The 144,179-nt window shown below is 41.6% G+C and overlaps 1 pseudogene; it reads left to right on the top strand.

The window, feature by feature from the left end:
- The first annotated feature begins 89,292 nt into the window (after positions 1-89,292).
- On the top strand, positions 89,293-91,134 carry LOC128107001 (ATP synthase membrane subunit K, mitochondrial-like; annotated as a pseudogene).
- The last annotated feature ends 53,045 nt before the right edge of the window (positions 91,135-144,179 follow it).

The raw sequence follows: 144,179 nt of genomic DNA, 5'->3' as shown, positions 1-144,179 counted from the left end.
TAGAATGTCTTATTTTCTCCATCTATTTTGATTAAAAGTTTTCCTGGGTATAGTAGTCTGAGTTGCCATCTGGTCTCTTATATTCTATGGAACATCTGTTCAGGGCTTTCTGGCATTTAGAGTCTCTGTTGAGAAGTCAGATGTTATTCTAATAGGTCTGCCTTTATATGTTACTTCATCTTTTTCCCTATTACCTTTCAATTTTCTTTGTTCTGTAAGTTTAGTGTTTTGATTATTATGTGCTGAGAGGACTTTCTTTTCTGGTTCAGTCTATTTGGTGTTCTGTGTGCTTCTTATACCTTTGAAATTTTCTTTTATTTTGAAAATATTTTATGTGCCTTTGACCTAGGTTTCTTCTCCTTCCTCTATTTTTATTATTCTTGGATTTGGTCTTTTCCTAGTGTCCAAGATTTCCTGGATGTTTTGTACCAGCAATTTTTTGGATTTAACATTTTCTTTGGCTGAGATATCCATTTCTCCTATGTATCTTTAGTGCCTAAGACTGTCTAGTCTATCTCTTGTAGTTAGATGGCGAGGCTTGCCTCTGAGGTTCCTGTTTTCACTCCTAAATTTTTTACTTCCAGATTTCCCTTAGTTTGGATTTTCTTTATTGATTATATTTCTATTTTGAGGTCTCAAAGTCTTTTAATAATTTTCTTCCACTATTTGTTTGTTTTTTCATTTATTTCTTTAAGGAATTTTTTAATTTCATCTTTAAGGGCCTCTATCATATTCATAAAGACTATTTTAAGTTTTTTTCTTGTGCTGCAGTGAGGTTACAATTCTGAGGGCCTGCTATAGTATCATTGCTGGATTCTAGTGGGAACATATTTTCCTGACTATTATTGATGGTGTTTTTGTGTGTGCATTTAGGCATCTGAGTTTGGGAAGATTATGATTCTAGGTCGTGCCTTTGTTGTATGTGTGTTTTGTTCCTTGGTTTCTGCTGCCTTCTCTAGTTTTTAGGAGAGTGTGGTAGCTATGTGTTACCTAGTAGGAAATTCTTCTGGGATTCTGATATGTTGGCCACTGAGGGTACCAGGTTAAAATGTGTTCTAGATATTGAGAACTGACACTTAAGAATGGAGTGGGCCAGGAGTGGGAGCTGAGGGGTCCACAGGAGGAAAGAAATCAGGGTATTCCATCAGGATCTGCTTAGCCCCCTGGGAATGGGGGCAGAGTAAGGAGAGTCAGAAGTAGTCTGCTTCAGAAATGGGAACTTAGAGGAATGAAGGGCGAGGCAAAGATCTGCAGTTAGCCATTCACTTCTGGAGTGGCCTGAGGGTTCCCAGGGTATGCCTGCTGGGCTTGGGGGCTAGGATAAAGCAATTAGTGGGGGTGAGACCCACTGGAGATAGGGGCAAAAGGTGGTCTGCTGCAGAGCTGGAATGAAATTTGGGGATTTGTCTTGGAGGAGCTGAGGGAGACACAAAGCTCTGCAGTTAGCGTACCTTTTTCCTTGGCTGGAGTGGCCTGTGGGTTCCCAGGGAGTCTCACTGAACATTTTTAAGAAATAATGTCAAGATTTCTCCCTCAGAAATTTTTAGATAAAGTTCATTGGGGTTTGGCCTCTGGGATATATGAATGCCCTCCTTGTGATTTTGCTGTGTATCAGAGTTGGAGAATTGTTTTTCTGGTTATAGGAAATAATGTTGTTATGTTGTACTTTGTCATGACACTGTACAGGGTTGTGGTATCTTATGCTGTGCTATGACAGAGCATGGGCTACAGTTACCTGATTGTGATTTGTTGTTTGGGACTACATATGCCTGTATGATAAAGATGTGTGCAGGCATAAGTGCCAAGTTCATGGTTTGATTACCTCCAGGAGAGGAGGAGGGAGATGGCATCAGACTGGATACAGGGCTGGTCTCAACACACATTCATATGCAATTTTTCATTATATATATTACATACAATTCTCCTATGCTAGATAGTGATATTCAGATAAAGCTGAAGTCATTAATTAATTACAATTACTTACTGACCCTCAACCTTGTCTCAGGCTTTTTTTTCTAGGCATATAGACACAACAAACAAACCCAGACAAAATTCTCAACTTTGTGTAACTAATGGTCTAGTTATATAGTCAGATAATAAATGATTACATAACTGATTATGTAGAGTCATGAGCAGTGCAACGAGGCAGGACAAGGAAATATAAAACCCTGAGACCAGGAGAGGAAGGCGCTTCATTCAGAATCCTGAAAACATGCCGTACTGATAAGGAGGCATCTCAGAGGACCAGGAACACCCAAGGAAGAGGCAGCAGACCTTATGGGTAGAATTTGGAGTGCTCCTGTCTGTGGGCTGACCCTGGGAAATGGAACTGGTCTGGGGGAGTGAAAGAGGAGCTCAGAGCTAAGGAAAGCATCTTAGATGATTCAAGGTCAGAGTTCAGAATTTGGGTTTGGCGCTCTATAAGGGAGGAAGTCTTTGGAGGACATTGATAGAAACATGCTACTGTGTATGGATTTCATATAGGACTTTAAATCTAGCTTCATAGCATATATCCCTTCATTTTACACAAGAAAAGTGTTATCAGACACTAATATAATATTCATTAATTTATTGGATTCCTCATCTACCAGAAAAGGCATTCATGGTTCCTTGAGAGCCCTCTGAAAGCAATCTTGTTAAATAATGGGCTAAAATACCCAAGGAGGAAGTATGTACAAAAGCCTGGTGGCTGAAAACAAACTGTCTTTTCTCAGTTTGATGTCAAATAACACAACACTAGCAATGCACTGAGATTCAACTGATCTCTATGCATGATTCTTATGCAATCAAAAACATTATCCAGGAGGGAGTGGATCACAGACCACACCAGCATACACTCAGGAGGGCAGCCTTCCAGGAGGGAGTGGATCACAGACCATACTAGCACACCCTCAGGAGGGCAGCCTTCCAGGAGGGAGTGGATCACAGACCACACCAGCACACACTCGGGAGGGCAGCCTTCTAGGAGGGAGTGGATCACAGACCACACCAGTACACACTCGGGAGGGCAGCCTTCCAGTTCTCTTTTTAAAGCTTCCCTTGCCAATGCCCCCTATTTCTTCTGTTTCAGCTCAGATATGGAAGAAGTGTTGCACCAGAATTTAAAATGACTTGACTCGTCTTCAAAGAGACTCTAGTAAATGAACTTCTTACTGCCAGACACTGTCAGTGGTGCCTCCGCTCTGGGGCCAGCATGCTGCTCTCACAAATAGTCATGGTTTGTATGCTTCAAGCTCATACAGAATGCATTGCTTCTGCCAAGCATCCCAGCTCTCCACACAGGGGAGATGGGAATTCTCAGTGCCAAATGCTGAGCTACTTATTTCTCTAGGAGCTTTACAGACAGTACACATATGCACATTGCTGTTTGGGGTGAGGACTATGACCCATGACCCATGTAGAAAGCATTATTCGGCCCCACACCACCCTCATATCTTACTCTGTCTGCAGTCTTACATAAAATAGGCTCAGGGGAACTAGAAATGATCGCCTCTTACATTTTTTATTCCCTTATGTTTCATCTTTTGCTATCTATTTTTGGGTGTGGGAAGGAATGATCAAGCTGCTGGAGTGTGAAGAATCCATTTAAAACCAATATACTCTGCTCACGGCTGTGGAGAGAGGAGAAGGTCAATTAATAGTTTTGTTTTACCACCAGCCTGCCAATTTTGATAAAGCTGTAAGTTTGAAACCACAGAAGAACCTGAGGTGCATATTGGCTGATGAATGTCTAGCACTGAGCTCCAGTTTTTACAAATGATCACCCAAATGAAGCAAGTCACATTTAAACAGAGGACTGTTCATGGATGACTGCAATGTTGACCAGTAGAAGATGAACGGCATACAGAACCCATCCAAAACATGCATTTGAGTAATGCTTGGCAGAGGTTGCGATTGTTTCATACTGATGTTTCCTGCATTTATTCATTACGTGGTAGTAGCTAATCATTATGAAACATTTTCTGTGTGCACTGTGTTTGTAAGATAGCGAAGGGCCACATCTTCAAACTGTGAGGTGGATACAATTCACCCGAGGATCAGGCTAAGAGGGAGTTTCTGGTCCAGCGAGTCTGGGATAGGACAGAAGGTACCAAGTTTCTGACAAGCTCGCAGATGGTAAGGACATGTTGTTCTTGCAACTAGCAGGACACTGTATAAAGTAGGAGAGTACAGCCTGGCAAGGATTACCATATTATCATCACCTTTGTAGATAAGGAAACAGGCCCAGAGAGGTTAGGTAGATTGCCAAAGTCTTAGGTAGCAAACAGACCAAATTCTACTGGTTTCAAAGCCTGAGAGCTCAGTGTCTCATGCTTCCCATCAAAACGACGCCCTCTAGATGGCTTTATTCCATAAATAATGAATAAATTTTAATAGGCAATAACATATCTAAGCCTTTGGGTTTAGTCAAGTCTGCCTCCCTTCATGTGAACAGGCTTCTGCAGGCTGTGTAAAGCTCAGTTTATTAAGGGCAGCTTGTTTTCCTCAATTAGGCCAACTGGCAATGCAAACCACCCTGGCACTTCCCAGACTGCTCCTGGCATACTAACTGTTTTAAATGCTAGTCTGCCTTCACAGGAGATATTAAGGGGAACATCAATTTCAGTTCAGAGATATGCCCTGCATTAAAATTCAGGCTGGGTATTTCTTTTTAACATTTCCCAATCTAATTATTATGGAGAAGCACACAGTAAACATTTGTATGTGATATTAAAGTGATTTGTTTGCATTTAGTTCAAGTCCAAAACCATTTATTGAACACCTTCTAGCTTCTAAGTGCTAGGACTCAGGCTACTGTGAAATAGACATGAATGAAACTAACCCAGGTTTTCCAAGAAAGTTCAGAGGTATCCTCACCTCTTACTGTTTAAAAGTTATAGATAATTAATTAGTATCACTTATAAAATGTAAGACCCAACCTTGGATATGTCCATCAATGGGTGACATCCACTCACATTAAACACATCCAGTTTTATAAGATCTAGGAGAGAAATAGGTCTAATACAGTTGCATGACTCCTTGTCCCAACCCAAACAATGTATTTGCTTTGTTTGGAAAAAAAAATCACTCACTGGGGTCTCCCATTGGTTCACATAAAAGCCTACTTTAAGCTAAAATATAGTCACATGAATATTGTTAGTAGGGATGTTGGGGAGAAAAGAACTGATATTATCTATGAATATAAAATTATTCAATAAAGTGCACTGAGTACCCACTAGGTGCAATACTGTGGGTCAAGTTTTGGAACACACAAGGTATATGTTCAATATATGAGTTAAGGATTCTTAAAATATATATGCATGCAAACACCCTAATGTATATAAAATAAAATTCTATTAAGCATTAATAATGAATTAAACACTGAAAACAGTGCAAATACACATGAATGTTTCTAAAAAAATGTATGCTGAGAGAAAGTTGGACTCAAAAGAATATATATTGAACATATAATTGTTATGAGAGTGTTTCTTATGAATGAAGCAGATAGCTACTGAAAAGTCTGATGTTTATGAAGCTGTTTCACAGAAACTGCTTGGTATCTGACCACCCAATGTAGAGACTCTCTCTGCTGCTTTCTTTAAACTGTCTTATTCCGCCCTCACTCCTGTCTGTGCAGATATGTGTCATAAGCTCATGTGTGCAGGCACAAGCCTATGAGCAGAAGAGACGTCAGGGGAGAAGATCAAAGTGTTGGCTTTGTTCCCTTGAGACAGGCTCTCTCACTGAACCTGAGTTAAATCCCCCAGCATTCCCAACAATCTTCCTGTCCCCACCCCATCCACAGTGCTGTGGTTCTCAGTGTGCATGTGTCTATGCCTGGGTTTTTAGATGGGTGCTGGGGATTTGAACTCAGATCCTTACATTTGCTCAGCAAGTGCTCCTATGCATCCCACCATCTCTCACAGCTCCTGCTCTGCTTCTTTTTAAAAATATACATGCTATCATTTGTGATTCCATATTAACTTGCACACTGATCATTTGTCTCCCTACTAGATTATAAATTCCAAGAGGGCAGGAGCTGCATTTTCCTTATTGCTACTGTACACTATTACATACACTGTACACTGTACGCTATTGCACAGTGCCCAATATCAATAAAATGTTCAGTAAATAGTTGTTGCAAGTCTCTAGAGAAAGACAGTGGCTCATTTTCCTTCAAATCTTTCATAAATAGCAATAAGAATATAAACACAAGTTATAAAAATAATTTTCAAATAAAATGAAATTGTCACAATCTAGAAACAGACTAAGTGATATGAACATTAGTCAGGGTTTTCTAGGGAAGACAATGGGCTCATTGAGAAAACAATGAAAATGAATCTTCATTTAAGATCTTTTCATCTCATCATGGAACAGAAATGTGAAAGGTGAATGAACCTTTAATTTAACCCTTATATTACACATTACATGAAGACAAATATGAAGAATTTCCCCAGTGGAAAGTTTTACAGACTACTGGTGCCTGTGGTTTCCTACCGAACCTTTGATCCTGGCTTGGTCCTTTGGGCTAGACTATGGTTATGGGCAGCGTTAAAACTCCTTGTTATTCTAAGGTTTTTGTCAGACTAAGAACACCTATGCAGTGAAAGAGTAGGGTGTACAATATAATGTACACTTTGGTCAGAAAACATAGGGCTCATTTCTGTCACATACTTGTTCTGTGGTCTGGTGCAGACTCCCCCCTCAAAGTCTTTCCATTAGTGTTAAACTGACTTTAAAATGGTAAATACTAAACATTATATGAAGCCTTAATACATAGTAGGTCATGACAGTTGTTCACTTTCATTATGTATATGCTTGGATAAGGCTACTATGGTGGTTCAGATGAGAACTGCCCCCATGGACTCAGATATTTGAATACTTGGTCACCAGTTAGTTGAGCTGTTTGGAAAGGATTAGTGATGTGGCCTTGTTGGAGGAGGTGTGTAACTGAGGGGTGAGCTTTGAGGTTTCAAAAGCCCACACCAGTCTCTCTCTCTCTCTCTCTCTCTCTCTCTCTCTCTCTCTCTCTCTCTCTCTCTCTCTCTCTCCATGCCTTCTGCCTATGGATCAAGATGATAAGCCCTCAGTGACTGCTCCAGCACCATGCCTGTCTGCTTCTCGCCATGGTGAATGGTGATCATGGACTAACCTAAAATTGTAAGCAAGCCTCCAGTTAAAGGCTTGCTTTTGTAAGAGTTGCCTTGGAAATGGTGTCTCTTCACAGCAATAGCTAAGACAAAGTTTTGTTTGATTGTTTTCTTCATTTTTGACACATGTAACATGGGGACATTGGCATTACATGCACAGTAATAGAAAAATGATGCAATAAAGGGACATGGTAAAAGCAAGAGGCTGCTCCCAGCTAACAAGACACCCTGTTTTACAACTAACTTCACAAGTAGGAGTACAGTATGAAAGAGTATATTTTAGTAAACATAGCAATTGGCCATAGCCATTTATTAACAGGAATTATGTTGTACACAATGGTATCTTACACTTTTTGTATGGTGGTTGATGTCTTTAGCCACCATCACCACAGTTTTCTGTGTTTAGGATGCATATGATGGCACTATCATGGGAATGCACAGATCTATCATAATCTTGCAGGCCACTACAATATATCTAGTTCATGGACTGAAACACCACCAAGCAGCATATGACGGTATGTCTACAAATTCCAGTAAAGGAAACAGTTTCTAATCTGTCTGACATGGTGTGCACGTAGGAATTGAGAGTATGATTTTCAAATGGAACAAAATGAGCTGAGTGTATTAAATCAGTGAGAATTCCAACATATTTTGTAGTTTTTTTTTGCAAGCTTTATGTTGAGTAACTAACTTTGTATACAAAGTACTTTTCACAGGTAGTTTTATTTGGGAAATATGCAAGTTCTTTGTCCTAGTTGAATTTTTTGTCAGTTTGACATAAGCTAGAGTTAGTTGAGAAGAGGGAATTGCAATTGAGAAAATGCCTCTATCAGAGTGGACTGGAGACAAGTCTGTGGGCATTTTCTTATTAGTGATTGATGTGGGAGGGTGCAGCTTTTGTGGGTGATGCCACCCCTGGACTGGTGGTCTTGGAGTCTATAAGAAAGCAGTAGTGGTGCACGCCTTTAATTCTAGCACTCAGGAAGCAGAAGCAGGTGGATCTCTGTGAGTTCCAGGACAGCCTGGTCTACAGAACAATATCCAGGACAGCCAGGGCTACACAGAGAAACCCTGTCTCTAAAAAAGACAAACAAACAAAAAAAGAATGAGTAAGCAATGAGGAGCAAGTCAGTAAGCAGCATTCCTCAATGGCTTCTGCTTCAGTTCCTGCCTCAAAGTTCCTGCTTGGAGTTTCTGTCCTGACTTTTCTCAAAGATGGAGTATGACTTAAGAGTTGTAAAATGAAATAAATCCTTTCTTGCCCACATTCTTTTGGTCATGGTGTTTTAGCACAGCAATAGAAACCCTAACTAGATATTCTTTGAATACATCTTGTGTTATTTTAGTAAGACTTTCTGCTGCACTCTGCCCTTTATCAATAGTGATGACACCAAGGCCAAGGCCAGTAGTCTGCCACCAGTGGACTTGAAACTTCCTTGAATTCAAGAACCTCATTTGGGACCACCCTGTAATCATGGTGGGCTCCCTTTATCTCTTGCTGTCTGGTGCATTTGTGAGATGGGTGAAATGGCTTTTGAGTGGACACCTAGGTATTTGGAACTTTTGATATCTCTAAACATTCATGCCACTTGACACTTGAAGACTGTTAAAAGTGTGGGCTGAGGAGAAAGACCAGTCAGTCAAGTGCCTGTCTTAGAACCATGAGGATCTGAATTTGGAACGCATGTGAATGCCAAGCTAAGCTGCATTCATTCATAACTCCAGTCCTGGTGGTGGGTGAGAGTGGCAAGAGGACCCCCGAGCTCACTGACAGACAGCTAAGCTGAATTAATGACTTCCAGGTTCAGTGAAAGACCCTGTCTGCTGTGGGATGTTGTTCCCTATGCTGTGAATATGTGTTACTCTGATTGGTTGATAAATAAAATGCTGATTGGCCAGTAGCCAGGCAGGAAATATAGGCAGGATAAGCAGATGAGGAGAATTCTTGGAAGAGGAAGGTGAGTCAGGAGTCATCAGCCAGACACAGAGGAAGCAAGATGACAAGGCTGAACTGAGAAAAGGTACCAAGCCACATGGCTAAACATAAATAAGAATTATGGGTTAATTTAAGTGTAAGAGATAGTTAGTAATATGCCTGAGCTAATGGCTATACAGTTCATAATTAATATAAGCCTCTGTGTATTTATTTGGGTTTGAGTGGCTGTGGACCAGGCAGGACACAGGAAAAGGTCTGACTACAAATGATGCCCAGAGGTGGTGGCAAGACTTTCTACCCAAAACTTGAGAGAACTTAAAACATTCTAAAATGAAGCTAAGAACAGCTTTCTACTTCATGTCTCATGTGGGCTGAGATATAGAGACACCAAGGTATAGAGATGCCATGGCATGCAGATTTGAGCTACAGTATGGTACTTTCACAGCATGTGGGCTTGTGTGCAGCATGGAAGATTCCTGTCACAGTACACAATGGCATCTCCAAGCCATGCAGCAGCAGTGCAATTAACTTTTGCTAGTACAGAAAGAGAAGAAGAAGAAGAAGAAGAAGAGGAGGAGGAGGAGGAGGAGGAGGAGGAGGAGGAGGAGGAGGAGGAGGAGGAGGAGGAAGAGGTTTCTGGGTTACACACTGCTGGATGGAGGCATGGACCCATTGCCTCCCAGAGCTGGCAGAGAACATGGCTCCCAGAGCTGATGGTGAATTACCTCCGCCATATTGGGAAGCTAAGGTGGGCAGTCAGCAGCCAAGGCTGCTGCCTTGGTCTTAGCCACGCAGTTTAGCAGTTTAAAATCTCTCTTGGTCAGAAAACAATTATAGAGTCACAATAAGACAGATTCAGATGAAATAAAAACTCTAAGCAGTTTACATTGTGTGTAAAAATGTATATAGGCTTGGAAGAGAGAGGAAAAGGAGTATATGCAGTTATATAAAAAAAGTAGTTTTAAAAAATAAAGTCTTTAAAAAGACAATGAGAATAATATAAAAGTTAAGCCATGTAAAGATGGAAATCATACAGAGAGTCTGGATTATATTGTCTTTGGGATTTTTAACTGGAGAGACACATTTGATTATAAAGACTGCTAAATTAAACCAATATATGTATTTTAAAAGTATCTTGACTTCAAAATTTGTATCTAAGGATATGTTGCTTTGGAAAGGAAGCTCTGCTTTTGTTTCCACAGAAAGCAAGAGGCTATGGATGTGTTCTAGGTTAAGATGAATCAGATTTCATCAAGCCAGACCTCCTGAACCTTAATAGATGGTACCTATTAACAAAGGTTATAGCCAGTCTTCCCAGGACTTGAACATTATCTCGAATTTTCTCAGGATCTTCATAAGACTACCAGTGCCCCCTATCAGCAGGAAGTAGCCTAGAACACTACGCCCACATTCTCAAAAAATGGATTATGGATACTTGTCTTTGTTTAGAGATTGGTTACAAATTGTTATTGGTCATAGTCAATATCTTTTTAAAGAAAAAAGAAGGATATGATATAGATATGATGATAAAAGGGTATATTATTGAATCTAATTTTAAAGAGCAATAATTTATATAAAATGTTTTACATTGCTTAGATTTTAATTTATTATCAATTTAAAGTTAATTTTGTTATACTGTATATTTCTACTCTTGTTTAAGGTATTATGTTTGTACAGCTCATTTGAAACTGTAATGTATAATTAAGAAATATAGATTAATAGTCATCTATGATAATAACATTTATAGTCATGTTAGTTAAGTTTTCTAGGTATACATAGATATATTTCAATTAAATAGGTGATCTTCAAACACTTCAAAGACCTAAAGAATATGGCATTACAATGTTTTAAAAACTTAGACTTTTCTAGACAATGAGACATGTCTGCTCCTGGCAGCACCAATTTCTTCAAGGAAGATGATGGGCATCGAAGACACGCCATATAGAGTTTATCTTCTTCTTGGCAAAAATAGCCATTTGGGCAAGAAACTGTTCTTACCTGGACTGCTTGACAAAATGTTATATAAACTGGACAAGCAGGACCCATAGGAAGGTGACCATTGAGCTTTGCAAGACGAAATGGTCCTTCAGGTTCCTGCTTCGCAGAGCAGACTGGCAGATATTCTACAGGACACATGGAGAAGTGATTGAAAAACTCAAGGCCTATTGGCTAAAGATGGATGCCCCAACATTGCAGATGAACTTTTAGTGACTGTCCAGGCAGTTGTCTCTGTCATTCTAGATTTTTTTGAAGTTGCTTACAATGTACTTCCTGTTTACTTATGTTATATCATATCCTTCTGGGGTCTTTGATGTAGTTGAAGACTAGAAAGTTATAATTTTCCTTGGTTATGATAAAAGATAAATTAGATATGAAACTTCAGACTCACAAATATAAGATAGATAGAATATTTTCTTTAATTTTGCCAAACACAAATAGACTAGATATTATAACTGTAATTCTTGCTTGATAACTGTTTTGTATATGTAATTTTACTATGTTAAAGTTAAATCCTTCCTTTTTGATTAGACAGAGAATGGGAAGTGCTGTGGGATATTGTTCTGTATGCTGTGAATATGTGTTGCTCTGATTGGTTGATAAATAAAATGCTGATTGGCCAGTAGCCAGGCAGGAAGTATAGGTGGGATAAACAGATGAGTAGAATTCTGGGAAGAGGAAGGCTGAGTCAGGAGTCATCAGTCAGACACGGAGGAAGTAAGATGATAAGGCTGAACTGAGAAAAGGTATCAAGCCACATGGCTAAACATAAATAAGAATTATAGATTAATTTAAGTGTAAAAGATAGTAATATGCCTGAGCTAATGGCTATACAGTTCATAATTAATATAAGCCTCTGTGTATTTATTTGGGTCTGAGTGGTTGCAGACCAGGCAGGACACAGGAAAACTTCCAACTACACCTGTCCAAAAAAGTGAGGTGGGAAACAATCAAGCAAGATATCTGCTGCCTCTGGTTTCCACAGAAAAGCAGCCTCTACCCTCAGCACAACAGCTGTTAAAGGAAACATGATTTAGCTAACATCATTAATTCCCTAGTCCAGTGAACATGAGTTGAGCTATAGTTAAAGTTCCAATTGTATTCATCCTGGGGTGTAAAATTGGAAGAAACATAGCGTGTTTCCCTCTAGGCCCATAATCCTGGGGTGGGCTGCAAAGGAAGGATTTCTCTTCATTTCCCACAACTCTCAGCTGACCTTATTAATGATGAAGGGCTGGCTCTCCATCTGGCCCTACTGCCTTGGCCCAACCACTGGAATGGAGAGCAGGGCCCCCAGCCTGGTAGAACATGGCTCAACCTCTGGTTCTCTCTTTTCTGTGGCTCCCATTCTGGAAAGCATCCTCACAACCAAGTTATAAGATGGGGCTATGAAAGCCTTTTATAGGGTTGTTCTGAACACACAAAGGTTGTCATATAAAGCTTTTATCATATTGCCTCACACATAATAAATGCCTGGTAAATGCTGGTGATGATGATTTACTTTCAGGATGTTTTGTTTATACCTACTGCTTCTGTAAAGAGACCTCAAAGACATTTTTATTTATAGCAGCATTGGATTTTAAAACATCAAGCAAAAGTGTCAGCAAATTGGAAAAGCACCCAAAGTCTGTTGGCATCCATAGTGAATGCAAGAATGAAATGGTTCTAATAACCCGGGATGTTGTCTCTCTGAACACACTGCTGACTCAGAACAGAAGATGAGGATGATTGTTTTACATGTTAAAGGAAGCAGCAGCATCTCTGCTGACAGGGCAACAGGGGAGGCAAAGCTTCTTCCTAACAAGACATAAGTTTGTTTATTTGAGAAATCCCCCCAACAACTGAATGTGTTAAAATACTGGGGGTTATTTTACTCAGTCTCAAAACTTTGCTGAGGGTTTGGCTGGCAGTTGGAGTTGATTTTTTTTTCATGACTTTCTTGGTCTCATGCCTGGCTTACGCCAAACATGGGCACACTGATGACCCATTAATTTTGGGTGTGCCTTGTGGAGTTATTTAGAATAATTGAAGCTCGTCTGATCTCATGGTTTGCTTCCTTTGGAAATGTAAGCAGTTTGGGTCTGGGTAGAATGGAACTAGTTGAAATTAATAGAGTGTCTTAAGTTTTATGGGAGGAATGCACTTTGCCAACTTTTGGCATTTGGGAAACAGTAAGTGCGGGGACTGTCAAAGATCTGAGCTATGGCAATAGTATAATTGCCAAGTTTGACACTTCAGTCTTTGTTCTCCAGTGTTTTAGATGGGTCACATGACAGTTTGTTTAGGAGTCAAGCACAGAGGTGACAGTGTTACTGAGAATCCAGCCCACCAGCCCGCCTGTCTTTCCCAGGTAGAATTTAGATGACCCCTAACAGCTGAACATTTGCAAACTTGGCTGATTTGTCCCTTTCACCAAGCAGGAAGTCCCACAGCTCAGGAGCTGGGTGATGGCCTCTAGCAGCCCTGCCAGGCCCTGTCACTGTCCTCAATAAGCCAATTACAAGAACCAAATAATGATTAAAAACTGAAAAGGGGAATGTCTGGGAGATAGCTCCGTGAGCAAGGTGCTTGCTGTGTAAGCTTGGAAACCTGAGTTCAAATTTCCTGGACCCCACAGAAAGCTGAGAAAAATAGCATGAAATCCCACAATGAGATGGGAGGTGTGGACAGAACCCTCAGGTTCTAGCCTGATGTGTGCAACAGGAAACCACAGATCCTACTGTAACAAGGTGGACGGTGAGGACAAACCCCGGGCTGTCTGATGCCCACACAAGTGCTCTGACAAGCACACACACCCTCCAGGTTACGCCAGCAGAAAGACAACATTTAAAAAAGAAAATAAAAGCAGAAACAAGAGATTCATTTAATGAGCTCGTACTGGGAGAAGGAACAGAGATTCAGTGTGCACCCCAAAGTCTGCCTTCAAGATCCTATTTGGGTTTAAGAAAAGGGCCAGAACTACATGTAGACAGGCAGTCCCTGTGAACGTGCAGTCCTGCCCATCATGACTCATGATCATCTTAGCTTTCCTTCAAGGTTGCCTGACAAGCTGCAAAGCTTTTGAGGGGGGCAAGCTCCTCTTCTGGCTTAGACCTTTTCTTCTCCTAGAATGATATTTCAGAGAGGACTCCGGTTTCTTGGGGTCTGTTGTTTAATAGCCTGGCAGGCAAAGCATAGGACACGGATGCTTTTTAGAACCTTCATTCTGTCCTACTGGTTACAGTATAGATGCTCAGTAAGTCATCCAAAGTCACTGAAAAAAAATCACCAAGGACTTGTACTGTGGGTTTTTCAGAAAGAAATGCAGCCAACAGCAATGGGCAGAGGCGGGGCTGGCAGGTTGGAATAGTTTGAGGGCTTCCGCATAGAGGCTCTTTAGTTCTCTGGCACCTGGCCCTGGGAGTTACTAAAGGAGGTGGCTATTGGCACAGAATAGAACTAAATAAAGGAGGTGGTTGGAGAATTCATGTTTAGATAAGATAGCATACATATGAAAGATACATATTTGGGGCAATAATTGACTGAGCAGGACACCTGATACCACCGAAGGCTGAGAGGATAGGGAGGATGGCACAGAGCTGGTCCAGCCCTTCACTGGCTGCAGCACTAGGGAGAACTTGCCCTGCCCCTCACCGGCTGAAGCACTCAGGAGGGCGGGTTCTACACCTCACCTCCGCAGCACAACAGAGCTGACCCTGCTTGCAGGGGCATGGGCGAGCTGGCCCTGAAGGTGTGAGAATGGGGGAGCAGGTCATGCCCCTCTTGTCTGCCATGTGGTGGCAGTGGGTGAGGAAAGGATGCCCTCCTCCCCCACCCCTCAAGACCTGTAGCAGGTGGGGGGAACTGACCCAATCCCTCACCAGCTGCAGAACTCAAGAGAACAGGCCCTGCGCCTTGCCTGGGGAGCACAACAGAGTTGACCCTGTTGATGGGGGCATGGGTGAACCTCTGAAAATGTGAACATGAGAGATCTGGCCCTATCTTTCATCTGCCATATGGTGGCATGGGCAGAAGACAGATTCCCCCCATCCCCCACCCTCCTCTATGCCTGAGGCAGGTGGGAGAGCCGGTCCTGAAGTCATAAGAGCAGGATTGCTGTCCCTGCCCCTCACCAGCAGCACTCCAGAAACAGGCCCTACAACTCTCCTGGGCAGCACAGTAGAGCTGACCCTACAACAGAGGTGTGGTTGAGCCAGCCCCAGAGCTGTGAGTGTGGAAGGGCTGTCCCTACTACTCATCTGTCACTGGGCGATGTGGGCAGGGGAGAGATGCCCCCCTTACCCCTTGCCCCTTGCCACCTGGAACAAAGGGAGCTGACTCTCCCCCTTACCAACTACAGAACCAGTAAAGCAGGCCCTGTTTCTTGCCTGGACAGCACAGTAGAGCTGACCCTGTCGGCAGAGGCACTGGTAAGCTGGCCCTGAGGGTGTGAGAGTAGGACAGCTGGCCACACCTCCTTGTCTGCATGTGGTGGTGAAGGCAAGGGAAATATACCTCCCCTTGCCTCTGCCACCTGTGGTGGGCAAGGGAGCTGACCCTCCCTTTTACCAGGTGCAGTACTCAGGAAATTGGACCCTCTACCTCACCGGGGCATCACAGGAGAGCTGACCCTATTAACAGGGGTGTGGATGAACAGGCCCTCTGAGAACATGAGAGTGTGGGAGATCTGGCCCCTTCTCATCTGACATATGGTGGTTGGTGGGGGAGAGATGCATCCTCCCACACCCCTGGCCACCTGTGGCAGGTGGGAGAGCTGGCCCTCAGGTCATAAGAACAGGAGAGCTGGCCCTGCCCCTCACCAGCTACAGCACTCCAGAGAGTGGCCCCTACACCATGCCTAGGCAACATACTAGACTTGGTCCTGAGGGTGTAGTTGTGGGAGAGCTGATCCTGAGGGTATAAAAGCAGTAGAAGTAGCCCTGCCCCTTGCTTGTAGCTGCAAGGGGTGAACTAGCCAGAACAATGCAGGAGAGCTTACCCAGGTGGTGAGGATGTGGAAATCTGGCAGGCTGACCAACTGTACAACTACTCAGGCCCAGAACCAGGGTTATGAGTTGCATCCCCACAAACATCCACCCCATCTGTGATCTGCAGGAGCATGTGAAGAGGCTAGTCCTAAAGACCCAAAGCTGCAGGATCTCCAAGACCCAGGGCAACAACAGGATATCCAAGAGGAGTCCCAGTGAGGGTTCAGTATTGATAGTGTAGCAAAAACCAGAGGCCTCGAAGCAGACCAATGACTCTCTGCAATGAACACTTGCAAGTAAAGATATATGGATAAAAGAGTATACTATGTGACTCACTGTGTCACACTACAGCTTCCATGACAAGATGGATTTTTCCTTTTTTTTTCTCTTACATTTTATTTTATTTTATTTTGGGGGGTAGGTTGCAAGGGCAGAGGGTGGATATGAAGAGATGAGGAAATGAATGGAATTGAGATGCATGATGTGAAAGACACAAAGAATAAATAAAAATAAAAGTTAAAAAAATACATACTTGAACACACGTTCTGCTCCCAAGGAATCCGCTGGCCCTAGAAAAGAGTTGCCTTCAGTGTCAGCAGGAGCTAAGAGGTCAGTGAGTCAGAATGTGTTGGCACGTTTAACACAGGAGGCATAACCAGCCAAGGAATACCACTTTTGCCTGGTCCTTTCTAGCCCGTGACAGCTCTGCATCAAATCTTGGTGCTAAGGGTAAAAATGTTACTTTGCATGGGAGAGTAAAAATGAAAGGAGGGAATAACAGAAAAAAAGAAGGAAAGGAAATTAAATATGTATATATCATATATATTTCATGACATTAATTTTTAATTTATGTGTGTGTGGGTACATGTGCCATGGCACACATCTGAAGATCAGAAGACAAATTATTGGAGCTGGTTATTTCCACTGTGTAGGGCCTGGGCACTGTACTTAAGCCATCAGGCTTGGTGACAGGTGCTTTTACCCACAGAGCCATCTCACAGGCTTGAAATTTTTTTAAAGGTAAAAGGACAGAGGCAGAAAAGTAACCTAAAACACTGTAAATGCTCAGAATATGTTTCATGAATAATGAATGAACAAATAAAAGGTTGGAGATCAGTCTCTCTGTCACGTTTATCTCTCATTGTACTGTAACATTCAAACGCAAGCTAGTCCCCGTGTTAGAGCCAACAGGGAGAGTGACAAATTAAGACTTAACTTTAATTATGTCATAAACGCCTTTGTGCACTGTCAGCCTTGGCTATCATGGACAGCAGATGGCCTGATGCCTCGTCCCCAATCCTAACAGTAAAGCCTGTCAGACTTCCTAGTTAGTTCACTCAGAGGCTGGCTTGTGCAAGCTCAAGGGATTGTTCAGTCTATCAATAGACATCAGTTCATTACATTAAAGGACAGTATTTTGGGTTTTTCTAACTGAAACATGGTTAAGGCAGACATTCTGGTTTCTGTGTTCATCACCAAGTATGTATGTTCAGGGTTCATCCATTAAAATCAAACAATCAAACAAAAATGAACCAAAAAAACCTTAAATATTTCCAAAGGAGGTTGGCTATCTAAACCAGAATCTGCCACTGTATTATCTCAGAACAAAACACTTTCAATCACTGGAAGTATTTGTTTACAAATCATTATAAATAAGCTTGCCAGAGAATTTGGGAGTGAAGGGTGAGAGGTCAGCAGAGTCACATATTCTGCCAAGGCCACTCAGAAATGACGAGGACAAAAAACCCAGGTCTCTGGGGCAAACAGGACCGGCTACAGTGAGGTGATCTGCATAGTTTCCAGGTTGCCACTGTGGAGTGCAGATGATTAGGCATGGGACTTGAACTCAAGGATCTGAAACGCACTTTCCTCAGTCATCAGAGGGGATGTGAATAATTCTCACGATGGCAATCCTCTATGTCATAAATCTGCTCCAGTGCAACGTGGCTGAGGTCAGGAGCCGCTGACCTCTATAAACTGATGGATGCTCTAGATTGATTGCAAAGCTATCTTTATTTTTCATGTCCCCTCGCTGCCATATTCACAGATGGGTGTTGCACAGACAATGAGTGACTGTCCCTGGTTTTCTCCGGCCAATTGGATGTAACAGGAAGAAATGTGTACCAGATCAAAGCACAGGACTCAAGAACCCTGCTTTAGCCTTTTCTCTGGGAACTCTGCTGACTGTGGAAACAAGCCTGGCTAGTCTGGTGGGTGACCCAGATGAGTCCAGCTACTCCAGGGCCCTAGGCAGCACCCAGTCAGTACACACCAGGTTGGTCTGAGGAAACCTGCCAGCAGACTAGAAACGCTGGAGTGAGCCTGGCCTCCATTAGCTTAGCCTGGCTCGGAGCAGGAATACTTGCTGACTGACCAGTCAAATCCTGAGCAAAAGTTAATATTATATGCCACTGGGCCACTTCCTTTATTCTCACTTCCGCCTTTCCTCTCCTCCCCTCTGTCTTCCTGGCAAGGATTGAACACAGTAACTTCCTTCCTTCCTTCCTTCCTTCCTTCCTTCCTTCCTTCCTTCCTTCCTTTCTCTTTCTCTTTTTTCTTTCTTCTCTCTCTCTCTCTCTTCCTTCCTTTCTGTATTTATTTGTTTGTTTTGTGTTTACATCCCAAATCCCCATGGAAGTTTCCCCTCTTTCTTCTCCCCCCTCCCCCAAATCCACTCCTTCTCCTTCTCCGTTTCTCTTCAGAAAAGGGCAGGCCTCCCATGAATATTAACCAGGTCTGGTATATCAACACAGTACCTTTCATACGCTAGCCAAGTGCTCTCCCAGTGAAGGTTTATAGCTTTATTATTTGACATTATTATAGCAAGAGACGACTGACTTGACACACACACAAGCTTTGTCTGGAAGAAAGAGATGGGAAGTGCATGCTTGCCTTCGATTTCTCCTCAGTCACTGGATTTACTATCCTAGGTCCCAGCAATCTCTCGGTCCATCCTCTTCATTCCTCAGCCTAGCCTCCACCCTTTGAAACACTTCATGCTGTCTGACGTCATCACAGCTTCCCTTTCAGCACTGCAGTGTGTTCCAGTTTTGAATCCGATTGTGTTTAGAAAGGAGGTATTGCTTACTGTTCATGGTTATCTACTTTATTTTAGGTACTTAGTAAAACTTGTTAGTAAGGTTAATCACAAACCATGTCAAAATCACAACAATTGGCAAAAATATAGAGTCCTTAGCCAGACTCTTAGTTAATATTAGACTCATATGTGTTATTCTGTTCTTTAGAAAAATCTTAACTGTTGGGTGATATCATCATCCCTCATGGAACAGATGAAGAGAAGAGCATTTCCAGGTAGCAACTTGGCCAGCATCACATGCCAGGGACGTGGGAGATGATCTTCCTACATAGACCATTGTCCTGTGATCTATATGGCCTGGTTCACACTGGATCACTGCTGCTTGTGTCTGTGCTCATGGCCTGGTTCACACTGGATCACTGCTGCTTGTGTCTGTGCTCATGGCCTGGTTCACACTGGATCACTGCTGCTTGGATGTGTGCTCATGGCCTGGTTCACACTGGATCACTGATGCTTGTGTCTGTGCTCATGGCCTGGTTCACACTGGATCACTGCTGCTTGTGTCTGTGCTCATGACCTGGTTGACACTGGATCACTGATGCTTGGATGTGTGCTCATGGCCTGGTTCACACTGGATCACTGCTGCTTGTGTCTGTGCTCATGGCCTTGTTCACACTGGATCACTGCTGATTGTGTCTGTGCTCATGGCCTTGTTCACACTGGATTACTGCTGCTTGTGTCTGTGCTCATGGCCTGGTTCACACTGGATCTCTGCTGCTTGTGTCTGTGCTCATGGCCTGGTTCACACTGGATCACTGCTGCTTGGATCTGTGCTCGGTACGGTGTATCTGGCTGAATATTCATGTACTTGTGGATATAGAACCTGGGCTCCTCTTCAAAGAGAAAATGTGTGCATTCAATGTAGAGACAGGCAGACTGAAAAGGAGAAAAATGGCTTTATACCAGACACAGAAGGAGAAACAGCCGTGTGGGTAAGCCTTTATAGATTCTGCAAATCAAGAAATGTAGAATAATTAAAGCAAAGAGGTGGCAAAACTCCCAAGATAGACATTCCTCGTTTTATCAGCAGCTCCCACTTCCCTCAGACTAGACAGCTTTGTGGAAGCCTGGAAGCCTGGAAAAGTCTATTGTACTATTGCCACTAGAGGCAGCAGGAACTCCCAGCATGCTCAGATATATGCCGGCCCTCCTGTGTTCTCTGCTCCTAGTTTTCATTGTCCTTAGTCATTACAGTCCTAAGATATGACAGTCCTAAGAGAATGGGTATTCTTTTTTTAAAGCAGGAAACCAGAGCCTGGGGAAAGTCATTTGTTTGGAGGGCCATAGAGCCATAACATTATCAAAGTGACATTGAAATCTGGAATCCATCACTGATAGTTTCTCTCAGGTTTTGAACTCAACAACAAACTCGCCTGGCTCCATTTTCTTCCTGTATCCACAGTGTGACTGTTGATCACTTCCTCACTGCTCTCACTCATGTGTTTCATCTTGTCAGGGTCTGGTTTCTACAGCTTCCCTGCCCACGGTAATGTGCTGGGTTAGTGTCCTTGAGTAACTCCAGAGAGTGCTGCCACTGTTGTTGATAGCATCCCACTTCCAAGATCTCACTATCTCTTTGCCTGACCACATACACGACTGTCATGACTATGTGAACACCACAGAGATAGTGCTATGCTTCAGTCCACCACCTCTCCCTCTGTAGCACCTGGTTTTGTACCACTTTCACATTGGAGGACACGTCCATCAGGCCCCTCACCACTTCTGGAAATGCAAACACCAGAGGCTCTTGCTAATAGCAAATGTAGCTTCAGAAGTGCAACAGAAACCACCATCACCTGCTAAGTGTGACCACATCTACTGTTGAAGCAGACTCACGGAGAGCATCTCACACTGAGTGTTGTGTACACTTTCCTGAATTGCATGGCCCACATGATAGTGGGCTTTCTAACATGGTCACATTACCTTTTGTGCCCTGTCACTAAACACAACTAAGAAGCCACAGGGAGAGTATACTATTGGGTCCAGTGGAAATAATCCAACACCCCAAGACATATCTTCAGAAGAAATCCTTCGGCTACAACACCCATCATCACATGAAATTGACAGAGATGCTGTATCAAGCAGATGTATACATCTCAAAGTAGGAGCATAAGAAATGTGAAAAATCGCCGGGCGGTGGTGGCGCACGCCTTTAATCCCAGCACTCGGGAGGCAGAGCCAGGCAGATCTCTGTGAGTTCGAGGCCAGCCTGGGCTACCAAGTGAGTTCCAGGAAAGGCGCAAAGCTACACAGAGAAACCCTGTCTCGAAAAACCAATAAATAAATAAATAAATAAATAAAGAAAGAAAGAAAGAAAGAAAGAAAGAAAGAAAGAAAGAAATGTGAAAAATCAGCACAATGTGATTGCCCCAAATTAATAACCCCTAGCCATGGTCCCAAAGAAACTGGTGCAGGTGAAATCCTTGGTAAAGAATTTAAGAGTCTCCATGAGCTGCCAAAGAATACCGATAAATAGTGAAATGTTATGAGAAAGACAATGCAAGGCATGAATGACAGATTCACCAAGGTACAGAGATTTTGCAAAAGAATCAAATTTAAACATTAGATTGTAATGCTTAGTATGTGTGATAAATTATTTAAAAGAAGGGCTGAGAAGATGATTCCTTAGTTAAAAGATACTAGTTTTGAGAATACCTGAGTTCTGTTTCCAGTACCCACATACTTTAGGCAGTTCAAAATTACCTATAACTTCAGCTTCAGGGCGACTGATACTTCTGTCCTCCTTAGGCATCTGCACTTACATGCACCACCCCATGTTGGGTGCCAGTTCAGGGAGTCCCTACAGGGAAGATAGGGAAGAAAACCATGGGAAGAGCTGAGAATGAAAACCTGGTGCAGACTGACTTCATCAACTTGGATCAGACTTCAGGGAGTCTGATGCCAGACCCTTCATTGTTAATATATATTACAATTTGGGAAAAATAAAGCTTAAGGTGTGACTCCATAGAAACTCTTTTACACAGAACACGTGGTCACAAGGGTGGATCTATATCTAAAAGACCTGGAATCTAGTGTGGTCTCTGACCTATAGCATAGATGTCATCAGATTATAAAGTATATGTGACATCTCTCCAAGGATGAGAAACAGTCTCGGGAGGAGAGTCTGGAGTAGTCATTCTGGGGAATTTGGGTGAGGCCTGCCTCCACAGACAGCAAAAGGTCACCAGGTTGTTAACAAACACTCTCAGCCTTCTGGATGGAATGTCTCCATTGAGGAGACACCCCTGCGTGGTTAATATTCCTGGTTCTCTTAGTGATGCCCTATGAGTACAAGGACCTCTGTGCCACCAACAAGAATATAAAATACAGCTGCTACAGGGGAAACATGAAGAGTTCCCAAAAACTTAAACAAATCCAAGGATGAAGTCATATATGAAGACTTACCCTGACTGCAATAAGACCATATTGACTGCAATACTGTGCATGAGGTGGTCCTAGCCCAGGTGCTCATCAATGGATGATAGTGTGAAGAATCTAAGACCCTCAGACACAATGGTGTGCTACTTTCCCATAAAGAGAAAAGAAATCATGTCATCTGTGGTGAAGAAGGAGAACTGGAGGACATTATGTTAAATAAAATAAGGCAGATGCAGAGAGGCCAGCCTGCAGGCTTTCTCCCACACAGGGAAGCTAATCACAACTGACCTAAAAGTACGAACAGTGACCACTGTAAGTCAGGAAGGGTGAGAGGGAGGTGTAGGTGGAAAAGGGAAGCTGGATGTGTTGATACATCTTGTAAATAAGAATGCCACACTTAACCCCATTAGTATGTACATTTAATTACATTTACACATTAGTAACTATTTTTTAAATTATACAACTCACTTATTTGTTAATTCATATTCATCTTACACAGAATATATGGTTCAGAGGACAGATCATTGCCTTTTTGACTCATTGTCAGTATCTGGTCTCTAGTATGGATTCTGTGAGCTTGTGTTAAAGAACACAGATGGGCTTTGCTTGTTTAGGGCAAACCTGAGGTGTATAGAGTTGGACTACTTTTGTTAAATTCCTTCCCTACCATGTTCTAGTCTTTCGGTATTTACTTTACTTCTGTGAATTCTTTTATTTTGTTTTCATCTGCAAAGTGGATATGATAAGGAATTCTGTTACATGGAGAAGATGACCTGGAATATTTAGCTTTGTGTCTAGAATGCACAGAACTACTGTTACTGTGCCTATTCGAAAATCAACATTCAATTCTAGCTTTTGCTTTCTTTAGTGATATAATGATTACAGAATAAAATGAAGTTGAGAAGGGCATTATGATGGAAGATTGACTTGATTCACTTAACCCTCATGATACCCTATACTACTGAGCTGCTTCCGTATTCAAAAGATGAGGCCTCTCAGTATTAATGGAGTTGAGTAAATTGTCCAGGGCCATATAAGGGACGGAGTTGGGATTGACACCTACTTCCATTATCCCACTGGCTTTGCTCTGACTTCACCACACCTCCCAGGAAGTAGCTCTGAGACCGTAGGAAGCCACTGCTGGACACCTCAGTCCTTCGCTAGAACTGAGTGTGCGTCTGTGCAACTCGGGCTTCTCTTTCTTGCCGTCTTGTTGGCCAAATTCAAAGGTCACTTCATCCACTTACCTTCTTTGACAGTCTGAAAATCTAACTCCCTTCTCTGCTTCAATCATTCTCCTTTGTGTGTTAGGCATTCTGTGTTATCTCCCTTATACATCAAGGTGGGACCTGCTTGAATGAAGAAACATCTCAGTTCTCGTCTTTTTGCCTCCACAGCACATGGCACAGAACATTATGCCCTGACTTACAGAATCTTAATTGTGCTAGCCTGCAAGGTCAACATTGCATTTCTCACATGCATGTTGGCAAGGCATATGCAAAGAATGTGTGGAAGACCCTAGAGCTGTCGGATCTGGGACCAGGGCCTGAGGAAGGTTGATCCAGTGATGGGGAAAATAAGCAGAGCTGTTATATCAATATCCACAAGGAAACAGGAAAAACATTCTATTCGTGACTGTGAGTAGTGCTGTAATGTTGCTCAATAAAGGGCCAAGCTGATAAAGGGCTACAAATCCAGGAGACAAAAAACACTCATGTGAAGTTCGGTACATGTTGGGTAAGTTATAAACATTTCAAAGTAGTTTGGGCATATGCAATTTATATCAAAACCTGGAACAAAATGGGCACTGAATAAATGCTAGTTAATTTGTGACATTTACTTGAATTGAAATGAATCACACATGTATTGACATAAAGGAAATAAAAAAATCGAAAAAAGAAGATTCTTTTCTGGCCCTTAAGTCATTTCCTATAATTTGGTATATTTATAGAAATGTATCTCAAATGCTAAAGATAGCACAAATAATGGAAGATGGATTGAGGGATGACAAATGACTTGATTGGAAAGGAAAATTCATCTTGTTACTTATTACCTGAAACACAAATGTATGCAAGACTTGCCAGAAGGCAATTTTCATTTTATCCAAGATAAACCAGAGCTACCACAGTCTGTCATCTTGAATGTCTCAAACAGCCACTCAAGTGGTTGGTGCAATCCTGTTAAGAATGTTTGTTCCTACAATTGTCAGGCTGTCTTCAAGTTGAGAAAATATTGCACAGTATAATCTCATTATATCAGGATTTGCTGGTGAATGACATTTCATGGGAAATAGTTGAGTTACTGAGTTTTAAAGAAAACTGTGTCTTCTTGTAAAGTCTTTGGTGGTCCAATCCCAAGAAACACCTGCTTGCTTAGGACAGCTTTATTGTGATGAACTGTGTATTGATTTCTATACCCTTCAGTTGAATGTATTCACTGAAGACACAGCAATGGTGGAGCACAATGTGGCATTGTCAGACCCAGCTTATCTCTTCCATGGTGGTTATTTTTGTTACCCTCCTTATATTTCTGTTTCCCTCTGCACCATAGGAGGCAGATCTCCGTGGACTATAACACTTATCACCCTTTGCTCATGGCTTCTATATGGATTTCACTAGGTATGGGTCCCTGGGAGAGGGTGAAAACAAAAGGAGAATGAATTTGGAATCTATTTCTTTGGCTTATGACCAGCCAGGACATGATCCAGTCATTCCTTCTTTAAAGTCACATTTCTCTCACATCCTTAGTGACTGTGATGGTTAATCTTCATCGTCAGCCTAACTGGGTTTTTCTGTGAAGATGTTCACAGGAAGGTTTAGCTAAGGAGGAAAAACGGACCCTGAAAGTTTGCAACTTAGGTCTAGAATGAATACAAAGGAGAAAGCAAGTGGGCAACCAGTGTTCACTCCTCACTGCTTCCTAATTGTGGGTATGATGTCACCATCTGATCTATGTTTCTATAGCAATGACTTCTTTGTCATGAATGACTGTACTCTTAAACTGTAAGAATAAAAAAAATCTTCCCCCTTCAGATTGCTTTTGTCAGATCTTTTATCTTTATATAATGAGGAAAGTAACCAAGTTGGTACTGATAAGTTAGGCTGTTGCTGAGATGAACCAGACCACTTGGCACATAGGCCTTTGGAACTGGTTTGAAGGTAGAATGCAGAAGAGTGTGGGTCTGTGGGCTAGACGATCTGTAGAATGCTGTAAGTAGAACTTAATGGGAGCTCAGATGACCAGAATGCCAAGATAAGTGAGAAGTAGAGCATGGCGCATGAAACTTCAGGAACAAGGATTCTATCTGGAAGTGAACTCGAGCCCATTTGTGTTATTTTAATGCAGAGATCATGGAGTCACTCTACTCATCCCCTTAGACCTTGAATGAGGTTAAGTTCAAAAGTAAGTGGACTAAATTCTTTAGTAGAGCAACTTTCAAGACAGTGTAGAATTCAGACTGTGACATGCATATTTCTCTTATTCAGGTCTATGATGAGAGAAGAAAGTTATGAACACTGTGCAGTTGGTAGGGAAAGGAGTGTGGGAAAGCTTAAAGTTACAGACAATGAGGGTGACAACAGGGTAGCTGTGACTGTTAAAGAGATTGGCACAATTAAAGAGAAACCTCACGTTCTGTATTGGAAAAATGGAAAAGATGCCCAAGGACAAGACCAACCTGGGAAGATTCAAATTTGAAAATGTAAATTCATTTGAAAAAAATAAGAGCCTAAACTAAGAATGTCACCAGCTTTTCTGGGTGGTACACAAACATTTAGGGAAGTGTTTCGCCAGATTCAGTCTTAATGGCACTTAGAGATTGTTACTGCTATGCTGGAAGTGGGCCAGATTATATCTCAAGTCTGCCCTAGAACTGGGCACCATTATTCATGTGAGATTGACTTTGTGAGCTTTAACAATCCAAGATTAATGGGGTCATGGAGGCTAGCATCAAGGTATCAGGAAGCCACCAAAGCCAGACAATAATGGCGATTTTAGATTCCCTGGAAGGAGGTCTGGAAGGAAAGTCCAGGCTTCAGTGAAGACCTCAGGGTGTTGAAGATGACAGGACCATGGGACATTTGTTGAGGAAAGCTGCAGGCACAGAGGGAGAGGTGGCTCAAGGTGTGCTAAAGTTGGTAGAACCGAAGGTGTGGGGCTGCCCAGGACTGTTGAATACCAGGTGGTCACACCAAGAGTCCCAGACACTGGAAGGGAGCTGAAGGGGTTGGTGCTAGCCTGCTGGGCTTTAGTCTTGCCTTTGCCTGTCATGAGTCCAGTCTTCCCTTTTAAAATGGGGATATTTGCTCTATGCCACTGTATAGATATACACTGTATAATCACTGTGTAGATTATAATGGCTCACGGTTAAGAGTTTGTCTTGGGTCTCAAAAGAGAAATGGTTTTGAACTATGTTGGAACTGTTAAAGATTGTGGGGGTGTTTAGAGTTGGACTAAATTCACTTTGCACTATGAGATAAAAATTGTACACTAGTGGGAAGGATGGAATAGTAGAACTTTAAATATTGTGTTTGGGAGTCAATTGACAAGGGATGAAGACAAATTCATTATCAACTTGATTGGCATTAGAAACTCCAAGAAAGTGCATTTCTGGTTATTTCTATTACTATATTTCCAGAAAGACTTCATTAAGGAGGGAAGAGCACTCTGAAAGTGGGTGACATCATCCCATAGACAGGGAGGGGGGCCTTGATTGAGTAACTTGGAGAATGCAGGTGTCCTGGGTGTCCTCTATTCTCTCTACCTTCTTTTTATTTTATTTTTTTTTTTGAGACAGGGTCTCTCTCTGGCCTGTGGTTAGCTGCTGGGAGCCACAGAAATATGAAGTAGGAATTTAGCTGGCTATGAAAACGCTATACTTGGAAGAAGCTAAAAGACTTTCCAGAGGATAAAGCCAAGGCTTAAGGAGTCTTGGTGATATTGGCTTTTGAGTATTAGCTGTTTCCGGCCATGAATTTCTCATGTGCTATTGTAGTCTTTCCATTCCTAAGAACAGTATGTTTGATCATTCATTGGGCATAATTTCCCCTATATAATTTAAAGTATTTGTATAACTTTCTCCAACTGTGCTAACAACAGACACAGTCATGATCCCTAATTTCAGGCCTTTTTGTAATGATCATCATTAGCAACATCCAGCCAGGACCTTCTCTGGATGGAAGTATCTTACCTGAGATACTCCCCAGACTTTCTAAGAACAGACTTAAGCATCCAGACTCTCAGTTTGAGAAGGCCTGGCAGACGTGCTAATTAAGCTTAACCTTCTCCTTTCCAAAGTTTTATCTCTAGTTTTAGATCTACCTTTAACAGTTAACTCAGAACTAAAGGGTTTCTACTTACAGGTACATCAAGCTGTGACTCAGGTTTCCTAGCCACTGAGTGCACTCCTCCACCCTGCCAGAAAATGGCGGCAGCTGAGATGGTTGGACAGATCAGGGGCCAAAGGAAAACAAGGCAGTTTTATTTTTACTCATCATTGATAGACTCCTAACACTTCACCGAACCACTTCTAAGAATATAGTTTGAGCACATAAAATCCTCTTTGCTTAGATATTAACAAAATTTAGCCCTTAGTTGATTCTATTCCCCATTAGTCACTTCCATTTTGGGTTGTTAATAGCTGACAACTACTGTTCTTTTGTGTGGATCTTATTGCCCCTCCCTTTGACCCTGAGGGAATTCAAGCCTGGTGACCTTGCCATGGCCAGAGCATTGCTATTGCATGGGTATGTAACTGTAAACCTCAGAGACTTGAGAAGAACTATATTGCAGGACTAGAACAAAGAACTAGAAGAATGAGACGGAAGATGAGGAATTGCCAGGTGGGGAAGAAAAAGATGAGAAAGAAGGAGATGGGAGAGGAGCTAAGAAGGAAAAGAACTAGATGGATGAGAACCAAGATGGAGCAGAACCAGATGAATGAATCAAGACAGCACTTAGAGGGAACAGCAGAAAAATGTAGAGAGAATCAGGTGAGAAAGGAGCTACATAAGAGAGCAGAATAAAGGCTGTGTGGAGAGAGAACTGACCCAGAAGAGTAAAGTGAATGGACTAAAGAGTTTCGTGTACATAGATTCATTTTTTATCACCTAAGATAAGATTATTATCTGGTTGTAGATTCTTCCACAGACCCTGGGAGAAAGCTATTGAGGGGTTGGACCCCAGTAGTCTTCGTTAGTTAGCTATTTGGGGTGGGCTGGCTGGTGGGTAAGCCCTGTGGATCCACCTGTCTCTGCCCGTGTGGGGCAGCTCTGGTGTCAGCTCTGGTTTAAATGCATTTATCTGTAAAGCCCAGGCTGGTCTTTTCTAGCAGCTGAGATTACTAGCCTGACTGGGTTCTACATCTTAAAGGTTGTACCTCCTTGTAAGAGCACCACAATGGAGACCAAGATTCCAGTACATGGAGCCTTGGGGAACAACCCACAATCAAACTACAGCAGGTGGGGATGACTGTAATCACCTTGACATTTAGAGACAAAGGTCATGCTCATGACATTTAACTCCACTGGTTGAAGAAAAAGTTTCAGGAGCACCCTATCTTTAGTAAGTAGAAACACAATGGATCCCTCAGGTTTCACAGGGAAGACTAGGTATAGCATCTCACAGATGCCAATACAAGGATTCAGGAAATTCAAAATATCATTCAATAGTTGGATTAAATGAGTCAAAACAGTTAAGGTGGTTCAAAGGTGTGGTGATCAGTGTGCTTAGTATTTTATGCAAGAAAATAATATACACACTCTTATCTGACCCTGAGGTAATTTTTCTACTATAACAAGGACAGGATCGTTTCCCTGACAAACAAATTAATAAGAAACAGGACAGAGGTGACAGAAAGAAAGCAGAACACAGACGTCATGTGCAGAGGGACAAGATCCCTTAGCTAGATCCCTGAGAACAGCAGACATACAAACCCAGAACAAACTATTACTAGCTCATGGACTACAGGCAATTGCAAGATGCATGAGAAGGATGCAACCTCTGCTTTTAATTCAGCTGATCAGTACTTCATCGTAGCTCTGGTGAACTTACCATGCTCAGGTTCACAATATCAGTAGAAAAGCATATTGAGAAGGACAGAATAAAGCAACCTAGGGTTTGAGTCCATGGAGCACTTCAGAGAACAGATAATTTCTGTTCCTTTAGAGTTCCCTTGAGAATCAGCCTAATCAGGCTAAAGACTTTAGAAATGCTGGCCATTGTGTCCGGCTGCTTCATGTAGGGCTGAACCATGTCTCTCTTAATAAAAATGATATGCACTTAGCAGAATTTAAGAGGAGGACTTTTGGGAATGTTTGCAGAGCCTTTTAGAGAAATTCCAAGTAAACTCTGAACCTATCCATTAGCCACACTGGAAGCTTAGTGAGTCCCTGGGGAAGAGAGATGGAGGGAGAGGGTGCAATCAACGTGGGGTGCTGCTTCTAAAGGGATTGATTTGTGTGTGTGTGTGTGTGTGTGTGTGTGTGTGTGTGTGTGTGTGTGTGTGTGAATGCACATATAATTTTTTAAAGAACCTCCTTGTTTTCTTTATGGTTCATAGGTCCCATTGTTACTGGGGAAACCAGGATTTCCCAGTCTGATGTCATGAGTGTGTTCACCAGGAGCATAGACAAACATGTTCATGTCTAGATTCTTTTATCTCAATCTTAGTTACTGATATTGGTTCTCATATCACACAGCACACATAAAATATACATGTGTATATATGTGTTTCACAGAACAAACACAAGTTAAAGAGGCTGTAACAGAGTTCAAAACAGTTCAGAAGTGGGCTGAGGGAGTCTGTACTGAGGGATTAACAGAGGCCAGAGGGTGCTGTCGGGTCAGGGTTTGAGAGTAGAGGTGCTCGATCCAGCTTTGAGGTGAAAGGTCAAACTGGGTCTGACTGGGTCTGAAGCAGGAAATGGAGGGTCAGGTCCGGATCGGCAAACAGAGACAGGCAGGCAGTTGAGAAGGCCATGTCAACAGTGGGGAACTAAGACGAGCTGACATTCAGGGACAGTCAGGGAGTCCTCTGCTTGTTGGTCTTCAATGCACACTACAGGTATCAAATGATAGGTAAGTGTCAGGATATACCATCATAGTATTAGGTGTTCATCACCTTATGGGGTCCAAGTGGGGAATTACACCCACTCCTCGGTCTTGTGTGTCTGATAAGTTCCTAGAGTTTGTTTCCATGATATGGTTTTAATGCACTCATGTGCCTGTACAGTCTCAACTCACCCTGATAATCTCTTTCTCTGAGGATTACATCATTTATCGGCCAGGTGATGACTGACAGATGAAGTATCTCGTATGTCCACCCAGGGCCTGGAGTCATCTAACTTCCTCCTTCAAAGGGAGTCAAAGGATGTTTGTAACATGGAATCTCCCAGGGCAAGGCACAGCCCGAAGAACCCCAGTTACACGATACTGAGTAGCTTGGAACAAGGCACAGCCTGTTATCAACATCTCATTACAAGAATTTAAAAACAATCTCAGAAAGATGCTCAAGGACAATTTTACTAGGGCTTGAAAGGGAAAAAAAGAGCAGATCAGGCAAGCTGTGCATCTTGGCATCTGCTGGAGGAAGGAGAGAAGGAGAAGAGAAAGAGAGAAAGCATTTCTTTAGTAACTGAAAGCGCAGACATCCACACAAGCAGAAGAGGAGAAGGAATGAAGATCCACAGATCTGAGCTCGGAAGACACCAGTGCTGTGCTCTTGCCTCCCTGGGCAAAGGGTTAGAAATGGAGATAGTTTAACAAGAAAGGGAAACACTGATGAGAGCGGAGTGGCTAGTGAGCTGGGAAAGAGCCCTGACCCATCACAGGACACTCACTAGTGCCTGCCTCTCCCAAGTTTGTATGTTGACCCTTTTCTTATGCATGCTCCCTTCATTAGAAGACACCTAAGTGGGAAAGGATTTCCAGTTTTCCTTGGCAAACTGGTCTGAGTGTGCTGTTTCAGGGAAGGGACTCCAGTCTTGTCCCGCTAACTGGCTTCTTTTCTATACTAATCAATATGTTAACTTGGACGCCCCCTTTCCGTTCTCTACCCTCCTACTGCACCATGTCTTCTCATTTTGAAACTCCTGCAGGTGTGAGCTCGCACTGTCAGCTTGAAACACTTCTTTGGCTTCCCAGTTTCTTTCATATTGCAGTAGTAGCACTGGCTAAATCCTAACAGTATACACTAGGTTTTTAAATTGTTAAGGATGGATCTTGTCATCATTCGGTCTGCTCCAAAAATGAACACCCAACTCTCTCCAATTCTTTACTTTCTGGGGAAACTGTAGAACACTTCAAAAACCATGCATAAATGAACTTAAACAGGTATTCTACCTACCAGGGAACACTGTCTTTCTCAGTAATCCAGGCAGTTGTACTCCTCTGTTGACCTTGAATCCTATATCAATGGCCTTGGGTAAAACTTTATCACTTCCAACTTCAGAAAAGAAAATGAGTATTCAAAGACCGAGACTCCCTCAAATTAAGTGTTTAGGTTTTATACTATCAAATAACAGCTGTACACATGATGGCCCTCCATTTTGCTAAGTATTGCTGCTTAGCCAGATCCAACGAATGGGTGCAGTAATTGGAATACAAATTTTTATTTCATCCAATCACCTTGAACTGAAATATGTATATCTGTACTGTGTTCCTACTACAGTCTTTCCATTTTTTCCTTGTCACCAGATCCATTTTTATTTAATTTTGTTTTTTGAAATCAAAACTGAAAGACCCTAACCCTTCAGGCTTACACCCCCAAGCCCCAGGAAATGAGAAACTAAAAATCTAGTTCCAAGGGCAAGCTGACTCAATCATTATTCAACCACCCCTGCCACAATGTAACGATGTAAAGAGATCTCTATTAAGACATGCGCTCAACTGTGACTGGGATAATTGCAAGTGTTCCAGGAAGGACCACTGTGACCTTTGTGTAAACTCCACTCCTGCCCTGATACCCCCCTTGAGGTTTTAGGGAGAATGTACATGCGGACGTGACTGTACCCACTCTGTGATCAGACCATGATCTTGTGAAATGAAATTGTATGGGGAATTGTAATCTTATGGCTTTTGTGGGTTTTTCCTTTAAAAGTAACCATGTGATTGCAATAGGTGTGACTCTTGCTCTTTGGAGCTGAGTTAGCCCGTCTGTACAGTTGCTTCTTCAATAAACCTTGTGCTGTTGCATCAACTGGACCGGAGTCTGGGTTCTTGGGGCGCCCACTCAAGACCCTAAACTTTGGGGTCTAACAAAAACATAATTGCATCATTTTTTCCTTTCCTCAAACCCTTCCCATATACCACCTCTTTGCTTTCTCAAATTCATAATCTCTATTTTCTATTGTTATTACATATATGTGTATATACATTATATAAATATATATGGGTTAGGATTATGATTAAGGTTGTATATGGATTAAAGAGGTAGTTCTCAACTGTTGAACAATCATTTCAAAGGGATCAGATATCCTGCATATCAGATATTTACATTACAAATCAAACATAACAAAATTACAGTTATGAAGTAGCAATGAAAATAATGTTATGGTTGGGGGGTCACCACAACATGAGGAATGTGTTTGAAGGGTCGCAGCATTAGAAAGGTTGAGACCCACTACTTTAAAGGATACTTACATAATACCTGTCTCTTCCAAGTTTATATATAGACCCTTTTCTTACACAGGCTCCATTCATTAGAAGAAGCCTAGGTGGGCATACACATATGGAGAGGACTGCACAACCATTCATCTGTATGAATGGGCTTCTGGAAACTGAACCCTCAAGGAGCAGCAAGTGTGGAAAGTCTGCTCTTGGGCGAAGGGCTCAACTTTGTTCAGGGCTCCATGTTCTAAGCTTTGAGCTGTGTCTGACATAAAGGATACTCAACACTGACTATTAGATGTGCTGCAGAACAGTTACTACATATAATTTTTGCTGGATCTATGATCACAAGAAAGATGCTTCAGAATATTTTGTAAATAGAATTTTAATACAATACCCTCATGCATCTTGTTGTTTTTATATAACTGAAAAATTTTGATTTTTTTCTCTTCTTTTTTTAATTTTGTAGTATCATACTTCATTTTTCTTTCTTGTCTTTTCGTGTATAACAAGGTGTCACACCTAAGTTGTTTTTTTATATATATTCCCTCTTACTCTTCACCATGAAATAGTACTTCCTTAATACTATTTGACTTAATAGTAAATAGAATTGCACTATTTGTATTACTATAAGTATACAAAGTATATTACTACACTAAGGAAATACTTAACACTGTTTACATCATATTATAGTAGCATTTAATTTCTGTATCTCCAAGGGCTGTATAAATGGTATAGATAGAAAGATTTAGCTTTACTCACATCCTGGCTCATGGAAGGTACTCAATCAATACAAGCTAAAAGGAAAATGGATGTAGTGGGACTGAAGAGATGCTTCAGTGGTTGACGCACCTGCTGCTCTCACAGGCAACCTGAGCTTGGTTCCCAGCACCCATGTTGAGCAGCTCACAGCAGCCTGTAACTCCAGTTCAAGGGGATCAGATGTCCTCTTCTGGCAGCTGTGAGCATTCACCCACAAGTGCACATGCACAAATACATATGCATAAACAAAAATAAAAATGAGATAGATATAGCACAACTCCTTGGAGAACTAACTGTGCAGAAGCCTTCCTGACTATTAGTGTATCTGATGACTACTAGAATATAGCATGTCCTCACCTGTACAGACCACGGATTTGAACAACCAAATTTCAAATACTGTTCACAAGTCTCTATTTTTGTATAGTAAAAATAAAATAATAACATTTTTATTACTATAATTATGAATTAATTATTATTATTTTGGTGTTTTTGAGATAAGGTCTCACTACATACCCCAGGCTGACCTCAAACTCACTATTTCTTTGCCTGAGCCTTAGCTGCTGTGTGTACATTCAATATTTGTCTTGAAAACTACGTTAAAACTACTTTTAAGAAGAACTTACAGGGACAGATGGCATCCCCCCACCCCAGAATTTCCGGTCTGCAGGAGCTACAATCAACCTGGAGCCTGTCTGGTGCCAGGCAATCAGGTACCATCATACCAAGTGCTGCCCGAGGTCTCTAGGCCCTGGCACAGGAGAGAAAATGCAACAGCTCCAATGCCATCTAATGGCTGGGATGGACAGTATTCAACCAAGCACCACCTGTGACCCAGCCAAGAGCCTGGTGCTGGGCAGCTGGGCACCACTGTGATGAGAGAGTACAGGATGGGGAGGTGGAAGAGAGGGAGAGGCAGAATGGTGGGCTGGGGAAGGAGATGGATCCGGAGAGTGGTGAGGAACAGGCTGACATAAATGGCCAGCTGGCCACCCAAGTCCAGGGAGATGCCTGGGCCTGAGCTTTGACCAAGGGTCAGGTCTTGATCCAAGGCCCTGGAGATGCCAAGGGGATCTGTATTGATGTCTGTGGCTCCTGTCATCACTGGGGACTGTACAGGGCTTGTGGTAGGGCCACATTGGTGTCTGAGGACTGTGCTGTCCTGGAAGCCATACCAATCTGGGTGGCCAGCATGGCCACCAGGGGCCAAGGTGACAACCTGGGTTACTGCTGAGGACCATATCTGGGCCTGTGGTCCTGCAGAGGCTGGGGTCTGGTGTGCTGTCCACAGCTTCAACTGCCACCAAGGAATCTGCAGATGCCAGGGGTCTGGCTGACCACCTGGGACCATGTTGATGCCCAGGAGCCCTGCTGTTGCTGAGGCTGTGCTGATCTAAGGGGCCTGTGCTGCCACCAGGACCATGGTGGCATCTGGGCCGCAGCTGCTGCAGAGGGCCATGTCTGGGTCTGCGGTGATGTCCATAATCAGTGTTAGCCTGGGGATCACAGGAGCCATGCTGTGCTGATCCAGCTCTTCCCTTCACTGGCCCTGGGATGGTTGGTCCTGACCCTCTCTGGGTATTGCAGGAGGAGAGCTGGTCCTACTCCTCAGGGAGAGCTCACCCCCTGCACTCAGAAAAGATCACCCTATACTTCACCATAGGCATGCACCTCACCTGGGAAGCACACTAGAACTGACCCTGTGGTTGGGGACACAGGTGAGCCATCGTTGAGGGCATGAGGGCAGGAGAGTTGACCTGCCCCACCCTTCCTCTGCCCTGTGGTGGCATAGGTGAGGGAAGGATGCCCTCCCCACCTCACCCATTACCACCTGCTGCAGGTGAGAGAGATGGCCCTGGGATCACAAAGTAGGATGGCTAGCCCTGACTCTCATTGGCTGCAGTGGACCTCTGCTTCCCATTTGGGCAGCACACTAGAGCTGACCCTTTTGTCAGGGATGCAGGTGAGTCAGTCCTAGGGCAGAAGAGCAGGAGAGCTGACTCAGCCCCCCCCCACCCCCGCCCCATATGCCTCCTACAGCAATAGAATGAGAGAGCTGGCCCTGGTGAGAAGAACTGGCCCAGCTCCTTGCTGTAGGCTGTATTGGGTGAGCTAGCCAAGGCTGTGCTGGAGAGCTCATCTGGGTAGTGATGATGAGGGAAAGGTAGTGAGCTGATTAATCTAGCTACCACCCAGACCCAGAACCAGGACTATCAGTTGGCCCATCCCAACATCCACCGAATCTATGAACTGTTGGAGCATGTGAAGGGGATGAACCTACAGATCCCAAACAGCAGGATCTCCATGACACAGGACAACAGGATATCCAAGAGGAGCCCCAGGGAGAGCCTATTACCAGTGGTGTAGCAGAACCCAGAGGTCTCGAACCAGATCAATGACTCAGCAAAGACACACAAGTAAAGATGTATGGACTAAAGGGTAAGCTGTACGACTCACCGGGCCACACTGCAGCTTCCAGGGAAGATTCTTCTTCTTTGGTTGCTATTTTTTATTTTGTTTTGGTTCTTTATTTTGTTTGGTTTTTCTTTTAAATTTGGTTTTGTTTTGGGGAGTTGCAAGGGCAGAGGGCAGATTTGAGGGGTCAGGGAGATAAGTGGGATTGAAATGCATAATGTGAAAACCACAAAGAATCAATAAAAGTAAAAAAGAAAGAAAAGAAAAAAAGAAAAGGACTTACAGATTTTTCATAGAAAGTAAAGGGTACGAACATCCTGGAAATCATATTGGCCTTATGCACCTAACTTGTTAAGTGTTGTATTTATTTATATTATTTATATCACAGGATCAACTTTTTAAAAATACACTATCTTTTTTTTTAAACTTCTATCTTGAAAAGAAATATACTTTGAATTCTTTAAACTTCCAGAAAGGACAACATGATACTGCTCCCAAATCTAAGAATGTACTGTCTGAATTCCATCTCAGAGGTTCTTAATCTGCCCAAGAATTGTTTGTGGGGATGAGCAAAGAATACACCATTGGTACTTAAGGACAGAAAGTCCATCTGGACAGGCTAAAATTCTTCCAGTTCTTACTCTACTTCTCATCTGATGGCTTGTGCAACTTCTCATGAAACCCTCATCTCTTCCCCAATGAGTCTGTAACTGCTGTCTCTAAAACTGTGTCTTGAGCCACACCATTGTCATATGGTGAGTAACCCATCCTCAGATACCAGAGGAAAGAAGTCCAATAGAAAAAGCACAATTTTCTTATCTATAGATAAGGAAAGTCTTAAAGTATTCTTCTTCTTCATGACAAAGTTTCATCTTCTTAGAGGAAAAATCTTGAAACCTGACGCAGAATAAGACAGGGTCCAAGGAAAGGCCAGGACCACAATAAGACCTAGCATGAAGTTTGCAGAAATTCTCAGCCTGAGAATAGAAGCCATATTTGGAAAAGGGGTGTATTGACTTCAAAAGCCTGTTCTTTATCATCAAGGTAAGATTTTCGGGGTAGAAAGAGACTCTTCATAATATGGCTTATCAAATTTCTTCAAGCAACTTGTTAAAAAATATTTACTCTATCACTAAGTTACAGTCCCAGGCCCAGCCCTTGAACCAGGATGGGCATTGAGCCTAGGATCTTATAAATGGCAGGCAAGGGGAAAGGGCGGACAATGGGAAGGGAGGTTTAAGTAGGGAGATGGGTGAGGAGGTAGGGAAAGGGAGGGGGTGAAGGTATGGATGACTAACACTGAGGATGTTTGAAAAGGCCAGAAAAATATGATTTATAAGCAATATATAGTTATGTATGCACATATGTATATATGTATGTATGTGTGTGTAAATATGTGTACATATATGTATATACCAACCAAGCTATCTCATCTAGTGTGTGTGTGTGTGTGTGTGTGTGTGTGTGTATTAGTTTAATTGGAGTTACCATACACAGGGGATAATTCTTCTCCAAGAAGCCATAGGTTACCAAATTAAAAGCCCAATGCCAGGTATAAAACACCAGCCTTTGAATTGGGTCAGAGGTATCTTGAGACTTCCCCAAACAGTACAGGCCACTGTCATTTCTCTTGGTTGCCAACTAGAACATAAAAGTGCTAACACCCTATTGCTGAAGACACTACCTACTTTGGTCATAGAAAACAGGGACATCACACTGGTGTTGTCCAGGAAGCTTCCTTTAAGCTGGCTAACTGTCACAGTACTGGAAGGTGATGTGCAGGTTTCTTTGTGAGAGAGAAGTCATCCACAGACTAGCTGTAGTCTCTGAATGCAATAATAACTGCTGTGACAAGATATGCCTATGGATGCAAAACTGTCATAGATGTTATGCGGTAATAATTTTCTGGACAGATTTAAGGCCAGAAGCACAGAAGGAAACACATGCCTAGTATTCTAAATCTGGCCAAAAACCCATAATTGAGAAGCCTGTAGACCCCAAAGGCGAACTGACTGCTAATTATTTTGCTAAGTGGACATAATATTAAAGTGACATTTAAATCAGCATCTTTATAACCATAGATCAGTGCAGTTCTCAGACCTTACCAGAGAAGTTTCTTTGTGCTCTCCATATTGTTTAAAACAGAAACAACTTGTCAAAGTACAGAGAATAAGTGTCTGTGAAGTACTCAGCCATAAGAGACAACTATATCACATCCCCCTTCCCTAAGGCTCAGAGATCAATGCAAAGATGGTGGCAGCCAGCAGTTGGGGAAGACAACCAAACAGTCTTTTGGACATGACAGGAACTTCATTCATGGACTTACAGCAGCTATGACTGCTTGAGTATGACATAAAACCAGTCGATATCCCAGCATAGTGGGCAGAGGGGATCCTGAGCCCCACACCGGGCTAAGGTGCCATTGACAGTTGATGAACCCTAGGGAAGGGAGGGTCTGTTTTCTTTAGGGGTGTGATCTCCGGTAGATTAACTATGTTCCAGTGGATGATCTATACCCATGAGTATATGGTCATTCACTAAGTTATTTTAAAGAGAGAAAAAGAGAGAGGAAGTTGGAAAGGGGTTGAGGATGTGGGAATGGGTCCAGAAGATAGGGGAAGAGTGGCGTATGAATATGACAAAATGTATTTATACACATATGTGAAATTCTTAAAGAATCAGTACAAATATTACGTATATGCATAATACACACACATATGCATATTAAGGGACACAGAGATGGTTTTGTTGGTATTGTGCCTTCAACAATCTTGAACACCCTAGCACCCATATATTGAAAAACAATGGGGAAAAAAGCCTGGAGTGACAGCATGCTATGACGCCAGTACAGGGGAAATGGAGACAAGAGGGTCCCTAGGACATGTGTGACCAGACATTCCAGGTTCGGTGAGAGACCCTGTCTCAGAAGATGTAGCGGAGAAGCCGTTTAGGCAGACACTGGCCGCTGACCTCTGGTCTCCACAGAAATAGTTGCACAGTGTGTGCACACACATAAAGGTTGTTAAACTGTTGCCGTTTTAAGTTTTCTTAAGCACAATTGCTTTAGTTAATTCAGGATCAGTAAAGACTAAATACCACTGGGAATCTCAGAGGTATGGAAAGAAACATTTTTCTTGGAAGAGCCCAACATATATGCAAGAAAGAATAAAACACAATTAGCGGTCACTTTTTCACTTAAACAAGGACGGGAAGTACGCAGAGCTACGAGTTCCCGCGAGAAGATGGTGCTTTCGTCTCTTAAATGCACTCTCCACATGCAATGCTACGAGTTCCCGCGAGAAGATGGTGCTTTCGTCTCTTAAATGCACTCTCCACATGCAATACAAATACTTAATGCACCATTCTCTTCTATAATTCTTTAAAATTTTTACTAGGTTACAAAGAATTAAATTACAAGATAACACTTTTTGAATAAAGTCTCCTTTGGTTGTTTCTTGTTCGCCCCATTGATACACTGCTTCTCGCCGAGATAAAGAAAAATAGACAAATGAAGAAATAGGAGAACTAACCTGGTGGAAATGACCCAAGAGTAAAGTGTTAACTCCACCTGTAAGGAAAACAGCTCCCACTTAAGGGGAGGAGCTACATTTAGAGATGAGAACACTGGCCTTAGTTTCCTCCCTAATTAACTAACCTGAGCTGGAAGCCCGAGAAGCTGACTTCCAAGGTGCATGATCCAGTTTGGCTGCCTCATCCTTTGCCAGATAGTAAAGAAAATGGTATCTCATTTCTCATGAACAAGTTTTTTTTCCTTCAGCATGAGTTTTATCTAAAAGTATATTTGTTGTGTTTATTACATTGGGAAAAACAGGAGAAAATGTCTACAAAGGTCACATTGATGACTCATTTAAATACAAACTAACTTTCAGTGGTCTTTTCAATTCTGTTTTGTCCGATCAGAGACACAGATACTAAACCCATTGACTATCTAGTCATTAGGATAAACCATATCTGTGATTTTGTGTGGTTCTTTTCTTACTTTTGGTATCATTGCAATCTATTTTTTTTATCCTTATTGTTGAACCCAGCTCCTTCTGCAGGTTAAGCATGTGCTCCGTGACTGTGCTGTCTTCCAGGATCTGTATATTCTGGATAAAGGTATGTTCTCTCTCATTTCTCGTCTACACAATCCTGCACACACATAAACCTTTCACAGCTCTGTATAGGACTCATAAACTCCTCACTTCAAAGGACAAGGAAAGCAAAGGAAAGAAGGGAAGAAATCTGCCTTAAGCAACAGATTAGTGAGGCCTGTGGGGACTTGCTCGATTAGATGCTAGAAAGACCGACATACACAGCCAGTTACTGGCAAGACGGAATGTAACTCAATATTGCTGAATTATTTCATTTTGCCAAAGGAATTGTGCATTCATGTGTTTTATGAATTAATCTCAATACACTTAAATACTGTCAACTAAATGGAGAAATAGCAGCAAAACAGCTTCCCCACCCACACTCACATCTGTGGGCTAGTTTGATCATACCCATATGAGGGTGTGGCTTCTGGTTTCACAAGGGTAAGACAGAATAAGGTTTAGACTTCGAATTCAACTCTCTGCTTCTGTGCTAGGGAGGCATGTCAAGTCTGTGTGTAAAGATGTGATTAACATCATGACAGAAATTGATTTAAACTGCAGCATCTAAGAAAGATTTAGAGAATACCCTGTCCCACCTACTTATTTTAGAAAAACAGATGCAGAAACTGAGATGGCCTCACTAATTTGTCTGAGGTTCTAGGTCAGAACTGGCTGGATAAACACAGTTCTGCATCTAGGGCTCACACTGATCACTGACACCAAATGCCCCTAGAATTTAATTCCAGGCCTATGTAAGGAGAATACTTTCCAACAGGTCACATCAGGAGGATAAATACATGGTAGTCATTTTTGTCTAGGCCTGCATAAAGTCTGTGTAGCCCAGGCAGTGCTAGAGAGTTACTGTTGGCCAGGACAGGGGGTGGAGACTTGAGTTTCAGGGACCCATCAGGCTGGATCTGTGCACATATGTGTGATCTGGAATAGGCCCAAAGACTGGATATGGTGCATATGTATAAGGATCAGGAGGACTCACTAGAGGGAAACTGAGCATAGGATGTGGCACCTAGGCAAAGCCTGGGTTTGGATGCGCTGAGGGTAACAGGAATGGAGGAGGAACACAGGGAAAGTGCAGGTGGCCTACTTGGTCCGTACCATGCATGATGGCTATTTGTTTTAAGGGTTTTGTTGTTGTTGTTGTTGTTGTTGTTTGTCTTGTTTTGTTTTTATCAAGGGATCCAAGAGCCTTCAAAAGGAGCTCCATGCACACACCAGCCCGATACCTGGAACTGGAGGTCGTATATCACCTCACTATATCATATCATATCATATCAAACAAGGCAACATAGACATTTTAAATGGTAGAGGTTTTCACTCATAAGTGAAGATCTCAGAGAGAATGGAATGGTGGTCATCAGAGACTGGGGAGGGTGTAGGGACAGAGGAGACAGGAAATTAAACAACCATCAGAGCACAGTTATGGGAAGTGGCATTTAGACTGGTTTTCTATTGCAGAGTAGTTAACTCCTGCTTAAAATAACATTTAGTGTCTTCCAAAATCACTATATGGTATGAAATCCTCGGCACACGAGGGGACATGTGAAGAGATGGAATGTAGATTATCTTGGCTTGCTGATTGAAGATTGAATTCACGGACCAAGTTTCCAACATGTTCCCCCCAAAGCTGTACAAATAGAGAGTGGATAGATGGCTCGGTGGGTAACTGCTTGCTCTGCAAGCACGGGGACCTGAGTTCAGTCCCCAGAGCTCATGTAAAAAGTCCTCAACGGTTATAGACCAGCGAGAGATGCTGGCCAAAAAACAAAGTAGATTGTTTCTAAAGAATGACAAAGGAGGCTGACCTCTGGCCTTCACACACATGCACTCTCACACAACGCACTCTCACACACATGCACACACACACTCTCACACACATGTGCACACATATGCACACACACACAAAGATGTACAAAAATTATGTCTCAATAAAAATGTGTAGCTACCATAGTAGAGAGAAAATCTGCAGTTTAAGGACAAATAGGCTGAATTCATAGAAACCACCCTATTGTCCACTAGAAACCACCTTAAAATAAAGGAAACAAAGATCATCTCTATCTAAATGAGAATATAATATTCCCTAGGCTTGGATTCTAATTGCTCCTTACAAATGGAAGAAATTAAGTTTATTGGCTCCCTCAAAGGGCCTTGCAGAGAAGAGAATGCTCTATCTGAACACAGGAGACACAAAAAGCCTTGGCACTAAAGATGGTCTACATGATACTCTGCAGAAAAAATAGCTAATTCAAGCATGCTCTTGTTGTGGCTTGCAAAAGCCAATTTTCCCAGGAAAGTGTATATTTTTTATGGGGCTCTGACCTAGAATTCAACTCAAGTTGTTTTTATCTCCCTGGTGAATGGTTGCTGGTCCCAGGTTTAAAAAGCTTGTCTACCTTTGTCTTCTCTTGTTGCTCTGCTGATTAATTCCTCTCTTCTATGAAAAATTAAAATGTCAGATGAATGACAAGCATTGTCTAATTCTTATAAAGTTAGGGATTTGTTTCAAATAATTTTTATGAAGTATCAAGCAGAATATATAAACCAAGTACATGACAGTATATGAATATGATAATAAAGTATGCCATCAATATTCTGGTTTTGATACAGCTGGGCTACATTTCCTGTCTATAAAATATTCCTGGTGGTGTAAGATTTTCACAACTGCCTCTGCATTTTGTTGTATTAATCTCATAAAAAGAGAGCTGAGCAGGATGAGAGGGAAAACTATGGATCTTTTTGATGATTGCTTGATTTTGATTTCTAGAAAACTGGCAGAAAAAGGTCAGGTAGTGACTAGTTGAAAACAGACAGGGTTTGATTCAGAACCATGGGCAATGCCAAGTATAACATGCGATTTGATTGACAATTCCAGGGTCTACAGACTTCACACTGATGATGGTAGACTCAGAAAAAGTGGTTTTCTTTTCCTTTTGTTTGTTTGTTTTTAATAATTTCCTGGTGAAACAAACAGAATGTTCTATTCATATGAGAAAAATCCCATTCAGTTTCTTTGTGTTGGGATTTTTTTTCTAATGCAATTCTAAGCAAGTGTGCCAACTCAGGAAGCATCTAGTCATGGGCCTGGGGGTGCCAGTTCTGAGACACACCTGGCTACCTCAGAAGTGGTGTAACACTTTCTGTGAGAAAACAGCTAGTGTTCATCAAGCCCTTGCCATGTACTAGGAGCTACACAACAATGTCCATGTATGATTACATGTGTTACAAATACATTATCTTGATTCTGTAAAACATTTCCCTTTAACCCAACTCTTCAGTTGACTCCAATGCCAAATTCCAGTCTGAGAATAGAGCCCAGGTTTGATTAGGGAAAATTAAAACCCCTGCATGGTTTCAGTTTTGTCCTTGCCTCCTGGCCACAAGACAGCTTCAAAAGAGAAGGCTGCTGGTCAGAAATGGTCACAATACTAAGGTCATTTGTCAGCCTAAGATGAACTCTGCGGAAAGCCTGGATTTGTTGAAACTCCAACAGAGTTTCCACACCATGTTCTTTCTCCCTTCTCTGTCCCTTATTCCTACATTCCCTGTGACTTTGACTCCAGGGGAATTTATGCAGCCACAGCTTACTGTTGACTTAATGTTGACTAGCCACCGAACCCTCAGGCCTTTCCTATGTGGTCTCCATTAAGTCTTAGTCATTTCTTTCTTATGTAAACAATATTGATCTTTGGGCAAACATATTGGTTTGTCTTTCTATTAAGAGCATCCACTTAAATATCCTTGTAAGTATTTGGGTTTTTGTTTGTTTGTTTGTTTTTGTTTTTTTGTTTTACCAGACAGGGTTTCTCTATGTAGTTTTGGTGCCTGTCCTGGATCTCACTCTGTAAACCAGGCTGGCCTTGAACTCACAGAGATCTACCTGGATCTCCTGAGTGCTGGGACTAAAGGCGTGTGCCACCCCCACACGGCCAGTATTTGTTTTTATATTCATATCCTTGTGTCGATCTCAGCCTTGGTGGAAGAAGCTTCTATTTGCAGTGGGGGACAGTTAATGTAGAGGCTCACAGGTCAAAGTGCTAAAGAGAAGTGACTGTTGAGTGCTCGGCCTTAAGTGGAACATCACCTCCTCCACTACTCAGTAAACATCATGGAAGAAGCACAGAAAAAATATAAGAGGGTCAGCGGGATGTCTCAGTGGGTAAAGAAAGGCCTTGTCTACCAAGCCTGATGACCTGGGTTCCATGCTGAAAACCATGTAGAAGAAGGAAAGAACTAACTCCTAGAAGGTGTTTTCTTATCTCTATACTTACAACATGGTAATCACACATGCATATGTGTGTGTACACGAGCACACATGCACACACACACACACACACACACACACACACACACACACACACACAATCCACGGAAGTAGGAGGGGGAGAGAAGATACTGGGAAGATATAATCCAAGTACACTATATATCGCCGGGGGGGTGGTGGTGGTGGTGGTGGTGCACACCTTTAATCCCAGCACTTGGGAGGCAGAGCCAGGTAGATCTCCATGAGTTCGAGGCCAGCCTGGGCAATAGAGTGAGTTCCAGGAAAGGCACAAAGCTACACAGAGAAACCCTGTCTCGAAAAAAACAAAACAAAACAAAAAAAGTACACTATATATCAAGTATGAAATTGTAAAAGAACAAATCAATTTTAAAAATGTAGTAAAAATATGCATTTAATTGTCTTGATCTTTGATCTGTAGTAAATATGTATAGTCCTAAGAATAAGGGTTTGGGTATTTTCCTGATTCTGAACAGCAAGTATTTATGGAGAGAATATTGATAACCATCTGCATTATTCAGTTGGATCATGATTGCTACCTAGGCTGTAACTTTCTTGGTCTGAGTCAAAGTTGGAAGCAGAGCCTCTTCTCCTATTTCAGAGCCCCAAGGAGCCATGGAGTACATTCCCAGCTCACTTGCCTGGGGTGGAGACAGACCACTCATTGATCCTGCCAAAGACACACAGAGGGATAGAGCAAATTTAGTCCTTGCAAGACGGAGAGAATGTGGTTTACAGACCTGAGCTGTGAGCCTGGCTTCTGCCCTGCTTTCAGGGGATGGCTATGGTTTCTAGTTCCTGCTTCCTATGATCCCTACTCGATTTCAGAGCTTTCATGCACATTTTCAAAGAATCCCTTTTGTGCTCGAGGCTAGTGCTGGTTTGGGGCTTGCAGATAAGTGCATGGAAAGATGCAGCTTTCCTGTTTTCTCCTCCACTGCAGTGAGACCCAGTTGTCTGGATCTGCAGCCTCTGCCTGCCTGGTGTCTTTATATCAACCGTCACTTTCCTCCCATGCCCAATATTAGCTAGGCCAGCCTGCTGGGGCTTGGGCACGTCAAACTTAATGCAACTTCTGAATGTTGTGTTACTTTTCCTGAGAAGAAGTAGACTAACAAACAAACAAACACAACCTGTTCATCTCAAATTAGGTACCTACATACCAAAGAGAGGGGCATTCTGTGGGGTCCCTGAAGGTGTTACAGCGGGCAGCGAAATGATGCACAAAGAGGTGAGAATGAAAACTCAGTCCAGCCTTCGTCAAAATGTATCACACTACATTTGATGCTCAGTCTGATGGCAGGGAGTTTATTGCCACCACATTTCCATACAGCACAATTTGGAAAAAAGTTTCCTGGTGCTCAAGGGGGCATAATTGTATTGAAACTCAAAGTACATGTGATTTTTTCCAAGAAGATGGGTTCTGGAGATAAGCTACCCATCTGAGATTAAGGGCCTAGGGAAGGATCTGGCCTGGTCTTGGTCATACAGATAGCATAGAGGTCATTTGGGCTATTAGCCATCTCTGGTCATGGTTATGGGAGCTTGAGTATGGCCTAGTCCTACAGATAACACAGATCACCAGGCTGTTAATTACCTCCAATTCCCAGCCATCTGAATGGAAAAGCAGGTTATGCATTGTTTCCTTTAAGAGGACTGTCCTTTGTGCTTAACATTCCTGGTTTCCTTGGTCATCTGTGGACATAAGGACTGTAGTGCTTCCAACAGGATTCTATGCAAGTCTAACTTGGTGAACCAAGGAGTGAATTGGGTTACTGGGTGACTCTGGAGCAACTGGGAAATCTCACCCCCACATAGCTAAATAGTGAGTAGCTGAGCCACTGAAGAGTCCTAACCCCTAGCCACTCTTCTGCCTTCTCTAAACTGTAATATCCTACCCCAGACCACGTACAGCCAGAACATGGTAACCACGGTGTCTAAAGACAGAGAGAGAACCATGCAGCTCTTCTTTCAGTTACCCAACTACTGAAATGATGGATCCCCAAATCAAAGTTCCCCAAGAATCCCAGGCCTAGGAAAGAGAAGGGCTGAGACACTGCACCTGCCAGAGGAAGAACATGCCTTCCAGGAAGAGTTTTTGTGGTGGTATTTTACTTGTCCTGAAATGTGATTTTACTTGTATGTTAATAAATAAAGTTGTCTGGGGGTTAGAGCTATTAGAGTCATAGCAAGTGCGAGGCGGCGGTGGCGCACGCCTTTAAGGAACTGGAGGGTGGTACATTCAGGCAGTGATGAGGCAGTCACATGTTTGGGTTTACAACCAATGAGAAGGCAGAACAGCTAGAGTATATAAAGACATACACACAGGAAGTAGGCCCCCCTTTCGGAGAGCTCTCTTGGCTGAAGAGGATCACTGAATCAGGAAGAGTGAGGCTCTTAGCTCTGACCTCTTGGCTTTCTTCTCTGAATCAGCTCTGTGTTTCTTATTTAATAAGACAGTTGGTTACATCTACATTTGGCGCCCAACATTCTCCTTCTTTAAACTCAAGCATGTTGTTAAAAGGAAAATGCAAACCCCCTGTATCATGCCAGAATAAAAGAGCCATCTTCTGCTATGGGACAGGAGAAAAGCCAAATTAATTAAGGGACTATTCTATTACTAATCTCAACTCTTTGATTCTATTCTGATTCTTTAAAACTTTTCTTAAAGTATAAATTTTATATCAAAATTTACAAGATTAATATATATAGATATATAGTTATATATACATTTTAAACTTTAAGATATGAATGGTCATATAGAGTACTAATTAATTCTAGAAAAAAGGCTTCAATTAGCTGCATATATTTGTCTTTGTGTTCGAGTCTCTTATCAGTTTTCTGCAGGAAATCACGGCCAGGCCTAACATCAACTGAAGTCTCCAGGAAGAAGTTGGGGCCCCACAACAACAACAATTTCACGTGGACAATAAGAATATCACTAAGCTGACAAACATCATCTACAGATCAGCTTTGAACTACAAGGTGCTCAGAGCAGTTTTGAGATGACTAGCTGAGATGATCCAGTCTCAAAGACTACTTGAATAAGGACTTGAGATAAACCCTGAACTTTGGCATTATACACAGACTGGATAATGAAGGATATAGTTACCTTTCCTAGAATTTGACAATTAACCTAAAATTTTTCTTTCAGGATAAGATAACTTCGCCCATACCCAGCAGGAAGCAATTTTAAGAATACGACGCCCACACTCCCAAAGAGGTGGTGTGGGGCGGGTGGTTTTTTGGTCTTTTTAATGGGTTTTGGGTCTGGGATAATTTTCATTGTTTAGGGGGTTGGTTACAAGTTGTTGTCAAGGGTTAGGAAAAAGGCTAAGCAAAGGAGATTAGATTTAAGGTTCTTGTTTAAAAAAAAAAAGAGAAAGAAAGAAAGAAGAAGAAAAAGACAATTACTAGTTTTAAGTACTTTACATTGGATTGGATTGTTTTATATTGTATACAAATTATATATATATTGAAATTGATATTGTTAGAAAATGCTATATGTATATTTCTAATTGTACTTATACCGTTCATTTAACAATGCAATTTTCTGATCCTTGAATGTTATTATTACCAACTATTAGGATATAAAGAAATGAAAGTTAGTAGTTAGATATTACAATAGAACTTGTAGTCATATTAGATATGTTTTAAAAATTGAGCAGATATATTTTAGACAGGTCATCTTCAAACCCTTCAGAGATCTACAGAATATGGCATTTAAAATGTTTTAATAACTTAGAAAATTTTTCTTTTTTGTTGTGACTATGAGACATGTCGGCTCCTGGCAGTACCAATCTACTTCAGAGAAAATATGGGCATTGAAGAAACTGCATATGGAGTTAACTTTCATTGTGGCAAAAGTTAGCCACTGGACAACAAAGTATCCCTGAATCAACTGCTGACAAAATGGACAGACAGGACATGAAACAAAGGACTACTGATTCTTGCCAAAACAAGTGTGGTTATGGCTTTATCAAAAGGCATCTTCTGAGGCCAGGACAATATGGCACCATTCCTGAAATGGAAAAGGTACAGTGCCCTTTTCTTTCGAAGGCAGCTGAACAGGCAGTGGGCCGATGGCTTCTGATGTGCAATGGAACAGCAGCTGAAACAGTTATTCTTGAAGAGTAACTAAGCTCACGCCTCTCAATAGTAAACTGGCATTTGACAGAGGGATGTGGAGAAGAACGGGATGCTGAGATGAAGCCATATATACACAGCCAAGAAGAATGGACAGCTGAATTAAAAAACCAACAACAATTTCCAGAATTTAAAATCCTGAATCATGACATGACACTAGTGGAATTCAGGTGTTTCTGGTACATGGACTGCTCTCACCCAATGTGAGGTTGAACTGTTGACCTTGTGTACATCCTACTTCACAAATGAGTCTGTCAGAGATGCTAAGCCTATAGGCTGAAGATGATGCCCCAGCACTGCAGAGAAACCTCAGGTGACTGTCCAGGCAGCTGGCTGTTTCTGTCAACTCACAAATTTTTTGGAAGTTGCTTGCATGCACTTTCTGTTTTTATTTTTGTTAGCTAATATTATTTCCTTCTTGGGTCTCTGAGGGAGTTGAAGATTAGTTAGCTATAGTTGAAGGTTAGTTAGTTATAGTTGAAGATTAATTAGGATAGAAAGTGAACTAGATACATTTTGGACTTAACAAAATAGGATAGATAATGAAATTATTTTCTCTGAATTTGTCAAATACAAATGGACTAGACATTGTTTAGACATTTATTACTTGTATATATTGTATATAGTTATTGTACTTTTGTATATAGTTTTTCTTTTGTTAGTTATAACCTTTTTCTCTTTTTTTTCCTTTTTATTAAAATAGAAAAGGGGAAATGTGGTGGTATTTTACTTGTACTGAAATGTGATTTTACTTATATGTTAATAAATAAAGTTGCCTGGGGGTTAGAGCTATTAGAGCCATAGCAAGTGCGAGGCAGCGGTGGCGCATGCCTTTAAGGACCTGGAGGGCGGTACATTCAGGCAGTGATGAGGCAGTCACATGTTTGGGTTTACAACCAATGAGAAGGCAGAACAGCTAGAGTATATAAAGACATACACACAGGAAGTAGGTCCCCCTTTCGGAGAGCTCTCTTGGCTGAAGAGGATCACTGAATCAGGAAGGGTGAGGCTCTTAGCTCTGACCTCTTGGCTTTCTTCTCTGAATCGGCTCTGTGTTTCTTATTTAATAAGATGGTTGGTTACATCTACAAGTTTTCACAGTTCTGACAATGTAAGCAAACATATATCTTCTGGCTTTAGTTTTATCTATTCTATGAAGTTTTACGTGTGGCAGAAAAAATCAGAAAGAAACCAGGAGTCTTTCTCTTCAAGGTCTGGCCAAGCTATAAATAGTCTGTTTTCCTTTACCAACATACCTCCTCATCCCTTTGGAGAGACAATAGGCTGATGAATCTGAGTGCCTGCTCCTAACAGCCTTGGAGAGGAGGTCAGAAGGTAAGCCTGTGGCTAAGCGCTCTTTGTAATTGGGGTGCAGGGTAGGTCCCAGTTTCTGGGACGCTTTTCCCTGGTTCTCTCACTATTGGGTGTTTGTTGCATATTGGGAGGGGGTCAGTAGATGGACTTTGGGATTTTGACCTGGCATTCTGTATGAAGGTTACTCTACTCCTTCAGTTTGATGAATGAGAATTCCTCCTAACCTTTTAGGTCTTAGATCTTGGTTTATTCTGTGGGGTTGGCTTCAATTTGTGAAGAAAATGTGGCTGAAACAATTGTCATTTTGAAGACCAGGTGGGCCCTTGGCTGAGTGGTGGTTGGGGTATGTGACAGCAGAGCTCATGTTTTGTTTGGAAGGGTGCTCATTTTGTTTGCTGTTCTGGGTTGACATTCAGGCTTAGATACTTGTTTAATGTTTCCCTCCATATTTGAAGAGCGAAAGCTATCTGAATTCACCTTGAGCCACTTTGCAGTCACCAGTGGATAGGAGATACAACTTCTCAGTGGTCTGGGGTTTAAACAGACATTTAGGTGCTGCCTCTGTTATGGAATAGATAGTAAGTTTCCTGGAAAACTTGTCAGCTTGCATTGAGTTCCAGTGAATTTTTGAGATTGCTATTGTAATAGTAAATTTATGATATTTTGGTGATTACTTTACCTCCCAGGGAGAATTCCTGATGACAAGCCCTTTCAGGATCTGAATTAATGTAACTCTTTTTGTGCGTTATTTTCAGTGTTAATCTATTATTATAATAACTTATAATAACTGGCTTAATAGAGCCTGACAATTTGGTGGTGGAACGCTAGAGATTTTTCTACAAAGCCAGATAAAGATACAATAACAAAAAACACAGACAGCTCTCCCTGATGAATATAGGTGCAAAATTTCTCTTTAATTAAAAGAAAACATAATTTGTTAATTGACTATTAATTATTAGAGATGGGGGTTTCAAAATTATGGGAATATTACATGATGAGCAGAAGTTTTTTCTTTTTTAAAATCAAGACTGCCCTGGAAGTCCAGGACACAGTCAATATGATTTACTGTTCTCATAATTAATTTTATGACTCCTAGTTTCATGGAAGCCTTGTTTTCCTTTTTATTCTGGCAATTTCGTGCATGTCTGTGATTTATTGTGATCATATCCACCCACTCATTGCCCTCTAACCCCCCCCACCGTTCCTTCTCCCCCTTTCGTGTCCTTCCTGTGCATGCCTTCTGGTGTGGCCACAGTTACAGTGCCTTCACGATCGCAATGCACCGTCGTGTCCTTCCTGTGCATACCTTCTGGTGTGGCCACAGTTACAGTGCCTTCACGATCGCAATGCACCGTCGTGTCCTTCCTGTGCATGCCTTCTGGTGTGGCCACAGTTACAGTGCCTTCACGATTGCAATGCAGCAGCGTGTCCAGGTCACAGCCCATCACAGCACCCCTCTCCTTCCAGGCCTTAGGACCATTCTGCCCTCGCTTTAGCTTTGTTCTCTCGCTGGGGGGCGGGGGGGTTGGAGATAGGACCAGTTACGAGTTTCTACATTAACCATTGCCCATTGTAACAGGAAGTATCTTTGACACAGACTGAAAGCAACACTAATCCTCAGGTACAAATACTTAGAAGGCCATTTGACTATATGCCCATTTAACAAAACACTAGCAGCAGGTTCTCTCCTAAGGTCTGTGATATCCCCAGCTTTTGGCCTTTGTACAGGTTTATAGTACTAGGCATGTATTCCACTCCACAAATCAGGCTGAAAATTCAGTCAAAAAGCAGTTGTTTACCTCCCCAAACAGTCACAATCACTGTACCAGCAGATTCCTCTTGTTTAGCTCATCAGTATTATAGCGTACAGTGCTCACACTGGGTAAGGGCACTGACGGCTTTTCTGCCCCCAGAGCCTGTACAGCACTATCTAGAACAACGAATGCTCAGCATAGGGGGGAAGCTTTCGGCTCCATTTCAGTTTGATTTTTCTGTGTTTTCTTATTGTATATAGGACATACACTTGCTCATTAAAAGAAGAGTCTAACAGCTGTGTAGTGTGGTCTGTTTGTGGGACTCCTAACAATGGGAACAGAGGCTGTCCCTAACGCTTTGGCTGGCTCTTGGGAGCCTAGTCCTCGTACTGGATTGCCTGGCTCAGCCTAAATACAAAGGGAGGTGTTCAGTCTTACCGGAACTTGTTATGCCATGCTTTGTTGATACCCATGGAAGGCCTACCCCTTTCTGAACAGAAACAGAGAAGGAATGGATTGAGGGGAAAGAGCAGAGGAGGGAGAGAATGGGAATAGAGGAGGGAGAGGAACTGTGGTTGGGATATAAAATAAATAAATAAATTTTAAAAAAAGGAGAAGAATCTGCTGTGGTCACAAGTGCTGTTACTGAACTTTGTAAAAAGTCCAGACTCCAAATTTCTGCAGTTTGCCCATGCTGTTGATCTACTATGCACCAAGCCAAGGACTTGAAATTCTGCTTCAAAAGTCAAAGCTGAATTCATACACATGTAGCTGTCTTTTTGTGGGCTCCATATTCCCCAAGTATATAAGCCTCCAAAACTGCACAGTTAGTCCTCTGAACTGAACTGTTAGTGACTCTAGCTTGTCCAGGCTCATGTTCAGATGTTCCTGATTAGGAGTGAAATGGTTAAGCAAGGACAATTAGACTGTTTTATTGCTTGTTAAGCCTCTGCAAAACTCATGGCATGCCTATTGAGCCGTTTGTCATCTGTGGTTTTGATCATTCTCTAAAGAATTCATAGGCAACATCAGGAAAAATTACCCTAACAAGTACTATCATTTCAGCCAAACAAACTGATCAGGTTTGTAAAAATATTTTATTTTACTGTATTTTTATGCTAGGACATTACCCACAAAAATTAAACTTGAGGTTGGACACTAGGTGGGCTCATTCTAACAGCTATTTATTTGCATCTGTTGCCTGAAATGGATAAAAAGGGGGTTTGCTGGCAGCGAGTCCTTGCCATGTGTCACTCACACTCCCCTGGGCCCCTCTGTGGGATCAGAGCACACCACCAGGACAGAGCTCATCGTGGTAAAGAGTGACAATGAAAATCAAGCTCTCGAGGGTTCATCAGTGATGTCTTCAGACGAAGGTGTTCAGAGACAAGGGGGAGTTGTCAGAATGAAGAAAACTCAGACTGGATATGGTGCATGCCTGGAGCTCCCGCACTTGGGAGGCTAAATCAGGAGGACTCTGAAGTTGAGACCAACTTGGTGTAGCAAGATCCTGTTTCAAATCCAGTGGCAGAAGTGGAGTCACTTTATGCCAGTCTTCCAAAAATGAAAGCTGAGGGCAACAGGAAGGCTTCTTAAGCGTGGCTACCCGATACCAATGGAGCAGTATCTAAGCCCAGCTCCTACCTGCATTCTGCTTATGGTATCTGTTTCAGGCACTGCATCTTCCACTTGTTTTTATATTGAGTACAGCATATCATCCCAAACCCCTTAAGACTGATGTATAAAAGCAAGATGGTGGAATTGTAACTGCCCCAGTAAGAGAAGAGATATTCTAAAAAAACACAGCTGGGCTTGCTCTCTCTCTCTTCATCCATCAGATTGTTGAAACAATGGTCACCAAAGAATTAAAATTCCCCAGAAATTCCAGGCTAGGGAAGGAAGGATCTGAAGCCTTGGTGCCATCCAGAGGAGGACTCATTTCCCAGGGAGAGATTTTGAGAAGGTCTACTGAGTCAAATTAACAAATACACATTTTCTGCACCCCTCCCCAATCTCTTCTACAAATTGGTTACACAGTTGCAAGAAAAGCAGAGAGAAACAGGAAGCCATTTTTGACTGATTTGTTCAAACTCAAAAATATATTTTCTTTATCAATATACCTCCTAAATTTTTAAGAGAGAGAGAGAGAGAGAGAGAGAGAGAGAGAGAGAGAGAGAGAGAGAGAGAGAGTGTTGAGGGGAAGGGTATGTGAGTGTGGATGCCTATGGAGGCCAGAGGCATTGGACCTTGGAGCTGCTGTCTCAGGCAGTTGTGAGCTGCCTAATGTGGGTCCTGGGAACTGAACTTGCATGCTCTGTAAAAGCAGTAAGTGATCTTAACCACTGAGCCACCTTTCTAATCCTCTAATTTTTAAGAACTAGCATGCTTATGTAGCTAAGAGGACTTTGTAACACTTGGAGTGTGTGTGTGTGTGTGTGTGTGTGTGTGTGTGTGTGTGTGTGTGTGTGTGTGTGTTTGAACTCATAATTCTCCTGCCTCAGACTCCTGAATATTGGTATTGCATCGCAATCCCCAATCTAATGCATATAACAATGAATGAGCAAATTAATACCTGATAGTAAGCTGCTGTGGAATGTTCTGTATGGCAAATGTGTTGCTAATTAGTCAATAAATAAAACACTGATTGGCCATTGGCTAGGCAGGAAGTGTAGGCGGGACAAGGAGGAGAATAAAGCTGGGAAATGGAAGGCTGAGTCAGAGAGATACTGCCAGCCGCCATGATGAGAAACAGCATGTGAAGATGCCAGTAAGCCACGAGCCATGTGGCAAGGTATAGATTAATGGAGATGGATTAATTTAAGCTGTAAGAACAGTTAGCAAGAAGCCTGCCACGGCCATACAGTTTGTAACCAGTATAAGTGTCTGTGTTTACTTGGTCGGGTCTGAGCGGCTGTGGGACTGGCAGGTGAGAGAGATTTATCCTGACTGGGCCAGGCAGGAAAACTCCAGCTACAAATGGCGCCCAACGTGGTGGCAAGAGTTTCCACCTAAAAACTGAGAAAAAAAGATTCTAAAACGGAGCTAAAAACAGCTTCCTAATTGTCTCTCTCAAATGAGCGGCAGCTGCCTGTTTGAGCTACTGGTGGGTTCCTAGAGTGCGTGCTCGACCTGCCTATGGCAGGAATGAGGCCTTTGCAAGTGGCACTTTGAGCTGCATGGTGGATTTAGCCTTTGCTGGTGCAGAGCAAAAGGGGAGGTTTCTGGGCTACACGCTGCTTGGCTAAAAGCATAGACCCCCGATAGCTCCCAGAGCTGGCGGTAAACCATGGCCATGTTGGGAAGTTGAGGTGGGTGGAGCCAGCAGCCACAGCTGCTGCAGTTTAAGGCAATAAGGCAATAGATTCACAATAAGACAGATTCAGATGTAATAGTTTACAATGTGTGTAAAAGATACGTAGGCTTGAAAGAGACAAAAAAGATGATATATAGAGTTATAGAAACAAATACATAGTTTTAAAAAATAAAGTCTTTAAAGAGACAGTAAAGGTAGTATAAAAAATAAGCCATGTAAAAATGGATATTACACAGAGAATCTGCATTGTGTTGTCTTTGGGACTTTTAACTGCAGAAAAACATTTGATTGTAAAAGCTGTTGAGTTATGCCAAAATGTATATTTTAAAGGTACTTTGACTTCAAAATTTGGATATAAGGATATGTTGTTTTGGAAAGGAGACTCTGCTTTTGTTCCCACAGAAAGCCAAAGGCTATGGATTTGTTCCAGATTAAGATACATCAGGTTTGACCAGCCAAGACCCCCTGAAAGGTCTCCGATGACACCATGGCCCAGATGATCCAACATCCAGAATGGTTTGAAGGCATCTGGCTCAGACGATACAGCCTCATGGACTATTCCATAATCCTAAAATTTTCTTTGTTTCCCCATAAGATACAGCGCCCCCCTCCAGCAGGAAGTAGTAAGAGAAGCTACGCCCAAATTCCCAAATTATATGTAATTTTATTTTGTTAAGGTTAAAACCTTCCTTTTTGAAAAATAAATGGGGGAAGTGCTGTGGAATGTTCTGTATGGCAAATGTGTTGCTAATTAGTCAATAAATAAAACACTGATTGGCCATTGGCTAGGCAGGAAGTGTAGGCGGGACAAGGAGGAGAATAAAGCTGGGAAATGGAAGGCTGAGTCAGAGAGACACTGCCAGCCGCCATGATGAGAAACAGCATGTGAAGATGCCAGTAAGCCACGAGCCACGTGGCAAGGTATAGATTAATGGAGATGGATTAATTTAAGCTGTAAGAACAGTTAGCAAGAAGCCTGCCACGGCCATACAGTTTGTAACCAATATAAGTGTCTGTGTTTACTTGGTCGGGTCTGAGCGGCTGTGGGACTGGCAGGTGAGAGAGATTTATCCTGACTGTGGGCCAGGCAGGAAAACTCCAGCTACAGTAAGCTAAACAAGGAACTCTGGATTTTACAGATTTCTAAGTATGACCTTTCTTCTTTCTTAGTTTATAATTGCATGCAGGTCACCCCAGAATACTAAAAAAAAAATCTTGAAAACTAATAGTCTTGAATGTCTACACAAATCACAATGAGTCACATTGCCTAGCAACTAAATGAATTCATTAAGAGTTCCTTGTAGACACTGACTCCAGGAAGCCAGGTGCAGTTGCTCTTCTCCCTGATGAGGGCAGATAACACTCTTTCAAATCTGATTTCGTTCGCATTCTCCATCTGAAAGTCAGGGTAAGCACAATAAAGACCTGAATCATGGTTCTCCCTATTTCTGTTTGAACAGCCAACTGCTGTGTAAACAATCTTAATTGTTCTCTCAATTCCCCAACAGTATCAATGATCCTTGTGCCACCTGCAATATGATGAAAGGGACCTGTGAGCCACAAGCACTACTCTGTATGGAGATGCCTGCCTCTCCACTTTTTACTGCAGACTCATGAAATCCATCAGCCCCTTGGAAGAGCTTGGGGCCTCTCTAGGGAATTCATTTTATAAATCTTGGAAATGAGCTTGTATTCTACATGTGTACATGAGAATTTTTTATTAATAATATTGATTTGAACAACCAATTCTCCCAAGAAAATGAGATTCTGCTGGAGCTGTTGGCTACTGTCTGCATTTACCTGAAACAGGGTGCTTGAACTCTTATGAACAGGCCTGTGAAGCGTACAGTGTGATGCAAACTTTCCAGAGTTTGGGGAAGGTTAGCAGTAGATGATAGGTGGTATTCATGACACATTTCACTATGCTAAGAATCCCAGGCAGAACCAGAGAAGAAACGAAAGGGTGTGGTGTGGGGCATTTGGAGCTCTCTCTTCTAAAGCAAAGGCCCAATTGTTACCCCAAGTCTCTCCTACTATCAGGGAAGATGCACAACGTTGAGTGGACCTGTCTGGATTTCAGAATCATCGCATTCATTATTTGGGTGTGTTACTCTGGCTACAGTTGCTTCTGGCTAGCAAATCTTCCAGGAGCAGTGACAGTGGACCACTCCCTTTGTGAAAAAGACAGATGGAAACTCAGCCTCTCCCCTGGCCCCTTTGGGATCCTCATGCCCTTGAGTAACAAGGCTATGAAAAGAATTACAGTGTTAGCAGGGATAATTGATGCAGGGGATTTGATTACTACTCCACAGTGGACTAAAGGAAGCTCTGAGTGGAGGAGATTCCTTCCTATGTCTCCTAGTTTTGCCCTGCCCCGTGTTAAGGTCCCTTGGACAGTATAACAACCCAATCCAAGCAAGATGATAAATGGCCCAGACCCTTCAGAAATGAAGGGGTATCACCCCTCCAGGTAAAATACCAAATCTTTAAGTTCTTGCTGCAGGTGAAAGGAATATGGAATGGGTAGTAAAAGAAGGTTGTTATAAATATAGCCAAAGTCATGTGACTAGTTACAGAAACAAGATTTGTAATTGTCATGAATGTTCCTGTCTTATTTTGTGAAGAACATATTTGTGTATATATACATATATGCAGCAGATATGTGTGTTTTCTTTCTGCTACTATTCCTTATCTTGTAACATAACATTGAATTAATATCATTACCTAAGTCTTGTTTGGTTTGTAGTATCATGCCTAGCTTATGAGATCTCAATGAGTAAATATTTCTCAGAGGACTTTGCCATCCACTTCGGTAGAATTATTATATTCTTGTTTCTTATGTTATGTAGACTTATGATCTTGTTATTGTGTTTACTTGGAAATTAAGCCTGGTATAAAGAGATGTTGCCTGGTATCAGTTTTGTAAAGGATGAGCTTGTAGTTATGGATCTTGATGGCCAACATTACTAGACTCAAAATCAGCCAAGAAAGTGTTTTTTAGTGTGTGTGTGTGTGTGTGCAGGTGCTTGAGAACCACAAAGTATGTGTGGAGATCAGGTTATTCTTTATATCATATGTTTCAGGGATTGAACTCAGGCCATCAGGTTTACACAATGCATGGTTTTACCTGCTAAGCCCCCTGATAGGTTCTAAATCACTTATGGATATTTTTTTGCCAAGAAATTTATATGTGATCCAAAATTTTTAGGTATCTAAAATAGGTATACAGGTATATGACATAGACAAGACAAACATTCACTGAAAGTAATCATAAAGAATTTTATTTTAGCGTCAGTGAGATGGCTTAGCAGGTAAATTGCTGCTAGGCCTGGGGATCTGAGTTTGATCCCTAGGATCCACATGGTAGAAGGAGAAAATTAACTTCTGCAAGTTGTCTTCTGATCTCCACATGTGCTCACACATACACATACAGTAAATAAAATGTAAAGAAATGTAAAAGAACTATTCGGTGTATATAATTTTCATATTTATTAAAGATGAATGCAATTCGCACAGTTACTTTTCCAGTTGCTGTGATGACATTCCATGACAAACATAATTTAAAAGAGAAAGCAGTTATTCTGTCTCCTAGTTCCAGGGTAAAGCCCATCACAGCATCGAGGTCCAGGCAGCAGAGGCTTGAAGTGTCTGGTCACATCATACCCAGTCAGTCAGGTGTTGGGGTCCACAGAGGTTTCCTAGTGAGATCTGAGTTTGCCTTACACAGCAGGGCTGCATTAGGGGATGGCTCGTGTGTGGTCACCAGGTGTCTGGAATGGTCCACAATTGGCTGTGCTGGGGGGAGGTCTTTTGCTCCACCTCTTGGCATTTCTTTAAAAGCCCTTTGGCAGAGAGAGTCAGGGCCTGATGGATTAGAATCCAGGCACTCCCAAGGCTGATCCTGTGTTCTCGTTCTCTCTCTCTCTCTCTCTCTCTCTCTCTCTCTCTCTCTCTCTCTCTCCAGCTATCTATCTTTTCTATCTAATATTTCATGCTGCTTCTGCTCAAGAGTACCCTGAGGAAATGTGGGGGTACGATGGTCCCCCGCAGTCAGGCTGTCACTGCTCAGCCCCCTTCTGTACTTGCACAGTCCAGGATCCCAGTCAGGCAATAGCCCCTGTCACTGTGGGAGAGTCTTCCCACTCAATTCACACAATCAAGCTAACCCCCACAGGCATGCCCAGCCACACTTCTAGGTGATTCTAGATTCTGTCAAGTCAATAACACTAATTATTATACATACTAATGAGATAGAAGTGCTTATTTATTTTACATAAAGAATTAAATCTTGGCTGAATACTAGATAGAACAAACATAAAGCAACTTCATTTTTCAGAGTTGATTGTTGTTTTGATTTTATAGTCAGCAAAGGTGAAATTATAGGTCTTAGGGATTGAACTCCACTTGCTAGACTTAGGAAAACAAATGTCTAGACACACTAAGCCATCTCACCAGCCCTGTGAATCAATATTTATTTTTTATCACTGTGCATTTAGGCATTTAGAGACCTTTACTACTGACAAAGTTTTCATGAGTGCCCCCCCTACATTCTGTTATGCCACCCTCCATTTAAAAAGCTATGACTATACATCTATGATATACATCTAGGTATAGCTGTGAAGGTGTTTCCAGAGAGGATTGACTAAGGGGTAAAGATGTCCTTCAATGTCTGGGTAGTCTAGACACAAAGGGGACTGAAGGGGAAAGTGTGTAGCCACTTGCCTTCATAGCTTCTGCCAGAGCAATGCATCTTTTGCTGTTGACGTGCTCCACACATTACATTCCAGCTTCTTCAGCTTCTCAGTGTGGTCTAGTGACTTGCCTCAGAGCTTCCAGGCATCCAGTGCTGTATTAGAACTGCTAAGGTGCTCATCTTCTTGTATGAAGGAGCTAGAGGGTTAGCCTGTATTAGACACAGGCATTGCTGGATTACAATGTCCTATTGTGAAAGCCAATCTAAAAGAAAATTCCCCCTCTATATACACATTCTATTGTTTCTATTTCATTCAAGAATTCTGCCTAACTCAGGGGAAGGATATAAGAAATGAAGGAAGAGGGGGAGGGAGAGAGAGAGAGAGAGAGAGAGAGAGAGAGAGAGAGAGAGAGAGAGAGATTTAATTGGCCTTATAAATGAGAAGTCTCTGTACAGGTCTGCCCCAGGTATGGCATAACACAGGAGTGCCAGCAATGGCATCTCATTGTCTCTGCTTCTAAATGCCACTATTGTGGAATATTAGTTTAAGATGTGTTACATTCACTTATGCTATGGAATGTTTGCTTAATGATGCAAAGATGTATTACATTCTTTTATGTTGCATTCACTTAACTCTGTGAAGCTGTGTTACTTTGCCTGTCTAAAACACCTGATTGGTCTAATAAAGAGCTAAATGGCCAATAGCGAAGAAGGAGAGAGAAACAGGCAAGGCTGGCAGGCAGAGAGAATAAATAGGAGGAGAAGAGAGTAGAGGGAGGAGCAAGAAAAGGAGAAGGAGAGAGGATGCCAGGGGCCAGCCAGCTACACAACCAGCCACGGAGTAAGAAGGGAAGAAAGGAATATAGACTCGAGAAAGGTAAAAGCCCAGAGGCAAAAGGTAGACAGGATAATTCAAGAAAGGCTAGCTAGAAAGAAGCTAAGTTAAGGCCAGGCATTCATAATTAAGAATAAGTCTCCCTGTATTTATTTGGGAGCTGGATGTTGGGCCCCCAGAGAGCAAAGAGTAAAAAAAAAAAGAAAAAAAAGAAAAAGAAAAAGGAAAAAAAAAAAAACAAACTGCATGCCACCTCTCTCTTTTCAGGGAGACTGCCCCTAAAATAACATAGGCTAGGTTGCTATGTACTTCAGCTTTATATCCCATCTGCCAGTGAGGCCAGCAGAAATAAGAGACTGTCGATGTCAGCTCACTCTGCAGATGTCCCAGAGCTGATTCTCATTGACTTAGCTTGGTCCAGGGGCCCAACTCCCAAACCAATGCTTGTCTCCATGGTGACAGGATGTGCTTGCTGGCCAGCCCTGTGTCAAGTACCATACCCAGGCAGGAGGGGCCGAGTAGTGCCTATTCTCATCAAACCATATTGCTTTCAGCTGGGAAGAGATAATTCACTGAAGAAATTTGGGATGCTAAATTTTAAATAAAGAGGGGAAGATTCACTCTTTGAGAATTTATCTCTTCTTGCTCCTTATGATACTCCATTTCTCTGATACTTCAAATAGCTAATAAGTCAGACCACCAGGGAATGTGAGGTCACCACTTTCCTGCATCATAAAGGGGACACTGTAAACATGTTAGCCTAACTTGAACAAGATGTAGACTTTCAACATCAACCAGCCAAGCACAGGTTTGAAGTTGCCTTTTTAAAGCAACAAAGAAGAAAGCAGATGAAAGGCCCATCTTTGAAAGAGCTTCACGTACTATGTCCCTCATGCCATCACCTTCATTTTTCTCAGGTTCGAGCTCTCTGAAAAAGTTCCATAGCACTGAGGAACAAAAGGGGCTTCCTACACTGCACATCTAAATTTGGTTGCTATATATGAAGTAAGGCTGGTATTCCAGTCCAAAGTCCCCGAGTCCTTCCCAGTGCATGCTGCTAGTCCACAGTGCAGTGTGCTTTCCAGTTCTTTCCAAACCTCTCCAGTCCTCTCCATCAAAGTCACCTTCCCAATGTGGTGATCTTGAGTCCTCCTTTTAAAAAGTAACTCACTGAGTCCAATAAGTGCTGTTCATATGCTGTGTGTCATTCACTGGGGCATGGGGAACCTGCAAATATTCAATCCCTCAAAGGGAAGGGACTCTGCCTTAAGCAGCCACCAACTTCCAAAAGCTAGCTCCTCAGCTAGGGGTGGGGGTGGGGGAATTTTTAACTGGTTTGCTCTTATGCAGATCTTGTGTAGGTATCCATACCTGCTGGGAGTTCGCATGTACAAACAGCCATGTCATTTGCAGAAGACAGCATTTCATAGCTCTCCTTCCTATACTCTGGCTCTTATGTTATTTTGTTTGTTTGCTTAATGTATCTTATTTTGTGCATGTGAGTCTTTTAACCATGCACCATTTGCATGCCTGATGCCTGTGGAGGATAGACAATGGCATCGGATCCTTTCAAACTTGGGAGTGGTGTATTTTGAGTTAGAATATGGATGCTGTGCTCTCTGGAAGAGCAGGAGTACTTTTAACCACTAAACTATCTCTAAAGACCATCTCTTACATTCTTCCTGCCCCTTCTTCCACCACATTCCCTAGCCCTGTGGTTGGGGGCTGATATAGATGTCTCTTCTATGACTGAGTGCACACAATCACTTTCAGTAGTTTGAACATGTATAAGTCTCTGCATTAACCACTAACTTACTGCAATTGGTTTCTCTGCCTAAGGCTGAAAGCAGCACAGATCTAGGGATATAAACATAAAGATTTAGAAGGCAGTTTGACAGCATGATCATTTATCAAAACAGTATCAATAGTTTTCCCCTTGGGCCTATGGTTTTTGACCACTTTTTTTATATTATCAAGAATGAGTCTCTCCTGTGGAGTGTAGCAGGCCTTCTTTTAGGCCACCAACCAGCTCCCAAATCATGATGTGGAAACTTCTTATTAGTTATGAATGCTAGATCTTAGCTCATGCTTGTTCCACTAACTCTGAAAGTTTAACCTGTTTCTCTTTATCTACATCTTGCCTGGAGACTTTTTACCTTCCTTTCCTTCTGTGTATCTTACTTTCACGTTTTCTGCGGTCTGGCTGGCTGGCAGCTGCCTGACGGCTGCCTGACTTCTTGTCTTTCTCTTTCCCCTTGTTCTCTTCTCCTTCTCTTTTTTCTTCTATTTATTCTATTTATTCTCTCTACCCACCAGCCCCACCTATCCCTCTCCTGCCTAGCTATTGGCTATTCAGCTTTTTATTAGACCAATCAGGTGTCTTAGGTAGGCAAGGTGAAACAAATACAAAACATCGTCACATAATTACAGAAATGCAGCATAAACAAATGTAACACACCTTCACATAGTTAAATTAACATTCTGCAGCATTAACAAATGTAACCCATCTTTGCCTAGTTAAAATAATATTCCACAACAGTGGCGAATCTCTCTAATCCATTCAAGGGAGGGCATGGTTACCCCCATAACCAGTCTTACCACTACTGCACCAGTGATCACATCTTGCCTGGCAAGACCGTATTACAGCATGTAGGCTCTATTTTTTATACAGAGCAGATAGAATATTAAATTTGCCCTGGTGATAAATGTGCCGCAGCTGCAGCTCTCAGTGGCAAACTTCTGTATTCCATACGTTTCCTTATGGCCTACGTTGAAGCCAGAGACTAGAACTTGTAGCATGAATCTTAACAGATCTTATTAATAAAAACAAACCTGGAGCCAGGTATTGGGGTAAAGCTGGAAGATCAGAGAAGCAGAACAAACCACAACTACCTCACCTCGCCAGTTCCTCAGCTGATCCTGTTTCCTGAGACTGGAAGCTTCTGTGTCCTCACCCGAATGGATCTCAGCTGAACTCCTGCTCAAAAGCTTCAAAGTTTAACCAGGCTAGATCCTGGTTTTCATGCCTTTTATACCTTTCTGCTTCCTGCCATCACTTCCTGTGATGAAAGGCTGTTTTTACCATGCCTGGCTGTTTCCAGTGTGGCCTTGAACTCACAGAGATCCAGATGGATCTCTGCCTCTAGAATGCTAGGATTAAAGGCATGTGCTACCACTGCCTAACCTCTATGTTTAATATTATGACTGTTCTGTTCTCTGACCCCAGATAAGTTTATTAGGGTGCACAATATTTTGGGGAACACAATATATCACCATAAGGACTTGTTCAAACCAGACATTTAACTTGCCCAAAGTCTGCACTGAGCTAGTCCTCAAATTCATGCTTTTATGTTCCACCAACTTGCCCCTCTCCACCCTTCATCTTTTCCTTTTTTCATTTCTTTCCTTACTTTCTTCCTCCTCCATTCTCTGTCTATTCCTATTCTCCTCTTCTTTTTTTTTAATTTATTTTAATTTATTTTGCAATACAATTCAGTTCTACATATCAGCCACGGATTCCCTTGTTCTCCCCCCTCCCGTCCCCCTCACCTTCCCCCCAACCCCCCCCCCCATTCCCATCTCCTCCAGGGGGACTAGACCTACCTGGACTGAGTCTACCAGGTTGACCTCCTCTTCTTTTTTACGCATTATGAATTTCATGAGAATCTTCAAAATGCCAGCATTTTGCCCATTTCTGAGACAAAAAAAAAAAAAAAGATGAGGAAAACAAATCCATATGTAGATAACCTACTAGTCTGGAAAAGAATTGTCTAGGTCACTGGTTCTCAGCCTACCTAATGCTGTGACTCTTTAATATAGTTCTTCATGTTGTGGTGACCTCAACCAAAAAATTGTTTTTGTTGCTACTCTGTAACTGTAATTTTGCTGCTGTTATGAATTCTAATGTAAGTAAGTGATATGCAGGATATCTGAAATGTGACCCTGTGAAAGGCTCATTCAATCCTCGTTGATAACTGCTTTAGATGAGCCCTGGGGTTCTGAGTGAGATCTTACTAGACCTCAGATCTTGGACCATCTCCTGAGTGTCCATTCCAAGTGATAGCAATTTAAATTCTTTGGTTTCTTTGGAAGCTTTGACACAATTTCAAACTAGGGAATTTGATATTATTATAAACTTTCATAATGTAAGAAAGAAGGTAAATAGGACAAGATGGAAACATTGGAGAGCCCAAACAGAGTCATGAAAAGATCAATACGATTGTTGCTTAAAATCATAGGGCTGGCTCATGGTCTCACAGTGTGGCCTCAACCTACTTAAATATTTGAATAATCTTGACAAAAAGAGAAATATAAGCAGGTGAGAAGGAGGTGACACAGAGTGAGCTATTAGAATAATAAGGAAATCAAGGCCATACTGCATCAGAAATCCTGTCTCAGAATGAGTTTAATAGGATGGGAATCTATCAGTCCTAAACTTACATTGTGGGCACTTTGTCTAATTTAACATGATTCTAGTCTAAAAGACATTAATTTTTTTCATTTAACATGCTTCCTAAATACTAAAGATCTGGTGGCCATGAATGTGTTAGGACCCTGTGAGGCAGACACCAGGGATTCCACCCTCACTACAGGAACCTCTAGGGCTTGTCAAGGAGTTGGTTTTGGCTGTATGGATTTTTTTTTCATCTTACACACATCTTGGTTTTATTTATTTTTGTTGCTTGTTGCTTGGCTTTTGAAAAGGTGTCTCACTGTGTAACCTTGGAATTTTGTAAGTAGACCAGGCTGCCCTTGAACTTACAGAGATCTTCTTGTTTTTGCCTTCCTAGTGCTAGGATTCAAGGTGTGTGCCACCACAAAGTCACATTGCTTTTAGAAGCACAGCCTCTCACAGTAAAGGTCATATGTGATTATGTTTAAAATCCATGCATTCACTAGGACCTCTCCAAGATAAACAATGGACTTGCATCTTCAAATTGAAGGGGCAATGATTTGCAAGGGTATTACTTTGACAGGCAAGCCACCCTCCACTAGAAATATTGGCACATTAGCTTCTTAATGGCTAATTACGCCTCTACTGAGATCAATTGCAAGGAAGAGGCGACCAAGAACAACTTAAAAAATCTGAAAATGGTTTCACCTTTAAATTGGAGCCTGCTCCAAAAGAAAGGAAAATCTAGAAAGATTTCTAGAGAAGAAGAAATAAAAATAAACACAAAGGGAATCATGGAGGAGAGTAACAGCAGTCACAATTGCACAGGGAATCTGCTGCCTGTGGAAATAGCTTCATCACTCCAGGTCTGGAGACCCTCTCAGGACTACCTCTTTAGAACGCATGTGGAGACTCCACTAAGGCACACTGGCCATTTTGTCAGTTAAACATTTCTTATGTAACTTGACACTGTATCTTTTTCAGACATCTCAGACTCTCACTGGCAGCATTTCAACTGTCACAGAATCATCAGACTTATATTTAAGGACTTCCATTTTGCTCCTTCCATCTCCCTTTTTTGAGATTTTGGTGGGGAAATCAGGAAGTTCTATTTTTCAGTTTTCAAGCTATCCATCAAACTCAGAATTTGTGCTTTTCCGAGTAAACGTCTTTGAGCAGTGAGTTTTGATCCTCTTTAATCCTTTATGGTTTGCTTTTGTCTCCTGAGAGCAGGTCAGACTTGGGCAAGACTGACAGCAGTCACAGAGAAAGCCAGTGGGATAGAAGGAGGGCAGCCACATGTCTTTATTTCCCACAATGATTCTGCATCCTAGCTGTTTTCTGTGTAGATAAGCCTGTCTTTCCTTTTGATCCTCATAACCCCAGGTTAAAATATATCCCCAAAGAAGCATTATACAGAAGCCCTCCACGCACAATATCCATGTATGGGACATCAACCATCAGGTGGCCATTTCACAAGCTTTTATGCAAGCAGGTTTCTTGGTTTTAGGCAACATACACTAAAACCAGGAGGAACCTAGCTAAAGCCTGTACTTCCACTTGCTTCTACTTCCAGGATTTGGATATCACACAGCTAAGCACCATATGACTAGTTCCTTGGTAGCTTTGCTGCTTGTGACCCCTCTGATAAGTGGATTACAATGATATCAGTTATCCAGGTGATTCTTCAAGGACTCAAGGCCATGTTTTTGTAGAAGTCAGTGACTCATCATGTATGCCTATACATGTGTTTGAAATACTCATCTTGAAAGACTCCAAGATGAGAATAAGTGGGACATTCTCAGGTTTCAAAATGACATCAGGACCTAAGATCACATGCATACCAACTACCAGGTTTCTAGTGTCCTATTGCAGACCACCAGAGTAGCATCTCACAGTTTCTAGCCTTCATCCTTTTTAAGAGAAGGCTTCCTTAATGTAATTTCTTCCTGGCCTAAGAATAAACAACTTGAAACTTCCCTGACTTGAGATGGTCCTTTCTACAGGCTAGATCTCCATCCTCTTTGTTTTCCTGATGTGCTGGTTAGTGTTTTTCAACTTGACACAAGCTAGGGTCATCTGGGAAGAGAGACCCCAGTTAAGGAATCACTTTCATCAAATTGACATGTAGGTGAGGCTATGGGCATTTTATTGATTGATGATTGATGTAGGAAGGCCCAACCCAAAGCAGACTGCCCCTGAGCAGATGGCTCTAAGTTTTATGAAAAAGCAGCTTGAGCAAGCTGCAGAGAGAAAGCCAGTAAGAAGTGTTCCTGGGGATGGGGGCTTGGGTTGGGGGGAAGGGCTGGGGGGGGTGAAAGAGGGGGAATCTGTGGTTGGTATGCAAAGTGAATAGAAAATTTCTTAATAAAAAAAAAGAGAAGTATTCCCCCATGGCTGCTGCTTCAGTTTCTTCCCCCAGGTTCTTCCTGCTTTGAGTTCTTGCCCTGACTTCATGATAAACCGTCAGCTGTAAGCTCAAATAAGCTCTTTCCTCCAGTTATGGTATTTATCACAGCAATAAAAATCTATAAGGACAGATGGATTGCCAAATAAAATAAATATTTTTTAAACATTTTATTGCATTGTGTGTGTATGTGTGTGTGTGTGTGTGTGTGTGTGTGTGTGTGTGTGTGTGTGTTACACTTGCATGCCATGGCGTATGTTTAGAGGTCAGGAGATGTCTTTCAGGAGTTTGCTCTCTCCACTGTGTAGGCTCCTGGAGGATTGAACTCAGTTTTCTAGATATGGCAGCAAGTACCTTTACTCACTGAGGCATCTCCCTTCACTCAGTATGTCTTTTTGTGTTCTTTCATCCCTCCAACAACTTATGTGTTTACTGGGCTCTTTTATTATTGGTGACAAAAAAGATTTGGCTTCAATAACAAGACCAACTCTGCATATTTTATTTTAGGCTGAAGAAAATGTAGTAGAGGTCCATCAGGTGGAACTTATGGATGGTTTTGTAACTGTCCTGGGGCACGGAGGTTCCCAGGCAGGCCCAGACACCAGGAATCAGCTCATTATCATGTCTAGTACAAGGGAAACCCAGTCTCAGCCCCTGCTTTTCTGCCTCTTAGGATCCAAACTACTGGAACAAAAAGGAAACCCTAAATGTCTGGACTTGGGCAATACTACTGCCACCTTCAGCCCAACTCAGCTTCTAAGGACTCCTGACATTTTCTTCTTAAAGGAAAGGCAAGTCCTATGGCTTCCTGCTTTTGTCGTCAATTGAGTATTCTACTTGCCATCAGCATCCTTAACCATTTATTTTATTCATCCAGTTCCTTGCAAACACTGAATTGAAAGTGTGCATTCGATGCCAAGAGATTAAAGACTGCTGTTTTATCCTCCTGACTGAGAATTCACTTATTGATCTATGAAGTAAAATTAGTTTTCTCCAGAAAGCCACTAAAGATAAAATTATATTCTAAAAGAACTAGAAATACTAAAGTTCTCACCCTTTAAAATAGTTTTTCAGCTATTTTTTAAAAAAAAATAATGATGGGAAGGAAAATTTCTTCTACTAATTTTTAATAGTATTTTGATAAAATACAGTTTGAAAACCAGAAAGAGAGAGAGACAGGGAGAGAGAGACAGAGACAGAGAGAGAGACAGAGACAGAGAGGGGGAGGGAAGGAGGGAGGGAGAGAGAGAGAATTATATTCCTATAATACGGCCCAACAGGCCTCTTTTTAGCATCACTCTGGTTTCCAGCTCTCAGGAGGCTGAAGATGTGTCTCACCTCCTCATGCAGGGTTGCTGTCTAGCAAACAGTGAGGGGTGCTGAGTTAGATGGATCTGGAAGTCCGTCTAGAAGAAAGCACCTGCTTTTCTCTGGTTGCCCAAAGTCTGAAAGAAGGGCCTGTCAGGGATCAAGCCTATCATCCCGCTTGCTCACTGTGCACAATCCAAGCTCTTTAAACATTTTAGCATCTCTTCCTTCTTCCAGTTCCTCTCTGTCAGCTGGAGACTTCATTACTCACATGTAATTTGTGGGAATATCAGTGTGTACTTTTTAAAGCAACTGATTATCACTGTTTTAATAAGTAATTATGTTTAACATCAACACAGGCTGTTTTATCTCCTATTTACTTACAGAATGAAATTGTAAAATGTTATACATTGCCATGAACTTATCATAATCCATTATCCTGCTTTTTCTTTACCGTGAAGGTTGAAAGTGGCAGAACTGGATCTCTCTCTCTCTCTCTTTCTGTGTGTGTGTGTGTGTGTGTGTGTGTGTGTGTGTGTGTGTGTGTGTGTGTGTGCATGTGTGCATCTCTCTCTCTCACTCGTGTGTGTTTGTGTGGTGTGTGTGTGTGTGTGTGTGTGTGTGTGTGTGTGTGTGTGTGTGCATGTGGAGACCAGAGACAACCCTGGGCATCATTCCTCAGGCATGATCCACTTTGATTTGGGTTTTGAAGCAGTGTCTCTCAGTGGCCTGAACCAATAGGCTAGGCTAGCCGCCCAGAGGACCCAAGGGTCCACCTGCCTCTGCCTCCTCAGTACTGGGATTACATGTGCGAACTATCAGGTCTAGACTGTTTTAAGGGTGGGTTTTGGTAACCCAGGTCCTCATCCTCATGTCTGTAAAGCAGGCACTTTACCGACTGTGACATCTTCCCAGTCCTACATCCACTACTGTTGAGTTTTGGAGAGACTGTCATTGAAAGATGGTAATAGCTACTGTCTGAGAAGTTGTCCACCTCTAATCCTCCCATCTCCTTGGTTGAGAATTGTGGGGCACATGTTATGGTTGAGTTTTTAGTGAATGGCATTATCATACCACAGCCTATCAAAACTCCAGATCTGTGAGTCCTGCTGCCTCCTGACTCCAGTACATTTCAAATGTTATGGACTGTAAAACAAAATGTGTCCATCTTGGAAGTGGGAGGATGCTTTTATTAAGAGATGACAAAATAAATGTCATAATTTAACTCAAACATCAAGTATCATTGGCAACATAGCACATGCATTTAACATATCCATTAGAAATGAGATTGATAGAAGCCATTAGACATGCAATTCTGAGGAAGAGATTCAAAAGATGAGGCCCTCGGTCACCTGTCCTTTTCTGGACCCAGGGAAGATGGTTCTGGGGCTCCCTTTTTCATTCTGGTATTTTCAGGCCGGGCATGGCTTCCCTGTTATAAGCATCTCCATTTCTCTTGCTGTATTTCTCTTATTTTCTCTCTTCTTCTGTCATTTCTCCTTAGACATAGATTCATTTCTAGTATCCATGAAACTAGAATTTAGCACCAGTTACATATTCTCTGGGTGCCTAGAGCTCTTTGGAAAAGAGATGTTACAGAAATGTAATGAATAAATAAAAGCCTGGCTCACACCCTCAGGCCCTTGCATTGCCGAGTGTTGATGAAGTTAGCAGTTTTCTAGGATTGAATAAGCATGCTGCTGAGCACTGGAATGGAGCAAACTTCATCAGAGGAGGAGAGCTCACTTTGGGGAAGTCCACTGCAGTAAGAGTATAACCACATCTCATACTTAATTATTATTTTGTTTTTGCTAAGATCTATGCATCCAATTTTAAGTCCAATGCTTTTATCTGTAACGCATTCACATGCCTTTTATGAGCCTTTCCCTTTCTGCATTGCAGTGAAAATGTATCTTTGTGTTAACACAACACATGCGTACTTATGAAGCCTCTGTGCTTATGTAATTATATTTGAGTTGATGGTGAAATCCTCCAGAGACATTTGAATGACTTAAAATAAATAGAATATTGTCAGTAAGCTTCCAGGAAGTGGGAGAAGTAGACACAGTGGGCTGCTAAGCACAGACCATGGTATTATCTTGGGGAACAGTGCAGCACCACAGCTTTCTGAATCCTTTTCTCAAATTCCACTTCAACACATACCAAACATAGAAAGATTAGGAAGAAATAATATCTTCCCAATTTTGATCCAACACATACAGTGTATTTATTGCCCAACAAAGGACGGTAACCTCTTGGGAAATTATTTCATGGTAGCTTCTCTCTACTGGTGCTAATGGCCATGGCAGAAATGGCATGGATGGTACTCAGTGCAATGATGAAGCAAACAAAGTTCTTTTCAGAGGAGGAAGAGCATACTCACACCTGGCTCCTCCTATATGGATGATGGCATTGTGTGGCAATAACACACTAACACAACAATAACATAGTGTGGAGAACAGAGCATGGAAGGATTTATAGGCACTCCCATTAGGCCAGTATTTTTTGGAGTGAGTGAGGCTCAGTCTCCCACACTATATGGATAATGAATTTCATGGATTTCATTGTGATTCTGATGAGATGATTCTGTTCTCAGATATATCTGTCATTTGTTGTTGTTTTTTAAAATACATTGGCTAATATGACATTAAGAGGTTACTGCTAACAAGTGTTATGTCATTGACTGGGCCTACCTTGATAGCTTTGCAGTATATACAAAATATATAACCTATGTGCAAGCAATCTAAACACAACTGATTGGCATAAGGTCAGGCTACAAACAAAATGTTCATCAAGCAATGGCCTATGATCTGACAGAGTTGAAACATTGAGAATAGCCAATGTGATTCTCTCTTTATTGGGAGCTTGAACTGAGAAACAGAGAGGAAGGCAGTTAGTAGGAATGACTCTGTCTAATAGAGGAGCCCTACCAGGTTAGGCCGTGATAAGCTCTGCTTAGGAGGGAGAACAGCCAGCCTAAAACCATGAATAACACAAACTATAGGGCGAGCAAATAGTAGTTGAAGAAGGAATGGTGCTCTCCTTCTTTCCTTCCTTCCTTCCTTCCTTCCTTCCTCCCTCCCTTCCTTCCTTCCTCCCTTCCTTCCTTCCTCCCTCCCTTCCTCCCTCCCTCCCTCCCTCCCTTCCTTCCTTCCTTCCTTCCTTCCTTCCTTCCTTCCTTCCTTCCTTCCTTCCTCCTTTCCCTTTTTTTGGGGGATGATGATCATAATTATTATTAACTGCTTACTGTGTGCCAAGTGACAGACATACAGTGATGTGCAAGACAGATAGGGCTGTGGCCACTATGTTGAGTTGCATGACTCAAATCCAAGTGGTTGACTTGTATCAGTCCTTGCTCTAACATTGGTCTCCTGAGTTACGGAATAATAAAAATTTAGGCATTTGCTCAGGAGTTATGATCTAAGGGTACTCCACACAAAATATCATACAGAACTAATTTGAACATCAGTGAGATGCTCTAAACTCACATCTTCATCAACACTCTGAGAAATCCCAGCTCACTCCTCATGCAAGCATGTGATTCTTCAGAATAGAGAATACTGCCATAATGTTTCCCTGTGTCCTGACAGATCATAACTTGACCTATACTATACCAAGTAGGCAGGGTCAGACTTCTTTAAACCCAGGACCACAACTCAAAAACATTAGAAAAAGAATCTACATTTGGTTTATATAGTAAGTTATTGGAAGTACACTTAAGTGTCTAAAAGAGTGTGAATGCATAGTGCACTGCTGTTGTTTAATTTTTTGGCTCTTTGTGAGGGTGCCACCACCCAGCTCCCAAATAAATCACCCACACTCATGGAGGCTTATTCTTAATTATTAATGCTCAACCTTAGCTTGGTTTCATTTCTAGCCAGCTTTTCTTAACTTTAAATTACCCCATCTACCTTTTGCCTCTGGGCTTTTCCATTCTCTTACTTCTGTAAATCTTACTCTTACTCCATGGCTTGCTGTATAGCTGGGTGGCTGGCCCCTGGAGTCCTCCCCCTTCTCTGTCCTCTTTTTTCACTCCTCCATCTCTTTTCTTCTTCCTCCTCCCAGATTCCTCCTTCTATTTATTCACTCTGCCTGCCAGCCTCACCTGTCTCTCTCTCCTGCCTTGCTACTGGCCATTCAATTCTTTACTAGACCATCAGGTATTTTAGACAGGCACAGTAACACACCTCACAGAATTAAACAAATGTAACATAAACAAAAGTAACACACCTTAAAATAATATTCTACAACAGACTGAATTGCTCTGAAGTATTTGTTGAATTCACAGATGAATAATGAAGTCAGAGCGGGAGGCAGAGGGAGGCCAGACAGCTCCTGGCCATTGCAATGCGGATCTATATTGTTTTATGCTCTTACATCAGGAAACCTATTGTATCCATCACTGTTCCATGAGGGCTGAGTGAGCCTGAAATCATAGACTAAAAAGTACAAAGGGATTGAATGAACCATAAATTCATCATTTGTCTGTTTCAGTTGTCATTAATTTGGCAACTGAACATTTATCTAGATAATGTGATCAAGAAAGAGAGTTCTTCTGAGTGGTTTGTTTCCCAGAACCAATCCCACAACCACCCACTGGTAACCAAAGATTGTCTTTCCTCAGCTCTGGAATCCAGAAATTCAAAGTCAAGGTGTTACAGGATGCTACCTTCAAAGTCTCTGAGGAGTAGAATAGTTCCTGTCTCTTCCCAATTCCAGAGGCCCTGGGATCAGCATTACTGATATCTAAGCTTGTTTTTCTCAGCCTTCTCTGTGTGATTCTCTCCTTTGAAGACCAGTCATTTGACTTACGGTCCACCTGAAGTGTGGGGTGGTTTTTATCTTGTGAACATTGATGAGGCATGGTTTCCTAAAAGTCTATAATCAAGATTAGACCTTGAACCTATTTGGGGGCAAAACATAGTCTAACCCACTGCAGGGAGGTGCACAAAGCCCAGACTCTGAATTGAAACATGGACTCACAACTCACTTCTACCACTTCCTAGATATGTGACTTTGAGTGATGTACTGAAATACAATTATCTAGAATTATCCAGAGGAGTAAATGAGTATGAGTATATGTAATGAGTATGAGTAAATGAGTATATGTATGTATATATATACACACATATATATATGTATATATATATGTGTGTGTATATATATATATATAATTTTGCCATGTGACCATTACATAATCAGTGTTCAGTAAATGTCATACTTATTTTATTGTTGTTCTCTTTAATTAAGTATTTTTTATTTATTATTATTTAACCCTCCACCACCCAACAATAACCTAGGCATGACTTAAAAGCTGAGGGAGTTATCAGAATATTTAGTGAAGGGTATTCAAATTTCTGGCCCAAACCAGAGAATAACAGAAATGTAGTTTCATAGCCAGGTCTTACCAGGTAAAATCATTCACCAAACACCCCAAGGCAATTTAAGGAACCAAGCTCCAGATCCCCATTCACCACCAAGTTTTGCTGTGTCTGTGTGGCCAGGGTCTAAGGCCACTTATCCTGAATGACATCTGAGCTGTTCGAACTTCCTAGTGGAGACAGAGCAGAAGTGGGTTAGGCATTACAACAGCTGAGCTGAAAAGGCATCAGGAACCTCTCTCAACTCTAGTATCTGTACAAAACACTCAAGTGTGAGGCTGCAAAGTGGGCAGTCAGTGTGTCAACTGTTTCGCTTTTGGACTTACATCTGCCAATTTGATATTTGTTCTTTGGGGGTTTACCAGGCCTGAAGTGCCCTACCACTGTCTTTGCCCATGACACACCCTCCTTTTTGTTACTCTAAACCTCCCTGTTTGTATGTCAGAATCCCATTTTAAATCTTAGCTGGAGTGTCAGCTTTCTTCTAACCCCTGAACTCTGTAAATCTGCATTCCCTAACATGGGTGTGTCCCCTTCCTGATGCTGACACTGGCAGAGACCAAGGAAGTAGCCTACTTTCTCTGAATAACAATTTAAAACTTCAGGGAAAGTCAGGAACTGCTACAAGTTGGATTGTGGATCAATACATAGAGGGGAGGGCAGACATGAAGGCTTACCTTTTTCCTACGTAGACTTAACAATAATTCAGTGTCAAAATCAGCTTTTGACCACACCAAAATTCCTTAGTTGAGAATAGAGTTCAGTAGACAAAGCTTTGAAATCTAGGTAAAAACCCTAGATGTTTCTAATTCTACCCAGTAATTGCCGCTTGTTAAGCTGGCTGTATGCATGGAGAAATAGAAAAGAATGAGTTTGAGTGGAGCTGCACACAAGCAGCAAGAGCCAGATCCCATTGTGTGTGTTACACAGTCATCTGTTCCTCCAGTCACAAGTCCTCCAATACTTTGTAAGGAAGTATGTCCTTGGTAATGACATTGGCGCTGGAAAATAAAGGATTAAAGAAAGGGACCTATGGTCCGAAATTATATTTCAAGGTCTGTAATTCAGTGGAAAAGAATTTGCCTACTAGGTGCAAGGCCCCCTGAGTTTTATCCCAGCACTGCAAGACAAACATCTAAGCAAAACAAGAGTCATGTAGTGAATGAAGACTGGCATACTCTCAGGCATTTGTGATATGTGCTATAAAGGACAAAATTGGGGACTAGAAATGTGATCAGGAGTTGGAAGGAACATGGAAGAAACTGCTTCAACAGGACTCATGAGAAAACTTGGGGATAACACACTCTAGGGTAAGGAGTGTGGCCCAGGATGGTGCTGTCTTGGTTCATTCATCAAACAAGAAGCTCAGTAGGACTGTTTGAAAGTTTTATGGCCGCTGGACTGTGGGTCAGTGGTGAAACTATGCTTGCCCAGTGTGCACAAGGGCCTAGATTCCATCTCTTGCACTGCACAAACAAGACTAGACATGCATTAAAGAATGGCTTACTGAGGAATCAGAAAAGGCACACAGATGAGATGCGGAGGGGCTGGGTGGGCTGTGCCAAGGATTGTAGGTTCTGATCTAAGAGCAGTGAGGTGAGTGAGGACACCTAAGGATGGGGCTGTGGTGATCTGGTGGGCCTTTTTAAATGTTAATTTTGCCTGCTAAGTAGAGAATGGGTAGAGTCAAAAGTGAAAGTAAAATGATCATCTAAAGATCACTGTGGTCATTTCATAAAGAGGATGGCTTCAGGAATCTGGAAAGAGAATGGTGGACAGATGAGGATACAATTTTGCAGATTGTTGGAAGTTGGTCAGAGGTCATGTAGGGATTGCTTCCAGGTTTTTGCCTTGAGGAAATTGAGGTGTAAACTGAACTCATACTAACCTCATTCATAATGATCCAAACAGGGGTCAATTTCAGATATGTGAAACTGTGAAATCTGAGGGTGATTGGGGTTTGCTGACTAGCTCTGCCACAGCTTTGTCCTATTGGAAACTTTCTGCTTATCGGGACTGACTCAGCGAGAATAGCAAGGTTGCCTACAGGAACTTGGGGGAGGGTTATTCACAGGAACATGGGGATAATAGAGCGAAGTTCTAAACATAGGCCTTACCCACAGCCCAACTCCTTTGTTTCCTCCTTGAGACAGTTTCATATAGCCAAGGTTGGCCTCAACCTCATCCAGGATGATTTGAATTCCCGATCACCTTATCTCCACCTCTAGAGTGTGGGGATTACAGGCATTCACTATTACGCCCAGATAAGCTTTGCAAACTCTCTGTGGTTCAGCATGGTTTGTGTTTGTGGTTGCTATCATACCTTTCCTTAAAAAACTCTCCTAGCTTTTTGGACTGCCCAGGGCCACCATTTCTTGTCTCTGCTGGTTTCTCTGCTGTGTGCCTTCTCTAAGCTCCTCTCCCTCAGTTAACCGCTGCTGAGATCAGCTTGCTATATACCTGGTGGTTGGTGCTGACCTTCATCTGTCCCATTTGTGTAGTTTCAGAAGAGGCTAATAGGAGAGAAGTGTCACTAATGTTGGGATCAAACATCTAATTCAACAATGAACAAAGCTAGAGCTTGAGATGCTGATGATGCAGAACTTTTAAACAACTTCTGATTTGGGAAAGCAGACCTTTCAAGAATCAAGAAGACATTTTTTTAGGGCAAAGAAAGGACTCCCATTTCCCAGTTTCACTTCTCTTAGAAATTGACCAGCAATACAATTGTGAATCCCTATGTGACCATTGTGGCCCTCAGAACTAGAGCTTAATGGGAAGCACTGTGCATAGCAGACCCTTAACAAATACCCCAAGATTTGATTTGAAGCAAATAATTATGAAAATCGTAGTACCTCTTTGCACAGCAAATGATTGAAGAACTGACCATTCTAGAGCTAATGAACAAAAGGAGAAACATCATTGGTACTAAGAGGGCAAACTTTATCCTACTTTTCATTATTTTCATAAAGCCTGGAGTCAACATTATTTAATATTATAGACTTAGATTCCCCATGATCGATTATTCATCTGAATAATGTATACTCTCATGAAGAACAAATGGTAATTAAGCGAGGTTTCATCATTCTTTATCCCTTTGCAAATCTGGTCAGTGTGAATGACAGTTGATTGTATACTGAACTAAGGCTCTGCTTACTGGAATTTTGCCTCAGTTCTCACAATGGTTTACTTATTGTACCTTCTCTAAGACAATTAGACCATTTCCTGGAAGTCAAGTAGGGGTTGGGACAGAATTGGAACCTGAAAATGTTGAGTTCAAAATGCAAATGACTTTCTTATGATGTTCCCAAGAGAGAGGAATGACAGGTAAGAGCCTTGCCTAATTAGGAGAATCTTTTATTGCTACAAAGACTGGAGAGTTAAAATTAGACTGCTTGTCAACCTATGGGGATTGGTTGAGTCATGTGGAATCCGAACACAATGGGATCTGGCTGTTGCCTCCTATGTTTAGCTCCACTGAAACTCATTCTTTTCTATTTCTCCATGCATACAGCCAGCTTAACAAGTGGCAATTACTGGGTAGAATTAGAAACATCTAGGGTTTTTCCCTAGATTTCAGAGCTTTGTCTACTGAATTCTATTCTCAACTAAGGAATTTTGGTGTGGTCAAAAGCTGATTTTGCCATTGACTATTGACAAGTCTATGTAGGAAAGAAGCAAGCCTTCATGTCTGCCCTCCCCTCTATGTATTGATCCACAATCCAACTTGCAGCAGTCCCAGACTTTCCCTGAAGCCTTAAATTATTCATAAAACCTTTTAAGAGAATAAGAGATTATCCTGGAGCCAAATTCGAGTGGCCATGGCCCAGTATAACAAATTCAGGTTTCCCTAAATCCCATGTTCTAATGTTTTTGTAGTAATAATATAAAGAAGTAAACCATGAGTCAAATATATCTGAAATGCATTGCTGAGTACTTCAGGGAGGTGGTTACCACATAGCAAGGAAACCTGTACTACAGGCCTCAAATGTTATCTGATGACATCTGCAGCTTTGAGGTTGGTGGAAGCTAGTGCTCTACATATATCCTGATTTGTATCTAAGGATTTTACCTGATAGTCACAAGGATGTGAGGTCATGTACAGAAATATACAATAAATGGTTATTTATTACATCATAATAAGTTCCACTGAGAACTTCACAAATCCTTGATAGGTATTTCATACTTTCCCTCCAAAAACAATCCCACATGCTATAATTAACACAGCTATTGAAAGACTACTCAAAAAATTTAAACACTTATTTATTAAGAAGAAAAACATACTCTAGCTAGATATGAACATGTCTATAACTCCAGTACTCTGGAAATTGAGGCTGGAGGAACAGCCTAGGCCATGTAGTTAAGAACTACACAGCAATTTAAAAATATTTTTGTGACCTATAACTATAGTTAAAAAAAACATTCCATGTGTCTTGGCTACACTGTGTCTTTAGCTTTATTGTTATGTGGGAAAGACCACACACATCAGGTGAAGCTGTGATTGCTCTGAATTCTATTACAGGGCCATCAGATCAGATCCAATGGATGGTACATAGACTCATATAGAGCATACTGGAGAAGGTCTCTTTTGAAAGGGACAAGCATTCCCTGCTACAGGAAAAGCATCTTTTAGATTTGGGAAGTGTATTTTATGAACTGTCTTACAGTTATAAGTCATTTGTCCTTTACAGTAAAGTAAGCTAAGATTTAAAACTGAGGACATGTTTAAAATCATGAAATATAGGAAACATGTAAGCCATATTAACATTGCCAGTATATAATATGGTCTCATGAAAGCTTGAAATGGGATAATATGCAATGTTTATTTGCATTTCAATCTAATATATTTTAAATTTTTTATTTGTTCTTAAGAATTTCATATGTATATACAGTGAAATATGGTAATGTGATATAAACCTCTCATTTCCTCCCTCAAGTTTCAACTCCTCAATATATCACCTCCCAACTTCATGTCTTTTTTTTTTTTTAATAACTTGCTGTTGTACAGTTGGTTCAGCCCATAGATTCTTGGGGTTGTGCCCATCTACTGGGGCATGGGAATCCTATCAGTGGCCACATCCTCAAAAAAGAGCGATCCCACCCCCTGCAATTACCAATTTCCAATAGCTCCTCTGTGAGGGCTACAGTCTGGAGATCATTCCCCCGTCTTCGTCGGAATTTTGTCTGGCCTGATCTTGTGCAGGTCACCCCAGATGCTGCAAGTGCTTGAGTACAATAGCCACGGCATGTGCAGAAGACAGCATTCCTCCCCACCTTCCAGCTCTTCCATGTTCCCTGCCCCTCTTCTGCACTGTTCCCCAAACTCAAGCAATGAGGGTGTAGGAGGCAGTGGGCAAAGCAGGATTTGACCAGCAGCACAGTCACTGTCTTCGATTGGTTTCTATTGCCATGATCAACACCACAACCAACAGCAATGTGGGCAGGAAATGCTTTATTTGGCTTCTATATCCCAGGTCATAGTCCACTGAGGGAGGCTAAGGCAGGGACCTGAAGTCAAGAATTGAAGAAGAGGCCATGGAGGAATGCTATTTCATGGCTGGCTCAGTTTTCTTTCTTATACACCCCAGGCCCACCACTTAAAATACGACGGGTCCTCCCACACCTGCTATTAATCTAGAAAATGCCCAACAGGCTTGTCCAAAGGCTAGTCTGATGGGGGCGTTTTCTCAATTTAGGGCCCTTCTTCTCAGATGACTCCAGCCCATGTCAAGTTAACAAAAAACTAGCCAACATAGTCATTTATTCTTAGCATTTTAACCATTTGACTGCCGCAAACTGCAAAAATAAACTGCTCCGATCAAGGCTGAGGGCAGCCCAGGTCTGTGGGTAGAAGCATAAATATTTAGAAGGTGATTGGCAGCATGCCCATTTATCAAAATTGCAATCAAGAGTCTACCCCAGGGCTTATGCCCTCCATGGCCATGGGCTTTTGACCTGGATTACACACCAGGCAAGGAATCCCTCCTGCAGAGCAGGTCCCAAGTCCATCACAAGGTCTCCAGCTTGATCCTGTGAACCCACTTGTGAAAAATCTGGACATGGTGGCATGGTTTGCTGTTGTAATCCAAGTACTGGGAAGACAGAGGCAGGCAGATCCTCTGAACTGAAAACCAGCCAGCTCCACTTTCTTGGTGAGACCCAGGTCAATGGGAGATACTGACTCAAAATAAGATGATGGTGGTAACTCCTGAGGACAACGCTGAGAGTTGTCCTCTGCCTCCCCTACTTGCACACACATGCACACTCCTACATATGCTTACTTACACACTCACACACATGCACATACATATGCCTACACACTCACACACATGCACATGCATGCTCACACACTCAGAATTGTTTTTATATACTTTAGAAGGGCTATGTGAATGTAGAGATGCTAACAAGAAGATGCTTCTCAAAGGATCTGATCACTGAAAGAAACAGAGAAATAAATCTGTGATGTGGTATTTCTCAGTCTCGGGAACCGGAAACGCTGTGTCTTCTTTGTTAAGAATGCAATATCATGATTATCCTTCCATGAACAAATGTGGTGGGGGTGAGCTTGAGAAATAAAGTCCCTGAAGTCACAACCAGAGTGGGCTGAGGCTTGGTCACTATTGTCCAAAAGTCAAGATCATGGACATTCTCTTCCTGTAGAAATGTGTTTCCAGCCAGGATTTTCACAGAGAGAAACCCTGGATCAAAAAGCCAAACCAGGAAAAAAAAGAAGTGTGTTTCGTATGTCAGTGCTGCTGGCATGATGTTTCACAGTCGTAATCTACATTATTCACCCTCTTGATTAATGGCCTTCAATTGTACAAATAAAACAAAAAAATCTACCTCTCTACATGGTTGATCTTGGCCTAGTTTGTGTGAGGGTGTGTGTGTGTGTGTGTGTGTGTGTGTGTGTGTGTGTGTGTGTGTGGCCAGTGAGCCTGAGGCATCCTCCTATCTCTGCTTTCCCAGCTTTGGGATTAGAAGCACACAGCACCATACTATTTTTTATGTGGATGTTGGGGCTTGAACTCAGGCCTTCATACTGGTGCAATAAGCACCTCCCTGAGATACACTACCCCCAACTCTTGTGCCCCAGATTTTTCTCCTTCAGTCAAACCACAGAGCTCATTTTCTGCTCCTCTTTCTTTCAGCCCTTCTCCCAAAGGACCCTTACATATGCTGATGTCTCTGCCTTGTACATTCCCTACGCCATCCCACCTGGTAAAAGCTTCTTTGCCCTTTGATGTGCTTAGGGCTTTGTTTATTTGTGCCTTCTGGAGCTGGTAGCCGACTCTCCAAAGCTATCAGTGCTGTACATTGGTCAGTGTCACTAGCTGACAATGATTTCCTCCTCCATAGTGGTCTAATAAACAAAGGCTCATGCTCTTTGTACTCAGAGAATATTTATAAAATACACAAATGGAAATATTCTGATGCCTTTGGTGATATCCTGTCCATTCTCTCTTTGGAAAGAAAAGTGATTGAAGCTGAGTGTACCTGCTGTTCTTTCCTCTGACTGTGTATTTCCTCCTAGCAATGGCAGAATTTCAGACAAGACCAACATGCCCAGCGTCCCAAAGGCTTCCCAACACAGAAATATAGAAGGAAGCTAAAGTCATGTTTTCTTCCTCAGAATACAAGCAGCTGTGGAGGGAAACAAAGTAAGATGATGAAAGGGAAGGTAAGCATTATGATGAAATTATGGGACTTTCTAAGAATCTGTCACTCAAACCTTGCTGAGGAGGGACTGAACAAAAGGAACAGGACATAATAGAACCATGTGTTCTGCTGAGAAAACGGAAAGAGAAAGCGCCGTCAGTGCACCGCTGTTGTGTGTGTTCTGGAGTCGGACCAAATCTGTCATAGCTCTTTCATCTTAGTGGACCATCTTTCTGGACTTGATCATTTCTTTTGCGCCAATGGTAGCAGCATCAAGAGTTTGTAAGGTACAACAAATGAATGTGGGATTTGGAGCAGATGCACATGGGCCCTGGCTCACTCTTCCTTTGCTCTTTGACTCTCAGATACGTTACTTACGTCTGCTTTCTTCTTCCATCAAATGGGAATAATGAAAACACCTACCGCATTGTGCTATTGCGGCATGGCAGTGAGATGATTCAGGAAAGCCTTGGCATGCTATCCAACCCAGCAAGTGCTTGATGAGTATCACCTGGCATTATGGTTAGTGGTAATTGGTGGTTAGCTCTCTAACCCGGATGCTTTGCTTGCAAATAGCTGACCCTATGTAGGTGTTAGAGCACCTGTTAGGAAGCTTGTGCATGAATATATTGTCCTAACAGTACTAATTCTTGGAGGGGGATCTAGGGACCATGCCTCCAGAGACTAAACCAATATCTGGACACCACCACCTTTTTATTTTACTTCCTCAGGATGCCTAAGCTGGTCTCTTCCTCCTAGTCTGTTGAGAAAGAGACTGAAAGAGCATCATGGAGTACTGACAGTGGGGTACTGAGGATTACCTGAACATTCCATGTATGTTTGCAAGGGAATATTCAGGTACAAAGGGTATTGACATTGTCTAGCACACATAAGACTAAAAACAACATTCAAACAAGCATCCAGAATCTACTGGAAATGTTCCAACCAATACATATTCCCAAGCCAACCAAACATATCATATGTGATCTTCAAAAGAGTAGGAGCAGTCCAGGTGAAGCCCAATCCCTCTTGGAATGATGATAATTGCTGAGAGATGAGAGTTACCTGTATGAAACACAGCTGGCAACTCAACAAGAGGTATAATGCTCAGAGGAGCTGTGTGCTCTTTTGCCTAAAGTGGTGCAGCTAACTAGTTAGAGGGGTAAGTGGCTGCTAACACACTATCTGGTGTAGCGAAAGAGCCACAGCTCTCCCTCCTATGGTGTATTTCCTCATCTCAAGTGATGGAATTTTGTGGTTGATATATTATGCACCCCAATAAACTTATCTGGGGGTCAGAGAACAGAACAGCCACTATATTAAACATAGAGTTTAGGCAATGGTAGCACATGCTTTAAATCCTAGCATTCTGGAGGCAGAGATCCATCTGGATCTCTGTGAGTTCAAGGCCACACTGGAAACAGCCAGGCATGGTGACACACACCTTTAATCCCAAGAAGTGATGGTGGGAAGTAGAAACAGATTTTTTTTCTTTTTTTAGTGTGTGCATGTTTATGCTCTATGTATTTCTGTTCTCTCTCTCTCTCTCTCTCTCTCTCTCTCTCTCTCTCTCTCTCTCTCTCTGTGTGTGTGTGTGTGTGTGTGTGTGTGTGTGTGTGTGTGTGTTGCTTGGAATGGAACCCAGGACCTCAGGCTTGTCAGGAACTGAGCTATACCCCCAGCCCTTCTGCCTGGACTTGTCAATCTCCCATTACTGACAATCAACGAGCACTTCTTTCAGGTAAAATCAACCATCATTTGCTCCTAGTACAACTCTAGAAGAGCCTGAAAATATATTATTTTGTCTTTAATTTAGAAAGGTAAAGAACACAATATTACATTGCAATCCTGAGCCTAAAATAAGAAACAAAACAAAAAGGCTAAATATCACGTTTGCCTGGTTACTTGGATATCAGGCAATTATCACATGATTACTCAGGCTGGTAATGAAATTAAGATAAAGTTTCATCAAAATAGCATATGTAATTTTACAGCCGAAACAGAACTGGTATAAATATGAGCAGATGTGTCTGCCTTTCTTGGATTTATAAATACAGAAACATTGTTCCTATTTCGGGTAAAAATCATTCTTTACTCTGAATGTTGAGAGAGTGTGGCTCAGAGCCCTGGAGGTGACAGAGACAGTGGGAAATCACGGTCATGAAGATTCTGCATTTCCTGTGGCTTTCAGGCAGGTGGTCTTAACCTGAGGGACCCACTGTGCTGCTGCAGCAGTTATGTACCCTGAGGAGTTGAGACAAAATGGTGAAATACATGTCAAGACGAACACACAAATTTCCTTAGGCAGGTAACATACTGGTCTTTCTTTCCTAGGAAAAAGAAGAAAAGCATTCTGGGCTGAAGCGCTGCATCAGTGGGTAAGCACAGTGCAAGTGTGAGTACCTGAGTGTGAATCCCCACATGCATCAGTGGGTAAGGGCAGTGCAAGTGTGAGTACCTGAGTGTGAATCCCCAGCATGCACAGCAGGAACAGCAGCATACACTTGTGATCACAGTGATTCTACAATGAGATGGGAGGCAAAGAGGAAAATCCCAAGAAGTGTGCAGACCAGCAGCAAGGCACACACAGTGCTGGGCAAGAGATTCTGTCTCAAGCAAGCTGGGAAATAAGAACAGACACCTGCTGTCATCTACCATCTACATGTGCATGCATACACATACACATACACACACATAAACACACACACCATATACACACACACACACACCATACACATACACCATACACAATACTGTACACACACACACACACACACACACACACGCCATATATACACACACCATATACACACACCATATACACACACGCCATATACACACATCCACATACAGACCACACACACACACACACACCACACACACACCTCACACATACACACACCATATACACACACTATACACACACCATCACACCCCCCCCCCACATACACAACACACACACATACACCCATACACACACCACACACACATACCATACACAGACAAAAAAAATTATTGAACAGAAGAAAAAAACATTCCATGTTTTGACTCTAAAGTCCTAGCTAGTTCCCGCTTCCAACTCTGTTGTACATAAAGGCAGCTTTGTACAGGATGAATAACATATCCAGGACCATGTTCTGCCTTTTCCTCGCCAGAACAGTGTTCTTCACCTAGGATTGTGAACTGGCTACTGCCATAAGCCTCTTTCTCTACCAGGGTCTCAGGAGAAAGCCAGGCAAAGAAAGGCTGTAAAGACTCCTTCCAGGAGCTGTCAGACAGAATCTGCCAGTCTGAGAAATGAACCTGGAGTATTCTGTCACATTCAAGAGCCCAGGTGCAGACGGACCCTGGCGACACTTCCCTTCTCTGCCCTGCTTGTCTGGGCACACCTGCTGCAGGACGTGGGTGTTAGGATGCAGCTGATTGATAAAGGTGGAAGCTCAGAGCAGAGAACCCCACTACTGCAAGCTCACCTTCACCCACCCCACCCCCACCCACAGTGGAGCCTACTTCATCTCCCTCTTGAACATGAATTTGGCAGGAGACCAGAGCAGCTGAGTCATCCTTAGGGAGGAGTTTTTTCTCACATCCACTAATGGAAAAATACCTAGGACTCCAAGCAATCCCAAGCACCCCAGTGGAGGAATAGAGGGCTGGGGTGACATGTGCTGCTTCTGTTTCCACACCTCAAACAAACACGTGTCCTTCCCTTGGCTATGAGTGAAGTTAAGGGGGCATAAGTCATGGTAGCTTGACATGGGCTGCAGAGAATTACCATAGGTGCCTGGAATTCACCTTCATCTTGCCAAGGAATCATTCTTTACCACCCAGGCCACCCATCTGGGCCTGTCCCTGCTCCTGTAGATGAGTGAGATTCAGGAGAGAATGAGTTTTGAGAGAGACCTAAGTCCTAAGATCTCCAGAGATCATAAGAGACACACAAAAGCAAGCATCAGTGCTGGGCCCTAAATTCTGAAGGGAGTTCTGGAATCCTCTGATCTCATGCCCTGGTCCTCAAACTTCAATCTCTTGTCAGCACACGGCCTGATGGCCACACTCCCAGACAGCCGTTTCGTGGAAAGTTCTACTTGAGTGTCACACAGATTTTACATAAAAGGAGCCAGGACCCTCACTCCCAGCCTAGTACTGATCTAACCTTCATATCGCCAGCAGGTGCCATCTCCCCCTTTTAGTGGCTTCAGCCAAAAAGCTCCACTCTTCTTTCTCAGTGCCCCATCGCTCTAAGCATGGCCTAATGGTTCTTCCTTCAGAATATTTCCAGAATCATTGAACTTATGGCTAGCTCCATTTTGTTGATACTATGAGACAAGCCAACATTATTTCTCTCTGAACTTCTGGAACAGGCCACAGGCCTTAGTACAACTAACAACACCATGATGGAAGTACTTGTTAGGCCTTGGAACCCAACACATAGGCAGCACCACCTGTCAAATGAGGGCAAAGACCTAATCCATCCAAGTTCATAGTCCCTAATATATTAACATTGCCTTTTCGTTTCTGTAGTTTCACTTCTGTCTAACTCTTTTTGGTAACTGGGGTATATCAATCCAGAATGTGTTTTGTTTTTGTTTTGTAATTAAAAGACTACCCCAAGAAAGGCTTGGGACTGCGTTGGAGTCCTGAACACGTGGTAGACTGATAAAGACTTTCTGCTGGTTTAAACTCATTTACCCAGTGGTCTTCTCTGGAAGACATTTTATGTTACTTCTGCATAGATACATGTCTGATTCCTGTTCTTCCTGTCTTACTTCCTCATAATCAGAGTGATCTATCAACATATATAAAGATAATTTCACTCTGTCATAACCTTCCTATCTCACTTGGCACAGGAGCCAGCCTTCACACAATCCTGCCAAGCCCTCACAGTGTGCCTGTGGGCCTTCACACAATCCTGCCAAGCCCTCACAGTGTGTTCTTGCCATTCACTTGTGGTCTTTCCTGTTACCCCTCTCTGCCCCTGTCCCTCAATCACACTGAATTCCTTGCTTTCTGAAAGCTGACATCAGAGGTTTGCTTCTTCCCCAGGGCCACTCCTTATCTCTTCAGTTTTTCATATCTTTATTTAAATATCACCTTCTCAGAAAGCCTTTCTTGGCCACCCTATCTTAAATTACATCTCATTGTCTATCATTCCTCCTTCTCTATGTCTTGAAGAAATGATCATTTGTCATTTATCATCTCTTTCTAATTAAATTTTATTTAATTAGTTTCTATTTTATGTGTATGAGTGTTTTGACTGCATGTGTTGAGCATCACTTGTGTGCAGTACCTGTGGAGACCAGAAGAAGGTAGGTATTGGATCTCCTGGAACTGGAGCTGCCACGTGGATTGTGAGTTGCTTTGTGGATTCTGGGAGCCAAACCCAGGTCTTTTGCAGTGAGTTCTTGTAATCACTGAGCCACCTCTCCAGCCCCATTATCATCTATTTATTTCCTCATTTTTATAGCCTCTGTACCTGCTCACTAAGGTTGAGACTGAATGAGGTTAGCAGAATGTCTTTCTTCAGTGCTTTGGTACCTAGAAATGTACCTGACACATAGTAAGCACATTAGGCACACAACTATTATTCACTGACTGATTTTTTTTCAATTCCCTAGAAGCAAACTGCAAAATGTTATGCAGCTGTAAAAAGATATTTGAGCTCCAATGATTCCAGATCCATTGCAATCTGTCTATCTATCCGTCAACATATCATCTGCCTTTGCTTCCTAGGTCTAGACACATTTAGACTCAAAAGAATTCAAATCAAATAAGTATTCATTATACCACTCTGTGAGTGATCTTCAATGACATGAGAAAGAGAGTGTCAAAGTTACCAGAGAAACAATTACTGTTTCCATGTTCTAATATAGTGCCACAATACCTTTCTAGTGATGTGTCTTTATCTGGGAATTCATGGATACTAGGGCATCCTAAGGGGTTTGATTTATGGCAGGGGTGCTCCTAAGTGAGAAACCTTGTGAATAGTGAGATCAAAGTCATGCACATACCAGGCAGGAGCTCTAACTCAATTATGTTGGCTGTAGACATTTACCATTTCTAGCTTTACCTCAACGACAGTAAAAACATAGGCATGTATGTGAATATAGGCAACATATTTAATGTTACTTTGCCAAACTTTCATTCAGAAAAGAAAATCAAGACTCAGAGATTGAAAACCACTTACTTACTGCAATGAATTTGGCAGGTAGAGAACAACCAGAACTCAGACTAAAACACATCAACACTGACACTGTCTTCCTCCTAGTGTGCTGTCAAGTATCCTGAAGGACAGAATCTTTTTCAAGTTGCCAATTACCAATAATGTAAGTCCTCTGGGTCCCTGTTTCCTTGGCCATATAATCAAGGTGTGTTCTACCCCAGTAGAGGACATCTCCGTTCTTGGAGCAGTACTGAAGCTCATCCCTTATCTTATGAGATGTACTAAGAAGGGAGACCTGCTAAAAGAGATGCACCATACTTTCCTTTCATATCAAGGATAGTCTTCTGCGATACTGCTCTTAAGTCTTCATTTTCCTAATTGGTTTTGGGAGCTAGTCTGTCTTACTGTCAGAGGGGTAGTGGGGTACAACAGACAGTAGAGAGGTTTCCTGGGACACTAAGGTAAGCCAAGTCCCTTCATTGCTTCCTTTGGTGCAGAAATTATGGACCTGGGCTCCAGGAAGTTACAAATTTTGATATGTTTTATGAAGGGTGACTTTGGAGTTCTTGTGTGAAACCATAAATCAAGCAAGCAGATTTGCTGCACCAGAAGGGGATTCCAGCAACATATATATATATATATATATATATCCTTTTGTAACTATTAAGCCATTCTTCAAGTAAAGGGTGTATAGATAATTTTATACCTTTTATAGTTACAATCTCTAGTTATCACATTAACATTTCAAGAATAACTCTGAAGAGAGAGTCCTGGGGCCTCTTGAATGGACATTTCCCAAGGATGTGGTAAACAGGAGGGTTTCGCCTCCATTATGCCCCCTACTCTCTCCTTCTGCATACAAGTATCCTTCAGCTAAATGCTTCTCACAAAATGGACCAGTTATGATTCCTAACTATCCTTGAATATTTGATTTCAATTTCCTAATAAACAATAGAAATATTCAGACAAACCAATCTACACCCATACAAGGATCAAGGGTCATAGCACAGTCTACCTTTTAGGGCCTCTGACAGTAATCCTCTTGTGGCCCTTGTGGCTGGTAAGTACATGGACTAACATACTGCTGTCAGTCTCTTCTGTCAAATATCAAGTGACTTGTGCTTGACCATCCTCCAACCCCTAAGACATAGATCTCTCCCTTAACAGAGCAAAGAATGTGCCTCAAAATAAGCACATTCCATAACAAAATAACTGGACTTACAAAGCATGGTCTTTGAGGGCAAGGAAGAATGGTAGAGCTTGCACTGAGTCTGGCAGTCTATGGAGGCTACGTACCAAGTTAGGAAACAAGTACTAGGGCCGAGGATATCTGATCTCTAGAACCTACAAACCAAAGCTACGTGTGTGCTTCATTTCAGTGAAGGCAAGATGGGATGCAGAGACAAGTGGTTCACTGGGAGCTTGCTAACTGTCTACTCTAGCCTGCAGGAGAAATTTAAGACAAAGGAGAGACTCCATCTCAAATAAAACAGTGGAAGATACCTGATGAGTGACACCGAAGATTGTCCTCTGACCTCCAGGTATATGTGCACACATATGTACAGGCATACCTGGGCACTCATGCATGAACATACTTCCACATGCACACTCCCCTGTGGTCCTTAGTTTATAACTTTGAAACTGTATTTCAGGACCAAATATACCCAGACTTTATGCCATTTAGCCGATATTTTGATAACTTTAGTTACCTCAGGAATGAAAGTAGCAGGGATCCAAGCTTCAGTCAATAGCTTTGACAAACACAATAAATCTAGGAGTCAGGAATCAATTGTGGAAAGTTAATTGATTCTCACTTGACTGTAACACACTTCTGTTTAAATGTATTTGTTCAGATTACACCTTCTGTAACTGTGCCCAATAAGTGAGTCACTGTTCTGAAAGTTACCTGGAAATTACAGGCAATAAATTTTATCATTTGTAGGAAAATGAATGTAACTGGAGATGATCAAATTAAGTGAATAACACCAGTCTCAGAAAGACAAATGTTATAAGTTTTCTCTCATTTGTTGTTTCTAGATTGCACATGTTATTGACATAATACATATTATTTATATTACACTGTGTGTATGTGCTTAACATACAATAGATACATGTAGAAAATAAACATAATAATCTTCACTATTGACAGTGCACCTTGATAGTAAAGACAAGTCAATTCTCCCTCCTTATTCATTACAAAAGTATAAAACTTTTGGTCTTTATAATTCAGCTCTACTAGTAATATAATGCTGGTCATCAGGTGTGGCATCTCACACCCACTCCTGGTACTTGAGAAGTGGAAGTAGGAGGATCAGGAGTTCAAGGCTAGCCTTGGCTAAACAATGAGTTTGAGGTGAGCTTGGACCAGCCTATCTTTAAACACAGTCAAAATAAAATAAATATACTCAAATAAATATACTCTTGTTCATACACGGATCTCTCCAAATCATATTATATAAGTGTGTATATGCCATTTACCACCATATCCTTAGTCAGTTTTATCTCTATAGGCCTTGGGTACCATGTTGAGCTGTGCCAAAGACATGGGTTAGAAGATCAGGCTGTCAAGCAGAAACAAAGAGAAGCAAAAGGAAGTTGAGGGGCTAAAAGCAAAGGCCACAGGGAAGGGTCCTTTGTTTGCATGTAAAATTAAGAAACCTTGGAAATCCTCTGGCCTCTTCAGATGTCTGAACTGAAGCATACATGCCTGAGATATAAAACTAGAATCCACAAATGAGAGAAAATGTGAGGCTTATATTTCTGGATTTGGGTTGCCTTACTTAGAATGATTTTTTTCTAATTCCATTCATTGACCTCAAATTTTATGATTTTGCTTTTCATAAGAGCTAAATTATAGTGTGATTTGGGTGAAGACTGAAGTCGTGGCTGGTCCAGAAAGTGATGGCCAATTCCAGTTCACTGATACTGAAAAACATTTCAACTCTTACACTCTCACAAGTGGCATGAACTGTGTACTGGCCACAAATGGAGGCAATGCTTTGTTGGTCTTGTACTTCAAGTTAAGGCCTACAAGAACTCCAGCTGTGAAAGCAATATAAATGGATTTTGAAGTGTCTGACCTCATCTGTTAGTCCCATGCCTGAAGAAGCTGAAGTCAACTCATCATGTAATACTCAGTTTATACAATAGATCATGAATCTGGAAAAAAGAGCTAAGTTGTATTCCATTGTATGAGTATACCACAATTTCATTATCTACTCATCAGCTGATGGGCACATGGACTGTTTGTATTACCTGGCTATTGTGAACAGAGCAGATTAATGAATCTCTCAATCCTCAGCAGAGAAGCTTCTATTTGCAGAATATGGTAACTAACACAGAGACCCACAACTGGCCAAGGTGCAGGGAAAGAGATTGCAGAATGCTCATTTCTAAATGGGACATCTTTATCACATCCCTTCCTCCCAAGGCTCAGGGATCATTGCAGAAGATGGAGTGGAAAGACTGTAAGAGCCAGAATCAGTCAATGAGAAAAAAAAATGTCCTGCAGACACAACAGGGCAGCTGTACAAATGAATTCACAGTAGTTATAGCAGCATGCATAACCTCAGTGCAAGCCCAGTCCAGACCTAACTCCAGCATAGAAGGGAGGTGGGCATGAAGTACCACCCATAGCAGAGGTGCTGTTAGCAGTTGTTAGTGCTGGGAAAGGGAACATCAGTTTTCTTTAAGCCCCTGGTAAGCTGACAGTAGCACATATCTAAGAATATATGGGCACTACAAATTAGAATTGATGGATGGAAAAAAATGAAAACAAAGTTGAGTGGGTTGGAAAAGAGTGTGGATCTTGGAGGAGTTGGGTAAGGGAGTAATATGACCAAAATGAATCGTATGCAATTCTCAAATAATTAAAAATTAAGAAAAAAACCTGGCAAAAACAAAGATGTTCCTTGTGTCTGAGATGGTGGTGAAATTTTTTCATTTCTATTTAAACATCTGTATTTCATATTAAGGCATCTTTAGCCACCTATAGCTAGGATGAGTGTTGTCTTGGAGCAAATTATGATAAACATATGTAAAAATATGTGTATATGTATATTTATATGTATATGTGTATTTAATGTGTATGTATATGTGTATAGACATCCCAGTTTCTATAGGTCAAGAATCTGGACCCCATGTTGCTAACCCCTGGCTCAGGGTCCCTGCAGGCTGGAAGACAGCCATCTCTCTGAGTTGTAGTCATCACAGGGCTGAACTGAAGCTGGCAGAGCCACACTCAAACTCATGCACAGAGTTAATGGCATGGTGGTGGTGACTCCAGTCTTTAAGTCTTTAAGCCTCAGCCACTTACCATATTACAGGAGTACCCCCTACTGCTCATAGGACAGACATCTTTCCCAAACATGACAGTGGGCAAGATTGTCTCTTTAATGTAATCCTAGAGAAGACATCTAACCACTCTGCAACACTCTGTCCTCAGAAGCAAGTCACTAGGTTCAGCCTGCACTTGAAGGGAGAGTGTTATACAGATGGGGACACCAGGGTATGGGTATGATTGGGCCACCTAGAGACCCTTTACTACAGCACACATGCAGGCATGCCTTGTATGCACTGTTCTAATGCATCTGAGCTCAACTCCTGCAACCCAGAGGGTTTTCTGCAGCCACATCAGTGAGACAGGCTCACAGACAGGACAGCACAGGCTAAAGAGCAGCACAGGGAATAGAGGCTGGAGAGGGCTCTGTGGTGCCTCCCAGTGTCACTGGGAGATGAGCTCTGGCTGCCCACATGGTCACCTGACTGGGAATGGCTGCCATGTTGGCTGTCTCTGCTCTTCTTTCATTGCTTCTTGTTGAGTTCACTCTACTTTATTCAATGTTAATCTTTGTCCCAGAACTGCTTATAAAGGAGCTAAAGGCTAAACACTTCTTGTCCATCTCAGCAGCACCAGAAGGAACTTCAGAACTGAAGGACTTTACATGGCTGTTGTGCTACACACCAACATATTAAAGAGCCAATTTCTGCCCTTCACGGATTGCTTTAAGATAAGGAAAGAATGGGGGGGGGTATTTTTGCTTAGCTTTGTTTATTATATTTTAAGTATATTATTGTTTTACCTACATAACATATATGTGCACCAAATGCATGCCTTGTGCCCTGAGAGGTCAAAAGAGGAACTATAGGTACAAATGGTTGTGAGCTGCCACATTTTTGCTGAAAACCAACCCAGGGTCCTCTCAAGAGCAACCAGTACTCCCTAGCCGCTGAGCCACTTCTCCGGCCCAAGAATGGAAACTTTCAATTCTGCTATCACTCTTGTTGGCTGCAGGCTTGGGAGAAAAGCCTGGAAGCTTATCATGTTTTACATTAACTGTTAACTCTAACTTTGTGGACTAGCTAGCTACTGAATAGCAAACTGTCTCTTGAGCATGTATATTTCTGGGCTCATAAGTGCCTTTATATTTCATATCATATATTTTGAGAATGTGAAAGAAATATATGTAGTAAGATCCAAACAGAAAAGAAAGATGCTAGACCCAAAGAAAATAAATTACCTATATTAAATAATTCAAATAAAATGAAAAAACATTGAGGTTTGTATTTGACTTTTAGAGTTTTAGACTGTGTGCTGGATTTTGATCTCGAACTTGCTAGGTAGCCCACACTGACCTAGAATTCACAATCCTGTCAGGTGCTGAGATTATATGCACGTGCCACCACAGTTCTGAAAGCTTCTTCTATTTAAAGAATAATTTTATAATCTCAGTTTCTATGTCCAGACTCAGCATGGGCCAATTCTTCCCCCATAGAGGGATACTGGGAAGGAAGTGATCAAGGTTACTGTAAGTAAGTGTTGCAACTCTGGGGGAAAGGTATCCTGACTGCTCAGGGAATCAGGTGATACCTTGAGCTCCTAGGACAGCTCTGGCAGCTGGAGCTGCAATGGGACAGCTCAGCTCTGGAGGGGAAGGTATCCTGACTGCTCAGGAGAGTCAAGTGACACCTGGAGTTGGGGTGCAATGGGGGATGGTCTCCCCACAGGATATAGCAATCCTGCTCCTCTCCTGGAGAGCTGCAACAGCTGAGTTTTGCTCAGCCCTCACTAAAGGGGGCTTCCCAGCAGAGCTCTGCTTCTCCGGTCCAAGATGTTGCTTCTTTTGCTTCACTCTGCTAAAGGGGAAACCCTTGCAGAAATGTAGTAATCTCCTCTGGCTCCGGGGGGGGGGGGGGGGGGGGGAGGAAGTTGTTACTTTTTCTGCTCCACCTTGCTCAGTCCCCTAATGGATGTCTCAGCAAAGTTCTTCTGTTCAGCTCCACCTTGCTCAGCACCCCCAAGGGAATGCCTCTGCAAGGTTTTTCTACTCAGTCCACTAAGGGACGTCTTAGCAAGGTTCTTCTTCTTTGTGTCGGCAAATGAAGATCTTCACACCCAAGAGTCTTTTGAGAAAGAGGTTTATTTGGGAAGGAGGAGTCCAGAAGAGTGGTTGCCTCTACTAGGGTGGGAAAGAAGAGCCCACAACTGAGCAGGGAGGGTGGTTTATATAGGGTCTCTTGGGGCCAGAATTTCTTCAGGGAAAAGATTTTCTGTCCAGGGATTGGTTAGTTTTTTTCTGCTCATGGATTGCTTAGTTTTGTGGGTTAGGGGCAGACATGGCCCTGACTTCAGAGCCAAATTGTGTTTCTTTCACTGGCTTTTCTTAGCTTTTTTACTCCAATTCTAAGGCCACAGCATATTTCTTTCACTGGCTCTGATTCTGGGGACAAAGTGTATTTCTTTGGCAACTGGTTTCAGAGTCATGGCATGCTTCTTTGGTTCTGGGTTCAAGGATAAAGTGTTTCTTTCACTGGCTTGGTTACCAGATCCAGGCTGTGTTTCTTTCACTGGTTCTGGGTTCCAGGGTTAAGGTGCTCAGGGATTGGTTGGTTTCCTGCTCTGTGATTTGTTGGTTTCACTGGTCAGTTCATCAGGGGCAGAGATGACTCTGATGTCAGAGTCAAACTGTGTTTCTTTCACCGGCCTTTCTTAGCTTTTTGGCTCTAATTCTAAGGCCAAGGCATATATCTCTCACTGGCTCTAATTCTGGGGACAAAGTGTGTTTCTTTGGCACTGGTTTCAGAGTCACGGCATGTTTCTTTGGTTCTGGGTTCAGGGATAAAGTGTTTCTTTCTCTAACTTGGATCCCACATCTAGGCTGTGTTTCTTTCACTGGTTCTGGGTTCCAGGGTCAGGATGGATTTCTTTAGCTGACCCCTTTTCCCTACAGTTACTATGAGGATGGCCCTGTCCAGCCCTTCTACTGACTGTACTGAGAACTGGGACATGATACTTTCTGGAGTATTCCTCAGTTCTGGAAGGAGGAAACCGAGCTCCAAGTCTTACACCCAAGCTGAGGATATCCACAAGAAATTAGCTCACTGGGACGCTCACAAGTAAGAGAATGTTTTGAGCCCTTTCGGGATTTGTAGTTGTCTCTTAGAAACCACCATTGTGATAGACAGCTCTAGAGTAGGAGTTCCTCTAATGTGGAAAATTGTCCAAAATTGTCCCCAAATGCCTAGCAACATCGTGTTTATAGGCTAAAATCAAAATAAATGACTATGAAGCCTCTTAACAACTGGAGTACTGCAACCTTCTTTCAGCAGAGTACAAGAGGGGATTTCCACAGTGAAAAAGGCACATCCTACAGGCTCCTTGTGAAAAAGCCTATGTATGCTTTCATATACTTGCTCGACTCAAAATGGCTGAAAAGGTTTTCCCCTGGAGTATTGAAAGCACCCACCCTTGAGTGGAAAAAGAGTGAGACATTTGTTTGAAGAGAGCAGCTGTTGGAAGTCGCAGAGCCTCAGCTATTATGAAATTGCTTTTCAACCTGTACCTAGTGTCATTACAAAAGGCTGCATGCATCTGTGGAGCCTGTCAGAGTCATTCAGGACCAGTCCACCTTCCTCACAAAGCATTTCAAACATTGAAAAGGTAGCAAAAGAAAAAAAGGGGAAGTTACTCATAGCTCCATTGAGAAAGGTGACAGCCCATTGTAGGAATACCATGGTCTTTGAAACTAGAAAGATGTGAATTAGAAACACAACTGGACCACACTCTTACCCCAAGAGATTTTTCATGCCAGATATAGTTTTCTGAGCCTGTTTCCTTGTCTCTAAAATGGTGATATCTACTTCTTAGGGTTGAGGAGTCATTAAGAATGTGCATAGGAGGCAGGCTAACTTTCCTTCCAAAGGGGAAGCTGTCTCTCCAGGTCTTACTATATCATCAATTATTCTAAATGCCATCCTGTAAGGGGCCAGTCATACATACCTCACAGACAGACCAGTCACTGGGCTGGCTGCATTGAGAATGAATCCAGATGCAAGGCGGCTTATGGAAGAAGTGGCACCACCTTCAAAAATGTTGGATGTCTTTTTTATTAATCTTTTCTTGTGGTTATGCATGGCGTTTGTGTGTGTGTGTGTGTGTGTGTGTGTGTGTGTGTGTGTGTGTGTGTGTACACAAGTACAAGTGTGCCACAGTGTGTGGAGGTTAGAGGTACCATGCAGGTCCTTACCTTCCACTTATTTTGGAGACAGGATCTTTTTTGCTGTTCAGTGCAGCATGTGTCAGCCTACCTGGCCAGTGAGCTACTGAGGATGTTCCTGTGTCCATCTAGAAGCTTACTGAGGAGCACTGGGATTACAGACCCACTCCACCATGTTCAGCTCTATGTAGGTTCTGGGGAACTGAAGTCAAGTCCTGGTCCTCACAGTTACGCAGTAAGCACGTTATCCACTGAGCCATCTCCTCAGCCCAAATGTCTGATTTCTACATGGAAGACATTAGCAAGCCTGATTGTGCTTCATATAATGAGCCAGTATTAAATCCTGGGAGCTTGGAATGACCCCTTTGTAATCTTCTTGGTCCTGATGGTGTTATCTGATGATAATTATGAGGACTCATTTTTCTCCCCTTCACAGACCATGGGAACCCAGTGGTCTGTGCTCCATTGTTTCTGAGGTGGAAGGCCATAGCTACTAGCAGAGAAATGGGTAGGTACGATTCTCAATATATGATATACCCAATTGTTCTGAACAGCTGGGAAAGGGAGATTGTCATTCCATGGGAATCTCTATGTCAGTCACTATGTTCAGATTCTGGGCCAGTTAGATCTGAACCCAGTTCTTCTCTAACACGTAAGTTATGTGTGCCCTCAATTTCCATTTTATTATTTTTATTTTATAACATTTTTTTCCAAACACATATTTATACTGGGTTTCTTTTGCTTATAACCCCAAGATTGGTAACCAATACTAGGATGATAATGAAGACACTACATAGTGTTTATCAAGCGCTTAGCATGTACTAGATACTGGCCAAGTAACTAACAACTAGGAATTGATGTCAGTTTTATTTTATAGGTAAAAGAAATGAAGCAAAATGTTTTAGAGAAGAGTGGCTGTGTACAGATTTAACAAGTGACAGGGCCAGAATTTGAACTCATCTCTACCCGACTTTAGGGTTTGTGCTCTTGACCTCCATATTAGGACTACTAAAATGTAATAAATATCTGTACAAAATGTATAGGAAAGAGCTGGAATCTCACACACTTATCCAGGATGTAAAGAATTATTCTAATTCACATTTGTCTTCATCATTTGCCATGATGCTTAACTCTAGTCTTCTTTAGGTGGGGTGATGTTCAAAAGAAGACCTGGAATAATGAAGTACAGTGCTGTTGACTGGAGCTTCTGTCCACACAGAAGAGGGGAAGTGATCTAGTCAAAGGCTACCCTGGGACTCCCATCTGTGGGAAAGGTAAATAAAGCCATATAGGAGGAAGGAGGCAGCATATTTATGGGAGTATGTGGACACTTTAATTTTAGTGGTTTTAAAAGCACTTGCTTTACATTATTTGGACTAATTGAAATGAAGGGTTGAGACTCCTTGGAGTTGACTCATCCCCACAATCCTAATATAGACGGATTGAGTTCCATTTGGTCGACTGTCTGTACCAAGCTTCTCAGTGTTGACTGACAGCCTCAGGAAGATCTGCTCATTTTTACAGCGTTCTAGTGAGTCATTCACACACACTCTGGGCACTGGCTTCCGGAGTGGAAGGAAGGAGGAGTGAGGTTCTCCAGGGAGACTGAAGAGTTTGGAAGTTCACTGGTCAGTTGGAGCCTTTAGAGAATTTTATCTAGATCAGACCTGAGGCTCAGGTCCTCACTTTCAGTGCTGAGCTCTGGGTTGGTTAACAGAGACATAGCACATTGGAGAAAATGATACAAATAACATGGTGCCCAGCAATCAAAGAAAATGGTATATGGCCTGTTTAAAGCATATCAAGCCACACAGTCTTGGAAAGCCACCTGCTCTTCCCCACAGTAGAATCAACATCTATGGTTATAAATTCCAGTCCTGTCTTGCATTTTTGGGCTTTGGAACCTTGTCTTCTTGTAGGACATTTCCTCTTCTTTAAATATAAATAACCTTGACCTTTCCTAGTGCAAGTTTAATATCATGTATTCAATGTGTCTAGTGCATGGTAGTCAACAGAGTACTAAATGTGGCTCTCAGTGTGAGAAACATGATGCTGGTTATGGTATGCCTGCCACTCACCAGTTGATGAGTTTGGGCAAGTTAGACTGTTCCATTCTCAGCTATTCTGTTTGTGAAATGGGATGATAATACTCTATAGCATTATTATGAGATTAAAGGCTGCATTACTAGTTTTGATGATCACTACAAGTAATTATTGCTATTTTTAACTTAACTAAACACTTCCTCATACACACATAACATATTTAGCATGGTTACTAAAACATAGTGCATAATGAACAGTTATTATTAAGTTAAATAACAGAAACAAAAAAATATTGTATTTTTGGTCTAGAAACATGTTAATAGACCATGTAGAAACCATATGGAATTATGATTTGATAGGATCCTATTGTCCTAAAAGGTAGCTCTGAAATTCTGTATTTAGTAAGTCAGTAACCTGGATGCTTTTGTTTTGTAGGAGTAGCAGAAACCTGAGATTAATTGCTTCTCCTACAGGGCTTTGGGTGGTGACTGACTGACTTTCAAGACTTTAATTAATTCACCAGCTTGCCCCAAGCTTGTCAAGAGCTTGCAGAGCCTGGTATAACTTATAGTGATACAGCAGTGGGAAAGTGACCCCAGAGAACTGGCTGTGCCTTGACGATGTGACCTGGTGCCAGGTGACAACAGCTTACTGCTCTCCAGCAGGCCATTGCAATCTGTGATCCAGTGCCAGGTGACTCCGGTTCACTCCTCCACAGCAGGCCACTGCAGTGTCTGGTTTCCAAGGATTTCTGAACTTTATTCTACACCAAAATTTCATGGTGCTACCTTAGACTTTCAGTTGGTGGAAAATTTACCTTCATTGAGGAAGATCTTGCAGGTAACCAAGGAGAAAAAAAAACCTCTCTTGAAATCACAGCTGCCTCATCAAAAACTTCTGCTGATGACCAGTCCAGGGCAGCTCTGAGGTCCATAATACCTGTGTTGGGTGTCTTCTCCTGATATCCAGCCCAGGGCAGCTCTGTGGTCAATAATACCTGTGTTGGATGTCTTCTCCTGATATCCAGCCCAGGGCAGCTCTGAGGTCATAATACCTATGTTGGGCATCTTCTCCTGATATCCAGCCTAGGGCAGCTCTGAGGTCCATAATATCTGTGTTGGGTATCTTAGCAGAATAACTGCATTGACCTGAATGGGAGAATTCGAACTATGTGACATACTAGGGCAGAGGGCTAGGTGGAATTTCAGACAACCTAGATAGGGGAAATGAACCAAAGGACAAAATAACTCACAATGGGGTGTAGATGTAACAGTCTTATTAAATAAGAAACACAGAGCCAAATGCAGAGTTAAAAGCCCAAGAGATCAGAGCAGTAGCTAAGAGCTGATACTAAAAACCCTTTCTTACCCTTCACTGCTGCTGCCGTCCTTCCCCTCAGAAAGAGACCTAATTCCTATGTATCTGCCTTTTTATTGACTTTCTGTTCTGCCTTCTCATTGGTTGTAAACCCAACCACATGACCTCCTTGTCACTGCCTGTCTATACAGACCTCCAGGTCTTCTGTGGTTGGTATTGAGATTAAAGGTGTGTGTCTCCATGCTGGCTGTATCCTTGAACACACAGAGATCTGTCTGTCATATGATCAGAACTAAAGGTGTGCACCACCACTGCCCAGCTTCTGCTATGGCTTGCTATTAGCTTTGACCCCCAGGCAACTTTATTAATAGACAAATAGAATCACATTTCAGCAAATAGAATATCACCATAATGGGGGTGAATGGTGATGTTATATTCTCAGAGAGCTGATAAGCCAAGAGGGGTGACTGAGACAATGAAAGAAAATAAGGCTGATATTTTGTCAGTGTTAAGTTTGAGGTACCTATTGGACAGCTAAATGTCAAGGAAACACAGGAGACAGCTCAGGAACTGAATAAGTCTGGCAAGTGGTGCTCTTCCCACTATTCTGAAAAGTAAACAAATAAAATGTGGTCAGAGAAAGCTTTTACATATGAACAAAATAAACATCATCAACAGCAAAACCAAGAGATTTACAAGAAAATTTGAGAGCAAGAAGGGTGATGGAGAAATCAAGTGGTTAAGAGCTCTTAACTGACCTCCCACAGGGGTCCATTGCTGCCCTAAGCCTTGATACACACAGTGCCCCACATGAGCTCATTGACAGCCCCACCCCCCAGAAAGCAGGGGCTCCTGGAGCTTCAGTGACTTACCTGATCCTCACTGCTAGGTATGGGCAGAGTTGAGACTCCAAAGTCTTCAGATCCTTAACCAAAATTCAGAACAGAGAAGGCAACTGCTCCTTCTAGGATCTGCCATTAGTAGGCAAGAAAACTGACCTAAAGGGCCAGCCAGGTTTGGCCTGCCCTGTGAGACACCTGTCTGTGGAGCATCAGCCCTGGAGGCAGCATCCTTTGTGTCTGCAGAACACATGCTACTAGGAGATAGAGGGGAAGATGACAAACTAAAAATGTAATTTAAGAAAATATCACTTGATAAGAATAAGGAAATTGATTCTAGAATACTCCTAAGTCATTTCTCTCCACAATTCACATATTTTTTAATTGATTCCTAAAAAAATTGGTTCCTGTTCTTCCCTTGAGAGTTTTGTAGCAGGCCACCTAGGTTCAGGTTGCTCTTCAGTCAACTCAACCAATGAGAGTTACATTCAGTTGCTATGTATCTTCAGCACAAGGAAGCCTTTTATTCTACTGCTTGAACAGAGACATACTTGCTGACATATTGCTGCAATTGAGAACTGAGAAAAGCGAGATATTTTTCCCAGGGATTTTTTGTCTTATTTCATTGGAACATCCAAGAGAAGGCGAAACTTCCTTTGGGCACAGTTGGATACAGGATAGACTGATTGATTGATTGATTGATTGATTGACTGATTTACTTGTGTGTGTGTGTGTGTGATCATGTTTGGACATGTGTGTGCCACAGTGAATAGGTGGAGGTGATAGGACAACTCCTGAGAGTTCACTCTTTGTTTCCACTGTACAAGTTCCTCGAATTGAACTCAGGTTGATTCATCTTACTGGCCCAGATTCATGAATTTTAGTCTTGTTTTCCAGGCTATTCCACTTTCCTTGCTGTGGGTTACACCAAAGTCTCTTGGCTTCCTTTGCAGGGAGGTTTAATGCATTCAGATGCTATAAATATGTGGTATTTCAGCATGGTTTTCTTTATGGTTCAGAATGTTGGATCTCCTATCAGCTATTGTAAAGAGACACCATATGCCAGGCTGGATGGCACGCTCCATCTAGCATAAATGGCATAGGCAGGTCCTGGGATTTATAGTTTCATCAGTATCATAAAAAGATAGAGAAGGGAACTATCCTGAAATAACATCAATAATTCCATAAGTATCCTAGGAATAAAGAAAGGAACTGTCCTATAGTAACGTCAATGGTTCCATCAGTATCATAAGAGATAGAGAAGGGAGATGTCCTATAGTAACACGAATGCTTCCATCCGTATCATAGGGATAGAGAAAGGGACTGTTCTATAGTAACATCAGTGGTTCCATTGTATTATAATGAATAAAGAAGGGAACTCTCCTACAGTAACAAGGAAACATAAGTGTCCTTCAGTGCTAAATGATTGGAGGGTGCTGTTCTTGTTGGTATCAGTGTCACCTCTGCTGTATTCCATTCTGGGGAAATACTGGGAACCATAGACAGAAGCCAAGATTATCCTCGTTCTGATTATTGACAAATGCATGGTGTAATTTTCTTTGATGAGAGCTGCGTGAGGCTGGAGCTGCAGAGAGCACATTCCAAGATCTTATCAAAGGAATAACAATCAGATGAAGAAACAGGCCTATGAAAATGCCTGCCCAGATTCAATGCTCTCTGTGACCAAATAATTCAACTTCCTTTTCAAATCTAAGCCCAGTTGTGACAAAGTCATACCTTTTCTTCTGGAGTCTGGCAGGTCTGCTTCTTATGTCTGCAGGACTCAATGCTCACAGAGGAATTGCCTGTTAATTGTCTCTTTGAAGATATTTCTTAAGGTAAGTCGGGAAAATGCTACTTAACAAAGAAAAAGAAGTAAAGGTTACAAATACTTTTCAGAACTGTCATGAGGTATGATTTGTTGGGTGTGTCCAATGTCATAAGAATAATTGGATTTAGTTGCTAGTATTTTAAAATCCAGCAATTAAAAAAATCCCCATTCCAGCTTCTTGGGAATTGTTACAGCATACTGGATTTCTATGTGTTTTTCATCAGTGGAAGCTGAAGGCCAGCTGCTTTCTGTGAAAGTACACAGAGCCCTCAGGAATGTGTTCTACTATGAAAGACCTTAAACCACTGGGATACTGTATTTGCTGCTTTTACACATTGCCAGGATGAAGTACTTGCCCAAAGAAACTTAAAGACTTGTTCTTTAAGATTTGTTCACCTCACAGTTCAAAGGGAAGCTCATAATGGTAGAGTGGTCACAGCAGCAGGGGCTGAGGCAGCTGGCCACAGGGCATCTGCAGGCAGTCAGTGATGAGTACTAGTACCTGCTTAGGTTGACTGAGTCCTGGTACATAGCTAGGTTTCTCCTTTTTATTCAGTCCAGGACCTCAGTCCATGGAATGGTATTGTCAACGTTCCAGGTAGGTTTTGCCAACTTAGTTAACAGAATGCCTAGAGCCTTGTTTCCCAGGTGACACTAGATCCTACCAAGTTGAACAAAAATGTTAACCATCACAGACATTTATCTCTTTTTTAACAAGGTGTCTAGACATGGGCATTTCAGTCTGTGGGGCTTCATATGCATCTTCTATGGGTGTATTGCCCCCCACATTGTGTAGCATCTTCTATGGGTGTATTGCCCCCCACATTGTGTAGCATCTTCTATGGGTGTATTGCTCCCCACGTTGTATAGCATCTTCTATGGGTGTATTGCTCCCCATGTTGTGTAGCATCTTCTATGGGTGTATTGCTCCCCTCGTTGTATAGCATCTTCTATGGGTGTATTGCTCCCCACGTTGTGTAGCATCTTCTATGGGTATATTGCCCCCCACGTAGTGTAGCATCTTCTATGGGTGTATTGCCCTCCACACTGTGTAGCATCTTCTCTGGGTGTATTGCTCCCCACATTGTGTAGCATCTTCTAGGGGTGTATTGCTCCCCATACTGTGTAGCATCTTCTATGGGTGTATTGCCCCCCATGTTGATTTTGAAGTGTAGGAGTGGTCTTACTCTCAGCAAGTGGAATTAACACTTTTGGAGGCCCCAGTGATATTCAGACCATCCACCCAAATTCTAACACTATACCTTCACTCTGGAACTCTTGGACTGAGGAGCTGCTTCAGAAAGCACATGTCTTGAGACGTCCCAAGGCTCTCAGGCTGCCTTCGGTTTGTAGACTATCAGAGTGAACTGTCATGCTAAGAAATGCAGCAAGAATCTATGGAGGCCTCCTGATGAGTCATAGTCTGGTTCTGTTTTATGAGATCCCTATCTGAAATGTGCAGGGCTTTGACAGGATCCCAATATTCTCCCACACAGGGCATAAGGCAAGATGTAGCCCACCCACCTGTTTCTGGTTTTGGTTGGTTGTTTTCCTTGGAAAGTTTTGTTTGTCGATTTCTCATGGAAGTTGTGTCTGCATGTTTTGTTGGAAAGTCTTGTCTGTCTGTGTTTTCTGGTGTGTCAGTAAATTTTGTTGCAAGCATGGAAATGAGATAGAAATGGGTCAGATATTTTTGCTGTCTTTACTGCTGTCAACCACCAGTCACCACCGCTGTCATGGCTGCTTTTATGGCCAGGGCTCAGAATTTATCTCTTAGCTCTCTGGTCACTGGATTTGGGTTAGCAGGACTTTGGATGTCTTTTTGTTGTACATAACATTAAAGTTGTTTTATGAAGTTCTATTTTATTGGAAAGTTGACTCTAGAGTTTGGTTAGGGCTCTCCCTTATCTAGACTCAGGTATATTTGAAAGTTTCCTTTATATCTTGTGTTAGTAGAGCCCCGACACTGTAATGGGGGAAAGAATGCAAAGCAGAATAGTCAAAAAAAATTAGACTTGGTTTCCGTGAACATTCTGTACCTCAAGATTTAAAAGTTTATTTTATTGGATATGGATAAAAATCTGTAAAATCTGTGAAAAAAGTTAACTTAAAACTAGTAACACCAAGAGTTGATAGTTAAAAGTCTATGTATAGCTAATCTTAAAGGAACAATGTGGTATGATTCCATTTTGAGATATAAGCCACACATGGACTGCCACCACCTTTAGGCAGCCATCTTTGCTAGGGTTGGAGAAAATGGAAGTCATGTGACTTCACCACCATCTTGATTAAAGGTGATCATGTGGCATGGGCCTACTGAGGAGACAACAACAGGTCTCCAAGATATTTTGGATAGATGGATTTTTATATGATAATTTCTGTCCTGTCCTGAAAATAAGGCTTATGAAAGATATAATTTAAAAACAATATTTGTTTAGTAATGTATTAAAGCTGCATTTCCATGCATTTATATTCAAGAATGTACCTTGCCCTGGCAGCCAAACTTTGTAACGCAAGAGTCACCCAGATCATATTGGTTTTAAAGACATTGGTTAAAACAGCTGAGGCTTGCCAATGTCTGGCAGGGCTAGAGTTTCTAAAAAGAGCACAGTTGCAATGATGGAACCTAGCAGTTTTGGAAATGTTGGTGCCATGTTAATAGTCACCAGAAGCATCAGCCACAATAAAATGGAGCCGGCTGGGCTCTAGAAGGCAGGCTATGTATATGCTGCCAAGGGTGAAGCCAAAGAGGTGATTTATATCCCTTGAGAAAACCAAAAGAATTGTGAATGAATTCCAGATATTGAGCTTTGAATTGTTTGTAGTGTTGGATCTAGGTTTTGCCTTATGCAGATCATGGTTGTACTCTGTATCTTCTCTCTTAAAGTTAAAAAAAAGGTACTTTATTTTTGATATTGCAGGAGCACACAGTTGAGAAATTTTAAAATTTTTAAGAGGAAATTTTGGAGTTTTACAGGAAACTTAAATAAAATAATGAAAAATTTTAGGAAACAGCTTTAAAATAATTAAATTCATAAGGCTATGGGATGTTTTAAGTTTATGAAATGTTTTATATTATTAATATTTTTAATTTAAAAATAAATAAATAAAACTATTAAGAATTAGGGTCACAAACCCACCCATCCCTTGAGACCATAGTTGCTCCCTGAGACACAGACTCTACCAGCTCCTATTTGACCAAGAGTGGATCCCTGAGACACAGATACCTTCTGTAACAATTGGAGGAGAGTTGGGTAGACATCAGTGCAAGAATACATTCAACAACATAAAGAGCAATATGGCACCACCAGAACCTAGCAGTTCTACTACAGCAAGACCTGAAGATCCAAACATAGAAGAAGCAGAAGAAAATGACCTTAAAAATGACTTTATGATAGAGACCTTTAAAGAGGAAATGAAAAATTCCCTTAAAGAAGTCAAGGAAAAGACAAAAATTGGAAGAAATCAATAAATCCCTTAAAGAAAGTCAAGAAAATCAAGAAAGAGCAATCAAACAGGTGAAGGAAACAGTTCAAGATGTGAAAATTGAAATAGAGCAATAAAGAAGACACAAACTGAGGGAATGCTGGAAATGGAAAATCTGAGTAAATGAACAGGAAATACAGATGCAAGCATAACCAACAGAATACAAGAGATGGAAGAGAGAATCTCTAGCATTGAAGATATGATAGAGGAAATAGATTTGTAGGTCAAAGAAAACATTAAAGCCAATGAAGTCATAACACAAAATGTCCAGGAAATCTGGGACACCATGAAAAGACCAAACCTAAAAATAATAAGAATAGAAGGAGGAGAAGAATACCAACCAAATGCACAGAAAATATATTCAACAAAATCATAGAAGAAAGCTTTGCCAACCTAAAAAAGAAAATGACTATGAAGATACAAGAAGCTTACAGAATACCAAATAGACTGGATCCCCTAAAAAGTCCCCTCACCAAATAATAATGAAACCACTAAAAATAAAGAATAAAGAAAACATATTAAGAGCTACAAAGAAAAAAGGCCAAGTAACATGCAACTGCAGACCCATCAGAATAACACCTGACTTCTCAATGGAGACTCTGAAAACCAGAAGGTCTTGGACAGGCGTTCATGGATGGAAGCCCAGACTATTATACCCAGCATAACTCTCAGTCACCATAGATGGAGTAAACAAGATATTCCATGACAAAACCAGATTTAAACAATACTTATTCACAAATCTAATCCTACAGAAAGCACTAGAAAGAAAAATTCAACCTAGAGAAGTTAGATGTACCCTCAAAAAACACAGGCAATAGATAATCCTATACCAACAAATTCCAAAGAAGGGAAACACACACACACACACACACACACACACCAAAAATAACAGGAATTAACAACCACTGGTCCTTAATATCGCTTAATATCAATGACTCAATTTGCCATAAAAAGACCAAGCTAACAGAATGGATATGAAAACAGGATCCATCCTTCTGCTGTATACAAGAAACATACCTCAACTTCAAAGACAAACACTATCTCAGAATAAAGGGTTGGAAAAAGACTTTCCAATTAAATGGATTTAAGAAGCAAACTGGTGTAGATATCCTAATAGCTAATAAAATAGATTTCAAACTAAAATTAATCAAAAGAGGTTATCGGGACATTACATATTCATCACAGGAAAAATCCCTCAAGATGAAGTCTCAATTCTGTACATTTATGCCCCAAATACAAGGACACCCACATGTGTGAAAGAAACATTACTAAAGCTTGAATTGCACCTCAAACCCCACACACTAATAGTGGGAGGCTTCAACACTCCACTCTCAACAATGGACAGGTCTTCCAGAAAGAAACTTAACAGAGAAATAAGGGAACTAACAGATGTTATGACTTAAATGGACTTAATAGACATCTACAGATCATTCCACCCAAAAACAAAAGAATATACATTCTTCTCAACACCCCATGGAACCTTCTCTAAAACTGACCAAATACTCAGTCACAAAGCAAATCTCAACAAATACAAAAAAAATGGATTAAGCTTCTGTATTTTTATTGGACCACCATGGCTTAAAGTTAGAATTCAACAACAACACAAATTATAGAAAGCCTACAAACTCATGGAAACTGAATAATGCTCAACTGAATCACCACTGGGTCAGGGAAGAAATAAAGAAAGAAATTAAAGACTTCCTAGAATTCAATGAAAATGAATGTACAACATATCCAAACTTATGGGACACTATGAAAGCAGTAATGAGGAAAGTTCATAGCTCTAAATGCCTACATCAAGAAGTTGGAGAAATCTCACACTAGTGACTTAACAACACACCTGAAAGTTCTAGAACAACAAGAAGCAAACTCACCCAGGAGGAGTAGACACCAAGAAATAATCAATTGAGGTCTGAAATCAATAAAATAGAAACAATGAAAACAGTACAAAGAATCAATGAAGCAAAGAGTTAGTTCTTTGAGAAAGTCAACAAGATAAACAAGCCCTTATCCAAACTAACCAAAAGGCAGAGAGTATCCAAATTAACAAAATCAGAAATGAAAAGGTAAACATAACAACAGACAATGAGGAAATCTAGAGAATCATCAGGTCATACTTTAAATACCTATATGCCACAAGATTGGAAAAGCTAAATAAAATGGGCAATTTTCTGGATATGTACCACATACTTAAATTAAATCAAGACCAGATAAACAATTTAAACAGACCTATAACCCCTATCAAAATAGAAGCACTAATTAATTCTCCCAACCAAAAATCCCAGGGCCAGATTGTTTCAGTGTAGAATTCTACTAGAATTTCATAGAAGAGCTAATACCAATACAAGTCAAATTGTTCCAAACAATAGAAACAGAAGGAACATTGCCAAACTTTTTTTATGGGGCTACAGTTACCCTGATATCCAAACCACACAAAGATGCAATAAAGAAAGAGAATTGCAGACTAATCTCCCTCATGAACATTGATGCAAAAAATACTCAATAAAATACTGACAAACCAAATCCAAGAACACATAAAAAAATTAATCCACCATGATCAAGTAGACTTCATGCCAGAGATGCAGAAATGGTTAAACATATGAATATCTGTCAATGTAATCCATCATATAAGCAAACTGAAAGAAAAAAATACATGATCATCTCATTAGCTACTGAAAAAGCCTTTGACAAAATCCAACACCCTCAACATGATAAAAGTTCTGAGAGATCAGGGATACAAGGAATATACCTAAATATAATAAAGGCAATTTATAGCCAAAATCAGATTCAATGGAGAGAAACTTGAAGAGATTCCCCTAAAAGCAGGAACAAGACAAGGCTGTCCACTGTATCCATACCTATTCAATATAGTACTCAAAGTTCTATCTAGAGCAATAAGACAACAAAAGGAGATCAAAGAGATAAAAACTGGAAGGGAAGAAGTCAGGCTTTTGCTATTTGCAGAGGATATGATTATCTACATAAGCGATCGCAAAAATTCTACCAGGGAACTTCTACAACTGATAAACACCTTCAGTAATGTGGCAGGATACAAGATTAACTAAAAAAAAATCAATAGCCCTCCTATATACAAATGATAAGTGGGCTGACAAAAAAAATCAAGAAAAACATCACCCTTTACAACAGCCACAAATAATATAAATATCTTGGAGTAACTCTAACCTAACAAGTGAAGGATCTGTATGGCAAGAACTTTAAGTTCTTGAAGAAACACATTGAAGAAGGTTTCAGAAAATGGAAAGATTTTCCATGCTCATGGATAGGTAGAATCAAAATAATGAAAATGGCAATCTTACCAAAAGCAATCTACAGATTCAATGTAATCCCTATCAAAATCCCAACACAATTCTTCACAGACTTTGAAAGAACAATACTCAACTTCATATGGAAAAACAGAAAACCTAGGATAGCTAAAACAATCCTATACAAGAAAGCAACCTCTGGAGGCATCATCATCCCTGACCTCAAGCTCTACTATGTAGCCATAGTAATAAAAACAGCTTGGTATTGGCACAAAAACTGACATGTAGACCAATAGAATTATGAAGACCCTAACATTAATCCACACACCTATGAACACTTGATTTTTGACAAAGAAGCCAAAACTGTACAATGGAAAAAAAGAAAGCATCTTCAATAAGTGGTGCATGTCAACATGTAGATGATTGCAAAAAGATTCATGTCTGTCACCATGCACAAAACTCCAGTCCAAGTGGATCAAAGACCTCAGCATAATCCAGTTACACTGAACCTGATAGAAGGGAAAGTAGGAAGTAGCCTAGAAAGCATTGGCACAAGAGAAAACTTCCAAAATATAACACAGGAAGCACAGACACTGAAAGCAATAATTAATAAATGGGACCTCCTGAAACTGAGAAGCTTCTGTAAGGCAAAGGACATGGTAAATAAGACAAAATGGCAGCCTACAGAATGGGAAAAGATCATCACCAATCCCACATCTGACAGAGGACTGATTTCCGAAATATATATAGAACTCAAGAAACTAGGCATCAAAATACCAAACAATCCAATTTTAAAAATGGGCTACAGAGTGAAACAGAGAATTCTCAACAGAAGAATCCCAAATGGCCAAAAGACATTTAAGGAATTTCTCAACATCCTTAGTCATCAGGGAAATGTGAATCAAAATGACTCTGAGATACCATCTTATACCTGTCAGAATGGCTAAGATCAAAAACACTGATGATAGCTTATGTTGGAGAGGATGTGGAATGAGGAGAACACTCTTCCACTGTTCGTGGGAGTGCAAACTTGTACACCCACTTTGGAAATCAATATAGCAACCTCTCAGAAAATTGGGAATCACTCTACCTCAAGACCTAATGATACCACTCTTGGGCATATGCCAAAAGGTTGTTCAATCATATCACAAGGACATTTGCTCAACTGTGTTCGTAGCAGCATTATTCATAATATCCAGAACCTGGAAATAACCTAGATGCTCCTCAACCAAAGAATGGATAAAGAAAATGTGGTACATATACACATTGGAGTTTTACTCAGCTGTGAAAAATAATGAAATCATGAAATTTATGGGCAAATGGATGGAACTAGAAAATATTCTGAGTGAGGTAACGCCGACTCAGAAAGACAAACATTGTATGTACTCATTCATAAGTGGATACTAGATGTAAAGCAAAGGATAATCAGACTACAACCCACAGCTTCAGAGAAGCTAGGAAACAAGGAGAACCCTAAGAGGGACACATGGGTTGCCTTGGGAAAGGGAAACAGATGAGATCTCTGTGAGCAAACTGGCAATGAAGGAGGCAATAGAGTGGAGGGGATGGGGAATGATAACAATGAGGGAACACGATGGTTGAGCTGGGGGAGGGAAGGAGTGGGAGAGCAATGAAAGAGATATCTTTATAGAGGGAGATATTATGGGGTAAAGGGTACTAGGGAAATCCCCAGGAATCCACAAGGTTGACCCCAGATTAGACTACTAGCAATAGTGGAGAGAGTGCCTGACTGGCCTACCCTAGTAATCAGATTGGTGAATACCCTAACTGTCATCATAGCCTTTATCCAGTAACTGATGGAAGCAGATTCAGAAATGCACAACCAAGCACCAGGCCAAGCTCCTGGAGTCCAGTTGAAGAGAGGGAAGAGAGATTATATGAGCAAGGAGGGATCAAGATCATGATTCAGAAATCTACAGAGATAACTAAATCAGCTCGTAGGAACTCACAAACTTTACACTGACAACTGTGGAGCCTGCATGGGACTGGACTAGGCCCTCTGCATCAGCAAGACAGTTGTGTAGGTTGGTCTGTTTGAGGAACCCCTGGGAGTCAGATCAGGATCTATCCCTGGTGCATGAGCTGGCATTTTTGAGCCCATTATCTATGGTGGGATACCTTGCTCAACCTTGATGTAGGGGGAGGGGCTTGGTCACTCCTCAACTGAATGTACCAGACTTTTCTGACTCCTCATGGGAAGCCTTACCCTTTTGGAGGAGGGGATGGGAAGTGGGTTTGGGGGGGAGTTTGGGGAGGATAGTTGGAGGAGGGAGGAGAGTGGGATATGTGGTTGGTATGTAAAATAATTTTTTAAAAAATTTAAATAAAAAATAATTAGGGTTTCAATTATGGGCACCAAATACTAAACATCAGAAACTTGGATATTCCTATCTTATGATACAGCAAGACAATGACCTAAGTAGTCTGGAAAAAGCTTACTATGAAAAAGAACCCCAGTTCCTAGCAGTGACTCTGAGGTCTCCAAAGATGACAAGGTACCACAATGACTCCACCTGGATTGTGGCAATACTAACAACTGGGCAGGACTGCCTCAATGCCACATCTTTCACCAGGACCTGACCCAAACTGGGGAAAAGCAAGACACTGGAGTATTGATTGCCCCACTTTGCCTAGACAAAGTAAGATCAGTTCTCCCATGTTCTGCTTCCACAAAATAGCCACTCATCTTCTAGACCTGTCAGCTGAAGACTGATGCTGTCCTGGTACGTCTGCTTCCAACACCATGTGTTGTGCCCAGATCGTGACCCCCAGAGAGACCACCAAAGACGAGCATGCCAGAATGCAAAAGCAAGGTTTAATTCTGGATATGCAAAAGCAATACAAGCCTAGGCAGGGACTTCGTCCAATACATCCAATGCAGTGGAGGCTGGAGGAAGTGCCCGCCTGTCTGCAAACTCAGTTTTTAAAGGGAAAAATCACAAGGTTACATCATTTAGGGGTGCTAGTACAATTCTGATTGGCTCGCTTCTAGGGGCTTCTAGAAATTACTTCTAAGGGAGTGGTTGCCCACCACCATTTCTCATTGGCTGCCCTCAGGTGGGGGCATTTTTATGGTCAGTTATCCTGGAAACCAGGGAGAGGACATTCCATAGTCTGGCAGGCATTACGTCGTGACTACCTTGTGACTCTCTGTACTTTTACACTTCCTGGTTTCTGGATCTGGACTGACTTGTTTCAGTAACTATTGGCCTATTCCTAGAAGGAGAAATCTTAGGCCTTAGTTTTTGGGTGAAGGCATTTTGGTCTTATTTCTAAGATGGCTCATTTTGGTCTCACACATGGAGATCACAGGAGCCTGGGATGACCATCTAGGTAATGAACTAGTCTCTGTCATTTTATATTGATACACAGGCCATTTGGATTATACTACCTGCTGTAACTTACCCTTCTTAGATCTCTGATGGTACTGATGGCTGGACTAACTATTGCTTTGTCAGCTTAGCAGCAGCAAGCAACCAAATTCTTCTCCCAAGGCTGTAGCTACCTTCTTTGTTCATTTCATATGTAAAAACTATGCCTTGTACATTCTAGAGCTACTAGGTCTCCTGTTGAGAAAAGGCAGAGAGGTTTGCCTTGCTAACAGGCTTCATATTTAAAGGTAAACAGGTTTCAGATATTCCACTAAAGAAATCTGCTTTGTAATGACTCTTCTCAGTAATAACTGCTCGTGTCTCTGGTAAATGATTAGATTTGAAAGAAAAGGGGTTAAAGTCTATGCAAGTATTGAGGATCTAAGAAAATGCTCTAAGGTATACAAAGATCTGAGGATATGAGAGTCTATATAAGTTCTGAGGGTCTAAGTGTTCTAAAGATAAAGGTCTGAGAATGTGAAAGCTTAAGTAAGATCTGATAGCCTAAGAAAATGGCTTAAGATGTGTAAATGAAAGTTGTAAAAGTGTAAGTAACTGATTTAAGGTATGTGAAAGTGAGAAATATTTCAGATTTCTTTCCCCCTTCTATGAAGATGGTAGAGCACTGACTGCTTACTGTTCCGTCACAGCTCAAAACTTTAAATTTCCTTTGGTTATCTTCTAAGTATAGACTTAAGGGTGCTTCTCATTGGGCTAAAGACAACTCTGTCCAATCTATATCTGGTTCTCTAGACAGGAAAAAATGCTCATGCTTTTTAACCCAAATCTATAGCTTTTGCTAGGACTCAAAGGTGTGAGTCTACTTCATCTGTTTTTTAGACACATGTTACCTGCTTTTTCTATAATGTGGATTTCAGTACAGATTGATAGCATTAATATATCTAAAACTTATATTTTTTGTGAACTAAAAAAAATCATGTAAGCTTCAGAGAATCTAGGGAGTCATAAGACTTGAATCTACATCTCACAGGTCAAAAAGACTCCAGATAATTACAGCCTAAGTTTCCCCACCTGTATATTCCTGAGGATGGTATCTCTCCCTCATCTGGTCTTGGGACTCCTCCCCTCCCCCAACTACTAGGACTGTGGGCCTGAAAGTTCCAAATGTAAGATTTTCCTTTAAGTTTATAAATTTTAACTTCTGTCCTTAGTCTATATCTGTCTCAGTAGATTTCCACTTGGCTGACAGACATATCAAAGCATCAGCTGCTTACTACAAACTTGCTCCAAATGACTGTGAGCCTTGGACTTGCTGAAAGCTGATATGAACCAGTCCAGTCTATGTGATTACTCCCTGACTCTTTAGCTGGGTCAGCAAACCAGATGTTTCTGATAAATGCCCCATTGCCTGAATTACCTCCTAGACTTTGGCTAGCATTCCAGCTTTCCTGGGCCCTGACACAATGTCCTGGTCTCAGCAGGAAGTAGTTACAGAAGAGAATATGGCATCCCTTGTCCCCCAACAGGCTGGAATGCTGGATCAATAGGATACTCCCTGGCATAGAGGACAAAATAGCTACTATAGTGCCTATTGGACTACCAGAAAAGGTATGTGTTAAAACCAAATAGACACAGGCCTATCAACAGGTAGATACATTAGCTAAACTTGTTCCACACTCTGATAGGGAACTCAATTTTCTCTATGTAAAACAGAGAGGTTATTGTATAGCTTTAAGAGAAAATTATTGTTTCTCTATAAACCACCATGAATCATTAGAGATAATCTGGCTGTACTAAAAAGTAAAAATTTCAAAAATGGGGACCTGAGATGAAGATGAAGTAAATAACTGGTCCCATTCTCATTTTCTGGTTCCTTATAGATAGTGACTCTAATGTCAGCCATCGAAGGGTCTTTGGCCCTTCTGCTTCTGCTAATTGCTATTGGCTCTTGTGTCAATGATGCCTTAACTAAATGATAATTCCTGTCTGGGTACCATTAAGTTGATGGTTATTAGATCCCAATGTAAACAGGTACCCATCACAGAGTCAATGATTTGACTCAGGATACAACTAAAGTGGGGACTGTGAGAGCCAAAGTTACATTTTAAGTTTTACTTAGTATGCCTAAGAGATACATGAAACAAGAACACCTCTGATCTGCAAGCCCTTTGCCCAAGGACAGATAATTCCTGAAATGCTGGAGGTTGTTGTTTGTTATGGGAGGTAACAAGCCACCAGTTTCACTCCCCTAAACAAGTTTGTTTAACCCATCTACACCAGATGTGCTTGATCACATGTCGACAGGAAAATTCACAGGCAGGAAATATGGCAAGATGTATGCTTGCCTCTGATTGGATGTAGGCTGGAGGCATGCAGACAGGAAGTACATCAGGACATACACTTGCTCCTGATTGAACCTTATGGGAAATGCAGTGAATTCTGCGTTTTGCCTTTTTAAACTCCTGCAAAATGTGAGTTGAGGCAATTTTCCAGAGAGTCTATCAACCTGATCAGTATTTAATTTAATCTTGCTTCAAATTTCACTTTAAACTGTGGTAATGGTTTTATTCTCGACTGGTGGGATTAACATTGGCTCATGTCTTAGTTAATTTTCTTTTGTCATAAGAGAGAATCTGGCTGACTTATAAAGACTAGAGGTTTATAGTGTTTTGGCTTCATGGTTGTGAAGGCCTGGAAGGCCAAGAGGGTGATGCTGAAAAGGGTCTCCTGCTGCATCAGTCAGGGCAGGAAGTAAAAGAGATCATACTGCAGGAGAGGAGCCAAGAGAAAGTCTGGGAGTCAAACCAACTCTCCTCACAATCCACTTTACAATATTGTCCTGTTTTCTGAGAACCAGAACTGACTCATGGGCAGGGCAGCGGTCTGATCCTGAGGGCTTTGTCTCCAGGACCCAAACACTCCCTACTGGGCCCTTCTTGCAACATGACTTCATTGAGGGATTAGGAAACCTGACACATGAACCCTTCAGTGCAAAGACTCAAACCATGCTGTATGATTTGTCAGCTCCACAGAACTTGACTCTAAGTCCCTGTGAACATTGTCAGACATGTGACCAAGGACATTATACTCTTTAAGATTTCCTTAAATGCAGAACAAAGGCCTTCTATCAGGTGATGCTAAAATTATCAGTATTTATTTTTATTTATAGTATCTAGTAGTTGTTCATAAATATCCCTCCTAACAGGTAAAAACATCAAAAAATTGTTCATCAGAAAAGAATGCCTTTCTTGTACACCCTAGGATGTTGTTTTGTAGGGGTATAAAACTATCTAAAATCTTTCTGGAATCTATTTAATAACCTCTTATATTAGGAGAGGGAAGAGGAAGGAGGGAGGTAAAGTGAGAGGATGGGGGTTACATTTTGATTTTGTATTTGAAACAAGCCTAGGATACAAAAGATAGTTTAGAATATCACAGTTCTTGGTAAGAAAGGTGATAGAATAGAAAATTTTCTGTTTCAAATGAATTTATTTGGTCTGATAATGAAACTAAGGCTTTGACGGCAATCTTGGTGGCAGACTTTTATTTAACATAAATGATTATAGGTTGTCTCCTTCAGATAAATTTATATTGCATTGAACCATATTTGTTCTTTTTCAAGAAAGAAACATTTTTAGAGACTAGGTTTTCCCACTTGAATTTTAAAGGAATATGTCCATGTGGTAAGGCAATGCAGCAGTAAATAGCTTCTATTATATGAGTAGAATGTTATAAAGCAGACTCTCAGAGTAGTATGTGCTAAGCTATCAATAAGTAATTAGACATATATACACAGTCATATGTGAAGATATGCATCCTTGTATTTGTTGAAATAGGACCTCACTTCGCAGCCCACTGGCCTGTAAGTTGTAATGCTCCTGACTTAGGCCTGCACCATCATGCCTGGCATAGAGTCATTAACACATGACAACTGAACACAGGAGGAGAGTGGAGCACAACAGCAGCTCTGCCCCTTCCAATCTGACTTGAAGAAGCATAGCAACACACCACAGAACAGTGGGAAGAAGCAGAGAGCACTGAGGTTCAGTCTCATCTCACACTTCCCAATTGTGTGACTTTAGAGCAGCCACTAAACAGTTGTAATAGAACGACATTCATCCCTTCAAGTCATTTATGGGTTAAATAATCAGTGTTATGTAGCTAAAGTTTTCCTGCCTGGCCCATGATCAGGACAAATCTCTCTCACCTGCCAGTCCCACAACCGCTCAGACCCGACCAAGTAAACACAGAGACTTATATTGGTTACAAACTGTATGGCCATGGCAGGCTTCTTGCTAACTGTTCTTACAGCTTAAATTAATCCATTTCTATTAATCTATACCTTGCCACATGGCTCGTGGCTTACCGGCATCTTCACATGCTGTTTGTCATCGTGGTGGCTGGCAGTGTCTCTCTCACTCAGCCTTCCACTTCCCAGCTTTATTCTCCTCCTTGTCCCGCCTACACTTCCTGCCTAGCCAATGGCCAATCAGTGTTTTATTTATTGACTAATCAGCAACACATTTGCCATACAGAACATCCCACAGCAGTGTTAAGACTTCAGTTCACTTCCTGGCATAAGGTAGGTATTCAATTCAAACTGAGCTGTTGACATTTGTACACAAGCTTTTCTTCAATTTTTAAAAATGATTTTTCAGTGCATTGCACAGTAAATTGGCCATCAATCTCATGGCATGCAGTGAGAAAGCTCTTTCCCCCCATTATGGAGCTGATGTCAACTAGAATGACCCTATGCCAGGGTGCACATTGGTTGGTCATTTGAGGCTACAAGTGGGTTCAGCTGTTCTGTGTCCTTGAACCAGAACCTCCCTGTCAATGTTCTTTTAAAGCAATAAGGAGATAAAGAAAACAAATTCAATCATGCAAACACAGGAGAGGCTGCCCCTCACTTCAGGGTCACATTACCAGATGAGTCACGTGACTACTCAGTGTGGTAGAAAATGGATGGCTATCACCAAGAAAACAAACCACAAACCCTGGCAATCTTACACTGTATTTGACTTCTCAAACTGGTATAGACACTGTGGAAGTCAGGGTGATAGTCTCTCAACCACTAAAAATGGAACTATCATATGACCTGCTATGCCACTCCTGAGCAAATATCCAAAGGACTAAGTCAGCACACACAGAGGTAGCTGAACACCCATCTTTATTGCCACACTATCTACAGTAGCCAAGATATGGAAGCAGCTTGGATGTGAATCAACAGATGAATCTATAAGAAACATGTGTTCATTATGCACAAGGGGATTTTATTCAACTATAGAGAAGAATGAAATTATTGTATTTGAAGGAAAATAGATGAAACTGGAGATCACTGTGTTAAGCAAAATAAGCCAGATTCAGAAAGACAATGTAGAACCTAGATTTAAATAGTTATGTCCATTTGTACACGTGTGCATGTGTGTGTGTGTGAGAGAAAGAGAGAGAGAGAGAGAGAGAGAGAGAGACAGAGACAGAGACAGAGAGATAGAGACAGAGACAGAGGGAAAGAGACAGAAAGAGAGAGAGAGACAGAGAGAGGCAGAGAGAGATGGGGGGGGGAGAGGAGAGGAAGGCATCTAAAGGGAAAGGGAGGCAGAACCAGAGAAGTTAATGAAATGTCTGAAGTGAAACGGGAAGAAAGGATGATTGGCAGGGGAGGAAGCAAAGGGGGCAAGTGAGTAAAACTGAAGTATGACATATGTGTGAGAAAATTTTACAGCTAAGTACAACACTTTGTATGCTAACTAAAAATACTAGTAATAGTGGCTGGAGAGATGGTTCAGTGGTCAAGAGCACTGACTGCTCTTGCAGAGGACCCAGGTTCAATTCCCAGCATCTACATGCTGGCTCTCAACTGTTGTAACTTCAGTTCCAGGGAACTCAACACTCTTCCACAGGCAAAACAAACACCAATGCACATAAAAACACTACTAATAAAAATAGAGTGAGAAAAGGGAAATAACTACTTGTTGAAAATAATTCCCCCTTTAAAAATCACAATTAAACATTTAGCATCCAAGTAGCTGAGGGTTTTCTCTGTGCGTATTGAATAAACTCAGTTTTGGTTTCATTTTGGTTCATGGTATCATTCCCTACTTTAGACAAATACATATTTGCATAAATGTATATCTCTGAATGTTTCCATTTTCATGACTTTTGGTTGCCTGAAGTAACTGACACAAAAGTGATAGTCATACAAAAAGTGATAGTCATCACAAAAGTGATAGCCATACAATGCCTCCCAACAGTATTTGTATCTCACAGAGCTGCTGGAAGAGGAGCTAGCTCAAAGACTGCGTGTTGAAGGAAGCCCACGTGGGCCATACTCGGACATGGCAGTGTCTAGTAGTGCAGACTCTTAATCATCACTCTAACGACACCCGAGGTGCTTAAAAGAACTCAGTTCTGGACCAAGGGAAGTGTGATAGTGAGAATGGTATTTCTGTGCAGAGCTGCAAAGGAAGTCTAGTAAATTTCCAGTCAGCAGCATCTGCTGGGTCTCTTCGGCTGAGCAGAGTCCTTGAGAGAAATATTTATTTGACATCTTTCAGTTCCTTGTTTAATTGAAGTCACAAATCTTCCTGGGGGCCACTATAGGCTATGTCGCATTTCTACTGAGCACAGGAACACTCATGTTGGAGTTAGCACGCACAATTTAAGGTTGTAAACTTGGAGGATTATTTTCTGTGGAAATTCTTGCCTAGAACTATTGGTCATCAGTTAGCTTTTACCATGGCACTAATTTATTAGTAGTGACACAGAACTTACTATGAATGTTTTTCTTGTGGTATCTTCAAGCCAATAAGGGCAGATCACTGTGGGTTTCTCCTTTATTTTTCAGGGATGTCCTCCATTTCAGCAACTTCACTGTATTTCCTGGGGAACACCAGGTGATTATTAAGGGATAATTGCTTCAGCCGTTGTAACTGTCTTAATCATCTTGAGAATTAATACCCTGAGGTTCTAATAAGTGGCTTCATGGATTGTAGTTTCATGGACAGCATCTTGTTGCTGTGATGTTTGAATTGCTTTGTTACAGATTTTAATATACTTTTTCCCCTATGTCACAGAACAAGTTGGGTACTTCAGGAGCATTCCTTCCAGAAGTTTGTTGTTGTGGCTGTTGTTAAATCAAACATTTATTTGTCCACATTCTTTTTAAATTTATTTATTTATTTTACATCCCAACTACAGTTTCCCCTCTCTCCTCTCCTTCCACCCCCCCACCACCATCTGCCTCCCCCCAGTCCACTCCTCCTCGATTTCTATTCAGAAAAAGGCAGCCTGCCACGGATATGGACAAAATATTGTATATCAAGCTGTAGTAAGACTAGGCACCTCGCCTTGTATTAAGGCTGGGTAAGGCAACCCCATATGAGGAATAGGGTCCCAAAAGCCAACAAAAGAGTTAGAGACAGTCCTTGTCCTAACCCACAAAAAGATGAAGTTACACAACTGTCACATATATGCAGAGGGCCTAGGTCAGTTCAATGTGGGCTCCTTGGTTGAATGAATTCTTATGAGCCCAGGTTAGTTGATTCTGTAGGTTAGTTGATTCTGTGGGACCCAAAGGCTGGATGACCCAGAGACCTAGAATAGAACTAAAAACGACTGGACAGGGAAAAATGTCAATGTAATGATGCCTCATGATATTCTGCTATTCTCATAGACTGATGTCCAGCCCAACAGTCATCTAAGAGGCTTCCTCCAGCAACTGATGGAAACAGACACAGAGACCCACAAACAAATATTAGGGTGAACTTGGGGAATCCTGATGAACAGAGGAAGGATTGCTGGAGCCAGAGGGGTCAAGGACATCACAAGATAACCCACAGAATCACCTTCTAGAAGTTCCCTCTTTTGCTAGTCACTTAATTTGTCAATTCTGAAGTAGATGTTTGGTGTATATGGGTTTATTATTTCAATTATATGTGGTGGCAGAGCTGAATGAAGGGTCATGTCAGAAGGAATTTTTTTAATTTTGCTAAGTCATGACTATGAATTGTGGGAACAAGTTACTTACCTAATGTGTAAGACTTGAGAATGCAGTATTCACATTTCAGGGTGTTTTGTTCCTCTCTGTACATCTCTGCAAAAGTTCCACATATCTAATGGTTTGCATTTTGATATTACAAAGAAAGTCATGTCTAGGGCTGGCAGCAGAGTTCAGGGACATCAACCCCCAGTGCCACCGAATGTTCTAAGTAACTAACCGGTACCAGTACCAAATGTTTATAAAGTACCAGACACTTTGCTGAATGCTTATAACAAATCATTACCTGGAACTACTGTCTTAATCCACTGCTGTGGATATTGCTCTGTATAAATAAACACTGATTGGCCAGTAGCCAGACAGGAAGTATAGGCGGGACTAACAGAGAGGAGAATTGAGGGAACAGCAAGGCAGAGGGACACTGCCAGCCGCTGCCATGACAAGCAGCATGTGAAGATACTGGTAAGCCATGAGCCACATGGCAAAGTATAGATTAATAGAAATGGGATAAATATAAGAGTAAGAGCTAGACAATGATAGGTCTGAGCTAATGGCCAAGCAGTTTAAATAATGTAAGAGTCTGTGTGTTTATTTTATAAGTGGTCTCCGGGACTGGTGGGACTTGGCGAGAGTTGGAGAGAAATTCTCCAGCTACAATCCACTTTACAAATGAGGAGAACAGGGCTTGTATCAATAAAGTCATGCCAGGCTCCATATGCAATCCAACTGCTGATCCAGGAATGAATCAAACCAAGGCATTCTCCAACCCACCTTGCCTCAGTGAATGTAAAGAACTTTACAAAACTGAGATTCCTTATTGCAAAATACATCCTTGAATTGGAGACATGGAAGTGAGGGTGCAGTGTTCAGCAATGAGTCAGAATATGTAATATGAAAACAACCCAAAACCGTAACAATTTACGATGTTTTAGTGAACGCTCTAACTAGTAGTTATCCTAACAGCTTTGTTAATGACTTAATGACTTTACTCTCATATTTATAGAATCATTAAAGATCAAGGGGGTAATTCATAGTTTTCCAGTCACACTTTATTGCATTTTGTGAGAAAAATACAATTGGAAGTGATATGTTTGAATGTTTCACTACTTTTAGGGACAATGGAATGGAACCCTACCGGGTTCCTAAGAGGTGTTGCATTGCCTTTTTTATTTTATTTTATTTGGTTTATTTCATATCACTGGGTCCATCTGCCCATAGGTTAATAATGATGTAAAACACACACCACTGAGCATGCACTGCCTATTTGCTAGCTTCTAGTACATGTTCCTGCACAACTTTGAAAGTCACAATTTTATCAAAAGACTGAAATCTTTTCTTACAATATGAAGACTGATAGAGTTGCTCCTTTGTCTAGAATTTGGAGAGATAATCAAGAAAGGACAGCAGGGCTTCGCAGTTTGGGGACAAAGCTGGTTAAAGAGGAGACCCAGCTAGTGGTGAGTGAAGAGAGGGGTAGAGAACAGTGCTTTTCTAAACAAACATAATTAATGTCGGTGTGATGGTTATTAAAGCTTTGAAGAAAGTAGCTTAGACAAAGAATCAAATGGTAAGTCCCTGGTGAAGCAGTGCCCGATGGATACACTTGTTACGTCAGTTATGATGTATTTCTCAAGACTTCCAGGCCAGTTTTCAGTCTCTGCTATTCACTTATTTTTTTCTTCATGGGGATTATTTCTTCCCAATGAATTCTATCTCTGGATACTCTGCTGCCCTTGACTAAGAGGTCAAGCTGCAGTCCAACACAGCTCAGTCTAGATGCTATGCATTTCTTATGTTTGATGGAATGGTGTGAGGGCAGGAGAATCCATTCATTCCTGGGATAGTAGTTCATGAATTTGACAATTTGTTTCTGTATCCAAACCTACAAGAGCATCACTTCATCCTAGTATCAGTTCTTCGGTCTAATTCTTCAACTTTTCCTTTAATTTTAACAGTTAACAAATTACTTTGTAGCGAATTTTTCGGTTGCTTTCAAACTCAGAAATCTAATCCAGTAATTTGTCCTGTTTTCTTTTAAATATTTTTAGTTTTTTTTAATTCCACATATGTATACAATGTATCTTGACCAAATCGTTCTGTCACTCCTTCCCTCCATCTCCCTCTAGTGTCCCCACCCTGTTTCCCTCCAAACTTCAAATCCTTTTATAAAACTGATATTAATAACTTCCTGAATCTAATTAAAAATGCCCATACGCTTATGGGTGTGGAGATACCCAGCAGGACATGGACCATCTACCAGGGATGATTAATTTCATGATACAATCTCAAAATCATCTAGTAGGTAGTTTCAGGGAGATAGCAATCTGTCTGTTCTTTCGCTGAATAATACAAAACAAGGAGGCTGGAAAGACAGCTCAGAGGTCAAGACCACTAGTTGCTCTGGCAGAGGACCGGGTTCAGCTCCCATCACCCACATGTGACTCACAACCAACCACCCATAACTCCAGTTACATGGGATCTAAAGCCTTCTTCTGAACTCTGTGGGGAGCAAGCACACATGTGGTACATATGCCTGAATTTAGGTAAAATATTCATACACACAAAATAAAATAAATAAATCTAAATTAAAATGCACAGAAAGATTATTTTCAGGAGCTATTCCACAGTTTGTTTTATTCCACAATGTAGTGTGAGGTCCCAACTGTAATTTCTTCGGGGTAGTCCCAGGAGAAATAGAGAACAGCCCCCAAAGACCTGTCTACAAGAATTCCTCACCCCTCAAACTCACTCCCTCCCTCCCTCATTCATGTCATCCCCCAGATTTTTTGTATACTGGTTTTATTTCTATCCTTTTTAATCAAAACTTTATTATAAAGAACTTGGAAATAAATGTATCCATTCAACATTTTTTCCCATTCTCTGCTCATGTAGGAAACAAAGTATTGGAGTTCCTGATTACTCTCTGGGCTCTCCTGAAAGCCTATTAATCAGTATGGAGAGTAATCAATAGAATCCAAAATAGGACTGTCTACACCCCCATCAGATCACCACAAATAGACACACACTGCAATTATCATCAGAAGGATTTGTTACCATCTGAAAGTAGATGAAGAAGGGAGGAACTGAGCATCAAAATTAAATTCCCCCAAGTAGTTTTTCCCTCACTCTTCTGTGAAGTGAATCTTCAGGTCTAACTGGGTTTTGCTAGGCTTTTTCCACTCCTGTCTTGTTCCTAAGAATAGAAGTTCTCATCTTGCTGGGATGTGTTCTGCATAATAAACACACTCTTTGCACTCTCCATGACTATTTTAGTACAATACCATTTTAATATCAGTCTGTTCCTTCCCCACAGTCTTCTTCAGGATAACTGCTCAGCAAGATTTGGGTTGAGTGAAGTTTTCAGAATGAATAGTGAAGATAATACAGTAACAATGTCTTCACCTCCTGATTGACAGGCAAGAGCACTTGGTCAAGTATGTATGTCAAAGAATAGAAGAATCCTTAGTTTAGTACTTCAGACACTTATCTGGGGCCTCTCTGTTGGCAATATATCTGAAGACAATTGCTAGCACTTGTTTTTAAGACAATGTTAAATATGGTGGCATATGACCAGTTCAAGCAAGCATGCAAGAGTACTCACTTTGGATTTCTAAGCAGAAAACTTTTAGACACACATTAACATGTTATCATTGATATGGAAAAATGACAAGAAAACACTAGTAAAAGAGTGGAATGTGTAGCCCGAATCTTAAAAGTTCTTATTAATAAAATCAAACCTGAGCCAGGTATTGGGGTGAACACTGGAAGATCAGAGAGACAGAACAAGCCACAGCTAACCTCACCTGGCCAACTTCTCAGCTGATCTTGTTTCCTCAGAATGGAAGCCTCTGTGTTCTCATTTCTGAATGGCTTTCAGCTGAACTGTGCTGCTCAAAAGCCTGAATGCTTAACCAGCCAAATGCTTCTAGTTTCTGGTCCTCATGCCTTATATACCTTTCTGCTTTCTACCACCACTCCCTGGGATTAAAGGCGTGAGTCACCATGCTTGGCTGTATCCTTGAATAGATGGATTTCTGCCTCTGGAATGCTTCGATTAAAGGTGTGTGCTACACTGCCTATTGAGAGAGATTTGTCCTGACTGTGGGCCAGGCAGGAAAACTCTAGCAACAAATGGCGTCCAACGTGGTGGCAAGAGTTTCCACCTAAAACCTGAAAAAAAAGATTCTAAAACGGAGCGAAAAACAGCTTCCTAATTGTCTCTCTCAAATGAGCGGCAGCTGCCGGTTTGAGCTACTGGCAGGTTGCTGGCGTGTGCGCTCGACCTGCCGCCATATGGCGTGAATGAAGGCTCTGCAAGTGACACATTAAGCTGCATTGTGGATTTAGCCTTTGCTAGTACAAAACAAAAAAAGAGGTTTCTGGGCTACACGCTGCTTAGATAAAAGCATAGACCCACGATGGCTCCCAGAGCTGGCGGTAAGCATACCGCCGCCATGTTGGGAAGCTGAGGTGGGCGGAGCCAGCAGCCACAGCTGCTGCAGCTTAAAGCAACAGATTCACAATAAGAGATTCAGATGTAATAGTTTAAAATATGTGTAAAATATACGTAGGCTTAAAAGAGAAAAAAAAAGGTGATGTATACAGTATAGAAACAAATACATAGTTTTAAAAAATAAAGTCTTTAAAGAGACAGTAAAATTAATATAAAAAAATAAGCCACGTGAAGATGAATATTACACAGAGAATCTGGATTATGTTGTCTTTGAGATTTTTAACTGCAGAAAAACATTTGATTGTAAAAGCTGTTGAGTTATGCCAAAATGTATATTTTAAAGGTACCTTGACTTCAAAATTTGGATATAAGGATATGTTGCTTTGGAAAAGAGTCTCTTTTGTTTCCACAGAAAGCAAGAGGCTATGGATTTGTTCCAGAGTAAGATACATCAGGTTTGACCAGCCAAGACCCCCTGAAAGGTCTCCGATGACACCATGGCCCAGATGATCCAACATCCAGAACCGTTTCAAGACAACTGGCTCAGATGATACAGCCTCACGGACTACTCCATGATCCTAAAATCTTCTTTGTTTCCCCAGAAGATACAGCGCCCCCCTCCAGCAGGAAGTAGTAAGAGAAGCTACGCCCAAATTCCCAAATATACCAAGCTGACTTTGGAGATGTGTAAAGGTTAAAACCTTCCTTTTTAAGAAAAGAAAACGGGAAGTGCTGTGGGATGGTCTGTATGTCAAATGTGTTGCTGATTGGTCAATGAATAAATCACTGATTGGCAGTGGCCAGGCAGGAAGTGTAGGTGGAACAAGGAGGAGATGGAGCTGGGAAGTGGAAGGCTGAGTGGGGGAGACACTGCCAGCCGCCATGATGAGAAACAGCATGTAAAGATGCCGGTAAGCCACGAGCCATGTGGCAAGGTATAGATTAATAGAAATGGATTAATTTAAGCTGTAAGAACAGTTAGCAAGAAGCCTGCCACGGCCATACAGTTTGTAACCAATATAAGTCTCTGTGTTTACTTGATCGGGTTTGAGCGGCTTGGGACTGGCGGGTGAGAGAGATTTGTCCTGACTGTGGGCCAGGCAGGAAAACTCTAGCAACAGCCTATCCTAAGTATCTAGTGGCTTTTCTGTTCTCTGACCCCAGATAAGTTTATTAGGGTACACAATATTTTGGGGAACACAATATCACTACAGGAATGTAAGAGTGGACAGGTAAGAAAGCTGATGAGATGCACCTTCAAAAACAGATTATCATCTAGACAGGCAGAGCTCTGAGCGATGGTGCTGGCAAACGCAGCACATGATGGGCGGGACCTCCTGATGAGGAAGGAAATTGAGATTGGTACTTATCAAAGGTTGTCTGACATTGGATGAGGGCTGCACTGAGAACATCCAGTCTTCAGCCTTCCATCTGGACCTGCAAGAGTCATGTATCTTTCCTATAGCTAGACAAAGCATCTTCAGAGAGGCAAAAGTGTTTGATGAGATTTTCACCAAATATGCTATAATGTGTCATATGACCACATAGGAAGTAGGGGTGGGTTATGAAAAGGTCATATTAATGCCTGTTGAACAGTGCATTTTGAAGGGCAGATCATGCTTGCTTCAAGGCCTCTCTCTTTCCAAAGAGATCCAATGATTTTGGAAATGTAGGTGTCACAGAATAATCACCTTAAGGTTCAATCAGTGACCAAATTGGTATTCTTGAACCATCAGCAAAATAAAAATCAGATTCCTGGGTTTGCTTTATACCTGCAGAATCAGGGCCCTGGGATCCGAGAGACAGAAAACAGCTTTAGTTTTATGAGCTCCTTGAATTTGAAAATACTCGTGTTTCTTTTCTCTCTGGTGACCTTATATCTCCTACAATATGAAACAGCTTATTTTTATTAGATTACTATATCTTCTATCCTATATAAGATGTGGTTGTCTTATTTCAGCCCTGTCTGCAATACTTAGCTGGCATAAAGCCCTTCATATGGTGAATTTTCAACAGATATCAGTCAAATAAGCAAATGCTCATTATAGAAGCTAGAATGCAAGGATTCCTAGTGATTGAGTGACTCACACTTTAGTATGAATACATTTGTCAACTCTCTTCCTCTAAGGAAGAAGGAACAGATGCAATCATAGAACACCGAGAGCCAGGGGGAAGGAGTGGATAAAAATGGAACAAAGATCTGTTCTTGCCAGCTACAAGATTTTACATCTGCAAAATGAGGACATACTCAGCACCTGATGTTTCTGCCTGTCTGGTCTCCATTATGTTTCCACTGTATGCTTCACCTTGAGATTCTTTTAAGAAATCATATATCACCTGTTCCACTGTACAATCCAAATTGCCTGTAACGATTTCACTTAGACCTCACTTGATTTCATTTCCCTGCTCATACATGATTGGTGGGAATGGAATGAGCAAGGCCTTAATTGACCACACATGCACATAAGTCCAGACAAAAGAGGAAAGAAACATCTATGAATTGTAGAGAAGAAAGCTGAATACTACTGTCTTTGCTTCGTGGTTAGGGACAGGAGTTCAGTTGGTCAGAACTGTCTATTTTCTTGTGGGGAGTTGCTACTTAATACTGAGCATAGAGGAAGAGAAGAGGCCCAGAGGATGGAAAGAGGCACCCTGTTCTTATTGGTGCTCTTGGATTCACCTACGGCTGAAGTTCCTACAACTGACGTGATCCACCCCTTTATCAGCTAACTTAAGTTTTTTTTTTTTTTTTAACTTGAAACAAAGAAACTTTGCTGATAAAATGAGTTTAAAACTTAGTCATCTCCAAGGAAGATTGAACCTTTGGTTATCTGAAAGAATTGGACCCAAGTCCTTGTTCCACTACTTCCTGTCTGGAGGAAACATGACCCGTCTTGCAATATCTATCTTCAGTCTTATTATTGTTCTAGAGAACACAGACCTTCCTCTGAATGGGATTTGAGGTCTAAATAAATACTAAGAAAAGAGTTTTGTAAGTAGCTATTCAATTAAAAAGCACACATTTTCCTCACTTTAAAAGAGTAAGGCTTTTACCTAACAAGGTACTACTGGAAAGTCCCAAAGCCTCCCTGTGGTGATACTTTATTTGTGCTGAAATGTGATATTTTATTTGTTAATAAATAAAGTTTGCCTGGAGATCAGAGGTCATAGTGAGCCAGAAAACAGAAGTCAGGATTAAGGTAGCACATGCCCTTAATCCGACCACATGGCAGACAGAGTCTCTGTGTGTTCAAGGACACAGTCAAGTGTGGTGACACACGCTTTTAATCCCAGTACCAACCATAGAGACCTGGAGGTCTGTATAGACAGGCAGTGATGAGGAAGTGATGTGGCTGGGCTTACAGCCAATGAGAAGGCAGAACAGGAAAGCAATAAAAGACAAATCATACAGGAAAAAACTCTCTCTCTGGGGAAACAATGGTGTGGTGGTAGGCTAAGGCTAGTTGTGGCTATTTGCTATTTCTCTGATCTCTTCAGCTACTTCCCCTGTATTTGTCTGTGTTTCTTAATTAGTAAGTCTGTTTAAAAATTCGTCTACACCTCTCTTCAGAGGTCAGCCTTAGAGGCATACCAAATATTAGGGATGCTCAAGACCTCCTTAGGTAACTTCTATTTTTTTTTATTATCACAGTATTTGAGGCCAGCAGAGAAGATTTTGTTCTCGTGTAAGGTGTTCAATATTCAGTATGTTGAGATATATGCAATGTAATACAGAGATCATGAAGTAGAAGGTTGTAACACCTGTGTTTTCTGAAGTTGGCACTGTAGTATGTCTCTTTTACACATCTGTCAGCACTTGGCCATGTCTGCTAAATGTGGAAGTAATCTAACTCCCTCCCCTGAGCTTGGGAATTTCTCAGTTGCCCACATGTGTCACAGAGTATCAATGTCACATGACTTCAGAGGCTGAAAACACTAGTCCTCCAGATGTCCTTATGCAGCACACCATCTTTCAGAACCCATGTCACCTGGAGATCAACATGTAAATGCAAGTGAGTGAGATGCTGCCTCATAACTTTTGCCTCAAGGTGTCATAATCATTCCTCAGTCACAATATACCTCAGTGTGCCCAGGCTGCTTCGAGGAGAGAAGAGTTGGGTCATCTATGCTATTTTGGAATTCTTGACACCAAGAATCTACTATTGTCTTATACCACTAAATGCTGGGGTGATTATTAATTGGTAGTAGGTGACAAAAAATATCCAAATTAAAGCAATGCTATTGAGAAGCATTCTTGTAGGTTAAAACCATGATATTTGTGAGTATAAAATTCTGTCAAACAAGGGATTTACATAGAGGCAAAATAAGCAAATAAACAGGAAAATTATATTACCAGATAGGAACTCAGAATCTTACATTGCCTTAAAACTCTGTGTGAATATCTTCAACTCAAATTGTCATAACACAAGAGAAAATGTCTATGTAGCTGGTATCCTGATGGAAGGGTCTCAAAATTTGCATTCTGGACTTCTAAGTGCCTACTTAATGTATGAAAACCTAGAGTCAGTACAGCATAGAGCCAAACAGCTAGAGCCTTAAGGCAACCAAACCTGGGCTAAAGCTCTCACTTCAAATGAGTGACCTCAAAAAAAAAAAGTCTTTTTGCTATTCTTTTTGTTTTCCATCTATAAAATGGAGATACCAACATCTACTCTGTGGATTTATTTTTTAGATTAAATGAAACATAGCAGCTAATGGATTTCTTAATATACAATAAGCCTTATATATTTTAAATATCTCATAAATTAATTGTGTTTGCTAGCATTTTTAAACTAAGTCATATTGTAAATTCTGGAGTGTAAGGTAACTTTCAATAAAGAGACAGTGTTCTATAGTTCTGTTTTTCTGTGATCCGTGTCCTGTTTTACAGGAATTGCCTCCCTCAGTTATCACAGCTTTATGAATCAGATACCATCATCATTCCTTTTATGGGGAAGAATGTTAAGTACTAAGAGTGTAGGTGCCATGCTCAAGGTCACACAGAAATTAAATGGTAATCACAGTTCCCAAGTCACCACTCTCAATCATTCTGCTATAACATGAGTCTCCATTGACTCTGTTCCTGTTAGTTATGAGGAAGGGTGCTGCTTTGGGGCCTGGTCTGCACCATATCACACTAAATGAATGGTCTGTGACTCTGCAGAAGCATGAGGTCTCTCAGGGTCACCACACAGGGACAGAGCAGGTAATTCTCCAGATCTGTACAATTGAATGGAGAAAGGATGGGAAATAGAATTGAATGTGGAATAAGGGCAGATGCGTCTTGGTTGCTTGTGGATGAATCAGCATCTTCAAGACAAATTTAATATGGAAAATGTTGCCAGTCACTGTTCATTAGAGACTTAGTGCTGAGGCCAAAACCACTTAAGTGACTCAGGGAAATCTGTGCTTATCCTTTCGCGTTGGATGTGGCTTGTAAGGATAGAGAGTTCTTTCTGTTTGATCTGTGGTCCAGGCTGGCTCAGCTGGCCTTTGAAAGATCCTCAATTTTTGGCCCATTTCCTGCCCTAGCATTGAATGCTTTTGCCAACCAGCCACCAAATATCCCAGACCTCACACAGCTCAAGTTGTTGTCCATGAGCCCACATCAGTATCTTGTCCAAGGTGTTCTTAAACATGAGGAATCCCAAGGCCTTTGTCTAACCTACCAACTTAGAATTTACATTTTAACAAGATGCTTTAGGTGTCTCATTGTGGTGGTTTGAATAAAAATAGCCCTGATAGGCCAAAAAGGGAGTGAAGGGAGTGACATTATTAGGAGATGTTGTCTTGTTGGAGGAAGTGTATCGCTGGGGTGAACTTTGAGGTTTTAGAAGCTCAAGTCAGGCCCAGTGGCTCTATCTTCCTGTTGCCTGTCAATTTAGATATAGAACTCTTGGCTCCTTCTCCAGCACCATGTCAGCCTACATGCTACCATGCTTCTCTGCCATGATGATAATAGGCCCCTACCTATAAGCCAGCCCCAATTAAATGTTTCCCTTTGTATGAGTTACCCCGGTCATGGTATCTCTTCACAGCAATAGAAACCCCATTTAAGACCCTCACATACATACTAACATTAGAAAATCACTGTTCTAGGCAAATATTTATTGAAAATCCAAGTCTCATACACTCCTCTAGGTCTTCTGAGGGTAGAGAAACTTACTGGCACTACAATCAAGTAAGAACACAATTCCAGGAAAGTGTTTTAGAAAGTGAAAGCAAGTAGCTGTGGATTTGGAAACATTAACCATTGGGAGTGGACTAGGAAGGATTACCCTACACAAGCATCATTCGATTTGAGAGCAGAGGAAAAGAAGAGGCAGACAGATAGAGAAGGTGAGAGAAGGCTTTAGACATGAGGCAGGGGCAAGTGTTGATTCCAGGAGACAAGACCAAGCCTGGGATGTTCTGACAGTTGTAGAAAGGTCCGGGGAGTAAGTGACGGCATAAGTGATTAAAAAAAAATCCACTCGAGAATGGCTGAACAGATACGTGCTAGTCACTTTCCTAGGTGCTGGAGATGCTAAGGATGCTGAGGCAGAACCCAGCCTGGAAAGCACAAGTCCTTGTCTGAGAAACGAAGGAAGAAACAAATACATAGAGCAGAGGTTGAACACAGTGGGCCCTTTGCTCTGTGCTAATGAGGCTGAGTTTTATTTAAATATTAGAGCATCTCATCAGATGATTTTGATGTGTCTCTAGCAGTAGGTGGGTTTCTACACCACACTATACAGGCACGTTTTAGCAATTTTGATCTCATAAAAACACCTGGTAGTGAGTGCTGGGGTAGGTTTTCTTTGATTGGATGACATGGAGATTGAGCCAGAATAATAATTAAAAGACACTGAATGCAGAGGAGACATCCCCTAGCCTCTGTTGTATTTTATAATTGCATTATGATTAAGAGAGCTTTGTACAGTTCCTTAGGAGTGACTGATTTGGAACAATTCCTTGAAGGGGATGTGGTAATTTGGCCCCGATGCCTGTCTACAGAGGAACAAAGCTGCCTTATTTTTAGCTTAATGCCGTGATTACTTTTGCATGTCTTGGCTGCATGTATTGTTCATCCATTCAACAAATATTTATTGAGTACTTATTATGGATGAGGTCCTGTATTTGGCAAAGTAGATGAAAGTCCGACCTTAGAAAGGCCTTATTAAGTGCTGCCAGAAAGTTCGAAGACCACAGCTGTAAGAAATGAATTGCCAGGCATCTATTACATTCTAAGGGATGAAAGAAATGTAGATTCTATGAAGGGATTAGAGGTTTTATATTTCAGTTAAGTAAGGAGGAGGAAAAGAAGTACAACAGAAAGCTTTCCAACCCTGAATGGTGTGGATGCCTTCAACAAAGCCAGGCGTGTTAGAATGAGGGTCCCACAACAGGGTACCTGGCTGGATTTGCCTAGAGTACGAATAGCACATCCAGGTTCTGATAATGTGCTGAAGATGATATTTCCGTTAGTAATATTACCACAATCAGAATGATGAGGCAGAGATAGAGAACTGAATTCACCCTTCCAAGATCACTCAGATTGGCAGGAGAGCCAGGATTGGAAGAGAGGGTGTTTGGTCCCTAAACTGATATGGACTGGGTCTTGTTCAGAGAAGGCTTTGTGTCTGTCTGGGGAGGAGGTTAACTGGAATACCACACACTGTGCGAAGCTGAGGTATAGAAGAAAACCTTGCTCTTTTACAAACCTGTAACAGGGAGTGCATTTTAGTCTGCTGTGGGAAGCTTAACACTGCATGACAAAGGGAACATAATAGTGAAATTGGTGTCTGCATCTGCCCCTGCACTGGTCAAGGAATGGAAGACTAATCAGTTAATGTTCTCCAAAAGCACCAGCCTGAAAGTGACTGGAGGGTGCACTGAGGTTATTATCCACCAACATTATGCATAAAAGTGAGCAGGAACATGATAATAAATGCAAGGAAGAAATGTGAGAAGCTGATGAGTAATTCCACTGGCTGAAATGTGCTGAGTTGCTAATACAGTGACAGCTTTGTGCTAAATGCACAGAGTGCATTACACACAGCAGTCATGAGTTATTACTACTGTATCTGTGCTGTAGACAAAGAACCACGAAGCAGAAGTAACAACTGTGTAAGTCACAGGTGACAGAACTGGGCTCACACTCACCTCTGAATGTAAGCCAAGCTTCTGCAGGTAAGCTTCCACTACTGGGTCCTGACAGCATTTCAACCACTGACTTACACCAGCCGAAGCCCACTGACCTGCCAGATGACTGGCAAGTGGGTCCTGACAGCATTTCAACCACTGACTTACACCAGCTGAAAGCCCACTGATCTGCCAGATCTCTGGCAAGGTGGGCATGGGGACTCAGACAAGTAGAGCTAACCTTTCAAATGTGCCTCTTGTGATCAGTAACTCCCTAGGTGCCTTCACTGGGAAGTAGATCCACTTTGACATTTGTGTTAGTGACCCCGGAAATGAGTCAGCTGAAACTGTACTCCAGGGAAGGCAGTACCTACTGCAACTCCAGATTGCAGAGATATAAATAGGAAAACACAGCTTGATTAATTCTGGCTGTACCATTTTTGGTTGGTGATGAGTTATATGAGGGACCATAGAGAGATTGGGGCATGGAGGGTGGGTGAGAATCTCTCACAGCTTTGCAATAATTAAACCTCTATAAAATGCATATCTATCCCCTCCATTTCAGAGGTTTTATGTTCTGGGAGCACTGATGGATTTTGGATTAACACTGGTTGGTGGAATGGTTGGTCTGATCACTTATACAATGCAGTCCTCCAAGTGCGGTCCCCAGACATCCCGTGTGGCACAACTTCACCTCATATGTATTATATATAGATATATAAATTATATATAGACTATATATATTATATAGACATATAAATTACATATAATTTATATATAATATATGTGTGTATACACGTATACTTACATACATTATATGTATTTTTAAGTAAATGTATGGCTTTTTTCAAACATCGTTAGTATCATTTATCCCTCTTCCTTCTCTTTAAGTTGTGCCCTCCCTCCCCTTCCCCATAAAGTCTCTTCATGCTTTTCCCATTTTCTCCTCCATAGACTTTTATACTATTATATACTCTCTAAAATTCCTTTCTCCCTCCCCATGTTCCCTTTTTACTTTCCTGGTTTCTGAAATTACTGCAGGTTATATACTCACATCTAAAGGTTTAGAGCTAGAACCCATAAATAAGAGAGAACATGCAACGCTTGTCTTTGTGGATGTGAGTGACCTTACTCAGTGTAGTATTTCCTATATCCATCCATTTACCAGCAAATGTTGTGATTTTATTTTTCGTTACAGCTGAATAGTATTCTATAGTGTATTGTGTATCACATCATTATCCATTCATCCATTGAAGGATATTTAGGTTGTTTCTATTTCCTGGCTATTGTGAATAGAGTGGCATTGAACATGGCTGTGCAAGTGTCTATGGAATAGGATGTAGATTTCTTTGATTGTAGGCCAAAGAGCTAGGCCATAAGGTAAATCTATTCTGATTTTTCTTTTTTCTTTTTCTTTTCTTTTCTTTTCTTTTCTTTTCTTTTCTTTTCTTTTCTTTTCTTTTCTTTTTGGTTTTTCGAGACAGGGTTTCTCTGTATAGCTTTGTGCCTTTCCTGTATCTCACTCTGTAGACCAGGCTGGCCTTGAACTCACAAAGATCTGCCTGGCTCTGCCTCCCAAGTGTGCCACCACCGCCCGGCTATTCTGATTTTTCAATAGTGGCTGAACCAGTTTTCAATTCCACCAATAGTGGATGATGGTTCGCCTCCCCCTATATCCTTACTAGCATTTTTTAGTCAGTTGTTTTCTTGATCGTAGCCGTTCTGACAGGTGTAAGAGCAAATCCCAAAGCAGTTCCAACCTGCATTTCTCTGATTGCTAAGTATGTTAATATTTTCAAAGATATTCCTTAACTGTTTTTATTTCTTCTGTTGGAAACTCTCTGTTCAGATCTGTAGCCTATTTTTAAATTGAATCATCTGTTTACTTGACTCTTGCTTTTAATTCTTTGTATATACTGGATATCAATCCTCTATCATATATATAGCTGGCAAAAATCCTTTTCCAGTCTATGGGTTTCCCCTATACTCAAGTGATTATTTACTTTGCTGAACATAATACTTTTCATAAATAAAAATTCAGGCAGGGCAAGGGTTATCTGTTGTTTTAAAAATATAGTGGCACTGTTAGTGGGCAAAAAGGTCATGAGCCACAACAAAACCCAGTATCAGAGCTTTATTAGGAGGGGGTGGGACAAAAGAACCAGGCCTGGGGAAGAAGCACGTACAGAGAGGAGAGAGAGAGAGAGAGAGAGAGAGAGAGAGAGAGAGAGAGAGAGAGAGAGAGAGAGAGAGAGAGAGAGAGAGAGAGAGAGAGAGAGAGAGGAGGGAGGAGAGAGCAGAGAAGAGAGAGGAGGAGTCTGTGTCTAGCTTTTTAAGGATTCCTGTGCACATGCGCAGGTGGGCTTATGGAGCTACGCCATGCATGCGCTGATTGCGTGACTGTGCTGTGCGCATTTGCGATCACACAGCACACTGATGACGTAAGATGTAAGACCCCTTACTTAGCTACTGAACTGCACATGTGCAGTCATGCAGCTGGAGGAGAGGCAGAATCCTAACATTATTATCAATAGTATATAATAGCTTCCAAACTCCCTTCAGGTGTGGACTCCCAAAATCAGTCCACTGGATTTCTCTAAAATCGAACAAGCTCTTCATTTGGTGCTTTGAACAGGGAACCCTAGAGTGAGGGCTGCCAGTTTGCACTGAGCATGCTTTTGAAGGACTTCTTAGAAGCCAAGCCTGACTCTCGGGAAATGAAATGAAAATAGCAGAATTATCAGTCTGAAAATCCAGAATCTTTTCCAAAATGAACAGCTGCTCTTCTGAGTAACATCATCTTGGTGATGTCACTGTGAGGTCCAGATCACCTGACACATCGGCAAAGCCAGTTTTAGAGGTCATTCCTGACAGGTCTCTTCTTAAGAAAACCAAACGAATGGAAACACATGAACTATGAACCAATGGCTGAGGGGTCACCAACTGGATCAGGCCCTCTGAATGGGTGAGACAGTTGATTGGCTTGATCTGTTTGGGAGGCATCCAGGCAGTGGGACCAGGTCCTGTGCTCATTGCATGAGTTGGCTGTTTGAAACCTGGGGCCTATGCAGGATCGCTTGGCTCGGCCTGGGAGGAGGGGACTGGACCTACCTGGACTGAGTCTACCAGGTTGATCTCAGTCCGCGGGGGGTGGGGGGGGGTGGCGGGGGGAGGCTTTGCCCTGGAGGAGGTGGGAATGGGGGGTGGGCTGGGGGAAAGGTGAGGGGGGCGGGAAGGGGGAGAACAAGGGAATCTGTGGCTGATATGTAGAACTGAATTGTATTGCAAAATAAAAATAAATTTAAAAAAAAGAAGCTCATACCCAAAATAAAGAAGTGATTCAAACAACTCAATAACAAGAAAAGAATAATCCAATTAAAAACAGTCAAAATATTTCTCAAAAAAAGAAAACCAAGTGTATGGTAATGATGGAGCAGGAAAAGAGGACATAAAAATAAATTTGAGTTTTTCCACGCCAAAGGTAGTGCCAAAGCCGTTTCAGGTGTCCACATCAGGGTGTCCCTCCTTCTGCCAGCAGAGAGGAAGTCTGCCTTAATCATCAAGGTTGGCTTTCATTCGCAACAATTCATCTTGGGAAGCATCTCTTCAGTGACACATGCTCCTTCCCCACCCAAGTAATCAAGTGTTACTCTGTTGTTAAGGGGTACCTGAGGAGAAAATCTCCTGAATGGTCTTTACTAACCCTCACTGAGACAGTCTCAAGCAGATCAGCGGGAAGCGGCCTCCACCTCCTGGGTCAAGTTTTTAAGGGCAGCTCTGGACATCGTCAACAAGCAACCCATCATTCACAGAAGCAAAGAGATAAGTTAAATGGCCAGGCTGTTAACCTTTAGCTCAGGGTCACATTGTATAGGAATGTATGGCTGGTCCAGAGACCAATTTTACCCGAGATAGTTTTAACCTTTAAAGTAACTTTAGGAATACATTCATAAGATGGGTAACATAACTATAGTTCAGTAGCCCACTACACTGTGTGCTAACAACATAGCTTAAAAAAACAAAAACAAAAAAAAAACAGTAAAGCAAAATTCTGCATTTTTATTAAATCTGGTAAAATAGCACTTGAAACCATACATTTACCGAAAGTACAGTTGTTAAAATGCTCCCATTTCCCTTGGTCCCCTCAGTGTGCCGTTTTCTGTGCCTGGGATTTTCAGCGTCTCCACGTTCTGCGGGGCTACTCCCGTCCTTGCCAGCTCCAGATCTTCTCTCTCTTCCTTTGAGGACCTTCGCTCTGTTCTTTGCAGAGGCCATGAGCAGACTTGGGTTTGAGCTTTAGGGGAGCAGGGTTGGCAGGCAACCTTCCCTGGCTTCTCCACGGCTCCTCCTTCTCCTCCCTTTGCCGCGTGCGGCGCAGCCAATGCGTGTGGAGTACAGCAGCAATACGGATTTGCTCAGTCCAGGGGTCTTTGCTAATTCTTGCTTCTTCATACCGCCACCGAGCATCTCCGATGTGCCAGGTCCTGTGCCAAGTGCTGGAGACGTAATGGCGAGTGTTATAAATAATTGTTAAGAGCTGATCAGTTGCAAATGGATTGGTAATAAAGGAGAACGGCCCAACTCTGTCAGGTTTTATAATCTGGATGCTGAGCTGTTGTGGAAGGGTTAAAGAGGGCCTCCCTGGGACGTGATATTCAGTCTGAGATCTGAAGAGTGAGTTGCAGTCACTGCACTAGTCGGTGATGTATTTCTGTTGGAGACACTATAAGTTTTTTCATTTGTTTGTTTGTTTTACCCAGACAGGTTATCCATGATAAAGGACAGGAGAAGGCAGAGGTAGGGAGTGTGTGTCCCAGAGCGAAGACTCTGTGACTTAAGGCCTTTTGCTAGTTGAGCCTTTAGATTTTCCGGTTCCAGCACCCAGAAGGGGCATGAACAAAAGGCAGAAATTAGGCCAAGGTTAGTGCGTTTGCTGTTTGTTTGTGGAAGCACACCCTGATGTAATGGCCATGGAGGACGATCAATGGCCATGTTCTTAAGAGACAGACTGTGCTGTGAAAGATAAAGATGATTTGCACTGACTTCTCTGTCAGATGGTGGCGCGGTTATCGAAAATGCCTGGGGACAAAGATAGAAGCAAGGAGACCTGCTCTGGAAATCCACGGTCGGTTCTGCACAGATATCTCTTTATTTATTTCAGAATAAGAGTGTTGATGGAGCCAGAGAAAAGAATAAGGACAGAATAAAGCCTGACTACAAAAGGCAGGCTAGGGGAAAGGACTGTAGTAATTCACACTCAGGGTGTATATGTGGTGTTGATGGGCCTTAAGTCAGACTGGGGGTAGAATGGTTTTTATGTTGGATGCTATTGAAATGTACATGTTCTAGAACCTGGGGCCAGTAACTCAGCTCTTCATTACATACCTCGTTCTGGCTAGGGTAAAATGGGAGCACCATCCTTGGTTACTAATATCACTGTGAAAGAGTTTGCTCATACACTTACTGCAGCTATTCAGCAAGGTCACAGGGGCATTTGCACTTGCAATTAGTGTCAAGTTTGTAATTAGTGCAAACCCATGACTACCACAGTGTAGGCAGGCTAGTGTCATTGTTGGATGCAGGCTTAGGTTAACTGAAGAAAACAGCATTCTCCAAAGATAATAGCTCATCTCTCTCCATCCTTTGTACCCAGAAAAGTGTGGGGCTTCCTGGAGGCAGAAGTGAAAGGTGTGTGAATGGGGATATGGGGTGAAGAGAGAGAAGGAAAAAAAGGAGGAAAGAAGTCTGATCTGAGCTCTACAGTGGCAATTCTGGCTTGTGCTAGAATCATTGCATTCGTTATTTGTTATACAATTTAGAATATAAAACACACACACACACACACACACACACACAGAGAGAGAGAGAGAGAGAGAGAGAGAGAGAGAGAGAGAGAGAGAGAGAGAGAGAGAGAGAGATAGAAGGGAGAGACAGACAGACAGACAAAGAGACACAGAGATGCAGTTTTACAGACATACCTCAAGTAACAAAGGGGAATGGGCATCCCAGAGTCCCTCCTGTGTCTTCACTCACAGTCAAAGATAACCACTACCTGGACTATCAATTCTGTGGGTGAATTTAGATTATTTTCACAGTTCATATGAATGGAAAGACTAGAGCATATTCTCAAGTGTCTGGCTCCTCCCACTAACCACTCTCTTTGAGATTTGTCCATACCGTTTTGTGTAGTATCAGAACCTGCATTCATACTCTTCATAGTGTTTCGATGTATGAATACAAGTGTCATCCATTAAAGGATAGATGGGGTGGACAACTGATTCCTTTTTCCATTTCTAATAGACTCAGCAGTGCTATTGGGAACAGCAATGTTTGAAATGTTGATCGATGTACATAGGAACAGACTTCTTGGGCTGTAATGCTTGTATGTGTACAACTTCATTATTTACTGCCAATTCTAAAGTGGTTGCACCATTGTGCGCACTCATTTCTTAAATAAAAGTTCCAGTTGCTCTTAAAGTATCACTCCCACATGATGCCATATGTTCTTGTCATTTCTACCATTTTGCAGACATGTGGTTGTATTGTTTTGCAGTTTTAAGGTGCCATGCCCTGGTGATTAATAAAGTTGATTATCTTTTCTTAAGTCAGGTAGTCATCCAAATCACTGTTTAAAGTTAATGCTTTTGGTCTTTTGTTTATTAAATTTTCTGCATTTTATTTTATTTCTTGATTTATAGAAGTTCTTGATACACTCTGGACATGAGTTCTTATTTAACATATGTATTAAAATGCTTCCTTGCCTTCTAGAGTTCACTTTTTTGTTTAATGCTGTTTTAATGATCATATGGTCTTAATTTTAATATTGTCTGATTGGTCAGATTTTTTTTCCCTCCTGGAAGTTCTTTGAGTGTCTTTTCACATCATTTTTACCTATACTCAACTCTTGAGTTTATGATCTTTCTCTTTCATTTCTTTTCCTTCATCATAGGTGCATGAGTTTGGCATTGCAATGGGGTATGGTGTGAAGTTGGTGTCAACTTTTATTTTTCATTTGGATAGCCAGTTGACCCAGCCTCAGTCTTCTTTGCTAACTGTACCACACTATTCCTTGATCACCCGTGTGTGTGTGTCCTTTGGCACACTCTGTCCTGTTCTAGGTGTGCAGCCTTGGACAGATACTGGTTCCACTCACTAGATTCATGTTACATAAGGTGAGCCCTAAAGATCTGTTCTATTTCAGGACTGTCTTGGTTTTTCTTGACTTTCACATTTCATTATAATTTTAGCATCAGCCTGTCAGTTTATACTAAAAATAGCACACTGGGATTTTGATGTGGATTGCACTGAACATGTAGCTTGATTTGGGAGAGGTGACAGTTACACCACATTGAGTCTTCTTCCTCATATACGTGATATATTTACTTAGATTTGCTTTGATAACACTTTATAGTTTTCACTGTTGAGTGGCCTTGTGCAGTTATTATTGTTGTTGTTGTTATGGTTATTGTTGTTATTATTATTTTATATATTTAATGCCTTTACTTTATTTTATTTATTTAATGGCATGGAAAATAGTACCTTGGTAGCTTTTTAAAAAAAAATGCCAGTGTCTAGGCACATTTCATGGATATTCTGGTGTAAGTAGTTTACAATGAGGCCACAGCTTCACTATTGTAAAATTTGAGCACCTTTCTCTAGATCTAATTCCTCACCTGCATTCACAAATTATCATTTCATTGTGCGAAGACACTTAATTTGAATATCTGCTTCACTAGTTCAAGAACACCTTGTGCTTCAAATGTGGTGCTAAGTGTAAAATTTAGAAGCAAAATAGTGTGACCTAGATTATCTCATATTTGTTTATTTTGATGTTTTTGAGGCAGATTATTTGCTATGTGGCCAAGGATGCCCTTGGAGTGGTGCTCCCCCACTTCAGCACCCAAAGTGCTGGAATTATAAGTACATACCACCACATCCAGGATTTCATGTTTTCTTTTTAAGAGGAGGTGGCTATCCTGGTGCATTTCTTTTGCTGCAATTAAATACCACAGAGAGGGTAATTTATAAAGTGGAGGTTGATTTGACCCACAGGTTTGGAGGTTATAGACTTCATGGACAAGGTGCTGGCATCTGCCTTACTGCTGGTCAAGGCCTCCTGGCTGTACCATAGCACAGTGGAGGACATCACATGGTAAGACAGGATAGCTTGTTGGCTCAAGTCTATCTTCCATTTCTTACAAAGCTACTAATATCATCAAAGAACCCACTCTCTTGACCTCATCTAGTCTCAATCTTCTCCCAGAGGCCGAACTGCTAGACAACATTACCATGTGAACTGGTTGATTCAGTTCCTGACATGTGAACTTGTGGAGAACACTCAAGACACAACAATGACCAAAGTTGTTTACAAACTGCAGTACAATCAGTGTGACCTGAAGGTGGCTTGTACATGCCGGCCTAGACCTGCTAACCAAAGGCTAAAAACAACTTATATGAGCCCTCCACTGTTTCATTTAGAACCTGCTTATGATTATGTTCAAAACAATATCAGTAAGCATTTTATATGAATTTGCATATCTGAACAATATAGAAGAGCATCGAAGAACAGAATAGAAGGCAAAGCCACCAGAGACAAGCCACAGGCACCAGAGAATAATAGCTATAGAATAAACAGCAAAGATGCAAGAGAGAGAGAAGAGCAATCCAGGACTACTCAGCATCCGTATCAGAATGTGCCAGCTAACACTGGAGAGTGTGAGTTTATGATGCGGAGTTCCACAATTAACTGTCATTAACTAAGCCCCAAGAACCACAAAAATGCCGTGTGCTGCTTTTGAAGACAGTAGAAAAATGGGCAACATATTTTAAAAGATTTTAAAAAAAAGAATAAGATGAGATGTGACTTTTTTGTTGTCTGCAAATTCCAATGAATGGTACTGCTCATCTATCAGAAATGTGAGGTAAGTGGTGTTTTCATTTGCCACATCTCCCAAGCAAAGAGGCAAGCCCTTGCAAGCCTGTCTCTCTTTCACATTATGAGAAAAAGGTATTAAATATCATCCTGCCTGGATCTGGGTGAGTGGCCATAGGGGCGTCTGAAGCCAGCCCCTGAAAAGTAAGTGCCCGGGATTTAACCCTTTTCTTCATAACATAATTTGTTGTTTGGATAGTTGAGAACTAATGGTTACAATGTGGCTGAGTCATCTATTTGGTTTGCCTATGTTATCTTCAAGAGCAAATTTAGAAGCAGAACATTTCCATGGGAGACTGAATTATTTTCCCCTGGAGCTACATTTCTCCAATTCCTGCTCCAATACCTTTGTATCAAGCCTTAAAATAGAATGATCGATACTGCTTTTTATCTGTGAAATTAGAGTCTATGGAATCATTACTCAGCATAAATGGAGGCAGACCATGCTTCCTTGCCTGGAGTCAGACTGACCTCAGATAAGTGTTGTCTAAGTTATGCTTTGCTGTGATAGAACACTATGACTAAAAGTCAGTTGATAATGAAAGGGTTTGTTTCAGTTTATAACTCAGGCCAGGAGCTCAGTGTGGGAACCTGGAGGAGAACTGAAAGAGAAGCCATAGAGGAATGCTGCTTACTAACTTGCTCATCACGGCTTGCTCAGCCTGCTTCCTTATATAACACAGGATCAGTTACCTATCCTAAATGTTCATGGCACCTTGTCAAGGGCTGTAATTCAGAACTTAATAAAAAGGAGAAAGTGAGCTGACTATCAGCATTCACCACCTCTCTACAGATGCAATGTACCTCCTTCTCCTGCCTCCAAGACCTCCTAAAGTCACTGTGGAAGAGGTAGCCTCAAGTGAAGAACTGTCTGCATTGGATTGGTCTATAGGTATGTGGAGTGGGGTAGGTGCATTTTTCTTAATTACAGATTGATATGGGGTGATCCAGTCCACTGTGGGTGGTACCATCGAGGGCAAGTAGGCCTGGGTTATATAAGAAAGGTACCTGAGCAAGTCCAAGACTAAGCAAGCAAACAATGTTCCTCCACGGTCTCCATTTCAGTTCTTGCCTCCAATACCCTCTGAGGGGCTCTAGTAAGCCTAAGCACAGCAAACACAGCTCTGGCAGGTCTTGCCCTGCCCATTTCTCTCCTCCTTACTAAGGCATAGATTATATTCCTAAAGCTAGTTATCAAGGTGTATTCCCTTTTTTGGCCACTTCCTCCTCCTGAGGCTGACCACCAAGGTACAGCTATCAAAGTACTGAAGTCCAGCAATCAAAAACCGCCTTTTGGCTAGCCCAATTAACATGGCCAATCAAAACAAACAAACTCATCCTAACACAGGGGTTCCCCCTTTCTCTTTATAAACTGCCTTTGCCTACAGATGGACCACATCTATCTCCTCTTTATCCAGAGGCAGTCCTTTGTCCCTTCAGGACAAATATCCCTTCCCCTTCCCTGTTCCTTTTCCCTTCTCCCCCATCCTCTGTCCCTTGTCTCTGTCTCTTATTCCCTGCCCCTTGTCCCTCTGAGGCAAATGAATCTCCTTTGTGCTGAGAACTTAGTCTTGGTGTGTCCTGTACTGATACCAGTTTTTTCACCCTTGGAATTCCAGTAAACTTGAAGCCGTGAAACAAAATAAACTCTTCCATCCTTAAGTTGTCATAGCAACAAGACAAGTCACTAATATTCCTACAGAATATGTCTTCTCTGAGCAGTCTGTCTAGACCTAGACTGTTCCATTCGGAACCAGGTGTCAGCTAGAAAGGAACAAGTGACAGAGAGGTCAAGCATCCGGGAAGGCATTTTTCTAAGTGACCTCAAGTGTCTGCTTGTTATCATTGGTCTGCTGCCCTGGAATCTTTAGCTCCATGATGTCCCTCAGAAATTGGGCTTTCCTGATGCAATGCTCAGGTAAAGGAACGGAAAACACCATTTCTTATGTTATTGAGAAAGAATTCAGAGAACTAAAAGAATGATGTAGAAAGAGATGACCTA

The sequence above is a fragment of the Peromyscus californicus genome, unplaced genomic scaffold (genome assembly GCF_007827085.1).
Source record: "Peromyscus californicus insignis strain IS unplaced genomic scaffold, ASM782708v3 Scaffold_12__1_contigs__length_115047231, whole genome shotgun sequence".
Classification (NCBI taxonomy): domain Eukaryota; kingdom Metazoa; phylum Chordata; class Mammalia; order Rodentia; family Cricetidae; genus Peromyscus; species Peromyscus californicus.
The sequence above is the reverse complement of the archived record's forward strand: the minus strand, read 5'-3'. Positions and strand labels throughout refer to the sequence as shown.